Below are 121,896 nucleotides of genomic sequence, written 5' to 3'. Positions count from 1 at the left end.
AAATCAGAAAAAGGCGACTCCTAAGGTTGTGAAGGATTATTAAAGTAATAATAATAATAAATCGTTGTTTATTTTATGACAAAGCCGCTAAGGCGATTGTGGACGCACGTGAACAACTATTTAATTTTTGATGGGAAAAAGATTAGCCGTTTTTTGAATGTGTATTGGAGAAAAGGCACGTGTAAGTACCTCTACTAATCTTTTGCACAAAATTATCGTAATAATCCAGTAATTACACGGTGCTGCAGATAAAAAACAAATGTCGTGATTTGTAAGATCACGTAGTACACACTGTTGTTGTAGCACCATAAACATTCCCCATACTTATATACGGTGACTGCTGCTGGAGTGACAGTCCTTGGCCGGATATAAATCCGGATCGTTTCGGTAACGTAGAACCGACTGTCGTGGAAACGTAGTAGATTTGGTCGGATACATCGCAAAACCATGTTTCTTATTTTCCATACACCCTTAAAATCTTTATTTATTGTTGAAAGAGGTTTTTAAACCAAGAAAGTACTAAAATTTTATCCTTTTGTACATTTTCACACTTTGAAGATTAATTATTTTCAATTTTGTTTTAAAACTACTGTAAAAATTTTTTGTACTCGATGATAACTCAAAACTAACTAGAGAGCTTAAGCCCTTCTCTTTATAAAACCAACTCGAAATCTTACATCGGTCAAAAAAGAGCGAAGTTACAATATCAATTTTTATGCCGCAAGTAACGAATAATCTGGATAGAAACAAGGGAAAGACCTTTTGCTATCAAACCAAAAGTCGATGTCGGTGTTGACAGTTAGAAATTTTATAGTTGTTTTTGTTGTTGTTGTAGCAGCAATACTAGCAATTTTATACTAGTTTAACACGCTTCACTTTAATGCCAGCTATGCAATTGAACGGGGAATCTCTTGCCAACTAGAGCTACTTTTATCTAAGTAGGCAATTGAAAAGTTCTACTCTCTCGACGAAAAGAGACCCCACTTTATAGGGCGTTGGCGCCGAAACGATCCGCGGAGAGTCCGAAAGAAAGATTTATGGATTTTTGCGTATTGGCACCGGAGCTTTACAATGACAAACATAGTGCAGTGATTTGAAAGAGAACGTCTAGGCTAGCTTTGGCTTGTTTGGGAAAATAGCGATTCAAACCTCCCACCTTTGTAAGTACAATATATGATACCGTGTCTGTGAAGAAAAGGGAGAACCTTCTTTGGAGTGTCACTTAAAACAACTGATTCTTTGAAATTCGCCTAGAGCAAAGTAACAGTTCGCGGATTGCACCATCTTTCTATGCTCCACATCGAGACTGGCACCGAATAATTCAATATTTTAATGAAGAATTTTTCGCGGAAGAAGAGATGTGATTGCTGTTAGGAACCCTCGATTTACTATCCGACATTAAAGTGGCAAGCATTTCGATCCTTGTGCCAAGCTTTTATCTTTCCTTTGATGTGCCGGACTCACTTTTTACCGTTAAGAAAGAGGTAGTATCCTCTCGCTCTATCTGATTGACGATGCTGTGTATTTACACCTTCACTTTGTCCATACAACTCCTGTCTTTCTTAGCCCAGACCCAAAACAATACCCGTACGTTATGCGAACTGTGCCCCTCGTGAGGAGGGCAACCATTTGGCTTATTATTATTTTATATTTATTTTCTTAGCCTTTTTACCGTTTTTAAGCTACTCGAGACAATTCAAATTTAAAATGAAACTCCGCTTCATTCAGTAAAAGCTTTTTAATATTTGCTAAATTCGCTATCGAAAAAGCTCCATATTCATTCATAAAAACTGTCCAAACAGATTCACAACAAAAACATATATCACCCACTTTGTGGGGGAGGAGATATTCGTAATTACAGTTGTGTTTGAAACACAACGAAACCGGTAAGTGAGAGCCAGCACTGCGTGCTCTCCTAACCATATGTGAGACTCAGAATAGTGGTTGATTGATAAGTGGGTGGACGAAAGCCGTTACCAGATTTTCGTTATGTTGGAGTTGTTGCTGCGCGCCGAAGCTCCAACGCTTTGCTCCAACTCTGCTATCATTACTGTGTGCGACCACATAACTGGCTCAGTAATTTACTTGGCGGCTTTCAAGTCAGTTGCTGTTAAGCTTTCGTGTTGAGTAGTTGAGTTGAATATAGCGAGCGCTTGTCAGCTAAATGAATAATTTTGCTGTACGGGGTGTATGAATACAATTGTGGCTGGTTCTGGAATGAAGAAAATGTGTGAATAAGAATTTTTAATCCGCTTATGGTATTTTGTGTGCTAAAATTATGATTTACAAATTAAGCAAATTGTAAAGTGAATAATTGGGTTAAAGTGTAAAATTCAAACTGTCTTTTGGTGGCTAAGTGTTTGGTTGTGTGAAAAAGGTGCGCCACGCACGTATGGAGAGAAGTCGGTTGCTTTCGCCTGTACTTCGACGATCCTACAAGAATATTCTGGTGCATGTTTACAAGATTTCTGCCGAACACAATTAAGCGCCGCAAGTGCGAATACGAATAGCAAAACCAGGTTAGATATGATTTTATTTTCTTTCCCTCAAATTCAAGAAGGGCATATAAAAATATACGTGCACAAACTTATGTTGATTGTGTTTAAAATGGCGATGTTACAATTTTTAGGCTCGAAGACATACATAAAATCCCTATGAATCCTGTTCCATCTGCTGCTCGACCACGCTCTCTTACTCACTTTACTGCACTTCTACACTTCCGTTTTTTAATGTGCGCTTCCTCTCCTTCTCTTTCACTCTCTCTCTCTCTCTCTCTCTTCGTTTCCTATTTAGTCGTTTTCCGGTTACTATGTCGTTTATTTTTCGCTTCTCCAAATCGACTGCCACTTTCGCATAGGTTACCCTCATTGCTTGTGTTGAGTGGACGCCACATGCTGCCTATTATCACTTTTTCCCGCTCAAAATGTGCGAACAACAACTTAATAGGCAGGTTGACGACCGAAAACGTAAATAATGTGAATTCATTTTCTTGTTGTTCTTGTGACTGTTATCGCACTAATAGTACGCAAGTGCAAGAGCCGGCTATCGGACAGTAAAAATTCACCGCTGTAGTCGCTGGCCTTTGATTGCATTGGTATTTACAGTTCTTTTCGCGAGGGTGCCCAGAGCGCTACAGGAGGTGTTACGGAAGTTTTTCGCCAATCAGTCTTAATTGATAAGAGTTGGAAATAGTGAAGGAAACAATACAAAAAAAATTATTTGTGGAATTATATTAGAAAGCCTGGTAATTAAGTGCTATTAAGATAATATTGAAATTTAAAAGTGGAACAATCTTTGAAATGAACAAATTGATTGCCTGGAAGCTTCTAAGCCTTTCAGCACATAAACTGGAGATGATGTGGAAAGTCTAAATGCGGTTTCGTGACCAATGTCTGCAAAATTAAACAATTAGTATACCTAAAACATAATTTATAACGATTTCAAGAAACTTTTTTAAAAGCAAATATTTTTAAATCACTTATAAAAACCATAATAATAAAAATAAAGAATATATTCATAGTGAATTTGAGTAGGTAACTTTCTTGCGGAATCAAAAATAGTGTAATTCAATGAAAAACTATCGTTTAGTGTGTCAGTACGAATATATAAACTCATTATCCTTTTTCAATTTCTTATTTAATTTAAAATGAACCCGAGTAACTCATTGTTTTTTGTTCTTCAAAGAATGTACTTATACACTATATATTTAAAAAGTGCGCTAATATTTACGATAATTACAATTTTCTACTTTCATAAGTCATTTATACCTAGAGAAGTTAAGGGACTTAGGTTTCAAAAAGAAAATTAGATTTCAAAGAGAAATATTAAAAAATTACCCAAAGAATATTTCCAATAATTTTTTCTTTATCAATTTTTGGGTAGGAAAAGTCAATTTGTTCTCAATTGTTTTTATAGCTTTGTAAAAAGATATATTTTTGACATCTAAAAAATTGTAACGTTTATGTGCACATAGGGCATATGTAGGTATATTTTATGTTCTATTTTTGGAATTTTCAAAATTGTAGATACTGAAGGTGCACAACGATTTTATGACATAGTGAAAATATATCTGTGTACTTTTAACAAAACAATTTAAGTCGACTTAGCACTTGTTTCTCTCAGACCCAAAATTGTTTTCTTTTCTCGAAATATGCAATCAATTAATAATTTATAGCCGTAGTTTAAGTAACCAAATTATTAAAAGTTTAATAAAATACTAATTTTTCTAAGATAAATCCTCTTAAATTCACATAAGTTGTTTAGTCGAAAGTCCACAGATAAAGGGTTTTCCAATAACAGGTGTTATCTATCGCTATCGAGAGATGATGAACGATTTTTTTATAGCCGGAATTGGATGGTATTGATCTGGACAACGTTTATTTTCAACAAGAGGCCGCTTCGTGCCTCAACAGCAACGAAACCATTGATCTTTTATGTGAAAATTTTCCAAACCGTGTTATCTCTCGAAGAGAAGATTACAATTGGCCACTGAGATCTTGCGATTTAACACCTTATGACTTTTTTCTTTTGGGCGACAGGAAAGAGCAGGTCTACGCCAACAGCCCACAGTCGATTCAAGACCTCAAGATGGAATTCGTGAGGCTATCGAGGACATAGGGCAGCCACTTTCCAATTCGGTTATGGAAAATTTCATGAAAAGGATACTGTCCTGTAAGCGTGGTCGTGGTGGTAATTTGCCTGATATTATTTTCTACTATTAACGGCATACCTTCCTCTTTATAATGAAATAAACATCCGATAATTTATATTAAAAAATAGCATTTTTCTTTGAATATCAAAATAAAACCTCTTATTGGAAAACCCTATACTGAAAATATGCAGGGAATACACAGGTAAATACAATATTTTCATACATATTATGGTTTAATTTTAACATTTTTACTGTACTGTAAAAACCGTGGGTGATGGCCGATTCAACCAAACAATTTTATGCTCATGAAAGGCGATTACGGAATTGTCGGGATTCGGCGCGAAATTCTGCGAGACTTAAAAGTGATCAATAATAAAAACAAAGTAGTAATTTTTGAATTTTAATAAATTGCCGTCTCCCACATTGGCACTCTTTTCTACGTGTCTACTCGTACTCTAACATTGGTACTCTTGTCTGGTACTACTGTCTACTGAATTATTGTACGTACTTCTGTACTCCACCGACCTTAGTAAGCTTGCTAAAAGTAATCTGGTTGAAGTGCAAGTTAAGCAAAGCCATTACTCTTTGTATTTGCGTGTGCTTCATTAATAAATGCATATGTATGCATGATCATACACAATTGCCCACAAATTTACTTGTATACCTATGTGTGTATATTTCTACCAATTTTATTTACCCAACTGTTTTATTGTGGAGAACTTTTTTTTAATTTGTTTTTACTTAGCATTTGTCGCGTCTTTTATTTCATTGCCTGTCTGCCTCTCATGCTTACATACAAATGTAAAACTGTATGCGTATGTGTATCTTTATTGTTTTTGTGTTAGAACTCAACCGCAACTCTAGTTGCGTATACGCACTGTAAGCAAAATTAAGGTCGAATATGTAGTAAAGAAATTTAATGCCGCAGAAAAAGTTTACTCTGTTAGTTGATTTTTTTTCACTTCACTCAAAAGCGCATTGCAATTGAGGTTAATATTTAGTCAGAGAATGTATATTACACAATATGAATTTGTAACGTACATACATGTATCTGGAAAAAAACTCCATATTTGAAGTAGTGTAATATTTTGCTAAAATAGTTCAAAAACGCCTTGACGCTTGTTAGTTGAGCCAATTAGAAGGAATAACTATAGGTTTTAAATTTCTTAAACTTTATGCAACTTGTTCTAAACTGATGAGTTTGAGTAAGATGACATAAAATTTAGTAGTAAAGTAAAAATGCGCACAAACGGAAAATAGTTTTAAAGAGGTGTTTCAAAAAGGCTCTAAATTTATTCTTTAAGAGGTTAGGCCACTGCAGCGAGACATTTTGGGAATTGCTATCAACGGAATAGTAAAATATATCTAAATTTTAAAGAAGGGTCATATTTAGTTTTTTCTAAGCAATTTAAAGAAATTGACGGCTAAAAAATTTGTTTGAAGGGTGCACAGCCAAGCCTACTGAACTTGCGATTTTTAATTATTATATTATTATATTTCGATTATACGATTATGTGAACCATTTTGAGCTATTTAAAAAAGGTAAAAAATTTCCAAAGTAAAAATCAGCCGAAATTTTTTTAACAAAACTATGTACTATTTCGAAATTAAGGGTTAACAAAAACATTTTCCTATTACACATAAGTATTGTGTGATAAACCATTGAAATGCTCAAAAAGCTTTCAAAATTGAAAAAAAAAGTTGGCCGAAAATATTTTATAAAAAGAACAATAATCGAATTCAAGTAGAGAAGAAGTTGTTGATTATTCAATTTGTGCAAAAATGGAGCGTTTCCACAAAAAGTCCAAAATTTCCTAAAAAATCGCTCAAAAGTTGTTAAAAAAAGCGAAAATTTACCGGCACTTCCAGAGTGTAATTGTGAATATACAGATAAAGTCTTAAGCCAATCCATTAGGATTTATTCAAAATATAACAAGGGCCGACTTGCAAAATGTAATCGTGAGCTAAGCACGTTTAAAGTTTTTTGTACGGTATGCACCGGATTGAGAAAGGGTGCACCCAAATTCATAATAGAAGTGTGCAGAAGTGTTTCACCTTAATCCTTTGAGTTTATACTATTTAAGGTATTCGGATGTCTAAAGAAAAGTAAAATGTACGTAATGTAATTTCCTATTTACCAAAAAAGTGCGGCTAAGTTAATGGCATCAACCCTATTATTACGATAGCATGGACCTAATCAATTTTTCTTGACTAAAGCCGGTTTAAGTGTCACTAATACTGATGCATTTTGGCTGAATGCAAAAAATTGTATTAAAAAATCGTTCAGCGTAAAATAGGCTTTATAAAAAAAAATAATCTAAAACGTCTTCTTTGCACGTAATACTAATATGAACAAGTACACCAAACAAAAACCGAAAATGTGTCTACAATTTTTAGATATATTTTAAGCAAACCTATTTGCATAGCCACGCTTTCATTTACATAAGTATTCATGTATATTAGTAAATATATGCTAATAGTTATCTGGAGAACTTTGTCCAAATTCGTATGAAGGAAAAATGTTTCTAACAAATGCCAGTTGATTTTTCAATTTGGCCACACTTTGTTGGTCTGCAGTTTATGAAATTTTTGTTAAGTACTTTTGCAAATAAGGCAGCTAGAAGCTATGTATACAGTATTTACTTCAATGAATATTTTAAAATTTACTTATACATACATACATATGTACCTACTCGTATGCCGTGATAACAAGTGCCACGAACAAGTAAGGGCGTTGCTGTCTTCGATGTTTAAAGCATTCCCCCTAAAATCAAATAACTGCTTTACACTTTGTTTATTCGGAATAAAAGAAATATTGTTCAAGTTTTTAAATTTTTTGGTTTTCGTTGGATGGTCCTTCTTTATTTTTGCGTTGAAGTTCTAAGTAAATAAACAAAGAAGAACCAGACGATTTTTTCTTTGAGTGATGTATTTCCACTACGTGTATTTTGACTATTTCCATTCGAAGCAAGCACAAAAAATACATAACGTTGGTATATTTATTGGTAGGCGAGTGAGTATTGAGTATGGGTTGAGAATGGGTTGCGTCGTTTTTATTATAAAGAGTTTTCCAATAAGAGGTGTTATTTTGATATTTTTTAATATAAATGATCGGATGTTTATTTCATTATAAAGAGGAAGGTTCGTTGCTGTTGAGGCACGTAGCGCCGTCTTGTTGAAAATAAACGTTGTCCAGATCAATACCATTCAATTCCGGCCATAAAAAATTGTTAATCAACTCTCGATAGCACAATCCTATTCAAAATAACTCCTCTTATTGGAAAACTCTTTATTTTATGCTGTATATTTTAAACAAAAAGACATTTCTGGTGCTTAGTACTTCATAATTTAATTTCTATACAGTGTATAGATTTTAGATGATTTAAAAATATACCGCAGCCTTTCTTTTACTTTAAGTATTTAGCGAGGGTACACACAGCAAAACGTGGTAGCTCACTATGCAAGTTTTTTTATTCAAATTTTTCATGTTATAAATACAGAGTTAAATACTTTCAATATACATTTCAATTAAAGTTCATTATAAGTAGTTTTCACAAGTGAATGAAATAGGGTATGCTCGTATATTTAGCACTAATGGAGAGCCTGATTACAGTGCTCCTCTGCGTCGAAGGGGTAAGGCCCTTGTTTGTCGATTGTCCGATTTGTTTTCTCACCTCTGTCAGATGGCCCTTATTCTTATTTTTTATACGTGAAGGCTCATATTTTTCCATACGACAATGACTATTTTAATTTGATGTGCAGTTTTTTTATATGCGTTCAACTAAATACTTTAGTTTTAAATATATAAGTTCCTTTATTTAGAATTTTCGCGCAGCCCCTCTCAGTCTGATGTATGCTGCACGGAAACTTCAAAAGCGTTTGTCTCCAAACTACATTCTTCAAGTCGGCCAAACTCATAACCGAAAACAAATTTGCTGATTGTTTTTCAATATATTCCGAATACATCCTGTCAAAAAAGTACCGGGAATTGTTCAATAAAACGCAAAATACTGATTAATCATCAACATCTATTTTGTTGCCCTCAAAATAGGCTCCATTCAAAACAATACACATATGCCAACGATTAGTCCAGTCATCAAAGCACGTTTTAAATGCATTTGAAGAGATCTTATTCAGCTCCTTCAGCGAATTCTCCTTAATGGTCTCTATCGACTCAAAGCGGCGTACGCAGAGTGGCAATTGAAGTTTTGGGTAAAGGAAAAAGTCCAAGTGGGCTAAATACGGTGAATGCGGTGTAGAGTTTTTGGACAAAAAAGTGTTCACAATATGAGCCTTGTGAGACGGTGCGTTATCATGGTACAAGATCCATGAGTTTTCTTTCCATAAATTGGGCCGTTTCCCAAGTAAATTCTCTCTGAAACGTCGCATAGCTTCTTAATAATATTCTTTATTTACCGTAGAACCATTTGGAACGAACTCCGAGTGCACAACATCATGATAATCAAAGAAAACGATTAGCATGACTTTCGCTTTTGACCGACTTTGACGTAGTTTTTTGGGTTTCGGCTCATGTGGATAGCCCCATTCAGCCGCCAGTTGACTGGTTTCAACCAAGCATGTCTTCAACCACCTTCTTCCGATGAATTTTTGAAAGAAATTTAACCCTCTTGGAACGAGTCGGGCAGCCACGCGTCTCATGCCCAATTTATTCGTGAGGCACGAGCTACCTCTCTCAAATTTAAATGATGGTTTTCCATCACAATTTCCTTGACTTTGTGGACGTTTTCCTCCGTTGAAGACGTTGACGGACGTCCAGGTCCTCGCAAATCTTCCGCGACTTTTATGACCTCTGCAAAAGCCTTATACCACTCGTAGACCCGTGTTTTTTATAAAGCACACTCGTCATAGACATTCTGCAACATTTTTAACGAAACAAAAATACAAAATTAAAGACAAGTCCTTTGTTCGATATTTTTATCCATAGTGAAAATCGCAAAGCACACCTGCCGTTAGGTTTATATAATTAAATGCCAAAAACAAGCTAATTGACAGATCACGCTCAAACTTTGCGACACTATAGAGGACAGTTGTACCAATGTTTCAGCAAAAAAAAAAAAAAAAAATCTTTGGAATTGTAACGCGCGCTTTTTAAATGAACAGTTCCCGATATTTTTTCGACCGAATGTATTTGTTTTGTAAAAAATTGTAAACCTTTTTTTTTTTGTTTTGAAAATTTTGAAATTTTTTTAATTTCTTTAGCTATTTGTAATTGAATTTTTTTAACTGTTAATTCGATATTTGTCTTTTTTTTATTAAATATTTTCAGACGCTTTTTTTTACTATAATAATTGAAAAATTAATTTTTGCTAATCTTTAATTACGATATATTCCACAGTTTGGTTTTGTAAAAAAATGTCTCAGCAATTTTTGGAAATTTCGAATTTTTCTATAGCTATTCATTTTTTATAGTACATGTACAAAAAAAAATTATTTTGTGCAATGGCATAATATAACTTTTTTCAAAATTAATTTGGTGTGACTGTCTCCCGAGAAAAAATTCCAAATTAAGCAAAATTTTTACGCTGTTACAGTGGCCTACACCTTAAAGGCCTTAACAAATTTATATTATCTCCAGTTAGGTAGATATGCAGATGAACTGTTCCCATTGCGTTTTGTTAGGTCTAGTTCCTACTACAAGTTCTATAGGTCAGTTTCTTAATAGCCATGGTAAAAGCAGCGCGACATATTGCTATTTATTTATTTTCTTTTGCATAAAAATATACTTCATTCTACGAGGGTCGTTTGATAAGTCCGTCCAAAAATAAAGACTCCTTAATTATTTGGCGCAAATCTTTTTTATTTTTCGCCATAGTCCCTCTTAAGGCTTATACACTTCGTTCAACACTGTTCTAGTTTGTTGATCTCTGCCAAACAATGGAATTTGTACAAGTTTGAAAAATAGCCATTCGTTTGCAATCACCTCCTCGTTTGAATAAAATATTTTTCCCGCCAGCCTTTTTTTCTAATTGACGAACGAATAGTAGTTCGAGGTATTCGGGAGAGCTAAATCTGGAGAATAGGGAGGATGTGAAATGAATTGGAACCCTACTTTCATTAATTTTGCGACCACAACTGCTGAGGTGTGGGCTGGTACGTTGTCGTGAAAAGAAAAATCACTCGACTTCCACATAAAAAGACCGATCTCGCTGAAACTTGGTGTGAGAGATTCTACTAACTAAACCTAACCTCGATACGCGCCAGTAGTACCATCTCTCTGATTTTGCACGTACTTTTCAAACGAGCCTCGTACAACAAAAGCCAACTAACTCAGAGTTTCAAACTTTTTACAAAAATTAAAAAAATTCAACGAAATTTTGAATTTGTAGAAAAATTTTGAGCAAACATTTTCAGGTAATTTTTTAGTATTAAAAGCGCTTAAACAAGCTGTGTCTTTTTTTAAAGAAAAATAGGAAACTTTCTCCAATGAAACCCTTAAGTATTTAATGAATTGATGAAAAAATATTGATTCCCGATTAAATTTGAAATGGCGTTGGCTCAACCGGGAATGAGAATGTAATTTATATATTATATATATACCGCCTACTTTACCCTTCAAATACAGTATAAATTTCGCAAATTGGCATTAAGTTACCATCAATCTATGTATTGTATAAGCACATCATCTGAAACTAACTTTAAAATGAAAAACCTGAGAGCTTTTACAGGATAGAAATTGTTAACTTACTTGTATGTATGTATATTCTTCAACATTTTTATCACAATTATTCAACTCTGCAAATGAAAAAACTTTTAAAAACGAATTCATATCATAAAAATGCATCAAAAAAAGTCTACGAATTTTGTGCAAGCTTTTGTGACACTTCCATAGACTAAATTACTTTTAAAACTTGTATTCGTTGAATTGCTTTTTTGAGGCGTAAAAACTGACCAACGATGTAAAGTCCATTGTTGCATAAAAAATGTATGAAAAATGTGAAAAAATCTAATTCAAAGCCAGTTTTTAAAATCCGCGCTAACCACCCTAGTAGGTTCTTATGCGTGTGTGTAACTAGCACTTCTGCGACACGCACCATTGAGTAGCCATCAATGTAAAAAAGTAATTTTATGTGTGAAAATTATTTGTAAAATACTCTTTTTCCCGTAAAAATTCTGTGCAATGATATCGCGAATCTGTGCTTGCATGGCATGCGAATGAAGGAGTCTGCTTTTGTGAATACTTTACGAATTTTATATGCTTTAGCACAGGCATATGTAAACACAATATTAATATGCATAAAAATGTATGTATGTATTTAGATAAATTTATGCGAATGCAACCGACTGTGACTAAGTAGCATTGAATGTAAAACAAACTTCAATTTTTCTTTTTATTCAAATGTGATTATTTTTTGAAATACAGTACATACTTTCATATTGGCATTCAAAGCCTTCTACAACTTCATACAATTTTTAAATGCATCAAATCGTGTTTTTGTGATTGTAATGCCAGTGGAATATAGAGTAGTGACCCATCTAACATTTGGACTTTAATTTAATTCGGCCACAAATAAAAAAGGCGGGAATATTTTTCAATAATTTTTTATTGCTGGAAAGAGTAAACATTGGCATTGAGCAGAAAACAAAATTTAACCAATTAACTGCCACGGCTGGCTTTACTGTAGCACATTCTGTCAATTTTTCCCATACATTTTCGTGAGTTTCGGCACATATCTGACCAATGGTAACTTTGATTTCATGTTTCGGCTCTTGAATCGTCTTTCGATGGTTGGCGTAACATTTACCCGTAATTACGCCTACCACAAAAAAAAGTCTAATGTAGTAAAGTCGCAAAGTTTAGGCCGATAATTAACATTACAGTTTCTTCTGATTATTCGATTTTCAATTTTCGGTATTAAATTTGAATATTTTCCAATTTTGTTCAAACAAAAAGCGATCTATTTTGTTAATACCTGATCGTAAATTAAATCTCGGACATGTCGCGGATATTTTTTAGCTGTCAAATTTAAAAAATCGATAGCTCGAATTTCAAACGTTAAACGGATCAACCGGTATAAACTAAACAGAATCGCATAGACGTCACAGTATGTCTTTTAACTTATTTGTTAATACGCGTGTAAATATAAACGTAACTAGCATTTTGTACATACGTACGAGTTCATATTTCTCATTGGTTGGAGAAACGTCATAACTGGAAAAATCAAGAATTCGTGAAAAACGGCTTCAAAGTATAATTAAAAAAATGTTTATTTTCATCTAATGAGATACTGTTGATAGGTATCGCCATGAATTGTTTTCTGCACACTTATGAGCAGTTTATACATACATATGTAGATATATTAGGGGTGTTCTACTTTTAGCGTTCGAATTTTGAGTTGTATATTTCAATACTTTAGGTATAGATCGACACTTTTTAACTGGCTCCCGCATAATTTTTTCTTATTGTATATAAGTATGTATAAGTGTATAAGCCCTAACCACCATTAATTTGTGCCCCTACGATTTCTTCTCAAATGCACCCTGTTTCCAAATTTTAAGTGCACCAGAATCTCGTTACAAAAAATAGATAACATAAACCATATAACGCAGTGTTTCAAACTGTGTACACAATTTTTCAAAATTTCATCAAAACTTTCACCTTTTCAACCATAATTTGTAAAACTTTTTCTGTGACCATTTTTTTATAGACCATTAAATTTTAGTATTACGAAGTTCCAAGTGATTACAAAATACCGCTGATTTTTATCAACTTTTTCTTTTATATAAAAAACTTCGAACATGTATATGGAAGAAAATGTGTGGCACCTCTCTACCCTTTCACTTTTAGTGATTTATTCAGCTCACTGAAAGATATGTATATAATTTTGCATAAAATAAATTAAATTAAATTAACTACTAAAGTTTTCAAATTTTGGCAAATTCGTGAAAGTTTTATTTAAATATAATTAGAGCAGATCCGTGAGATCCTTCTGGCCACGGGTAGGGAACTTCTAAGCCTAACAAAGCCACAGCTCTCGAATTCGGTAGGTATCCTTACCGGACATTGTCCGTTAAGTGTCCATACAGTGAGATGTGGCGTTGCTTCAATTCCTTTCGGTAGAAACTGTCTGGGGGATGAGAAGGAATCATCTCAGCGCTTTCTTCGCAGCGCAGATTTAGTCATCTGGGCTCTCACTTTTTTGTTAAACCTGCGGATATTGCGGGTTTAAACATCACACACCAGGTGAAATTCATTAGTAGTTTGAAGCAATTAATACGATCGTAATTAGCCACTGTTAGTCGTCATCCTCTAATCCAAAGCCCCCTCCTCTTTCCTGTTTGCCACTTATTTGGTTCTTTTCCTTCTGCAACAGCACACCCCTTTAAAATGTATGTACTCTCCTTTCCGAATTTTAGGTGTCTTTTTTTATAAGTTTCAGAAATACGAATGCATATTTTTCTTTCACTTGCACCTGAAATAAAATAGTTTACTTATCTAGGCGCAGCAACGCTTGCCGATGAGTTGAACCTTTACTGTTTTACATTCGCAAAATCTTTTCCAAGTGAACTCAACTTTCATCACGTTTGCCTCATAAGCAACATAGAGTGGTATCTAAAACCCAAAAACAAAAACCCACATAAATAAGAATACCCCTATTATATATGTATGTGCATAGGCCATTATTCACTTATGCTGAATTTTACTGGCTTAATATTTTCTTGCAAGTTGAGTAAATAAAAACATTTCCCCTTGAGACAACATTCCCACTACCAGCAACCGAAAGGAGAAATAAATTGTAAATACAAAAAATGCAGATTCAATTATTGCTTTTGTGTTTATTTCCATACTTTTATAATTGTATTCTCTCACTTTTCTCGTTCAAATACTCGTGCAGGTGTACTTTATGAACCAGCAACAATGCAAAAATGTAATATACTTTCAAGAAAAACGACAACAATTGTGGCTACAAATAAGGTTTATTAATACGAAACCTGCTTGGGTCAGCGGTACAAGCTATCAAAAGCCAATGATTTGCGTTTATTTCCGCTAAAGTGGCAGTCATCATAATGCAGCATGAAATTAATGTATTTTTAAATGCAAAGTGTGCAAATAAAAGCAAAAAACAAAAATGCTGCTGAACAAAAAATTTCTTTATTTAAGTAAGCTTTGTTCAGCAAGTCAAAGAGGTATGCAAGTACAAGTCAAGTTTACTCAACTGCTTACCTGACACAAATCTCGTCAGCTCTGATCGCTTAGCCTTGATCGTGACGAATGCGCTGAAAAGACGCGAGTCAGTTAGTCAGTAGCTTGTTCGGCGCAAGCGCTGCTAATATGCATTGAATAATCATTGTTCCTTTGTGCGAGTGTTATAGGCCAGTGCTGCACAAGGCCATTAAGCATTAACTAATTATTCGTTTGATCAGCTAGCAATTATTTTGCACAGGAAATACTCACTTAGTTACGATCGTAAGTAAATTCATGTGTACATACTTACAAACATCCGAGTGCTTACATACCAATTATGATTGTCGTCTCTGCAAGTGCTCGTTCTTGGCCTGAATGATCGACACAAGCAACTGCAATTAATTTTTTGCGGGATTGCAAATTTCTTGATTCATTCTTTTATCGCTTTTCTATAGCTTTTTTTTCTTTATGAGAGTGATGAACACATTTTTTACAAAAACTTTTTGATTGCCTGTCAATCGAGCGGGAAACTTATTTGCATATAATTAAATGAAAAGATATTAAGATTGATGAAAGCAAATTAAGGGACATTTTTCTACTTTGGTTGAATAATTTGTCAAAATATATTACATGCAAGCATGTCCGATAACCTATCAAGTAACTTAATCGAAGAAATTTCAGAACCTTTAAAACCCAAATTTAAAAGCTGCCCACAGCTGCACTCTGTCGAAAGAATTTGTTTAGCATCGAATACTGATGGGGATCAGAAGGACTCTGCTTTCAAATAATTCAAGGTACAGAGTACACTGTTTATTTATTGTTACAAAAATATGTAATTACATTTTGTAATGCAAAAAAATCGCCAGAGAATTCAGCACTTATATTTCAAAACAATTTTCCCTTGAAGGGTAAATTTTTCAAAGTTTTGAAAATTCATGCATTATTTTTTTAAATATTTTTCTATATACATAAATATAGGTTATACTGGTTACAAAGTTTGACACCTAAACTGCATACCAGAATTTTTCTAAAAATTCTAAACTAAAACAAAAGTTTGAGATTTTGATGAAAGTTTTTGGAATTTTATTACAATACATTTACATTTTTCTAAAAATTCTAAACTAGAAAAAAAGTTTGAGATTTTGATGTATATTTTTATGGAATTTTACTAAATGTTGTAATTTTTCTAAAAATTCTAAACTAAAAAAAGTTTGAGATTTTGGTGAACATTTTTGGAATTTTATTACAACATTTAAATTTTTCTAAAAATTCTAAAAAAACAAAATTAACTGAATGTACTACAACAATGGATGGATCAACATCAAGACGCGCGCCACAAATAGGAGGAGGACCTCGGCCAAACATCCAAAAAGGGTGTAAGCGGCAATTATAAAATAAATAAATAGTCAAAACTTTGCAAAATATCGCTGTGCTTAACGCGAATGCTCCGATAGATTGAGGTGCTTGTATGACCAAAAATAAGTCTATAAAAGATGTGTTCTACAAAAATGTTCCACCGAACATGCTCTTTCACATTTTCAAGTCGCTATTCCTTTACACATTTACATAAAAGCTGTTAGATAGTGTTACTAATCTCTTTCCTCCTCACTATTTCTCTCTCTCATACTCTCTGCATTTCTGTACCAGAACTCATTTTATTCGCTTGTCGATTTCGATTTCGCCATTCGCCGTTTATTTCCCCAATGGTGCCAACATATAAAGAATGTACTGCATGTTTTATTTTCGTACATATACCCGTATGGTTGAATTTTATTTTACTACCATTGCACATAATTTTTCGAGGTATCTGCATGATCACGAATTTATGAAAATTGCAAATATAAGAAACGATTCCGACAATCATTCAATCATTCATTCTGAGCTCGCGCTTATTTGTTACCTTCTCTGCATACAGATGCAGAAATATATAATTTATGTACGTACATAAGACAGCATACTTATGTATAGTAGATACTATGAATATATTATACCCATATGAACAAACACAACTGTGGCATATAAATGTAATGTCGACACCCAAATATATTTTAATAGTCACGATTGCGAACAAATTTGACAATTTAATATTCCCGCAAAAACATTCTGATGCCGCTGCCCTCATTGCCTGAAGAAGATAGTTATAACAGGTCCAGATTCGGCAGGTATGGAAATTTCCTGAATTCGTGCAGTTAAATTATTTTATTCTATAAATTCAGACACAGCTCTGCTTTCAGTTCTTTTCTTCTTGCCCTGTAATTTTTGTTTCGAAGAGTATTTATGATTTGTGGCGGTTTATTTGGCAATTTGTAGCTCATTTTTATTGTCTGTTTTGTGGCATTTTTTTTCTGTATTTTGTTTATGTTTGCCGTCCGAGCGCGTGGTGAATATAGAAATAGCTTTTTATTTTTATTGCCGGTAGGTTGTTAGACTACCGTTGTACATGTATACCTACATACAGCTAAGAACAGAGAAATGGCGCACTTCTCCACAATAATATACAATTAAACGATGATTATTTGTACTAGATGACCTAGTAAAACTGTTCTTTTTGCACAAATCTATTCTTTTATTTCAGTATTACCAAAAAAATCAAAATAAATAACAATTCAATATTTACAATTATAAGAAGCTTGAAAAATCGGAATTTATCACATTTTGAGCTGGTCACTTTTACTAATCTGCAATAAAAAAAATCTTGTTCTTCTTCTTGGCTGGCGCCATGACCAATTACGCGATTTTGGTCGCCAATCGTTTCGTTTTCGTGCTAACCGACGCCAGTTGGAAACACCAAGTGAAGCCAAGTCCTTCTCCACCTGATCTTTCCAACGCAGAATAGGCCTTCCTCTTCCTCTACTACCGCCAACTGGTACCGCATCGAATACTTTCAGAGCCGGAGCATTTGCATCCATTCGAACGTAGCCGCTGCATCTTTATCCGCTGCGCTATGTCTATGTCGTCGTAAAGTTTATACAGCTCATCGTTCTATCGCCTGCGATACTCGGTGTCACGATGGTGCAGAAGTCCAAAAGTCTTCTGCAGAATCTTTGAATCAATTGAAAAGTTGAATTGACAACAAAACACCGTTGATTTTTAACATTCTTTTTTGCGTGCTCGAATTTTTTTATATAGCACCGCTAACATTACTACTTACTCTGAGTAAATTTGGAAAAAAAACTATACTAGTTCGATTCGAACCAACAAAATGCTGTGGCAGAAGCCATTTTTCTGCTGTGACACCATCACACACTGAGGACAGCTGATGCCACTGGCATGAGTCGCGAAATGATCTACAATTCATGAAATCGTGCCAATACCGAACCATAAATTTGTTTCAATAGTTCAGGTTTTCAATGCAGGGTGTATATGTACATACATGTGTATGTAGGCACTTGTGGACCATAAGCCCACATGTATGCATGTTAACATGTATATTACATGTCGGCATGCCTCGACCGGCAGACTTTGTAGTCATTATTACTTTTGTTTCGATGCGAACGTAGAACTTTTCAATCGTATCGCATAAAGTTCGTTGATATTAGCCTATTAACTACAATACGTGAATATAACACGTGCGCATACATACATACTCATATGTAAATATGTATGCTACTATGTTAATAAACAAATATATATTAATTGATAAGCTTCATTTCGTACATGGAATCCGGTTTGTAGAAAAAAGTGTTACCTTTTCACTATCGCATAAATTTGCTTAGATAATCGTGTTTAATTTTATATAGGATTCCAAGAAAGAATGGTAAAATGTTGAAATATTTTAACTATTCTGACTTTAAAGCAATATCCAACTATGTATTATTTAATAAAAAAAAGTTGCAAAAAAAGTATTATTGTAAAATTTTACAATTTTCTTTTTTTTGTTTGCCGACACCGCTCAAGTCGTTAAAATAATTTTAATAATCCTGTAAATTTTATTGCTTCTCTTTCATTACATTTCATTGTCAGCATCTGCGGCAATTATAAGTGTTAAAACAAATATTTGAAGTGTTACGAAGAAATCTTTACAATTCATTTGCACAGAGCAATGACTCAATCATGTTTTATAGTAAGTACATACATACATATGTATGAAGTAACCGCAAATTCTTTTGAGTCAACAACATTTTTTCTAGTAAGTGTAGCTAATTGTAATCTTATTTCATTTAATTTTACATACATACCTTTCACCTGAGTTTATTCGCTGAAGTGCTTATGAAGGGTTTTTCAATGGGAGCGCTCGAACTTCGGCGGTGTATGGCGGTCATTTTGGTAAAGGCACAGCTGCCAAATTTAACGATGGTTTCCTTATTTAGTTTTAACATTTAACTATAAAATTGTTAACCATTCTACACAACACGATTCAACAATGCTTTGATATTGTTAAAATTTGTTATCAAAATCACTGCTCTGTTCGCCAAGTGTTCTGTGCTGTTTATTCTTCGAAGCTGTGCTCGCTGTCTTTGACTTAAAATTAAATCTCTGATCCATGTAGACAAACCACAGACAATTACCGTTCTAAAGCTAACATAATTCGCGTTTTTCGTGAGCTTCAGCTTTGCGAAGATGTCACCAAAAGTGTTCCACTGGAATATGGTATCCATAGCAGAGTCGCGGCAGCCATTTGATCGAAAAACTCCCATTGCATCCGTGTCCTTCTTAATTTCGTCTCGTATTTTGAATCGAACGATTTTTTCACCATAGTGACATCGTCCCTAGTTTCAACTCCTTTGAGGTTTTTGTGCCATATAAATTAATTTTTTAGTGTTCTGTTTTACAGAGAGAGAGAGAGAGAGAGAGAGCTCTGCTTTTCAGTTACTTAACGAGTCCGAAGTAGTACCTATTAGCAATAGTTATTTTTCAACTAAATCATTCACAACTTCTAGGTTATAATTGCAAAGAAAGGTCTATGTTCTAATAAATGGGGATTCTATGTGTATGTATTTTGACCCAGCTACTCTCGAATGCTTTGAGTACGAAATTCTAGATTTTTATTCAAATGCTTCCGAGATTATAGAAGTTATTTACTTTTCGGTCGCCGTAGTAGACTTTGAAGGATCAGACGATAGAAAAAAAGTTCGGCCAAGCACCTAACAAAAGATTTCAATAATAAATACATTTAACGGAGGTAATCTGATCTTTACCATTCATATTTTTTTTACAAATTTCCCAAAACAATATTTCGTGACGCCGCGGAAAAGTTGCTAACCCCTTTTTCTGTGAAAATAACAATCAACTCAAAATACAACTTAAAACTTTCGCGGAAAAAATTATTTCTCGTAAAATCAATAAGTACATTTTCAAATTTGTATATAAATAGAAGAAAAAGCCTGCACCGTTACAAAAAAATATATAGATACAGTGAAATTCCCCATTACGGACAGTCCTTATAACCGGACAGCTCCAATAACCGGACAAATTTTGGGCACACAGGTTTTTCATTCATTTTTTCATACAAATATCATCCTAATAAACGGACACTCTAATAACCGGACGCGGACAATGTATTTCAAACCATTTTCATAAAAAAATTTCTCATAAACGGACAAAATTCAAAAATATCACAAGCAAGCTTTGTTGTTCATTATAAAAATGAAACAGGTGATTCCCCTTTTAACATGTATACACTCATTCAAGTCCTGTGTTTTAAATTAAGAGTAGTTTTCCATTCAGTTTGTTAAGTCAGTTGCATGCGAATGGTTGCGTTCAAAGGTTTTCTCCAAATGGATCAAAATGTTTTCACTGAGGACAACAATATAGAAGTTCAATTTGACCAACAATATGATACTATGGACATAAGTGATTTAGAAGATGAATTTTCAGAAGAAATAAGTGAGCCTATAACATCATAGGATGAGGCTTTAAAACTTGTTGCGGGCTTGAAACAATATGCAAAAAATGACTATGTAGCTTTTCAGCACATTAAAAATATCGAGAGTCACTTTGAAAATGAACATTTTAAATTAAAGCAATCAAGCATTACCTAATTTTTTCAATCAAACTAGTATTGAAATGTAAAGACTTGTACAATGTACTTAATCGCTATATGTATTTATATGTAATACTAAAGTATGCAAATATTCTTTACTTCCAAAAATTTCTTAAATAAACTATGTACAATACAATTCATATGTGTGGTATATAAATATTTTGTGACTTCATCCCTTATAAGCGGACATCTCCCATAGCCGGACAAAAACACTGCGACGGTGAGTGTCCGGTTATAAGGAATTTCACTGTATTACGAACAATTAGCGGTTTTCGCAGTCACTTAAAACTTACGCTTCGTTATATCAAAATTCCATGGGATTACAACAGAAGAGTTCTAAACAATCTTTTTAAAAAGTTGATAATTTACTAAAATTTTTTATAAATTTTTAATCTTTGCGTATATGGTTTTTGTTGTAGTGTGAACTATATTTTTAAGAAAACAAAAGGGGTTTGTTTATAATCCTGCAACGGTGTCTGTATGTACAAAAGCTTTAAAAAATATATGTTTTTAAGTTTTGCAGGTGGCTCATAATTAATAATTATTAATGTTTTTACGCTCTATTGTAAAATTAGCAGCTTTAAGGCAGCGGCGGTTTATTGGCTATTAACTTCACCCCAAACGGTTATTTCTGAAGCGACACATCTTTTTATATAAATAAACTTACACTATTATTTTACAAGTGGAGGGTCTTTAAATTATTGAAGCATGTAAATATTAAATTTTTGGAGATTTGTCATTGCCTTCCGAGGAACGGCCACTGTTAAAACAACTCCAACTCGGGGTGACCAAATGGTAGTCATGCTGTCTAATCCTAAAACGATTAAAAAAAATAAAACCTTTATTATATCCTACCGCCATTTGCGCGAAAACTTTTAGGCCTTAATAACGTTTAATTCGTCCGAAGTTTTAGTAATGAATACCTATTTCTATTCTTTGAACTAAGTAGGTAATACCAATATTCATGACACATCAAATACGCTTAACTGTTTAAAACCAATTATTCAAGGCTAATGAACAACCGGAAGGGTGGATATTCAGTCGAAAGTCTACAAATTACAGGAGCAGGCACTTAATTACCTTCTTCGTGTGAAGCCAACCCTCCAAATCTATGTTTGCAGTTGTATATACAAATGTATGTACATCAAACAACACACCAATCAAACGTAAAACAAAACGACAGGTGAAAACATTCAAATATATTTATGTAAATGGAAACACAAAGCGACGGGTGGTACACTTCTAATATTACTTGAGCTTAAACAAACATGTGTAAAAAGTCTATGGTTGCCAACACTTGCTTGGCCAACAAAGCAAAGGAGAAATATTTGAAAGTGGAGGCAAATCACAAATGGGGGGTACATGCCGCATTGCCACGCACATCACAAATACTTCATGTGGCAGACGAACTAAGTGCATGCATATAAAACATAACACAAACGAGCGCTAGGATGAGCGGTGGGTGCCACTGAGCGAATAAGCGCTTGAACAAAAAAAAGAAACAAATATAATCGTTTGTCATGAAGCACAAACAATAATAATGCGCGACGGAAGTGAAGAAATAGCTGCGAGCGGAAACAGGATGTGGCTGCGAGTGGTTAGTGAGGTGAAGCCGGCAACTGAGCGCCTCAGATACTCGTATTAGAGCGTCGTGCGTAGTTAGATATTTTTGGCTGGTACTGCCTGGTAACATAATTCAGGCTATTTCGGTTCATGAGGGTAGGCAAAGCTATGCACATTTGCATATTTTGTACATCTATACTTGGAAAGGCAGAGAAGCTTTGGAAAATGGAAATTATATACGAAAATAACTATAGAAAACTTCATCGCTGCCCAACATAATAATTTGTTTGGAAGAGGATTAAACATCGTAAGCGTGAAATTTTATTCGAACTAAAACCACTGTCTAATCGACACCACCCAACGATACCATAAGCAAATCAATATTTATATTATGAGCATAATATTTTACATGTACATAAAAATGCGCTTAGGAAGAAGTGAAGTTTAAGCGAGTCATAAAAATTGAAAATTTAAGACACACCGCATAGAAATTTGGAGTAAGAGCACAACTGAGGTAAATATGCTGCACATACTGGGCTATGTGTACACAAGCCCTTGGTGCTGTTGTTGTAGCAGTAAACTTATCCCTGTCACTGTTATGTAGATCACCGGTTGTCTTCGTCTAGCTCATCTAACAGTAGGCCCAGGAAACTTGCTTTTTCGACAGTTTGGGTCCAGAGGAAAAGGGGTGTTAGATGAGTGGGTTTGATGGGGCATGTGAAAAGGTGGTTAGTATTGTGCGGTGTGCCTTCACATGCTGGATATATGTTTAGTGTGTCGGGGTCGATTCTGGATATGTAGGAGTTTAACCTGCTACAATATCCAGAATCTTATTGTGCCCAGGTTACGCGAACCTTTCGGGGTAGCTGGAGCTGTTCATCTCCGTTGGACTCCGATAACGGCATTCGGGGTCGTGAGCTTAAGATGGTGGTAGGTGTCTCCCAATGAATGTCATTTATGGTCTGTCTGTACACTGCCAGGCCCAGTAATTCTCGATCTGTCTTGTGCTGGATCTCGTTGGCGTAATTGAAGAGCTGCCTCCTGACGTGCCTGGGAGGCGGTTCAGGCTTACGCTAGTGTCTGCATGGTGGGACCTGCAGTAGCACCCTAACAGAAACTCATTTGCACATTAAAACTTTTTATGCAGAATTTTTATAATAATTCGTTTTAATCTAAATTTAGTAGGATGTTGCCAGCTGTTTGCATTTAAAAAATTAGTTTGTTGAAAAATGGGCATAAGTTTTACAGCACAGATATGGAGATAAATATTTTTAAGAAAAATTTACTCTGAAAATAATATTTCTTATAGCGTGGCCACCTGAAATTTTATTGTAAAAATAACAACTTATCACAAATTTCACGTGCATATTTTTAAATGATATGAAATGAAAGAAGATTAGGTAATTTTAATAAAAAAAAAACTTTTCAACTGGTGTGGCTACCTATTTAAAAAAAGAAATGGGTTTGAAAAATATATTAATTGTAAAAATTTATTGAAATCTACATAAATCTACGTAAAGGTAATATATTGTAGCTTTCATTCTAATAATATTTTTAATTGGCGTTGCCATTGAATTTTGAATAAAAGGTTTGAATTAATAACTAAATTTAATCAGAAGTTGGAACATGAGATTATGTGTCCAAAATAATGAACAAAACCTTATTACAAATTATTTGTGTATAGCGTTGCCACCTAATTCTTAAGGTATTTTCATGAAATGAAAAGTGTTTAAACAAGCTATAATAAAAAAATATAGTTACCGATAAAGCAACACCTACCTATTTTTTTAGAAATTAAAAGATGTGTTACAAAAATATATTAATTCCAAAAAGATATATACACACATGTATATAATGTAAGGGTAAGGAAGATAGGTAATTGTTTCCTTAAATCAATTTCATTTTAAATGCAAGCAAAGCCAGCTAGTTGGTTAACTAAAAAGTATGTGAAAAAATTCACTTTAGTGAAATATAAAATCCAGTAAAAAAATAATGAAAAATAATAAATAAATAATACAATAAACAAATAAATATTTTAATACAAGTGCTTGCTTTCAACGCTTTTCAAATTGCCGATTTTTCATTGGAGCAAAATTTTTCTCTCGCTCGCACAACGCCATTACTAAGCACCACATGGCCACAAAATGAGTTTGCCCATAAATTATTCAAATATGTAGTAAAATGTGTACAACAGTAAAAAAGGACATATGAAGTTGCCTGAATGAGGTTGTATAAAGTCATAAAAATGAAATTGAAGTCAAAATTGCATGGCAAGTTGAATGAACTATTCGAAGGAAAAATTTTGTATTTCGTTTTTGTACATATAGTGTATGTTTTGTTAACACATATACTTATATAAGTATGTACGGTGCATATAAGTATAATCATACATACATATTGTAACTCTATTCGTTCGCGCATATCCTCGTATCCTTTTTTCCCCACGCTCATATAAGTATTAGTGGTGGTATGTCATTTCTGAAATTATGTATATGTATATGTATGTGCATTAAGGATATCCAAATTTTCGAAGGTCTTCAATTCTTTCATCCCGGGAATTTCAGCATTCAAAGCTGAGAATATAAAATTTAAGTCCGATCGATTTAATTTCAGTAGCTCCGTCATAAGATTTAAAACTGAGTTACCCTATGCGATGAAAATAAATAAAAATATATTGTTTTCAGAATTATTTTGTAATGTTTTCGGAACAGTCGAGTTATGGTCGGAGCTGGGTGTATTTAGGAAAGATAAGACATTTTTTTTGCCAAAAAAATTGCATTGCAGTTTATTTGATTGAATAAAAATTGGAAAATTGTTATTTCACTCTCTTCGGCTCCACTAACCCTAAACTAATCGAACTCTAATTTTACATTCTAAGCTTCAAGTAATGTAGTAGGAAACAGAAAAGTAAAATAGGAAGCACAGAAAATGTCCGAAAATCAAAAGTCGACAAAATTAAAATTTTAATTAAATTTTAATAGGATAGTATTGCCCGCTGAAATTACAAAATGTATACCCATTCACCCAAATGTCTAAATTTGTAAAACGCTGAATTTTAACCGTTTACAAACATTATTACATGGATGCGCGACGAGAAATATTTGTGTGACTCCATTATATGTACAGGTTTGTCGCTTAACCCCTTGCCGTGCCATTTAGCTCGACGAAACTCGGGCCCAAGTGTTTCGCGTCAAACAGATCAGACTGATGCGCGAGATGATGTAGCAGCAATTAAGAGACTCGTGACTAACTCTGGTGGCGTATAGATAGAAACTAACATTCAATGACGACCCAGGCTCGTGATGTTTATGTTTGATCCGACTATCTGTACACGACCTTGGCTCGTGATATTTACGTTTGGCCCGACGATCTATTCACGAGCATGGCTTGTCATATTCATGTTTGGGTCAAAATTTTCATCACGAGTCAGACGCGTTAAAGCACGGCAAGGGGTTAAATTTACGGATTGAAATTGTCGCTTAAACTTATTTAATTTGTGGAAACCACTTCTCATGAAAATTTGGACAGCCGTTTTATGAGCTCATAGGTTTTAGAAGGCTTACATGGCTTACGAGGCATTAAAGCGTTTGGATGAATAAAAAAAATGTTAAGCCCGATTTTGAAATACTCCCAAACAATTAGTTTTTTATAAATGTAATTAGTTTTTAAAAATATCAGTTTGGGGGAAAAGAAATCCATTATTTTCTCGAAAGATGGCTGTAGCGACCGTAAAGTATCGATCAAACAATTTAAAGTTTATGCTCGTTATCAAGGTGACAATTCACACTAAAAAAATTATTTTGCTGTTTTTTGTTTGTTCCATTCAGTTGTGAGTTACAGAGTGTTAACAATGGAAGTCAACAAAGAGAAAATTCGGTACACTTTACAGTTTTTCTTTGTCAAAGGCGAAAATGCAAGCCAGGCCGCTGAAATTGTGAATGGTGTTTATGGTGCCGATACTGTGATAGCTAATTACGGGCAATTTTGGTTTCGTCGATTTCGTTGAGGCATTTTTGATGTACAAGAAAATGTCGAAATTGTCGATGAAATCACAGAAATAATCGAAGTTAACCGACATGTTAGTAGCTGTAGCATCGACCAACAGCTAAAGATCGACCAGAAAAAAGTTTTAAACCATTTGCGCAAAAATTTTACGCAAAAATAATGAATTTCTTTTTCCGCAAACTAATATCTGTTTTTTAAATCACCTAGTTTAAGCTTTAAGGGTCTGTATAAAATGTTTAAAAATTGTATCAACGGAATCAAAATTTTTAGATTTTTGAAGAAAGTAAGCCTTAAAAAAGAAGTATAGAAAATTGTATAGTACCGGTAGATAACCTGTACTGATTTTTTTGTATGCAATCTGATGCACCCTAATATACATACATAATATTAGATCATTACGCATTCATGCCATTGACTATATTGGCGTGTTAAATTGACCATCGAGTAATTGTATTGACTTTTCCTAAGGCTGGTAAAATATATTTTTTGAGTAACCGTTATTTGTTGTTTGTTCATTTTGTTATTCCCTTTTGACTGAAACATATATAAGTATACATAGAATTCGCGGTCTTTGTCCGAGCTGATGTTGTTCCATAAATTGAGGGGCCCACAGGTTAGAGCCGAATTCCGAAAGGCAGTTGATTTTTTATGATCAGCTTTTTTCATAGCTGAAATACACTCGGAGGTTTGCCATTGCCTGCCGAGGGGTCACCATTATTAGAAAAAACGTTCTATCATTTTGTTATTTCATGCACGGAGATTTGAACTTGGGGCCTTTCGAATGCTAGTCACGCACCAACCATTGCTCCTGTGGCCCCTGAGACTTAAATACTTATATATCCAAAAAATATTGGTATTGATTTTTGGTCAAATTAAAGAATTGAAGTATATTTATTTGTATATCCAATGAACGCAGCTGGTTAAATATTACAAATTACGTAGAATACTGCCTACAGGGTGCTAATAGTTATTATTTTTCGTCTGCTGGTAGTGTGCGTGTTGCTCAATTTATTTATTTTATTATTTTGTGACTCTGTCCTGTGCATTTAACAAATCCGAATTAGTACTATTCGTCAGATTTTTGTGGCTGTACCGTTATATGAAGGTAGTAAACCATGCAGGGCTCATAAACAATTACATTATTCGTTGCATTTACGTAGGCTATAAACATTAAATGAAAATTTTATTTTTATGGAGGTGCAGTTAATATGAAATATATGAACATACACACTTACAAATGGTATGTTTATATGTATATTGGCATATTATAATTTCCTTTGACTATAAAGTTCTTGTTTTGGCATCGAATGTCAGCCAAGTGGGCAGCATGCGTTTCTTACTGTATATACATATGTACATATAAATATAAAGTAGGTTAGGTTGAAGTGATTGCTGATAATATCGCCAATTCACATATGACCAAATTGCGCCTTTGTGATACCAAATTGACGCCGTACTTTAAATCAGCCCTTGTTCCAAAAAATGTTTGCCTTCTTAGCTCTAACACAGAGATGCCTGATTGACTTTGCTTCGCTATGGTAGCCATTACAAAATACATTGGATATTCCCGTAATAGTTCTACAGTCGTTCTTATAATTATGTGTGCTATACTTAGGCCCATACTTGTGTTCTCCCCTATTGGGAGAGCAGTTCTTACGATTTTATTATGCTCCATTCTTCCCACATGAGCTTGCATTGCTGCTACTGACATGAGTTCACTTCGTACCCGCTTGTTTTATGATAGTTTTCCCAATGAAGGGGCATGTCAAATCTCTTCCAAGTACCCTTTATTAAAAGGTCATTCGCCTTCACTTTAGTAGATGTGGTATAGTGCACTATTCCATTCTAAAATTCCATTTTTCATCCTTAGTGCAGTGACTGGGTTTCCATACTAAGAGAAAAAGCGAACTGCTCTGTCATTTCATTTAGTGATCTGCGGCATTTCGCTACTATTGGCACATAAAACTTGAGAGCAGCTTGTCTGTATGAGCAAATTTATTATTGTATTATTACCTAGTTGCAGACTATGATCAAATATTTGCCTTGCCATCAGATAAGTCTAAAAATATGGTCTGGAGAGCAGAAAGACGTTTAAAATTCCAAGTTGTTCACAGTAGATGCCTCGATGACTCTGCTCTTGACATTCCTTCGACATAATTCCTCATATGGTAGAATTGTCTGATACTTATTATGTAAGGTGAGCACTGCCTTGTAATGCCGATTATATGTCTTGCTTTATTTATGAAAGACTAAACTATGTTTTGTAGAGACCCTGGAGATACGCAAAATTTAAAAAATTTAAAAAAATAAAAAAAGTATAAATTTACTTGATCATCATTTTTTTTTATAAATGTGAAGGGAAAATAAAGGAGGAAAATAAAAAATATCGATTTGCACGAAATTTAAGGAAAAGTGCTTTCTCACAGAAATTAAATGGTAATTTTCAAAGCGTTGCCGGCAAGAAAATAGTTGTCTATTTTTTTGGCCATAGAACAAATTTAGTTTTGAAAGCGTTGGCGGCAGGGGTAAATATAAATAAAAAATAAGAAAATAGTTGTCTAATTTGTTTTGGGGGTGGGTATTAAAGCAATTTTTTTTAGCCTTTATAATGTATTATATGTACGTATGTATATTTCAATTTAATCCTTAAGGCTCATTAACATACTTCAGGTTTCGAAGTCGAGTTTCGATTTAAAAAAATGCTCACCAAAATATCTACATACTCGAACTCATTTTATCTAAATTTGAATATCTCTTTCATGTGAAAACATTTTCGCGCAAAATCCACCTCAAAAATTTGCTATGTGTTTACGTCATCACTGCATAAAATTAAATAGAGTCCACTAAACTAGCAATAGCCACATCACGCTACTGATGTTACTAATCATTAACCCATTAGTGTTTTTGTCCAGTTTATTTGCTCTTGAACGCGCTAGACAATGACACCAGCAACTATTTTAGTTGCCACCCTCCGAAGAATGCGCAACGCACAAGCAAGAGGCGGTGATGTGACAGTGACACTTGCCCGCTTGACACCAATTAAAATATCAAATCTGTGAGAAGACGACGAGTGGGAAGCGTGTGCATGCGAAGCTAATTCGAGGTTTTCGTTTAAAACCAGCTTGATTGCATGAATTTCAAAAGAACTTAATGAAAATTATGTATTTTAAATAGAATTAGCAAAAGTGTTGACCTTCAAGTTAGGCACTAGAAGCCAAATATACATACAATATATCTATATGTGTATGCACATTAGCGTCATCCTTAATGTAGATATTTTTTAACTTAAATCAAATTTCCTAAGCCTCGGTTTCAGTTATCCTCATCTCAGACATCGGTGTCCCCTTGACCGTTGTAAAAAGGAAATTGCACAAAAAAGCGCAAGGCAGATGAAGTTTGAACCTATCGTGTGCTATCTCAAAAAAACTTTGGCCTCAGTACGACAAAAGCAGCATGCTTAATGTGCTGGTGACCCCCGCCGTTCAATTTCCCAAGTCATAGCAATGATCACCGGTCACTGGGTGATCGGAACTCATGCGCAGACGGTTGGACGTTCGACGTACAACCCTCGTTGCAGAAGCTGTGCGGGCTCTGCAGAGAAAGAAACTGTTGAACGCTTCCACTGCAAATATCCATGTCTGGCGCTTGAGGTTCCTTAGTGCGCCTTCTAGGGATAACCAGATGCAGTTCTAACCTAGTTCCAGTTCCAGTTTAGATCCCGTTTCTCTCCTCCAATAAGTCAACAGCACTGGATGGTTGTAGTTAGTTTTTCTTCCTTTAAGTTTTGAAATTTTTTTGCAGGTAGGTGTCGGTATCAAAACGGCACTCTAGTACTACTTGTAGTGGTCCTGTGTTCTTGCATCTAATCTGTCTTTCTAATCCTCAATCTTTACGTCGATACTACCATAGTCGAGGATATTACAAATCCTTTTTTGTTCCATTTGTATACGTACAGGGAACAAAATTCAGATTGACGCTATAGAGACTCAAAACATGGAAACTAAATTAAAATTAACAAAATTTAATAAGAAATATATATATTAAACAGATTTATTTTTACAATATTTTATTTGAGTATTGATAAAAAAAAATTATTGGTACATTTCACACCAGATATCTTTGTAATTATCTTTGATATTGGTATTACCGATTGAGGTCACCCCATCACATCGTCATTTGATTTAGATTCAGGATCACGCTAATGTGCGTACCATTTTCGGCTTTTATAAATATTTTATTTCGTTTCATATTATCAAGAAGGCAAATTATTACAATTTCTTAGTTTTCTCTTGTGGGAAGTCGTTGTGCTGTCATGTCATTCTGCCATTGCTTTTATTTTTAGAATGACTAGTTTATGATACTTGAGTGATTTTCGCAAGAATAATGTAAACGATATTCTGTTTAATGAATGTAGAGTGATTCTCCCACCAGTTGAGCAACGTTTGTGTTGCAATTCGACCGCATGTGTTGACATTTATTGTCGCTTTACAAGTAAGCAATTCAATGAAGCTTTTATCAAGAAATGAACGATTCGTCGGCTACGTGTTTACATGCTGAAATGGAGAAGACCACAGCTGATGTGTTGAAACCTTCTAAGCAGGTAACAAATTACAAATAACATGATAAACAGTAAACTTGTTGGGCCTAGCTGATTTTAAGCGTTTTCATGTGAATCTTAAAATCAATAATGGAAGCAATGAAGTTACATATGCACACATACCTACTTATTCTTATTTTTCGATTGGTATGGTGCTGTTAACTCTTGATTTCATCACTAAAGATCGCAACCGCAATTAAGCTCACAGCTCTTAAGCAACACTAAACCATACCCAATGAAAATTTGGAGTATATAAATTATTGTCACGTAGCAGTTTCTAATTACTATTCACAAAAATGACTGCTGACTGCTGTTTGATACGCAGTATGGATATCCTTAAGCCATCAATATTTGGTGTAAAGATGACACTCTGGACATTTTGCAATAATTTTCTATGACATTATTTTAATCGGTCGATACGATGTTTTTACGTTACTAATGAGAAAAAAATTATAAAATTTTCATTGAAGTTTGCTTTGGGGGAAACCGGAGGAGGTTTTCGAAATTTTGAGGAAAATGACAATTTCTGGTTTTTAATTTTATTATGAACTAACTATTATTCCGCATGCGTTAGAAAAATATTAACAAACTTATTTTTTATCAATTTTTTATCTCAAGTTAAGGATCAACTGGGGGTATTCAACAACAAATTGAGAGGAAAAACAAAACCACCTTAGTGGACAAAAGAAATAACCTCGTTATGAAAATCCAATAGGACTCTATTCAGTTTGCCCAAGGCTACGAGAAGGTTCCAATACTATATACAGTCTGTATCAGAAAAAAAGAACCGCGATTATTCATGAAATATAAAAGATATATATTTATAATTTTTTTACATGAAAGTATGTACAAATTGGCGCGAACATCCTTTTTGGGTGTTTGGCCGAGCCCCTCCTCCTACTTATGACGTGCGTCTTGATGTTGTTCTACAAATGGAGGGACTTATATTTTCAAGCTGACTCCGAACGGCATATATTTTTTATTAGGAGCTTTTTCATGGCAGAAATACACTCGGAGGTTTGCCATTGCCTGCCGAGGGACGACCGCTATTAGAAAAAAACTTTTCTTCATTCTGCTGTTTCACTAAGACTCGAAGTCTCTGAATTCCGCATAGTAGTCAAGCACCAACCCATTCGGCTAGGGCGGCTGAAGATTAGGTTCGAAGACTGGTTAGCCTACAAAGGTGACTTAAATTTTTTTTAAAAAGCAGGTAGAACTGCTCAACGCGAATCCTGGCAAAACTACTGTAAGGGAATTGAGGAAACTACAGAAGCGTCGTTTTATCGTTTTCCCGTGATTTAGTCACAAACATCCAAATTCAGAAACCCATAAACTTACAAACTTCTACATTTATAACTTACAACTAGAATTTTTTTCAATTCAAGTAATAATGATTAATATTAGCTAACTACTCTGAACGGGTTATATGCAATTTGCTACCGTTTCCAACAAGGTATTGCCTTCTAATTCTTATAAAATCGTCCAAACCTACTAACCGACGTAAAATATCTATAAAAATCTAACTTTGAAAGCTAAGAATGGATAATTTGTTGCTTTTCAATGACTAGCATCATAATTTATACACTAAAGAAGAAAATCGAAACCAAAAATTATTTTGTTGTGAAACTGTCGTCTTATTACTCTTCCGTTAGCAGCTGCTAATTTTGTACACCGTACCATCGTACCAACATGTTTTTCGTAAATATTTATGTCTAAAAATAGTTATTTATATATCAGCTAGTTGCCATTAGTCATCATCATTATCATCATCATGCATAGTACTAAGGCTCGGTGTGAACCTTAGCTGCCTCCACATTTTTCCTCCATGCATCTCGATCCGTAGCCATACCTTCATAGTTGGCCGCTCCTATGCTTCTTAGAACGTCCTCATCGTCGTCTAGCCATTTTTCCCGCGGTCACCCTTTTCGCTTTTCACCATACATGCGTGCATCCAAAACTTTGCACGGTTTTCTTTCATCTGGCATTCAGCAAACGTGTCCTAGCCATCGGATGGGCTGCGATTTAGCACGCTGCGCGACGTTTTCATATTGTAGAAGTTCTATATTTCATATGATATAATAAAGATCATTTTATTCTCGTACTGGACCTAGTATTTTTCTTTCCAATATGAGTAATTGTGAAATTGTATCTGCTTTTAGTGTCCACTTTTCACATCCATATTTTGACACTAGAATCATCAGTGTTTTATATAAGTATATTTATTTTGATGTTCCTTCTTCTATTTCAGAGCTTGCGTTTTAACAGTGTAACGTGGCAAAATATGCTCTGTTTGCAGCTTGCACACGGTCTTGTAAAGCAATCGTTGTATCATCCATTCTACAGAGAACTCACTAGTTGTCACTAGTAATAAGTAGTAAATTACTAAAGGTGAAACAGTATACTGACATAAAACTATGCTGTGTTAGCTTAGTGAATTTAATCAGAAATAAGCTTCAGCTCCGTGATTGTAGATTTTGATTAGATCGTAATATGGATAGAATATATTAGTACCTGTAGTCCACATAGAATCACTGTGGGGATCCTGCAGAGAAAGAGACTGCTGAGCACTTTCTCTGCAAATGTCCGGCTCTAGCGGCTAGGCGCTTGAGATTTCTTAGCGATGGCCTGAGGAAATTCTCCAGCCTAGATCCCTTTTCGCTCCTCCACTATATCAACATTTCTGGATGGTTGTAGACGGTTTTCTCTTCCCTACATTTTTTCGCAGGTAGTGGTCCACATTATGGTATCAACACGGTACGTAAATGCTACTTGTAGTGTACCTGGGGTTCTCTTGCCATCTAACCTACCTAGCTACCCAGATGCTAAAATAAAACAACATGAGTAACACACCGTCGTCACCCTAATGAAAATGTTTTGAGGATATACAAAAATGTTCGAAAAGTTGGATGAAATGTATCGAGCTAAAAGCATGCAATGTGGAAAAATAAAGTGCAAAGAGGTTGTTCTCTATTCCGATTTTCAGGCACGCAGTGACGCCCACTCTTTTAGATTAAGTACTCTTGTGCATTCCATAGGTATACAAAATATTAACCTAAAAAATTTGTTTACCTTTTTCAGCACAAAGGTGTCAATAAATTTTAACAAAATCCCTGTTCGTAAACAAGTATACTAAATAGTATTTGTACATATAGTACATCTGTTTGTATTTGCTCTTTTCGCTAAAACTCATTGTTGTCGTCGTTGCGTGATAACATGCAACAGTGCAACATTTCTCGTACTCATTGTTCTCTCAAGTGCCAATGCCACTTAGCAAATTCGTCAGCAACAAAGTAGCAGCAACCAAAGTATAAAATATGACCTCGAAAACGCATTTACAAAGTCCTTGCAGCGAGTTGCACTTCCTGTTGCTGCCACAGCATGACGGCTGTTACTATGTTAAACGAGTGTCATTGGCACGTAGTGGCAATGTAAATGAATACACAATATTGTGTTTGTAAGTATATGTACACATATACATATATCTGTATGTGTGCGCATTATAATGCAGTTTTGCGACAAGCTTAGCATGTTGTGTTTGCAATACATTGTTAACCCGAAACTGTGTAAATGCACATAGGAAAACGCTGTAATACAGCAATGTAGTTTTTTTGTTATTCTTGCTTGTGATATAGCACACAAAAACTCATAAAAATTGCATCATTTCTCCGTTAATACTATTTCTCGTTTCTCCCACAACTTGCTCGCTTTGTACTTTATTCATCGTTTCAGGCGCCGCCAAGTATGCAATACCAGATATGCATTGCGTGCTACTATGTTAGGTATGCGCTCTCTTATTTTGGATGGCATTTGTGGGTGTTCCTTCGCTTTCATTTTAGCACACATGAGAGATTTTATGGATGAGCTATTAAGAGCGTAGTAGAGATAGTTTTGCTATTTTTAATTCCATTTGATTGCATTTTTTAATCGCTTTAATGGAAAACGCTTATGGTGCGGGTGGCACAGCAATTTATGTGAATTTAGTCAAGATGTCTCTCGAAAACGAAATTGATATTAAAATTGTACTAAATATACATACCTACATACATATATGCATATAATAGTAAACTTTTAACAAAAGTAGCAGTTTACGTCTGCTTGTAAAGTAAAGTATATTCAAACTTTTTATCACTTTTCTTAGATTTTCCAAATAAGATAATTGACGATATTAAAAGTTTTCTTGAATTATTCCTCCGAAGGCAAAATGAGCAAGATTGACATAATAGTCATCTGAAGGTCTATATTGGCATGCCATTAAAATCGAAAAAATATACATCCATTTATGCGTTCATGGTAAAAATGCCAATATTAGTGGACAATTTTGATGCCAAGATTACTGTAGAAAATCCCGAAATTTCGGTATCCCGAGATTCGTTCCGAAATTAATCTTGGGACATAGTTTTTTAATATGATTAAAAATGCAATAACTGAAAACATATCATCAAATAAAACAATTTAATATAAACTTATTTTAGAATCCCATTATTTTTTAACTTGATTTGTAAGTTGATTCAATAATAAGTTTTAATGATGCGCATTTTTCGATTATTTGAATTATATAATAAATTTAAAAAGTTTAGTGGAAATTTAAAAGTTTTTACGAAGGTTGCTATTTATATTTTAGGAAACGGCTGGGAACAGTTTTATTGCTTTTCAAAATATTTAATACAATTCTTTTCAAAATATTCAATATATTTTTCCAATTTTCGAAGCATTTTGATCAGTCGCGTTTCCACAAGGTTTTTTAAATTGTGTGAATTGTCTTACGTGAACATAACCTGGTGGTCATGCAAAATTATTGCCCAAACATATCGCACCCTAAATACAAAAGGGTCACAACTCAAAATGTACCTTCTGCTCAAATATGAACGAGACGTTATCAATAAAACGGTCCGCGGATGACATATGGCAAAAATTAATTTTTTGTTTTTTGGTAGGACTGTTATAAGCTTACGTGGCATATTTCAGCGTGATATGTCACATAGTTTGTTTTCTGTGCTACTGTAAACAAGTCAAGCTCGGAGTGTGGAAAATTTTGAGTTGTGACCCTTTTGTATTTAGGGTGCGATATCTTAATCTCACGGTATGACGGTCTTGCTCAACATTCTCTGCCACAACAACAGATTTTTATCGATCTTGCCGGAATTCGTCGGTAAGCGACCACGCGAAAATTCATTGTACTCTAAAAGCATATTAGTTCATCGATACATTCTCGTGTTGTTAACCCACGTCGAAAATTGAAAACAATAATCAGACAAAAGTGTTCACGGTTTAATACCATTTTTTTTTAATTTTTAAAGCTACTCTAAACAACAGTAATACGACTCACACATCAAAATATTCTGGGTGCGTTTCCAGTAAAATATGTCAAACTTTTCAATGGGAACTTCAGATGGCGCCTGACAATATTGGAAGCGCTCAAGGCAGAAATATAAAAAGCAACCCTCGTATTGCAATTAAATATTGTAAGCTTTTACTTCTTTTAATTCGATATTTCAAATCTCTTGATCTGAGAAAATCTCTCGGCTCTGAGAAAAGATGGAATCATGGGAGTGGCTTTTCCACAGGAAAGTCAGTGTGTGGTCGTAAGGTTCGTATATTCTTTGAACCCCATTAAAAACGAAATTGCGAATATTAATAACTAACTAATAACATTAAACAATTCCGATCAATTTTAATATAATGCTGCTGAAGTAACATTTCTGGGCCATATATGAGAGCGGGTCGTTTCGATAATCTAGAAGGAAAAGCGCAAAAACCCCTCGGTAGGCAATGACAAATCTTGGAGAAAAACATTTTCTTACTTAAAAACATCTCCCGGTCTGGCATATGGAGAAAGAACACGACAGGCTGCTCAAATTACCAGAAGAATCTTCTGTAAATACTTGGATGAATACATTACTGATGGCAGACCTTTTGTTCGGATGTCAACACGTAGTTAAACTATGACGAGTTTTTGGTAGAGTACCTAACTTTTAAAGAAATGAACCGAAATTGCCAAAAAGTATGGATATTGTCAAATTGTGAAGCTGATCCGTAATATTTCACATGTGGAAATCCACAGAACGAATTCAAATATTGAGCTTGCTGGTTCAAGACCAAAAATATCTCCTTCTTCCCATACCATCTCAGCTTTAAAAGCTATTTACACCCACAAGTAAATAAAAAAAATTATTTCCATTAAATTAGCGTAATGGAAATAATTTTTTTTTTTAACTTCGAAAATTTGAACTATGAACACAAAACTATAAGCCGAATATTGATCTGAATCGATTGGTAGTTTTATTAGGCCATGGTTCACTGCGACTGCTGATGTGGTGGCTGATGTGTTTGACTGCAATCATATAATTGAAGGCTTTTAATCGTTTTGAGTACTGCCTCGGAATTTTTGTTTCATATTACCAATGGATTCAGAGTCACACCACCTAGGTGAGTGAGTCTTCGAATCGCTGAACCGATAAAAAAAGGGAAAATAGATTTGTAAAGGTTTTCGTATCTTTATGCAGATGTATGTGATGGAGTACTTTTGATGTGCTATAACGTGTCGTGAGAGAGTTGGCATGTGATTTTTTCCCACTCTCACTTTTCGATATTATAATGCAATTTCGATAATAAATATATGTAACTGTGTAGTTTCAGCACAAGTAGTCCCAAAGGTAGGCAGTATAAAAATTGTACTTCATATGGGCAAGCAGAAAACTCCTTAGCCCACACCTATCACTTTTAATTATTAAAATGGTGTCGTAATATATGATTCCAAAGATAAATAGTATTTGTTATGGGAAGTGTCAAGCCCCCTTTGGCCCCCCTTACGCCCCCCAATGCGCCCAATACAATAAAAATAATGATCGTATTTGTGCATAGGAGAAGAAGATTAAATTCAAATCGATATACTTACACATTTTTCATTGAAATTTAACAAACGAACCGCACTAAAAGAGGTGGGTGGCGGCTTAATTTTCGCCGTAGTGTATTTAAATCTAGAAGTAGATAATTCCATTTGGTTTATCAGCATAACATAGGTCTGTTCTAGTGACACTACATAACATACATACATACATACACATATACTCGTATTCAGGCCCCTTATTCCACTTCGTTTATTTTTCTTCTTTTTTTTGCATCTAGAAATCTACTTTTAAGCAAACAATAAAATATGAAAAATTCAAAAGTAAAAGCAAATAAAAAAGAAAAAAAAACTTTACAACTCAGCGCAAATACACTGTTGACCTATTTGCTGCATGCGGCATGCAATTGTCCTCCTTTCATCCGTGTGCTTTGCCATTCAGCGAAGTGCACTCGCATGCGTCAAATGCATTTGGAACGATACATACTAGTATGTACATGTATGCATATAATATGTATATTTCCCACTATTCGAACAAATACTTACGCACTTGGCTTATAAACGAAACGAACGGGGTGAAATGTGGGGTAATATTATAGGAGGCTTACAATAAAATAGGTCAAGCGGATAAGTGGTTGGGGAAGTATAAAGGAGCAAGTAGCTTGTCTTGTTGAGTGCATTTGTGAATCTACTTACATTATTGTTAGTAGGCGTATATATAGGCACACACATATAATTACATTCCATTGCTGAGCGCTGGCTATTGTGGCTGAGAGAGCTTTGTTACGAGGTATTTGTTGACTTAAAGGATGAGTTTGACAATTTTGTTATTAAAAACGGATATTCTACTATTTTACTTGACACAAACAGAAATATAAAGAAGACATACTCGAATGTGTTGAAAATATAAAAAATAATAAACATTCTACATTCAAAAATACGCTTTTTTAGTTTAAACAAATTATTTAAGTATTTAAACATTCTTATTGGAGCAGCTCCCATTCAAAGTACTTACAAAAATACTTTAAAAAAATTCTTGCTTAAATTACTTATAACTACAATAATTAAGTACTTACTTTATGAGTAAAACTAAAATATTGCGAATGCCCATTAAATATCAAACAAATTTAAACCCCTTATATAAGTTTCAGTGTCAATAACTTCGTAAATAGTTTCGTTTGTATTTTGAATAAATTTTATTTACAATATATTAAGTCTATGGCTGCCGCCGTAGCCAACCCAGGTGCGTGACTACTATTCGGAATTCAGAGAGAACGTAGGTACGAATCTCTGTGAAAGACCAAAAATGGAGAAAAAGTATTTTCTAATAACGGCAGGCAATGGCAAACCTTCGAGTATATTTCTGCCATGAAAAAGCTCCTCATAAAAAATATCGGCCGTTTGGAGTCGGTTTGAAACTGGAGGTCCATCCATTTGTGGAACAACATCAAGACGCACACCACAAACAGAAGGAGAAGCTTAGCCAAGCACCCAAAAAGAGTGTACACACTAATTATATATACATATATGGCTAAAAAGCCTTGCAGACTAGAGATACAAAATCACTTAAAGATATGACTTAAAGTAATTTGATTCCAGCTTGGATCTTGGAGAGTGCGAAAAAAAAGAGCGGAACTATTAAAACTTTCAGTGAGGCCAATAAGAGACCTATTAATATGTGCATAATTTAAATAGTTTTCCTTAAATATTTTAACATGCAACGGAAAGTGAAAACACAATTTCCTTTGAAGAGAATTTAAGCTTGTCTGCTCCAAAATATCAGTACAATTAATGAGACCACAGACGGACGAAGTCATAAATAAACAGCAGTGAGTGTATTATACGCCTTGAGGGAAGCGATTTAAAATTTATTAGCATACAACGGAAGTCGTTTGCTGAAATGAAGATATTGCAGATCAAACCGGACACATTCGGCGAACTCTTTCGACCCTCTGGGAATAAAGAGTATTAATTGGATTACTACTTTGACCTAACTGAAGAATTATAAAGCGCAAGCGAGTTTAGACTTCTACAGTAAATTTACAACAGCTCTAAATATCTGTCATTCCGAGGGCATTTGAGTTGGATCCCAACTTTTAAATCTATTTCGTCTTGCAATTAGCCACAGAATGAAATCTTAAAGTTTTGGTAATCGACAACAAAACACCCTGCGATTTCACATGCACCTGTTAAGAATGTCTGCTATCATAGAATTTTGGCTTTGTTTTGAGGATGATACAACATTTCATTTCCTGTATAGTCGAGCCTCTATGCTTAGAAATCCGTCTTCAGCCTTCTTAAGAGAGGAAAATAGCTAGAGGCTCGCGCATCAATAAACTTAGCGTAAGGAAGTGCCCGTAGTACAGTTGTCTTAATTTCAAGTTCTGTTGGAGCAACATTTTTCAGAGAACGTACCGCCACCGAAGAAGAGATCGCATTTCGCCGAGCCCAAAAAAAACAATTGGCACGATGAGGTATATCACGTTGCCGCGGAAAGAAAGGCCACTGACCACGCTGCTATCGGACGCAACGCGAGCTGTGTGGAATCGCTACCACCTGAGAACGGAAGATATACGTATTATCAGAAAGAAAAATAGAGAGGCCGAAATACATGAATGTGAAGAACTTTATATGCTTGCCGGCACGAAAAGTTCAGCAGCTTGAAGAAGGTTCCGAGACCGGGCCATTTTTCTATATGATCAAAGACGGCAATCTGGAGACTGACGTCCAGAGTATATTTAAGTTATGGAGGGAAAACACTGACGACGGGACTGTAGATGGCGAGAAGCTGGTAATGTGTATGCATCAACTCTTATGCAAAATGTGGTCAGATAAAAGCATGCCTGTTGCTTGTAATTTAAGTGTGCTCTGCCCAATCCTTAAGAAGAGTGACCCTATATTTGTACCAATTACCGCAGAATTAGTCTTCTGATGTCGCATACAAAGTTCTAGCGAGTGTATTGCGTGAAAGGCTGAAGTCCACCACCAACCAACTGATTGGACCTTATTAGTGAGGCTTTGGACATGGAAAATCCCCCATCGACCAGATAGATATTCACAATACACCAATTCTTGAAAAGGACTCATGAAAGGAGAATCGGCACACACCATCTTTTTGTCCTTTTTAAAGCCGTATTCGACTGATGAAAATTAGTTGTCCCCATACCGTGATGCCCGAATTTGGTATCCCTTCAAAACAAATGCGGCTGTGGAAGATGACGTTGTTTAATACCAGCAATGCCATCAGGTGACTCGCTGTCGTGGGATATCTTTAACCTGATGCTAGAAAAGATTGTGCGAGCCTCAAAACTCAATCGCTCAGTTACAATTTATTATTAGAGCATACAATTGCTGGAGTATGCCGTTCCACGTCCCTGTACAGGTATGATTTTGAAGTTATAAGAGGTTTACTTAGTGTTACTTTGGACTAAGTAGGTAATTGAGTAGTAAAGTCTTCTCTCAACGAACAAAACAAGAACTTTATAAGTCTCTCATCATGCCCGACCTATTGTATGGCGCAGAAACTTGAACGACGACAATATCTGATTAGGCATTCCTTAGAGTGTATGAAAGAGAGATTCTGCGGAAGATTTTCGAACTTTTGCACGTTCGCCTCGGCGAGTATCGCAGACGATGGAACATTGTGCTCTATGAACTTTACGGCAACATAGACGTGGTGCAGCAAATAAAGATACAGCGGCTTCCGTGGCTAGGTCATGTCGTCCGAATGGATACAAACGCTCAGGTTCTGAAAATATTCGATGCGGTACCAGCTATTGGTAGCAGAGGAAGAGGAAGAGGAAGAAGAGAGTTAGAAAGATCAGGTGGAGAGAACTTAGTTTCACTTTGAGTGACCAACTGGCGCCGGTTAGCATGAGAAAGAAACGTCTGCATTCTGATAAGACGGCTGGCGCGCTATGTTAAACTGGGGCAAAATCGCTTAAGTGGTTATCACGCCAATCAATAAGAAGAAAAAAGACGTGTTCTAAAGTGAACTGGATTTCTGAAACAGAGCATTTTCTAGGGATGTTATCTTTACATATTTCATCTAAAATTGATGATACTGGGTCTTTGAAATTTGTGTTTCATTTTTAGCAGTAATTTGTTTGGACAGATCTTAAGAGGAAAACCTAGATTTTACTAAATAAGTTTAATTTCGCGTGAAAATCGATGTATGTGAATAAACCAGAAACAATAGAAGGTTTTAATGAAATATTCGGTGCAAAATTGCCAAGAGTCAATTATGTGTAAATATCAACGAATAAAAATAATCGTGCACGTGTGGGACAATTGGAAAATATCGAACTTAAAAGGCTCTGCATGTGTGCTTCATCTGCTTTGTGTGATTTCACCGGTTAAACCATTAAACAGTTACACTTTTTTATTTATAAAAGTGAATTGTTTTTAGTTCATGTTTTTTCTACTGGTCAACCATTTGACGCACTCTTATTTGCCGTTACACTTCGTTAAAAGCACTTTACTGCTATCATTAACCAAACGTATATCAGCCCGCGAGTTCATTACACCACGAATGAGTAGTAATATTAAAAAAAGGAACAACACCCAACATTATCGTATAATGTTGATAATACTCGTGACGCTGAGCCGTGACGTTGCTGACCAGCAAGCAAGCACCAGAATTTTATATGCCTCCAGCGTAGGCAGTATAGACAGCCCATACACGATGAACATTTTAAATTTGCCATGGGTACGTTTAACAATTTGCGAAAAAACAAAAAGAGCTGGAGTAAACAGAAGACAAAATAACTAAAACCCTAAAAGCGAAAACTAAGTCAAACAGTTGAGTGAAAACAAAAGCGTGTTAAAGCGACACAAAACGCAGGCCAACTAACTGCTCTTGCTTGCCACTAACACTATTTTTTATTCACTTATCGTGTGTGTGTTAACTGTTGCGTTTCATGCAAAATAAGCGACGGAGGCAATAGCAGTAAATAATGTTGTGGCAATATACACATACATACACATGCGCATATGCAAATATGTATGTAGTGAGAGTAGGCATATGTAAATAAAATATGCACAAAAAAGCAAAAACATAAATATGTACAAACATATATGAGAACAAGAACCCGCAAGCCTAGTTAATCACTACTCAGCGCTTGCTGGCGGGCTTGTCTGTACGAGTACGAGTACATGCCGGACGACAGACCCGCAGGCATATCAACAGGCTAGCAGCAGGCAGTGAAGCATATACAAAACTGATTCCCCCCTTTCCCCTGTACCGCGCTGCCCACACACCTGTCTCTCTTCATTTTCTATAGTGGTACGAGTATGTGCGGGTGGGTGGTTATAGAAACTTTGCTGACTTGTTATGCGGATTGTTGGTAGATTTGTGAGTGCTTGCGTTTTCGCTCTGGAGTATTTATTGGCATCAAATTGAATTTTGTGCACTTGTTGTTCTTTTGATATTCGATGCTTTCTTTGCAGGGCTTCACAGTAATTCTGGGCTTCAGTAAAGTCGGTAAATGGTGACAAACTGAAAATATGAAAAATTAAAGTTGAAACAAATTTATCAATAGATATATGTTATATTTTGTGCAGTGCATTTTTTTGCGATTTTGTTTTTCGTTACCGATATACCTTGATAGCTATAGTTAAGTTGAAAACTCGCAGGGCCTTTTTATTCAGTACTAAGTACTTTTTATTTAGTATTAATTTGTCTAAAGTTGCAACGCAACCGGTGCCAAAAATTGTTTACCTATATTTCTATACAACTAAAAATTTCAAACTGCAAATTTACAACTGCCTGTCTCTGACTACATCAATGTCTTTTTGCTACTCATTTGATCTCTCTTCTTTCTGAGATATATAGAGCACACACCTTATAGAGCCTTGTATCGTATAATTATGTCAGACCCACCTAGAAAAGATTCCGTTTATGGTGAGCCATATTTTGCAAAGTTGAAAAGTAATGCCTCCGCAACACTTTTGACCTTGTAATACAACAATAATACTTTAACCTGCATTGAACAGAGCAAACTTTGCAAAGTTAGAAATAAAACTCATTAGATTCTGCCTGTATTCTTTCCATTTATATTCCCTCAATGGATGGATGGGCATTGCACAGCATTCGTAGGCCATAGCGCAATACCTGACTTCTTTTTCGACCGCATCCGAATACTTCAAAATCAGGCTCAGCTGGTCACATGGACTTTACGGGAAACTGCAGGGTGAATGGGCTAGGTTGACACCTGAAACGTCAGTTAACTTCCCCGTGAAATGAGAGAAGTGGAGTTCTCCTAATTACCTGTAACGGCGGGTTGCGCGTAAACACAGCAAGCACTGGGCAGGTATGCTAACTGCTCAGAAAGCAAAGTCGCAGATTTCGTTTGTGAGTAATTTTTCCGGACATTGTTCATTAGGTGTTCAATAGCTGTCTAAAAATCATCTTAGCACTTTCTTCTTAGCTGATCTAAGATATAGTAATTTTGGCTCTCACTTTTTTACGCTGCAGCAAATTTAGATATTACCCATATGGTAAATTTCATTAGTTCTATTAAGCGTCTAATCTAACTAATCTATTACCTCTGAATTTGCTACTCGAATGTTCGAAATTTGATATTTTATATTTATAGGCCTTTGGACCTCAGATTATGCTAAAAGTAATTTTATAAAGTTGCTGCGTCTTAGTATTCAATCGCCGCGTTATGTATGCTTTAATCTTCCGATCTCAAGGCTTATACGTATTGAAATGAGAGAGATATCGGCAAAGCAAAAATGCAATATGTCATTTCTTACAGACTATGAAAAACGGATTAATACTAAACTACTCAATTAAAAATAAATTAAACTTATAATATCTTTATTTCATTTTGATGTAGACAATGTAATATTTTTTAAAGTTTACAAAGAAATAATTCTAGAGAAAACTTGGAAACTAGTTAACACCTTAAAGTAATTATTTGTCTAAGAAAAATCCAGGTCAATATGATTTGAAAGCATATTAAATTCTCTCAAAGTTCTAGAAATCGGAGAATCAGAAGCATAATTAGTTCTAACCATCCCTGAAACGATAGTGCGAGAGAGAATAGTCCTTCCAATATTTGGGAAAACTATTAATGAGCAAGCATCGACTTTTATGGAAAGGAATTGGATCAGTGAAATGCAAAGAATGAAAGGCATAACGGAGAAAGACTCTCTGGACAGATTCTAGCCTACTAATATGACAAGAATAATATGGTATCCAAATAAAGACGGAGTAAATACACCAACTTCGAACGATCAAAAGATTGTACGGATAGACAAAGTCCCAATTAAAACGTCGAATGAAAGCAAATACGAAATATGACTTTAAAATTTAGCCATAAAGAACAAAATATAAATACTATTTCTATGAGTTTTTTAACTCCACCGCTACCTAGCGGTAAAATTTCTAAAAGTATATTCTTAGGTAAATACATTTAACACTCTTGGTATGAACAAAAATAAGATAGACAGACGTGTTCTCAATATCGTAATGACAAAAAATTTACAATTTATTTCGTAATTTTCAAACGTAAAGTATTAGGTTGGGGAGTTAAGTTCGTAACGTTTTTAACAAAGACTTTTATTTAAACAAAAAAGCAATAATTATATCAAAAGTACAAAAAGTGCTGTTTATAACTGCGTGGTGCCCGATGGTGAAATGCTGAGAAGAAATTTGAAGGCGACTTTCTTTGTTTTTTCGTTGAGCTTGTGGGCACCCAGGCCCCCAATTTTTCTGTAAATCCCAATGAATGAAGGTAATTGAGAATAATTTTATAATCGGAGTTCATTTTTTACGCCAATTCACGACTGGTTTGGCGATCTTTTCCCGTCTCAAAAATTATTTGAGACGTTCTTCATCGAATTCAGAAGGCCTTCCGTTGTGGGACGTGTTATCGATGTGAAAGTCGCCATTTTTGAACTTTGCAAAGTCGCCTATGGCACCTTCCCCATATACGTCGCAAATGCCCCGGTCCCCTTTAGCAGCTTTTTGGCCTCGATGATAAGCCAAGAAGAGCAGGTGTTGAAAATGTTGGTTTTTTCCTCCTGACTATTCCATTTCTAAGCCTCAAAACTATTAAAAAATAAATAACTCAAAAATATAATTAAGTTAGTTTTGTAGAGAAGAAAAATTTCTATCGAATGAATACTTTCGCTTGACCAAACAGCAAACAAATCGTTGTAAAATGAAAGAAAATATAAAAACGCTATGAACTTATTCCCCAACCCAATACTATACGAGTACATGCTGTTTCAAACCGGCTGCTTTTGAGGTGATGAAATGAAATGTTAATTAGTTAATTACTGTAAACAAGCAATTTAATGATTTATTTATTTTCATACTGTTTGTTTATTTCGATTTCATTTTTAAATACTGTACAAAACTTACATTTTGTGGTTGGTTAGGGTAACATATCGATTAGCTTATTAAAATAAAAGTTATGTAATGTCCAACCAAACAGCTGAAATGATTACTTTCTAAGTGGAATGATTGTTTATAATTATTCCTCTTTTAAATAAATAAATAAATAAATATGTATATATTTCAAGCGACACTAAGCGCTGTAGCGGCCTTTTTACCGTTGTCAGTAGCAGTCGGTTCTATGTTTCCAAAACGAACCAGAAATTAAACTATGCATGGAGCTTTCCTTCAAGGCCTATTTTTGTGGGATTCGTGACAGACGAAAAAGTACTCTAGAATGACATTGGTATGCACCACATGCCTGAAATAATTTCACACATTAATGTCATACAATTTTTGTTTTTATAAAATCTTGTTTATGTAAGATGTTATCAAAGAGAGTACCACCGATGAGTGAGAATATCGGCACCAATAAGTTAGTACGAGTAAGCATTGCTAGCTAAAACACTCGAACTATTTCTATTATTCGCGAAAGACTTGTCTGCAGTTGCGTGTTTTTAATTTTTTTAATCAATATTTCATATTTCTAATTATCCAAGGTTAAAATGGCATACACAGAAATTAAGTAAAAATGCATTGAAGAAACTTTCGCCACTTTCGACGCAACTCCTATTACTCATAGCCAAAGATAAATAGAAGACACATCAAGTTGCAGACACTTTAACCAACTTATCAAGCCCACGTGCCATAACAGTTTATAGCGGCATAGCAGACAGCTAAACTCGAAGTGCATTTACATGCAACTAGCACAGAAGAGCTTGCGTAAGTGTAAATAAAGAGATATGTACATGGACATATGCATATTTGCCGATTTATTTATACATATGTATGTACATAAGTAAATGTGTATTGTATGTAGCCACATGTATTAATGACTGCAAGTGCTCGTTCAGAAATTTTTATTAAGGGGTTTTTACCTATATACTCTCTTTGCGGCGCATCATCGGAAACCCTATTAGCCCATGAATAACACCCTAAGGAATTACGCATAGGAAAACCTCGCTGTAAACTGAAAAAAATATGAAAATATTTAATGGATTTTAAAATAAAAACTTGAATAGAGTTTTTTAAACAAAATATCTTCGGTTTTTTAACATTAAGAATTTTTTTAAATTTTTGATATAGCACAGCTTTTTAAAATAAATTCTTGCAAAAAAGTTTATTTACTTCACATTCGTGTCTGGATATAATCAACTAATTATTGCAATTTCTATTCACAGTACCCGGTTGCGTACTACATATATCGGGGTTTAAATTTTTTGTTCAAAAACTTGTTTTACTTGCACGAGATCATTAAAATATATACTCGCTTTTTCTAATAATAAATATTCGTTGGTTCTCTTAAGGGGGAACGCCACTGTGGGGGGTGAAAAAATAGTCGATTTTTGGAAATTGTTTTTTGTAAGTAGAAATGATTATTCGAGGATCGGACGAAAGGCAATTTATTATATATGTATAACTATGTTGATGTAAATTTTTATTAAAAAATATTGAAAATTGACAAATTTATGTAATTAAACGTAACGAATTAAAAAAAAGGCGTCATCTGGTGGCAGCGATACAGCAATGAATAATCATCTGAAATCAAAGAACCAAAAATTTTATTATTCTACACAATAGTGGCTATCGTTGTACGTAGCCGTTTTTGTTTTTTTTTTGTTTTTGACAAAATGGTGGAGATTTGAATTTCGATGTGGAGTTTTCACCATTTTTTGATTTTCAACAGACCCAAAAAAATTGTTATTTTCAAAATTCGGAAAATCGGCTACATACAACGATAGCCAATGCGATAAAAAAAAATTTTGAAAAAAAGAACATTAGAGTCGGTTCATTAGTCTTCGAGAAATCGTTGCCAACGTATCAAAAAAAGTCGTTTTGAGAAATAGCATTTAAAGTTTTCATTGCGTATTCAATAGTTCTGCATGCAGTTACATCTATCTCGTATATCTCAGTCAATTTTTAAGAGTGTAAGTTAATATTTTTTACCTATTTTTGAATATTTATACTTTCAGAAAATGCAAAAAACAAAAAAATCGATTTTTTTGAATTTTCACAGTGGCGTTCCCCCTTAACTGCTAAAATTGTCTGGTGAGAGTTAATATTACGTCTCTTTTTGTTGATTTCCGAAATTGTTAATTTAGTTATCACAAATATTTTTGTCAAAAATTAAACAATAACGCCTTTACCGTTTTTTTTTTTTTCAATGATTTTTCCTTTAATGAAACGAATTACCCCAAAGTTATGATAGCATTATCAATTTATTAGCACTTAAAATAGCGCTGTTCTCACGCGAAAACAGAAAATCAAATGCTAACGCTAATATCCAATAACTTGAGCTAAATTACAATTAAGGGTAATACCCGCTTTCATTTCTGATAACTTTATATGCTTTGTTATTGTTTTCTGCTTGTAGTTACTTTTAACATTTTGTTCACTATTTAGAGTACGTCTTATAAAAAATTCAGCGGTCACTATATTCTCACACTATATCCAAACACGACTGTTTTTTCCAAAATTTGTGTGAAATATTTTTTTTGGTCATCATGCAAATAAACCAATTTTTTTAAAAGAATTGACGGAATGTTCAAAATACTTGGACCCCTTAACATGGAATCGCTCATCGTGGATTTTTTTTTTTAAATTTAACTTACTTTCACGCTGATCATGATGAGCAGTTGCCTATACTTGTGTGTCTCTTGTACGCATATCAGAGCTTCGGGGGTCTGAAACCTCAAATCCATTCATTGTTCCATTGGACGTGCGCCTATAAGTCTGTCATTGCCGCCTGTTTGTCTAGTGGCAAGGTATGCACTTCATTCACATTCAAGCACACAAATATGTATGAGCACATGCAAATGTCAGCGTCTAGCCGCTTTACACACACAAAATAGTAACTGTCTGATGTGATTTTTTTATTTTCTTTTATTTTCCCCTTCTTTCCATTTAATTGCAATTACAAACTTTGCTGCATTTTCACTTAGCATAAAAAATGGCATAAATACGCACTGAAAAGAAGAAAAAACAGCAACATGGGTTTAATATAGATACACGCCCCACTGTGCCATATTTGGCGACCTGCAACTGCAAATAGATATACCAGACAAATTGAGTTGAATGACTAAACGCATTTCAGTTGCGTATACTCGTTGTAGAGTGAAGTATAGGGAGATGAAGCAATGAATGGTGTGTTGAATGCAACTTTTGATGGAGCGGCAGTTTGTTGCAGCTCACTGTAAACTTAAATATTTATGTGCTTATGCATGTTTATATACATACATACAAATGTGTTTGCTTATGAGTGTGTCGATTCGCATTAACTAAGCTGCAGAAAATTAATTAACCCGCACATGCGCCACATACTCGCCTGCGCATGCATAATTTCGCATAATTTATTTATTGGCTGAAAGCAAGCAACAATGATGATTTTAACGTAACTTCAATATTTCTTATTGATTTTTGCTGTTAATTTGTGTTATTTCTGAGCCTATTGTTTAGAATCAGAGCGCTTAAATATTTATGCAGTATTTCAGGCTCCTTAGGTTGCTGAGCGAATGAAACAATGCAAAATACTCCATGTGAGATGAGTACGCAAATGAGTTGGCTCTGTGCAGTATGTATCTAGAAGGCAAAGCGCCTGCACTTCAATGCTTCCTTCGTGACTTCGATCTCATGGAGTTTAACCTAGCTTTCTTGAGCTTACTCGCATTTTTAAAGCGACTCTGCTGCTTGGCCGAGATTCAGCATTGTGCTTTCTATACTACCATAATATACCCTAATGTCTTAGTAGGAGTTGATAGTTTTAAATACAGAAATTCATGTACAAAATCTACATGAATTTTTGTAAACATCATTTCTTCAGGATATTCAACTGTTTAGGGTTTGAGATAGTGGGGGAAGCGATGATTTAGTGGGTATTACTGCAGCTTCTGGATGTGGGCACTCAGTTCATTATGGCTGCTATAGACCCATTATCTACTTATGAATTCGCAATTTTCTGATCAAGAAAAATATCCAAAAGTTTTGATAAATAAAAGAAACGATATTTTCGGTACAGACGAATTCGAGTTGGCACTCACGAGACTAAGCGATCAATACGTGAACATTTGATAAGGAATGAGAGCTACGATCTCAAATGAGTTTACATATATAAGTGCATACCTGCACAGAGAGCAGAGACATAGGACCCCTTCTTTTCGCCAAGACTTCGCAAGTGGCGAATATATGAAGCAATTGGTACAAATGAACATATGTCGGCAATGCGAGAGGAGAGCTGCCTTAAATTACATGTGTTGGTAAGGCAGTGCGTCTAATGAGCTATAGCCGTACTCACTAGCGGCGAATCTTACTCGATAACTTTGTTGTTGCATTCGCATGCAAATTTTTCGTGAAATTAATCGAGCATAGATATAGGCAGTGGGGAAATGGCGAATAGGAGAGACCTATAGTCATATAAATATGTACATATATATGGGGTATTTTTAGCTGCTGAGATATGTCGATGTCGATAACTACGGTTTGACAGCTGAGAATGGCAAGCTTTGTTGACATTTCTGTTCAGTAAGCTTTGGCAAGTCAACATGAATCTTTTAGCGCCAGAAAAAAAGCTTCCAAAATGTGGAAATTTACTCTAAAAAAATAAATCTGTTTGCGAAGTTTATAAAACACTGATGTCATCATCGGTTCCTATTTCTTTCGAAATGAGGAATGAGCAGCCGTTACGGTGAACAGCGAGAGCTATCGAGCCTCGCTGACTAAATTTTTGAATCGCACTTAACAACCGATTTTTTGCAAATTTTGTATTATCATTTAAGTTCTCAAGCTCCTAAAAAATCACCCGATATATATAAGTTTACTCATTCAATGTTTGTGTATGACAGCTGATGAATATTCTGTAGCTGTGGCATTTGAGATGACATCACGACCGCAAGGTAGCAGAGTAGCCCGCACTACTACTGCTCACGGGCATTGGCCTGTCGGTTCCTCCATTGGCTCACCAGACCCGTCCCTCGGTGCACTTGAGCAGGATGTGGGAAGCGCCTTGGCTGCGGTCGATAAATATAACTTTTCGTCATTACTAATATTCTACAAATTTACAAATTTTACGCTCGATTAAGCAGAAAACGGATGTGCGTTGAAACATAGCAAACATATTTACAGGCGCTTAACAATATTCACATGCCTATGAATTTTTATACAGCGATCTACATGCATGTCTGTGTGTATGTTTAAAGAGTCTCTAAAATCTGCTGACTTCTAAATAAACAAACTTCCGTACTCTGGACACCACCAATTTTGACACTTCATTACAAATTCCAAGCAATGAGGCAAAAACGAAATGAAGATGATGCTACAAAATGAGTCGTCCCTCTGAAACTTGTAAGCCCATAGCAGTATTTAAGTATGTAATATATGTACAAGATGAAAAGTAGCCACACACAAGTTTTGCGTTCGTTCATTTATGTATGTTGCCTAGGGATGCCAATTCTTACGATCCCGAGATTTTTGAGATCTCGTTATTACAGTCTCGAAATGCCGGTACTAGACACGGAATTTAGATATTCATTAATTAATAATATTTTAACTCGGTTTAGCTCTCCTACCATAAATAATAAATACATGGGTTTTAAATATACTTCTTTATTTAAAATAAAAATTATATCTTTAGACCCTTGTTAAATTAGCATGTATGTCCAAAAGTCCAAAAGTCCAAGGTATGTCCAAAAAAGTTCAATGCAAAAAAAAAACAAATTGAAAATGGAAAAGCAGCCTTCCGATTCCGATTGTATTACGCTTTCAGCTTGAAATGACAGAGTCAGAACTTTATCTTACTATTTACATACATACCATCGGGTGATATTTTGATTTAAGTGCTTGTAAATCTTTTACATCCGAAATTCGTTTATGCATTTCTCTATAATAATAATCTTTCTGCACAGCGATAAATTTTCGGACGTCATCGCTCAAAGTTGGAGTATTTACATATGAAATTATTCGTCTCCTATTCTTATTCAATTTGGCTTCTTTTATTGGATTAGCTTCTTGTCCACAAATGAAACAGTTATTTTCCCAATCGAAGTGAGACGAATGAATAGAACTCCGGAGTTTTGTTTTTTGGAGGAGACGATGCAGTAATCTTTTCCTTTTTATAGGCATCAATATATTTTTGGTGAATATATTTTCCACGACAACCTGAATGAGCGTATACAAATTCAGCTTGTAAGTGAGGTAACAAACCATCCTGTCGCTCACTTGAAGCAGCTCTCAAAGTTGTTATCCCTCTACTGATTTTCACTATTTCTCCAAGATTTATTACATTTGTACCAGAAGATGAACCCAATTTTTCGCATATTATACAGCTACGTTCATAAGTAAGGCTGCTAGTACATGGTTGATCCATTATCGGAAAGCTGAAATAGAAAACAATTGAATACTCCTATAATAAAGTTATGGCATTTTAGCCTTGATTAATTTTTATTTATTTTAATGAATAACATAATAATCAATTGAAATTTTTAATTATAAATAACTTACTAAACAATGTAATAAAAACCGCTCGGTAAAATAACAATTGTTCATGAAACTTGCGTCAGAAATATGCGAGGTTTTCAAGTTTCTCCGATAACTAAACACTTTTGCAAAATTTTGGAAGTTTTAAATGAAATCACAAAATTTTCACTATTACGTATTCACAACATTCATTCAACACGTGCCACTTGTAACTGAACTAGCCAGAACAAATTCATAGTACGCCGCAGCTGCCTTTCCCCTCTTCAAGTTTGACTACCTGCTCAAGGTCTCTTCGACCCTTTAAATAAAATGGAACGTTGGGAAGATGTTTGTCTTTATCTATTTAAGTAAAATTTAACGTAGAACTAAAAAAAACTATTTTCAACTAAATATTATGCTCCAATGCATTAATTTTTCATATTTTTTTGTTTAAACAATGAAAAAATTAATTGCACAATATAATATTGGCAGAAGTTACAATTTAGAGCATACAAAAGAAAATCCTGTTGGTTACATGGCAATTCATTCAATCCCTATGAGATCCGAGGTCAAAACCCCCGGGCGTTCCACTATTCGGACATATGCCAAAACTGCGGCATTAGTTGCACGTCTATGGGAAAATATGTAAAACATCTTTTCATAAAATAAACTCATTTTTATTAGTTTGCAACAACAAAAAACATCACTTATTTTATAAATTTATTTTTATGAATTTTGTTATTAAAATTGGTAATAAACAATTATAGTTCAGTCAAATTAATTTCTTATGATCTTTTACACGGTTGGATTGCTATACAAAGTGTATATAAACAGAACAAATTCGGTTTAAACGTTTCATATAAGTTGAAGCACAAATTCTAGGGATTTAGAGCAGCGATATTATGCTGTCCGAAGTCGTGCTCTTCGTATGCTTGCCACAACATAAGAGGTAGGGGTATACAGAATTTTCAAAACATTTGATTTTTTGCATTTTCTTAAAGTATATTACCTTAAAAATATTGTATGAAAATTTGAAGTGCATCCGACAAATACTTTTCCAGCTATTTAACAATTAAAAAAGGACGCTCAGGCGCTTGGGAGCTGGAGCAAGTTGCTAGAAGCAGCTGCAAGCAACCGACTTCTCGGGTTTTATTGTTACGAATGTCCATTTTGATGTATATTCTCTATATATACCGAACTATATATAGGTTAGTAGGTAGGTAGTACAATTGCTGAAAAATATTTGCTTGTTGGCAGTATGTCTGTAGTCGTTGCACTGAGTAGTCGATAGGTGTGTGTTAAAATAAATTAGTTTTTAAGTAATTTACCATGGGATAGAATCACGTCCCAGGTTTCAATTATTATATAATTAAAATTATATATTATATGGCCCAGGAATAGATGACGCAGTGTAAGTAATTAAAGAATTCGTATAACTCTACGTAAATCGATAGCAACACTTTAAATGCGTTTTTCTCAAAACTATGTTTTTTGAACTGGTGATCACTGTAACTTAAAAACCGCTTGGTAGATTTCTACAAAATGTATACGGCTTTGAAAAACATAAAAAACGCGTGGCTGATCGAAGGAATTTTTTTTCAAAATATTCGATTTTTTTTAACAATTGTAAGTTTTTTCCGAAAATCTGAAAAATACTTCCTGAAGCCGCCATATTGTTAATTTTGAAAAAAGCTTCGATCAGGCACAAGATTATCTATTAATAAAACTAATTTCTCTTGTCCGATTGATTTTAGATGAATCTCCAAGGACTTGTGATTATCACCGCAAGGGTCTTCTGTAGAAATGGGCTCTACACAAACAGCGATAACTTTTACAATTATTATTTTTTTTTTTAAACTTTGCTAAAGTCAAGTCGAAACATGATGTATTAATGCTATGTTTTTATATTTGTGAAATTAAGCAATTGACTAGCAAAAAAAATTATTCAAAATCATAATTTTTCTGGTCTCTGACTACCCCTAACCCCATAAGTTGTCTTAGAGTTTAAAAGAGTTTAAAGTGTTGAACATTGAATACAAAACCACAAAAAGTGCAAAGCAAAGTGGTTTCGGTGTTGCTATTTTGCTATAAGTTTATTTTTTATTTTTTTTATTTGGTGATTTTTCTGTCTCCATTTAATAGACTTCGTTAGAACCTATAATAAAAGTATAAGAAGATTAAGTCATTCTTATACTTTTATTATAGGCACTGCCCTTTCTTCGATAAAGTTTAACATTTAACTTAATGGCATTTGATACAAATAAACACATAAACTTAAAATTATTATAGTATAACACTTTAATATATCACACATTTTTCTGTTATGTGGAGCTCTGCATTGTCATGTATTCATTCCATGCGCGCCATAAGATATACTTCGTTAGAAATGACAAATACCAAAAATGTTTGCCCACATACACAAAATTTTCAGGGCTTAAAAAAGGCCGGTATCCCTAATGTAGACACATTGAATAAATATAATACGTATACACACACATACAATAATAGGGGGATTTTTTAAGAGCTATAGGAAAGTTTTTCAAAAAAACACACGTAAAATTCAGAAAAATGCATGAAAATTTTATTTAAATCGATAGTATAGTCCATATAATTTAATGTTTGAAGATTATTTCATGCAAATGTTGACCGCGACTGCGCTTCAAATGGTCCATCCGCTTAGTCCAATTTTGGCATACTCTTTCCAATGTTTCGGCCGGTATCTCACATATAAATGCTTTAATGTTGTCTTCCAATGCGTTTATTGAAGCAGGCTTGTCTGTATAGACATGAGCTTTAACATAGCCCCACAAAAAATAGTCTAAAGGCGTTATATCGCACGATCTGGGTGGCCAATTGACAGGTCCCGAACGTGAAATAAGATGTTCACCGAACTCGCCTCTCAACAAGTCCATTCTTACGCGTGCTGTGTGGCATGTGGCACCGTCTTGCTGAAACCACATGTCATGCAAGTCAAGCTCTTGCATTTTGGGCAAACAAAAGTTGGATATCATTTCACGGTAGCGCTCACCGTTCACAGTTACGTTACGATTCGTAACATCTTTGAAGAAGTACGGTCCAATGATACCTCCAGTTTATAAACCGCACCAAACTGTGACCTTTTACGGATACATTGGTAGCTCTTGCAATTCTTCTGGCTGATCTTCACTCCAAAATCGACAATTCTGCTTATTTACGTACCCGTTGATCCAAAAATGAGCTTCGTCGCTGAACACAATTTTTCGATAAAAAGTGGATCTTAAACTTTCTTAACAGAAGACGCATTTTTATAATAAAATGCAATGATTTGCAAGCGTCGTTCGTTTGTAAGACGATTCATGGTTAAATTATACCTGTAGACCAAACTGAAGATGTTTGACAGTAAAACAAAACACGAAACGTGCGTCAGCTGTTTAAACCAAGTGTTTAAAAAGATAATAGCTAAAAAGTCACCCGTTACATGCAGATATCACATCAATTGTTTTCTCCGCGTGTTTGCATTGAATTGACCCAAATATTTAGCGTGCTTTCCTACGCTTAGCTGTATAAATGGGCGGACTTCAATGCGTTGGCATTTCATTTATTTTCTTTTGCTACTTGGGTGGCTTTAATCGCCTAAAAGTATGCTATTCGTTCAGAGTTAATGTGAATTTGTTTACCTTTCATTGAGAAAATGTCTACTTTCTACAGCACGTCAATTTTCTAACTTCTTCTTCTTCACCATTCTACTTTCAGACAAACTGAATAGATCTCCGAGCTGATAGTGTAATCAAAGCCGAAACAGCAGCGTGAATGTTGGATGTCAATCTGGCTCGTGACTCGTAAATTGCCATTTGAAGAGCCATTGTCAATTCAGCGAATGCTGTAGTAAAAGTCCGTGTAATATAGAGCAGCTGTTTTTGAAAAATACTTGGATGGGAAGTGCGTGTCATGAAATCGAATGCATTAATTCAAGCAGCAACTGTATAGAGTTTCTTCGCCTGCTGAGTGGTTTGTCTGAAGTGGCAACAAGAAGCTTAAATTGAAAAAGAGGCATCCTCGGCGTTCAAGTGGACCTGTAATCAACAAACACAACAATAGAACAACAAAATTATAAGCAATTTGCGTCAAATCAAGAGTAGAAGTGTGTAACGCAGTGGTATGAAAATGGATTACTGATAATTAAGCTAGACGCATACACACTTACAAAGCCGGTAGTGGACTTATTCAAAGCAGAAACCACCTTTTTCATCGACAAGTAAAATAAGCTAAAGTGAAAATGTTTTTGCCAGTTAAATCAAATGTGTAAGTATGAGAAAGAATTGCATGCAATTAGTAAGCTAAATTAATTTTTACTAAATAGTAAATTTAAAAGTTTATGCACTAACACTTAAAATCGATAGTTTTTTTGAAAGTATGAAAGAGCGATAAAGTGTTTAAGTTCCTCTTTCGCTTTCAACCCTAAAAATATTTACTTACTTATAGGGCATAGTATCTAAAATGCTTGTAGAGGGAGCGTCCGCTTGACGCCAAAAACATGGATTTTACATGCGACTATCGCATTGCCATTATAGCCGTGCCAGAACACAACACTGCACCCTTAATGTTTATTACAGACATTACCCTACATACGAGTACAAAAGTATTAACTACTTACTGCTGGGAGAAAACATAAAAGTGTTACTACGCCAGCATGACTCAAACATTAATAACGATGTAAAACATTGACTGGAATATTTACACATTAAAGCCCTTACTAAACATACCCAGTGACATAAGTACCCTGTAAGAAATGAAGTGTTAACAACATTCATAGGGAAGCTTTCGTAAAGTAAGCATAAGATTAACACGCCAATACTGATATGACCAAAACAATAAACTAGCAATACTAGTACAAGCGTAATGTCGATGTATTAGTAAAAACTAAATAAATTTAATTTTTGAACTGGATTTTTTACTAATCGGTTACTTAAATATCGGTTACTGAAATATCAGTGCTAATTCTAAATGAAAAACGCGACATATTTTCTGCAGAAAGGCTAAATTACCTGCATATTTTACAATCACACATACATACGTACATACATTCCCAGCAAGTATTTGCCTACCGGCATTAAAGCCTCCCATAGTAAATAATTACATTACTCCACTTGAATAAAAAATACTGTTAACATGAAAATGACGACACCCTCCACTTCCACTCAACCTCGCTATTTTCAACCCCTCATACTTATAGAATTTGAAAAGCAAAAGTCATCACAATAACCCAAAACATAAATGTCCGTTGCTATGTATTGTACTTTGGTTACCCACAGTTTTCCAGTTTTCGTAGTATTTTGTTTTGTTGTTCTACTGCATTGTTTGACGATTTATTGTCAATTTTTCTGTCGCCCAGTTGTCTAGCTGCCGTCGGCGTTTGTCTATGCTGCGTTTATGAAATAAGTAAACATCGTCTGCATTTTGAAATCAGTGAAATTGAATACAAAGATTTTAGCTTTAAGCTGAATTATGTATTAAAGTTGAGTTGAAAAAATCCTTAAACTTAGTTTTTCTAGAACTTTATAGCGGCGGTAGAACTTTGTGGCAGTAGAACCCACACCTCCGTGACTACCATTCGATTGGTTGACATCGAAGAACCCTGTGTTTACAGAGCAAAATATCAAGCAATAGAAAAATTTGTTTCTGATAGGGGTCGCCGTTACAAAGGCAATGACAAAACTTCGAGTACATTTCTGCCTTGAAAAATGTTTTTTATAAAAAACCATCTTCGGCACGCAGATGCATAAATTTGTAGCTTTCCCTATATGTTGGACAACAGCCAGACACTCCAGAAATTAGAGTGGAAGCTCGGCTAAACGCCTAACAAAGAACATTCCAAAAATATATGAGAATATTAGTATACATCACTCACCAAAAAAAAAAAAAAAAAAAAAAAAAAAACAATCGTTACTTTTTTCCATCGCAATTCCAAAATTATTTATTGTAACTAACAATTTTAAGACTCTTGCCGATATATTTCGTGTAAATATTAAGATTTACGTGAGCTGAACTGATTTAAAAGTGTCTCCGCAAGCCCTATTATTTTGATTCAGGTAATAAATTTACTAAACATTTTTATGCAGTCCTTTTAGCTTAGACTCTTCTGTCAACTAAGTTGATTTTTTGGAAAAAATATTGCATTTTTGAAATTGCATTAATTAATTTAATACTCGATTTTTTGAGGTATTTTCAAAATGGTGCAACTTAAGTAAACTTTAATAATTTGCCGAAATAGTTTGATGGAAATCATTTCATATAATAAATTTTGCAAATCCGGTGCAAAAATCGCAACTATTTTGGTGAGATACCCTAATGCATACTAATGGGCGACTGAACTTTTCATTTTAGTATAGGAAAATATAAACTTTACACCAACATTCAATGTTGTAATTTAATAGTAGTAATAAAAATTAATCTAAAAAACTCTAAAACCAGTTTTAAGGCTGACAATTCTTTTGAGTTCGAATCAAGGCAAATTGAACAGGTACAATAGTATAGCAAAAGCAACAGGAATAATGTATTGTATGAATGTATGTATGTATGATTTTCTTTTCGAGTCAGAATGTCAAAATCTTAATCAAATTAGCTCATTTACAGAACAAATAAATAATAAAAAAAATTAGCTACTCCACTATTACTACCTGTTCAATGTGCCTTGGATCAAATTAAATTCGACTAAGGATTTAAACAAATAAATTTCAGTTTATAAATAGATAGTTGGTGGTAGTATATTTTTAATGCAATGATCTTGAATTTCATGCAAAGAAGCTTAGAAATATAGAGTTCTTTTTAAAAATTTCATTTTCAATAAATTAATAAATTCAGTCCTGGAACAAAGGATCCACGTATTTAGTAGAGAAATTTTGTTAAATGTATTAAGGGTGGTCTAGAGTTCGAAAATTTAGAGTATTTAAAGGATTTTTTTTACAATAAAAACATGAAAAACGATATTTATTTTTTTTAGAATTTCTTTTATAATAAAATTTTAGCTTTATTTTTTATCTTTCAACTTTATCTTTTTACAATAAAAAAAAGGAAAAACGATATTTAATTTTTTAGGCTTTTTATTTAACTTCTTTCCGGTGGAACGGCAAAAGGCCGCCTGATATCTTGCACACGGACTACTAGCAATCTTCAAAGGTTGCTTTCTCTACGGTCATATACCTCTTAAGTGGAGACAAGTCAAAATTGTTTTCATTCCAAAAGCTGGTAGAAACTCACATACCCATCCAAAAGACTTAAGACCGATATCTCTCTCCTCCTTCCTATTGAAAACTTTGGAGAGCTTGATAGAATTTCACTTAAGCCTAACTATAGATAGAAATCTTATCTCTACGTCATAACATGCCTACACGAAAGGGAAATCGGTAGAGACAGCTCTACATAACCTTATTTACACGGCAGAGAGTTCACTGCACAAACAGGAATTTACTTTAGCCGCTTTCCTTGATATTGAAGGGGCCTTTAACAATGTTGAAGGGGGGGCAATTACTGCAGCACTCACTGATCTTAGGGTAGAACCGGGCTTGGTAGGCTTCATTGGCAAAATGCTAAATAGCAGAATCATTGAAGCGGAACTAGGAGAATCGGTGTTCAGGAGATCGGTAAGTAGAGGTACACCGCAAGGTGGAGTCCTCTCACCGTTTTTATGGAACGCAGTTGTAAATAAACTTCTGTTAATACTGGAATCGGTGGGCTGTAAGGTGATAGCTTACGCCGACGATGTTGTTATGGCTGTCTCTGGTAAATTTGTATCTACATTAAGAGACCTAATACAAAATGCTCTAGATATACTTTCTAGGTGGGCAGGAAAGTGTGGTCTAGGAGTCAACCCAGACAAAACACAACTCATATTGTTCACTAGGAAACACAGAATCCCTCAGCTAAGTCCAATTGCGCTCAAAGGGGAAGCTCTTGTGATTTCGGAAGAAACCAAGTACTTGGGACTAAACATAAATAGGAAACTGACTTGGAAGTCAAACACCTTAGAAAGGGTCAGGAAAGCGAACCTAGCTTTTTATGCCTGTAAGAGAGCTTTAGGGAAGACCTGGGGAATTAAACCTAAGGTTGCTCATTGGCTCTACACTGCTGTCGTCAGACCCATTCTTCTATATGGAAATGTTGTCTGGTGGTGTGCTATGCAGAAAAAAACCTATTTTAATTTATTGAATAAGGTGCAGAGATCAGCGGAACTATCAATATGTAGCGCCATGAAAACCACGCTATCCATGGCTTTGGACATCATGCTACATCTGCCACCCCTAGATCTATTCTGCAAATATTCAGCGGCCTGCGCCGCTTTAAGGCTCAAAGCGAGCTCACAATGGAGAACTGTCACACATGGACATTCAACCATTTTAGACTCCTACACGGATATACCCAGTGACTGTGATTATCACCCTCCCATTCTTTGCTTCGAAAGGAATTTCCTAATGAAAATCCCTTCTAGACTGGAATGGCTTGAAGAAGATCCAACACCCAACACACCCGTTAAGATCTACACGGACGGATCCAAAATGGACACCGGTGTAGGATCAGGGTTATTTTTCGAAGAGCTTTCTATTAGTGAATCCTTTAAACTACCGGATCACTGTAGCGTTTTTCAAGCGGAAATAAACGCTATTCATGAAGCCTTAAAATGGTTAAAGATAAACAGAATATCATGAACGGATATCTGCATTCTATCAGACAGCCAAGCTGCCCTACGAGCCCTGGATGCATTACAAACAACATCAAGGAGTGTCTTACGTTGTCGCCAATCTCTAAATGAGATGGCCAAACAATATCGTATAATATTATGCTGGGTCCCAGGCCACAGAGATATACCAGGGAACTGTAGGGCAGACCAACTTGCAAGAGAAGGTACCTGTATGCCAGACATAAGTAATTTTATGGAGATACCTCTCGCAACTTGTAAGCTTCTCATTAAGGACGCACTAATCAATTCTGCAAATCAGAGATGGATTAGCGCCAACACCTGCGAAATTGCTAGGAAAACATGGCCAAGGCTTAATTTACGTCTGTCCAAGAGTATTATAAAACTGAGTAGACTTCAAATCAGGACCTTAGTAGGGGCCCTCACAGGACATTGTCTCATAGGAAATCATGCAAGGAGATTAGGCGTATACACGCATGATTTCTGTCGTAGCTGCAGAAATGAGGAGGAATTGGAAACAATTCAACACCTTTTTTGCACATGCCCGGCTCTAGCCAGAAGCAGAAACCGATTTTTAAAATCCTACTTCTTAACGAACATAGATAATCTATACACTTTAGGTATCAACAACCTTTTACGCTTTGTCAAAAGCTCAGGATGGTTCAATATGGAAAGGGAAATGTAGCCCAGCCCCCGCGGCTCACAAGGGACCCATTCCGTGGTCTAAGTGGCATCGTTGTCTCTATGTGCGATGCGGCTGCCAAACCTACCTACCTACATACAAAAACTAAATTTTTTTTTATATTCAATTTTTTTTTTAATTTTAATAATTTTAAAAATGGCGCTGAAGTTGACCCTCCCGAAAAATTGCACCTGGATGGTTGTTAATTTTGGATCGCCTATTTATCTGAAACACAAAAACCAAAAAAAACAAAAATTATCATTCCCGTACTAGAACAAAAAAAAAATTAACAAAGTGGTGCGGTTTTGAATTTGACACTCTAAAAATCGGGGTTTTCACATTTTTAATTAAAAAAAACGAAATAAATAAAATTTCAGCCGATTAGGTTGAATAGTTTTTCTTTTTTTAACAACACCGAACAAAAAAGTCGTTTCGAGATAAAAGAGTTTAAAGCTTGAGGTATAGGAGCGCGCGGACCGCTCTCTACCTAGTTAATGGGCTGTAGAAGTTATAATATTGGGAATTTTTTTGGAAATTGGAAAATTCTTTTTCAAGTACGAAATATCTATACATTCTGTGATTTAATACAAAGGTAAATTAATTTCTGTACACAACAAATTTAAATTAAATAAAATAATAATAAAATATATAAAAAAAATTAGTAGCCAGTGCTTTCGTTTACTTGCTAGTAATACTAATTCGTGTCCGACGACTTCTTCTGTTGCAAAATTATAAACTTACCACTTTTTTTAGATAAAAATATAGTTAACCTTACAACAAAAACCATATAACACAAAGTTTCAAACTTTGAACGATATTTTTACCGGGCTAGGTTGTAACGGTTGCCCACTATGGGACACACTCAGGCTCATAGGTCATTGTCCTCATCTCTTCTAAAATCAGTGTGAAGTTTTCAAAAAATTTAGAAGATTATTGATTTTTACAGTACTGAGATCTTCCTACTCATTAAAAAATTATCTACATAAAATGGCGAATCTGCATCTGGATAGAGACGGGCACTGGCACAGAAGATGCGAGATCGGCTTTTCCTCATTTAGACAGCTTCTGCAGAAGTCATATGCCCATCCTCTGAGCATATTTGTCTATACACAGTTATTATATAAAATTGAACAGGCTATAATAAAACTACATACCAAAATTGTTATAAAAGTTCTTATTAAAAAGTTTTAAACTTGGTGAAAAGTTTGTAGAATTTTCATAAGTGTTTGATAAAGTTGCCACATCCTCGCTACCACCAAGTTATACGGGATGGATTAACCGTCACGAGTATATCGCGTCTGCGCGATTGAGAAGCCTTATAAGGTTATTTACGCCTATACCAGCCAGCTCCTCGAGGTTTTCAAAAAGTGGTTTGGCAAGAATTAACATCCTCGCCTTCCAGGGCATTCACAGAGGAAGTGGAAGTAATTTACTTTTTCTCCGGTTGATTACAACTATAGCAGTGTATATTGTAAGTGATATCCATTTTGGCTGTTTGCTCTCCTAAGAGCCAGAAGCCAAGATTGCATGAGATTGCGTGCCTATAAAATAGAGCTCGTGCAAAAATTGAAGCCCAGAGACCATCTTTTGGTCTGCAATTTAGATTTATTACTCTAATTTATTGCAAAAAGTAGTCAAAAATTAGACTGATAGAACCGACCATGTAACTCGTTGCTATGGTGGACATATACCGGATATCATATTCAAAAAATAAATGCCATGAAATTATGTTCCAGATTATGATAAATAAAACAAATTTATACCAATAATATGTCTGTTTTGTATTATCATTTTAAATTCTCAAGCTTTTAAAAAACACCCTATACAATAACTCCGAACCTGCTATATTTAAATTGCTACCCACTTAAATAAAGATCTGCAATGACATAAAAAGAAAAAATTGCGTCAACACTTGGCAATTGAAAATTTTGCAACATCATTCAAAAATCTCATCATAATGATCATCCCAAAATTGCCACTCAGTGGACCCAGAAACACAAAATGAGCAACTAAATTACATTTCAAATATACTATAAGCCACTCAATAGCGTCAAACTCAATCATGCAAAGCCGCAAAATGTTGTCACTGAAAATCCTACAAAATGGCAGCCAGCGCACGAGGAGGCGAAGGAAAATGGGGTAAGGGATGAAAATAAGAGAAAAGGCGGACAAGTTCTCGTGTCCGCAATCTCTACCAATGTTTGTGGCATTTGTGTGCATTTACACCACCACTCACATACATAAATATACATGTGTATATACATCTATGTGGATGACTATTTATGCATTGGCGGCGATGTGCGGCAGCCAACCATAACACGAAATTGCCTGAAAATAAATACAAACAAGAATATTGGCGTGTTACAGACCGACACTGCAAAATCCCAGTGCTACAGACAGCATACGTATATGTATATACACATATCATTCAAGCTTAACCAAAGAAATTTTCCAACATGATTTGGCAATTTGTTTCGACTGCAAAGCCACAATGCGGAAATTTAGTTAAATTTCCATTTCGTTTTTTTGTTATTTTTTTGGCAAACGAGAGGTCAAAACACTTGCCAACACTTGGTGTTATTGCGATAAAAAGTCATCAGTGCCAGGAAAATATACTCAAATATAGAAATATAGTCATATGTTGACGGAAATAGGCAAACGACGCAGCCTGTGCTGGGTCAGCGGAGGGCAATTCAGGTCGGCTCAGTTCAGGCCAACCATTTCAATTGTAAGTGCAGAGGTGCATGTCGTATACGTAATATTACACTGTGTGACAAAAGGAGGCTTACTAAAAGCTATCGCCATTCGACTATGCAGGCTGCAATGAGAGATGAGGTTAATAATTTGAGGTAGCTGGAATTGTAGCTTAAGATGTGTATATGTTCAGCATCCTTAACCCATTAACTGTTTCATTTTGTTTCGAAAAACTTTTTCTGCCTGCTTAATTATTTTCCAGCGAATACGAGTATACTCTGCATAAACAGAGTAAAATGTTTTTGCCTGTTCAAATAGGCAATTATGACTTCGTTGTTAACAAATAAAATGTACATATTTCTTTGATAAGAAATATATCACTTAAATATAAATTTAACGCATTATAGCAATGAAAACAGAATCACTAAGAGACCAAATGAATCACCGGAAATCTAAGTTACTTACTATTACTTTCCCTGCTAATAAAGTCCAAACGATTCTGCCAATCTTTACTATCGTTCTCTTAACTATGACATCGCACAATCAACAGAGAAATACATGCGAAATGCTTTGTTAAGTAAAAAAATCGTTTTGTAACGGCACTTCCCCAGAATTCGTTATTTCAGCCAAATACAAGCTATTGCCTGTTAAAATAAATAGGGTTGCCAGACTAACGAATATTCTAAAATGCCTTTATTTGTCCATTTTCAGGAGGAAAAATACAGTTGATTCGTTGAATAATAATACGAATGCGATTTTTTTATCTTCACGACGTGTACTCGACACTATGTAAACAATTTTACGTTTGCTCTGACGATTATAATCAACATAAACAATTAGTAGGTTTGTCGCCTTCAAAATAAGTTCCATTCGAAGCAAACCACTTATGCCAACGACTAGTCCAGTCATAAAAACAGCTTTTAAACACGTTTGGAGAGATCTTCTTCAGCTCCTTCAACGAATTCTCCTTAATGGTCTCTATCGACTCAAAGCGGCATCTGCGGAGTGGCAATTTATGTATTGGGAAAGGGAAAAAGTCAAAGGGGGCTAAATCCGGTGAACACGGTGTCGAATTTTTGGTCAAAAAAGTGTTCTCAATATGAGCCTTGTGAGACGGTGCGTTATCATGGTACAAGATCCATGAGTTTTCTTTCCGCAAATTGGGCCGTTTCCTAAGCAAATTCTCCCTCAAACGTTGCATAACTTCTAAATAATATTCTTTATTTACCGTAGAACCATTTGGAAGGAACTCCGAGTGCACAACACATTGATAATCAAAGAAAACGATTAGCATGACTTTCACTTATGACCCGCTTTGACGTGGTTTTTTGGGTTCAAGCTCATGTGGATAGCGTCATTGAGTCGCCTGTTGACTAGTTTGCTTTTTAAACTCATATACCCATGTTTCAGTACCTGTTATGATGCGCCGGATAAACGTTGCATCCGAATTCACTTGCTGAAGCAAGTCTTCCGACGCCTTTTTCCGATGAATTTTTTGAAAGAAATTCAACTCTCTCAACTCAACGAGTCGAGCAGCCACGCGTCTCATGCCCAATTAATGGTGTAAAATGTTGCGAATTGGTCACGAGCTACCTCCCTCAAACTTAAATGATGGTCTTCCAGCACCATTTCCTTAACTTTGTCGACGTTTTCATTCGTTGAAGACGTTGATGAGCGACCAGATCGGGACAAATCTTCCACGACTTCTCGGCCCTCTGCAAAAGTCTTATACCACTCGCAGACCCGTATTTTTGATAAAACACTCACCATAGGCTTTCTGCAACATTTTCAATGATTCGGCACACGAAATCCCGTTCAAAATACAAAATTTAAGAGTAATTCTTTGTTCGATATTTTTATCCATAGTGAAAATCGCAGAGCACACCTGCGGTTGACTGATATAAGTTAATGCCAAAAACAAGCTAATTGACAGATCACGCTCAAACTCTTCGGCACTACAGAGGACAGTTGTACCAACGTTCCAGCAAAAAAAAAATTTAGACATATGTGTAACACGCGCTTTTTAAATGAACAGTTTCCGATATTTTTTTCAAAATGTATTTACCCGTTATTAATATCATCTATTAAGCTTAAATAAGTGCTCTTATAGAAATAAAAATAACATTTTAGGAATCGGCTAAAGTGTATACATGATCAAATATCTATCAAATATCTCCATTAATGGGAAAGTAAGTAAATTTTTTAATATATTTAAAGCCTTTCACAATAGTTTCTTAAATGTAGCTAAGATAAGTTATTCAAATTTCATTATATATCTCCACATGGATAGTATTATGACAATTTCAAAAAAAGTCCTTAAAGTTATCCAAGTTCTGACAGCCAAGACTTCTTAAATTATTAGTTAAATACCTCAATTATTAAGTGTATAAATGCTTCTGAAGAGTTCCTTGGTCTTAACTAACTTCCTACGTACCTCGATATCTCTCAAAGTATACTCATCCTATTATCTGTATAAGTAAATGCATTACCTAAGCAACTTAGTTAGGAGAAGGAAAACAAATGCAGGTATCACAATGGGCCTTAGGGCTACCGAATGTCTTGTATTAAACAACCAACCTGACTAACCTATCCTAACCTGAATACATTACCTACTTAACAATTACATTCCATATAAATACCATTTTTTGGTTTCGCACAGTATTATCACCGTCAGGTGGGCTTGAGGTAAATATATTTATGTAGATATATAGTGAACTTATGTATGCAAACGAAATATATGTATGTATACGTATACTTCGTCTGGGAAATATTGTTGATTCTCATTTGAATATAAAATATTTTCTCATACATTTAAAAACCTCGATTTTGTCCGCTAATTCCTACTTGCATGTGCAAATTTTTAACAGCCTTTGTGTTATTCGTAAAATGCTGCGCGAAGCTAAAGGTACTAATTTTTCAGTATTTTTATCGAAGTATTAAGTAGCTATTAAGTAATCTTTTTATAGCTAAAAGGTAGATTTAAGTTATTAATCCATGCAAATATAATATCATTTTGATAGCTTTACACGTAGAACCTTTTACTGCCTCATTTTTTCAGCTTAATTTTTACGACTTTTCATTTCATTTTGTTGTTATTTTTCATTGTATCTTTTTTGCAGCTCCACCGAGAACAATTCGTCGGGTGGCAATAATGAGGACGTCACCACCACCAGCAACAATTCCACCCAAACGCCAAGCGACTTAAGTCCACCGGGCCCCAATGAGGAGGTGCTGCCACAGGCGCATCATCAAAATCCCGGGCATTGCATCGCCTCCTTTGCGGCCATCAATCAAATGCGCAACAACACGCAGGTATGTACATGTGGGAATATTTTTACAAATGTATTTAATTAAAGATAAGCAAACAATTAGTAAAAAAAAGAAATACATATATTAGCATGCGAACAACAGCCGATGGAATGGCAAGCACAACACCATTAAGTAATTAATCAACAATTTTCGCTTTTCGCTGATTTTTCAGTGAAGTTTCATGAATTTTGTTTTCATAATTAAGTTGCTTACTTGTACCCCCGGGCTATCTATAAGCATATATGTATGTGTATGCTAGAGAAGTCATTGCTCCCGCGCAGTTGAATTTTCCGCAACAGTTTAGCTCTTTGAAATCATTGAGGCACGCGGCCGCGTCACGCACTTGCTCATTGGTGCGCTCTGCTAGTTTATTGAAGCATCGCATAGAAATGTGAAATTAGAAATTTTTCGCAATTTAAGTGTCATGTGTACGTAATATTTATTTTTTAATTTCATCTTGATAATTCGTTTAATTTGTGACAGCCGCGTCAATTGAGCGTTCATATATTAGCATAGTACAGCAGTCACGCTCAGTAGCACTTAACGGTGTTTTAGGTCAATGAAACGTTTTAGTGTCGCGCTAACAAAAATTAATAGTTGAACTATGTACGTGTAAATGTGAAATGAAAAAAGTTTAAGGGGAAGCAGTTCTTTAAATGCTGTATACCATTTTCGTTAAAGAAATTCTTATTCAGATTGTTCCAATATTTTTATTCATATGTGTATTCACACTCATATTCGTATTAGTATTCCTACTCATATTCATATTTGTATTCATATTCATATTACTATTAATATTCCGATTTATAACCCCGTTAATGTTCGTATTCAGATTGATATTAATTTTCATATTCATATTCATATTCGTATTTGTACGCATTCTCATATTCATATTCACATTCGTACGAGTATCTAAATTCACATAATAACTCAGAGGCATACTCATACTAATATTTAGATTCCTATTCATACTCATACTCGTATTCATATTTATACTCTTTAGATTTCTACTTTTACTCACATTCATATTCATATTCGTATTCATCCTCGTACTCATATTCATATTCATATTCATATTTATATTCATATTCATATTCATATTCATATTCATATTCATATTCATATTCATATTCATATTGATATTCATTTTCAATTTCATATTCATATTCATATCCCTATTCCCATTCAGGCCAATATTTATACTCACATATTATATTTATTTCTTATTCATATTCATATTTGTATTCATACTCATATTGATATTTATATTCACATGCGTAATCATACTCATATCCATATATCGCTCTCATATCACATTTGTATTTATATTCAAACTCATATCCGTATTCCTACTCACATTCATACATCATACCCAGGTACCTATTCATAATCATATTGATATTCGTACTTATCCTCGTATTCAAATTCATATTCATATCCACATTCATACCCCCATATTCATATCCATATTGATATCTAATTACCTTTTGAGTTATCGTACTAAGGGTATAAGAGTACTATATTAATTGTTTTTTTTTTGCGATTACCACCAACAATGCCCCTTTAGTCAATTGTCAAGTGTTGCTTTCGACGCATCACAAGCGGTCAACGTTTAGGCTTCTAGCTAAGCTAATAAATTTATTTGACCATTGCGTGCGGTCAAAGGAGGCCACTGGATAGATCTTTGACTTTAATTAATAACACAAGTTGACAAGCGCTAAGCGTTTGCTAAAGATAGTAAATTTAGCAAATAGTATAAATATATGTCTTATATGCATATAAACATACACACATAATAATAATTACTTTACCACAGCACAGGCTGATTAGAACTCACCGTCCCACAGTGAGATGACTTAACACCAATTTAGGCTATGAATACACGTAATAAAAAGCTACTTGGTAATAAAAAGCCTTCAAATTTGAAATGTAGCGCAAGTGGTTACAGCTTATATGGTGATTCCACCGAAAGACGTATCTCTACCGTGGTAGATTGTTAATTTCCCTACCCTAAATTTTTTCCATTCAAGTCCCATCTTGATAATCAGGCTCTACGCTAATCGTAAGCTCCCACCATATTCATTGGGAGACGTGCTAGGCCTAAAAAGTGAAAAAGATAATTTTTGTGCGGAAGAGCAGTGGAGAAGAGGCGGTTATCCAAGGCCAATTAATTATTCGTACGCAGGCAGGAGAGCTTGTACTTATACATCGATACCAGTGTAATTAAAACTTATTAAAATTAAAAGAAACTATTTTATGAAATGCATTTTATGCGTGAAATGCAGGTAATGGATAACTTACTTTTTATTTTATTAATAAATGATTACAAATAAATTTATTTATTTATTCCTTTTTTATTCCTAACACAACAACTTTGCAAATTATTTTGTAGTGTTAGGCATATTTGAGATATAAAATATATACACGGAGTTAAAATGAAATTTTTTTAATTTTTGTTAATTTGTTATTAGTACAAAACAAAATTTAGCTTGTTATATGTAAGTATTTATGCATATAAAATATAATTATAAATTAGTTTATAATATTACACAATTAAGGGAACTAACAACAGAGGCAATCATTTTCATTCGTTGTGTGTTGGAGAGTAATTTTTTAAATACTATTTTTGATACAAGCAAAATATTTTTACGAACTTTTAGTTCCATTATTTTCAAAAAAACACTTAATTGCTTAAAAACATTCAAAAGTAAAGTTCTTAGTGCACATTAGGAAAGCTTTTCTGAAAAAAAGTATGAAACTGAGATATGCAATAAAGCACACAGGCATCAAAATTTATGTGAATTTTGTGCCATGATAATTCCAAATGCTAGCTGATAATTCCACATGACAGTCTAAAATGTTTACCGCTATAAGCGTATTCAAATCTTTTTCTTATTTGTGGTTTTCTTCGACAAACTTGGTTCCTCTATTAGCAATGACGTCATGTGTTTTGTCGTAGTGAAACACTAATAGACAAATTTCGTTCAGATCGTTCAAAATCAGTTGGTTGGTCAAACAAATTTGATACTCTGCAAAAGTTGTTGCTCCAGGATCATTACGTGATATAATGGAGACTAAGACAGTCTTTAATATTACAACTAGCAACATACTTCAAATATTACTTGAAATTTGGTAGCGAAAAAGACGTGTTCTTTTTAGGTCGCACATAACGTGAATTATGTAGAGGCGATTGATAAAAAAAGAAATAAAATCGAAAGAAAATACAAATCTTGTATTTATACTGATGAGCCAGAAACTAAACAGGCCCTTCTGTATGGGACTAATGAAATCCAACAAAATTTGTTTATACCCTGAGCCATTCGAAGGAAGTGATCGAAGCTTTAAATCAGAAAAACTGTTGTGTCAACGCTACCATTACAGTAGAGCGTAGAACAATCAATTTTAAATAAGAGGAGCATTCCAAAAATTTTGAGGTGTTGAAGGAAATCCGATCATCAAAAATAGGTACGTGGATAATTCATCGCCACACCCTGACACATATTAGATATAAATGTGCATATATAATATCCTTTAACTCAGCGTGCAGCGTAGGCCAAAAATATTAGAAATAAACCTTAATATAATTTCGAAATTTTTGGTATTTAAAGTCAACAAACGCTTAGATTTCAAAATAGTAACAACACTGACAGGCAATATCAACGATGTAACTACATTTATTTCATTCCCAAATATTTTCACAATTGCCCACAGTGCGAGTTTAGACCTACACACAGCATCTGCTTTTTTTCAGTCCACTATTATCTCAAATCAAAAATCAATTAGGAACAATTGAGTTGTTGGTTTTTTTGTCTTTTGATTATCTTGTTTTCTAAATACATTTTGGCATGCAGATGTTTTATCATTGGGGGGGGGGGGGGGGTCATTTACTTTTACTTAAAGTATTTACATGCCTTACTCAGCAGTTTCAACCTCACGCAGTCACCGTTACCGCCTTATAAATATAATGTACATAATAATAGTCTTGATTGCTATTATGCTTTGATTGGCATCTTCACGAAGAGTTTATCTATACTTTGTGTACAATTTTGAGACACACACACGCTATCGTATACTCGCGCATTTCATGTCAATTTTGCAGGCAATAATTTGAATTTCAACGTACGAGGGCGTATGAGTGCTCCGCCATGTACTTTGAGTACGCCATAACTCGAGCTTCGGGTATTTTGTAAGTGCGTTGATTAGTACGATAGCCATAGTATATATGCACGTGGCATATCAACAGTTAGTTGAATGATTGTGAGTTCCATTTCAACTTTTTGGTTATGAGTTATACAGCTCTAGAATACATATGTACATTCATACATCCCGTATCGACAATCGTAGTGGCGCTACGTGCATTAGTAAGCAGATTCTAGTTCAAGGTATTTTGTCGCTGATCCACTGTTCGTATTTGACTATAATAGGAAAAGTTATGGAAATCTCACTAACAAAATTTTAGGAATTACTGAGCATAGCCTCAGCTGGTAATGAGAGAAATAAGAAAAAATCTAAGTGCGGGGTGTTTTTCAAAAATGGCAAAAAATGTTTCCTCAAACATTTTGAACAACCAAACAAACTTATTTTCGAAAAAAAGTTTTTAAGAAAAGTATATTTTATCCTAAAAAATTACAAAACAAAAAAAATTTTACATAGTAAAAGGAACAGAAGATATTGCACTTTAAAAAGTACATAACAAAACTTTAAGCATTGAATAAATTTGAAATTATTCATTTTTTCACAAATTTTCAGTTTATTTCTTATTATGCCCAAGTCTACAAATAAACCAAATCGCAGAAATATTTACAACTACGTCCAAAATACTTGGAGAAAGGAAGCCAAGTTAGGCCCAAATCCGTCTGGGTCGTAAGCACTGTTATTATTATATATGTATGTAAATACATACATATGTAAATATGTACATATATAAACTACCTCGTGCGTGTGTTTGTAGTAGGCGTCATGATTGTTGTCAAAAAGCAAATTAAATAGTATAATTATGTTTTCTTAACATTATCTACAAAAAAGGAATGACAGTTTTTAATTAGAGTGATTTCTTGAGCAAGATTTGATGATTGATGTTGTTTTTCTACAAACATGTAAATAAAATAATTAATACTCATTTCATTTCAACTAGATAGAGATAGCCACATGTAGAACCAAATAAGTTTAATACTTTTAAAGTAATCTTGAAAGACAAATCAAATTTTTTTTTTATTCTTTACTAGAAAAATAAAAATTCATAAACGAGCTTTTTTTGGTTTACTCGTAATATTGTTTAGGAGAATTATCGCTTACGACAAAATGGCTAGTGAATAGGTTGGTGCGTGACTACTACTCGGAAGTATGCCGGTTCGTATCTCCAGACTTGAAGAGCAAAATGATATAAAAAGTTTTTTTTTAATATCTATCGCCCCTCGGCAAGCACTGGCAAACCTCAAGTGTATTTCTGTTATGAAAAAAGCTGATCATAAAAGTCCAACTGCCGGTCGGAGTCGGCTTCAAACTGTAGGTCCCACCCTTCGTGGAACATCAAGACGCACGCCACAAATACGAGGAGGAGTTCGGCCAAACATCTAACAGAAGTGTACGCGCCAATTATTTATATATTTATCGCTTCTGGTAGATTATTAATTTTCGTCTGCCTAATTTTTTTAACTAAGAGTACATTCTGATAAATAGCGATTCCATGCCCAGTGATCTAAGTATTTAGGATATGGTCTTATATTTTTCTGGAAATTTGTTTATTTTCAGCCTTTAGTATTATTAGTAATAAGAAACAAACTAAAAAAGTTTTCAAAATATTGGAATAAAATTTTTCAAAGTGAAATATTTTCAGTTTTGCTTAATAATTTTATAATTCTTTTATTTTTATTTATATTAAAAACAAAAAGTGAAAAAAAGTAAAAAAGAAAAACTATATTATCAACTACTAACGGGGATTGACCACCATCGTGCGATTAGATACCGTTAGACTTTTCTTGCAAATTTAGCCTGATCTCAACAGCAGTGCCATTTAAAATAGGACCTCTTGAAGCCGTGCTATCGTGCCAAACCGCGGCGAAATTTTGAAAAATGTCATATTCCATATGTAACGGTATAAATGGATCTTTCAAAAATAAGGGGGAAAATAAAAAAAATACTTAGCACTACATACATAATTTTTTTTAATAAATTTCAATCTAATCGTATTGGGAACGTTTGTGCAAAGGAAATAATTTAAATAAGCTCAGTAGAATATCACTGAATTATGAAATACGTGCATCAATACATATCTTAATTGTTTTCTTAATTATACGCATTTTTTAATTAGTTCTTCGTATTATTATATCAAGCGAAGAGTACAATAAATAAATTTTATTTTACACCAAAGAAACATATTTGGACAAAACAATATCTGTTATAAGCAACTGTTGATTTCCCGAGTTTTTTTGTACAAGGTGGCGCAAAATTAATCACCATATCCGGAAATGTACATACAAATTTTGCCAATGGGGTTGTACGTTGGTAATATTCGACACTTGTGAACTAAACAGATGCAGTATACAAACAGACAAGCAATGGAGTGGATAAAGAAGGTCTAATAAAGATTTCCATCGCTCAAAAAGTTTGTTTTGTATCCAATAAAAAAAGAATTGAAAAATAAAATGAATGATCAGTTTTGCGCCACCTTATACAATACTTGTTATTTAGACGTAAGCTTGCAGAATTTTACGTTCTTTTTTCTGGTTTATAAATAAGATTAATTTATTGCCTCAGTAAATATGTGAATTGCTAAAAATTGTATTTCTTTATTTATGTGTTGACATAAAGTATTATTATATATATCTATAATTGGCGCGTACACCCTTTCTTTTTTGGGTATTTGGCCGAGTTCCTCCTCCTATTTGTGGTGTGTTGTTCTGAAAAAGGGGTCCCTACAGTTTCAAGCCGACTCCGAAATGCAGATATTTTTTTTATTCGAACCTACATTCTCTCTTGATTTCGAATGATAGTCACGCACCAACCCATTCGGCTACGGTGGCCGCCTTATTATTAGTACATACATTTTTAACAATAAATTTTAATAAAATTAAAAACCTCTGAATTTCATCCCGAAAATTTGAGCACAACAAAATTAAATCCCTACAAATTCGAGTTATATTCTCTAAAGTTATCTTCGATCTGTTGTAAAGATTCTCTGAAATCGCAAATGAAATGTCCACTTCAAAATGTTGCCTACAACAGAAAATGTCTCACCTCCCGCAGGAAATCATTTTCAGCAAAACATTAATTCCAACTCACATTTTCTGCACGGAGTTCTCGAATGAAGTACGTCACAGCTCAGAAGTTAATAATTAAAGTAATTAATCAAAGTAGTGAATTATAAAAAATACAGAAGAATCGCAATTAATTTTCTGAACTGTTAATGGAAGTACACAATTTTTATTTTAAAGCAAGGGTGGCAGCAACAGCGAATAAAGAAATCACTGTCGAGCGCACTTATTGCACTGCATGATGCACTTACTTCCTTGTATTTCACATACATAGTAGCATACGTACACACGCGCACACATTACTTACATATACTTTGTACCCATGTATTGCATATTTCTGTTCACAAGCTTACGCCCCACTACACCCACCAGCAGGAATGTTGGTAACGCAGCTTGTCAGCGGTGTTCGGCGCAGCAGCAGTCGTTCATTACCACTAAAATGACTTAAACGTTCGACGGCCTGCAGGCTAAATTTCATGCAACTTATATGTGTACATACATAGGTACTTGCTCCTATGAGTACGTCTACTCGTATGCATCACTAAGCGTAACTGTTCTCATACTTCCGCTGCCACAGGGACGGCAGACATAAATGTTACGTTGTACGAATGTACTTACATATATAAATATCATATGTATATGAGAACCTACTGTACATATGCATGCATGTGGTGGCTGCAGGAAGGAATACATCCATGTAGACACAAGTACACTTGCCGTATGCATACACGTATGTATAAGTACATACATCTATACAGGGTGGCTATCAACATACATATAACTTCCATTCGTGGCTAAGTAAAGGCCATCAATTTTGAGATTTACAGTTGAATCATTTGTTATGAAGGAATATAAATGTAGTCATTAAGAGGTCTCACTTATACAGAAAAATGCATAAAATGGATACAAATCACTATTTCCTTTTTCTTTTTATGACATTACATATGTCTGGTGTATTACTTTTTATTTCGGATTATGGGAGTCACACATGTTCCAAAGGTTTTTATATGGAAGAAAATGTTCAACACCGTGTGAAACAAAAATTCTCAAATATCTGTACGATTTTTGAGTCGCTTAAAACTTACACTTCATTGCGCTAACATTAAATGTGCCATGACACTGCGTACCCAGAAGTTTCTAATTTCGGGTTAAAAGTATTCGGATTAAAAATTTAAAATTTTGACGATAATTTTAAAAATTTTTGTGAATTTGACTCCTACAAAGTTTGGAACTTTGATGTATGCGGTTTTTGTAAGGTTATGTTAATCTGGTTGACTTGTGGTCACGCATAGACCGGTTCGGTCTATAGCGATACCCCATGGAGTACATTACTTTTTTGTTTTGAAGTAGTCCCCCCGCATGGTGTCTGTTTCTATTGCGAATTTAAGGAAACAGTTCCAACTTACTGCTGAAATATTTTCCAATCCATCAAAGTGTGGTGCCTTCAGATATCGGTCAGACCATAAGTTCGTGCGTATTTTACCCATAATTTCACTTTTGTACGATTTTTGCACACAAAAAATTATTCGCGGAACATAACGGAACTATTTATATTTCCTTTGATATATTTTGCATTCAACAAGTGATTTTAATCGCGGATAAAAGCACGTGTTGTTCAAAAATAAAATGGAATTTTCGAACGCGTATAAGAGGCATATTTTGTATTTTTTTTTTAAAAGTTGTAAAAATGCAAAAACTGCTGCTGAAGAAATGAACACTGTTCACGGAGAGGATACTGTGAGTGTAAGGACTGCGCAAAAGTGGTTTTCAAAATTCCGAAGTGGTAACTGCGACGTGGAGGATGCCCCGCGCGCTGGTCGTCTGGTCGTCCTAAAGTCTTTAACTCCGACCCCTTGGTCGAACTCGTGGAAGCTGAGGCAAATTTGACAGTCGATATGATAGCTCAGAGGTTAAATTCATCGCATGGAACAGTTCACAGGAGTACACCTGGTTCAGTTGGGAAAGGTTTCAAAGCTGGCAAAATGGGTTCCACATAGACCTTCGGTCACCAACCTTCAGCAGAGAGTGAATGTGTGTTCTCAGCTGCTGTAACGGCTTGATAATGAAAGTTTTTTGAACCTTATCGTTATTGGTGATGAAAATGGGTCCTTTACAATAATCCTGTTCGCAAACGCCAATGGTTAGATAAGGTGAAACACCATAACCGACCCCTAGAGATGGCATTCACCCCAAAAAGATTCTCCTGTCTATTTGGTAGGATATGGCCGGTTTTGTTTATTATGAACTTCTGGATCCAAACCAGACGATAACTGCTGATTATTATTCCCATCAGCTATCAAATCTGAATGAGGCAAACTTTTGTTTCACCACGACAACGTAAGACCTCATACCGCAAGGCAAACATTAGGCAAGCTGAACGAGCTCGGATGGGAGCTAATGCCGCATCCACCATACTCTCCGGATATTGCACCTTGTGATTATCACCTTTCCCGTGGACTTCAATCCCATATGAGTCACAAGAACTACTCCTCAAACGAAGCTATAAAAAGGGATATCGAAGCGTATTTTGGCTGCAAGGACAAACAATTTTTTTAACAGGGAATTAAAAATTTGCCTAAACGTTGGGAAGACATTGGAAATAATGAAGGAAAATATATTATTGATTAATAAATACTTTAAACATCTTTTTTATTAATTTTAAAACCACCTTTAAAGAAACGCACGAACTTATGGACTAACCTGATAGTTTAAGCGTGTTTCGAATAACGCAGAACATCTGCAAAGGAGATGATCTACTGTTCCCCTTGAGCCCTGCTGCCCACATTTCCTGCATTTCGTCTAATCCATTGTACAACAATTCGAGCATTTAAAAATACAGTACTTTTATTAAAACACAAAAGCAAGAAAAGGGACATGAATTTCAATCTCATTAATTTCTGCTTGTAAAAATAACAAACAAAAATCCTGTTTTTACATGCACTCTTGCATACTCGTATTTAGATAATTTTATATTGTAAGGAATGAATTAATGAATTTCATGTCATTTGTGCCCTCTACTCAGCACAATACCTCATCAGAGCCCAGTTGCCTCAATAAACCTAGGATGGAACTAGTTTGGGCTAAGCGCAAGTGTCTTTCTTTGGCCGAACCATTCCAAAATGTAATTTAAAAAATTTCACGTAATGTAAAACAAGCTAGGCATTTTTAACTTGTGAATGGCTGATAGACTGATAGACATACGATAGAGGTAACCTGAAGTACTGAACACAATCGATAGATGAACAGATACAGATTTTAAAGCGATTTTTTCGACCGAAAATGTGGGATTTGATGCCAATAATCACAACTTCTTGGCAGCAGTTATTCATTTATTTGTATTATTTTATTTTCTTTCTAATTCAAGTCAAGAAGCGATTGGCAAACTGAAAGAGCATGGAGAAGAGGCGAAATAATTTTACACGTATGGATTTAAGCTAGAAAATAAAGTAGTCTATGGAGTTTTTTCAAAAGAATAAGTACTAGATGTATCTGTTCGACTTACGCACTACTGTAGCGACTACTATGCTGAGCTCTTAGCCATAAGGGCGGTAACTGTGTACCTTAGTACACACGCCGTAACAAAAACTACGATAAATATCTGCTCGGATAACCAGGCGGCCGTCAAATCAATGAAGGCCGTTATGCTAATATCAAAGGTTGCTCAGAAATGCCTGGTAGCTCGAAATATAGAGATATTGAAGGAAATTACAAGGCCGATGAGCTAAGCAGAGAGGGTATTTATCTTCCAATGCTTAAAAACAAAAGTAATAAGAACCTCTCGAAGGTCGTGGCTTTTGTCACTGGTCATTGGCTGTTAGGTAGGCACTTTTCTAGGCTAGAAGTATTTTCTCATGAATGCCGCAGAAGCGGAAGAAACAGTAGAACACTTCCTCTTTAATTGTCCAGTCTTAGCTATGAGTAGAGCAAGGTTGTTCGGTAAATACTCTTTTGACTCTTTAAGCTTCGTAAGAGCGTGTGAATGGTTCCATGATTAATAAATACTAAGGTTCCCGTGCGGTGTAAGTGCGTTGTGCTATTCTAAACAGACTGCCACAAAAACGTAAGCTAACCTATACATCTCCAATTGGTCATTTTTGAACTAGCAAAATTCACTACACGCTACAACTAGTACAAGTCTAACTACTATAGAACTAATCTAACTTTAACAATTACCAGTTTATGAACTAGAATGTTTGCTGAGCATTTTTTTCTAAACTAAAGAATATTTGTTTCCAAAAATTATTTCATATTACTGAAAAGGCTTCATTTGCAATAAAAAAAGCGAAAATGCGCTTCAAAGCTTTCAATCTACCATGCAATGCAAGTGAAACTATTGTAAAAAAACACATTTTCTTCTAATTATTTTCTGTACAACACAAAAGAAGAGCTGGCGGTCATTCTTGCATACATTATCTAAAAAACAACCGATATGTTATTCCACATATGGACAACAACATAAATAAATTCCAGCTCGGTTGTAAATGATGTAATTTGCCAGCAAATGTTATTGCAGCCACAAACTTTGTCAACTTCCAAAGTCGTTTATTCAAATCAAAAGCAGAAAAAGATAAACGTACATACATACATACTCACAATATACGAGTGCATATGATATGCAAATAGAAGAAACAAATGAATACTTAGTTGGAGTTACAAAGCGTAAAGTGTCATGTATCACACGTTGCATGCCACCAAACAACTTGCCACATCGTAAACGAACAGAATTATATTAAATTCTTTTTAGAAAAGTTTTTATATATCTATGTACTTGTGTATATATATTTACATATGTATGTATATAAATAGATGGTATATGTTCAAGTATATACAGTTCTTTATGTATGCATATGCATGAATGCACTCATCCACAGAACGACTCGTCGTATTGAATGTCAATACAAATGCGACTACATGTGAATCCTTCAGGCTGATGGAGCGCCCTTGCTTCTTTACAGTACTGCTGTTTGCCATGTTTCTAGCATGTATGCATGTGTGTGTATCATTGTTGTTGCTATGTACATATTTATATGTCTACCCAGCCACAGGGGATTTGAATGCGACAAGCGAGTCAGTGTCAATAACATCTAAGTGAGACTTAAGTGCGCAAATGACTTGAAGATCAGCCAGGGGGCAAGAAAAAATTACGAGTTTAGCATTTTAGTAGAAGAAGCTTTAAAAAGACATTTGAATCGTAGAGTTTATACGCATATTCAAGAAGAAACTTTCAGGTCACATACTTTAATATTTAATTAAATTATTGAGGTGAGTATGGGTTGAGAAGAGTGCGCGCATTTATTATACACTCTAGGTTACGTACGTGTCACGCTGTCATCGACAAACAAAAATTTCAGCAGTTTCCACTTTCTTTTACTATTTTTATTATTATTATTCGCTCCAAACGCCCACCGCAATCGAACACACTTGTTCCTTGTGTATTGACCGTTAGTTGGAAGGTAGAAGTTTCATTCTCAAATGTTTTGTTTAAGTGCCTAAATTCTCGCTAAATGATTGGCAGAAAATTGTTCTTCAACTGCGCCCGACAAAATAACAGTTTAACGCACCACAAATTATCGAACTTAGTGCTCCAAAGACTGATTGCCCTGTCTACATAACACTGATTACTCAATATAAACAAACGCTAATAGTTATGAAAGATAGTTATAAATCTCAGTCATTTTACGAAGGTTTAAAGTTTTAAATTTTGTCAGATGTGCGAATAGTTATGAAAAATATGATGCATAAAACGAGTTTAAACTCAATTTCTGTTCACACACTATAGTAGAATTTAACAAAGAATTTTGTTGTAGTATGCTTTAACCTCTTCCTAAACTTTCATATTTGAGCGTTTATCGAAACAGGTGTAATGAAAGTTCATTAAAAAAGGCAGTTAGAGGGCTAAATTGTTCCACAGAAATTGAAGGCAGACAATCTTACTGGGGGTACAAGGTAATGCTTATATATTTGGTATACATATATCATATATATGCATATATACATACATATGCAACCACATACGAGAACAATTATGGGTAGAATCGATTTGTATGGAAAGCAAGTTTTTCGCAATTTGCTTAAGTTGGCATAAAATTGAAGTTGGAGTAATTTTAAAATATTATACGAGGTGTGTTAAAAAAATAAGGGGAATTTTAAAATTTCGCGGGCTACGGACATTGGACTTTCAATTATTATTATTTTTTATGTTAGACCACTCGTCTCAAAGATATGCTCACTGTGAGAGGCACAAATAAGACAATCGTTTTGCGTGTTCGGCGATTTTCTGCTATCGAAAAAAATGGATCAAAGAAGTTGCATCAAATTTTGTGTACGAAATGGAATTAAGTGCTCAAAAACACTTGAAATGTTGACAGTGGCATTCGGAGAGAGTACTCTAAGTCAAAAAAATGTTTACAAGTGGTACAAGTGTTATGGACCATCGTCGAATCACAATTAGAGAAGTTGCTGAGGAGGTCGGCATATCGGTTGTCTCATGCCATGCAATCTTTTCGAAAATGTTGGGCATGAAGCGTGTGGCAGCGAAGTTCGTTCCAAAATTGCTGAATTTTGACCAAAAACAACGTCATATGAGCATCGCTCAGGAATTGTTGAATGACTTGAATGATGATTCAGATTTGTTTAAAAGGGTCATAACTGGTGACGAATCATGGGTATGGTAAAAATAATAATCAAAAGTCGAATCTACGTAGCCCGCGAAATTTGAAACCTCACAAATATATAGTATATATTTCTATATCTATATATATAAATGTGAAAATCTGTCCCTATCTTCGCTTATAACTCGAGAATGGCTGAACGGATTTATCTTATCTTGGTCTTGAATTATTCGTGGAGGTCTAGGGAAGGTTTAAAAGGTGAGAAAAATTCGAATAATTGCCGGGAAAATGGTCAAAACGTGGACCCGGGTAACCTTCGGATGTGTATATACAATATGGGTATCAAATGAAAGCTGTTGGTGAATGCTTTAGTTCAGAGTATTTTTCATGCCGCTCTGTGACTAGGGTCTCGAGATAGAGACCAAAACGTGGACCCTAGAATGTGTTTGTACAATATGAATATCAAATTGAAGCTGTTGGTGAATGCTTTAGTACAGAGTATTTTTCATGCCGCTCCGAGACTGGGGTCTCGAGATATAGGTCAAAACGTGGGCCCGGGTAACCTTCGGATGTGTATATACAATATGGGTATCAAATGGAAGCTGTTGGTGAGTGCTTTAGTTCAGAGTATTTTTCATGCGGCTCCGTGACTAGGGTCCCGAGATAGAGACCAACACGTGGACCCTAGAATGTGTTTGTACAATATGGATATCAATTGGAAGCTGTTGGTGAATGCTTTAGTTCAGAGTATTTTTCATGCGGCTCCGTGACTAGGGTCCCGAGATAGAGACCAACACGTGGACCCTAGAATGTATTTGTACAATATGGATATCAATTGGAAGCTGTTGGTGAATGCTTTAGTACAGAGTATTTCTCATGCTGCTCCGTAACTGGGGTCTCGAGATATAGGTCAAAACGTGAGCCCGGGTAACCTTTGGTTGTGGATGTGCAATATGGGCATCAAATGAAAGCTGTCGATAAGTGCTTTAATGTGGGGTAATTTTCATACCTATTGATGACTAGGGTCTCGAAATATATGCCAAAACGTGGACCCGCCGTGTCTTTAAACCGAATTAAACCAAACTTACACACTTTGTTAAGTAGGTATTGAAGATGGTTTCCGTATAGTTTGAATACCTATTGGTAGATAGGGTCTCGAGATATACGTCAAAACGTGGACCCGGGTAACCTTCGGACGTATATGTACAATATGGGTAGCAAATGGAAGCTGTTGATGATTTCTATAGTATAGAGTATTTTTCATACCGTTCCGTGACTAGGGCCTCGAGATAGAGACCAAAACGTGGAGCCTATAATGTGTTTGTACAATATGGATATCAAATGGAAGCTGTTAGTGAATGCTTTAGTTCACAGTACTTTTCATGCCGCTCCGTGACTAGGGCCTCGAGATAGAGACCAAAACGTGGAGCCTAGAATGTGTTTGTACAATATGGATATCAAATTGAAGCTGTTGGTGAATGCTTTAGTTCAGAGTATTTTCCATGCCGCTCCGTGACTAGGGCCTCGAGATAGAGACCAACACGTGGACCCTAGAATGTGTTTGTACAATATGGATATCAATTGGAAGCTGTTGGTGAATGCTTTAGTTCAGAGTATTTTTCATGCCGCTCCGTGACTAGGGCCTCGAGATAGAGACCAAAACATGGAGCCTAGAATGTGTTTGTACAATATGGATATCAATTGGAAGCTGTTGGTGAATGCTTTAGTTCAGAGTATTTTTCATGCCGCTCCGTGACTAGGGCCTCGAGATAGAGACCAACACGTGGACCCTAGAATGTGTTTGTACAATATGGATATCAATTCGAAGCTGTTGGTGAATGCTTTAGTACAGAGTATTTTTCATGCCGCTCCGTGACTAGGGTCTCGAGAGATAGGTCAAAACGTGGACCCGGGTAACCTTCGGATGTGTATGTACAATATGGGTATCAAATGGAAGCTGTTGGTGAAAGCTTTAGTACAGAGTAGTTTTCATGCCGCTCCGTGACTAGGGTCTCGAGATAGAGACCAAAACGTGGTATTGAATAAATAGTATGAGAATAAAGAAATAAATAATATGAAAACCAAATCTTTTCTGTTCTAAACCATATCTATTCTATTTTAGTGTGCCCAGCGAAGCGGGCCGGGTTTGCTAGTATATAATATATAATTGACGCTTACACTCTATATTGGATGTTTGTCCTAACTCTTCCTCCCATTTGTGGTGGAAGTGCGTCTTGTGTTCTATAAATGGAGGAACCTACAGTTTTAAACCGACTCTGAACGGAGTTTTTTGTGAAATACCCTCAGAGGTTTGCCATTGCCTACCGAAGGGCGATCGTTATTAGAAAAAACGTTTTTTATTGTATCATTTAGTGCTTCATGCCTGGCGATTCGAACCGTGGCACTTCCGAATGGTAGTCACGCCAATACCAACATATTCGTCCATGGGATCGAAAAAAAATATTAACCCTTCTTTAAAAAGAAACTTAGACCATCTGTACTAGCACTATTTTCGGCAAAATTGATTCTGGAGATATAATCCTTTATAATTACCAGAATTTTTTCGGTGTAGAGCAATACATTCGAAAAATCATCGGTTATTGGTCGACTTGAGTGAGACATGGTGTCATCTTCCATATCCAATTATTTAGTGTAGCGTCACAAAAATTGGTTGGCGTTTATTTGCACTCTAGCGTTATTTTGGTTATTGTTGTTGTTGTAGCAGTAACTACAACAACAGCGTTATTTTGGTCTTCATTTTCGAAGAAAAATCGATCAATAACGACGCTACTTCTGAAACCAAAACTAAATAGTTCTCGCTTCGGATTAATTGGCTTTTTCCGACTACACGTGAGTTACAAAGTCCGAGATCCGTAGGTGAAAAGATGGTTTATTGAGCGAAATCGCCCATATAATAAGGACATCTAACAACTTAACAATAGTTGACTAATATGAATTATTTAAATTTTTTTTTCTCCGTAATACATGGAAAGCTTTGATTAATTTTGGGTACCTGCGAATAATTTTCATTAGTACGCGCGTTTAATTGCATTTTGTGGGTAACCCTATTCAATAGAAAGATTTTTTTAGATATTTAATTTATTGGCTTTAATTTTTTAACAGGTGGCACCCTTTCCAAAAATATATTCTTAATTAAGTTTTTTCAAACCTCTTTCCTTTTACACACACATTGACATATTATATTTATTTTATTATTTTAACAGGAAATTCATTTTTTAAACAAGTGGCAACCCACTTAACAATATTTTCGAAATTAATATAATAATGTTAATTTAATTTAATTTTACTTTATTAAAAAGTAGCAACTATTTTAAAAAAGTAACCTATTTTACAATACAGGTCATAAACTATCTGTATACAAAATTTTATGCAAATCCGTGCAGTCGTTTTCGCGTAATTGCGTCACAAACATTAACACACACACTTTGCCATTTATAATATTAGTAGTATTATGTTTATTTAATATATTATTATCTTACCTCTTTAATTTTTAGCTGTGCGATGTTTCTCTGGAAGTGGGTGGCGAAACTATACAGGCCCATAAAGTGGTGCTTGCCTCAGTATCGCCATATTTCTATGCAATGTTTAATGGTGAGTTACAAACACTGATCAAATATTTATTTTAATTTATTAATAAATTCAAAACAATGTTATTAGTATTCCTACTTTCAACTCCCCAACTCTTATACATTTTCCAAACATTAACTTTTTGCTCCCCATTTACCAGATGATATGCTGGAGCGCAACCAAGGCGCGGTACGTTTGCATGACGTCGATGTTACAGCGCTGCGTCAACTCATCGATTACACCTACACAGGTGAGATAACCATAACCGAGGACAATGTGCAGATGTTGCTACCCGCCTCCAGTTTGTTACAAATTCACTCAGTACGCGAGGCATGTTGCAAATTCTTGCTGCGACAGTTGCATCCATCCAACTGTTTGGGCATACGAAGTTTTGCTGGTAAGTATAACTTTGCTAGTGAGGTAACGTGGGATATCCACTTATATATAAACGTTTTCGGGTTAAATGAAACTTTTTGTCGCTAGAAGAACAAGTTTCGAGTTAAAATTGTGACATGCTTTTTGTATATTCTGCTTATTAAATATTTACTTGTAAAAAACAGAAATTGTATTCACACTTCCCTATTAGTTGAGTTGATGGGTTGAGACTAATCAAAAAAATGTTGTTTGATTTTAGTAATGAAAAATTGGATATGCCCCATAATTCCATTATTAAAGGTGTGTTCACTTGTGACATTAGAATTCTGACACTCCTGTACAAAAGGTCGCATTTAAGAAGGGCGAAGAAAATAAAAAAATTAAGTACCTTCGTCAATATGACGGTATTGTGTTACCTAAGCATTATGACCTTAATGAAAGTCTTTCATGGAAGAATAGGGCTCATCATAAATTTAGTTCACTAAAAACAAGCTGTAAACATACCCACGCCTTACTTGACTATGCTTTGCCGACGTAAGTTTGGAGTTTTGATCCCTAGTCGCGGTAATTCGTACATTCCTAACTATATAGTTGACAAACTACCCCGGACACGAAACACCAAATGATAGAAAATATTTTTTCCATTTAAATAATGCGAGTCGGCATCTATGGGGACGGTAAATGGTCACCATAGGCACCTTCGAATATCCACTGTACACATGAGAATAGTAACGAGCACTTTCTCTGTTGCTGTCCGTCTTCTCTTATACTTATCATTGGACCGGATAAATCACATTCTCTTTCTCTCCATAAACTGCTAAGATTCATCAAAAAATCTGGGAAATTTGCAGAGGAGCATTGATTTCGCACCGGACCAATATTTACTTATCTTTTAAATTCTCTGTCTAGGCTTTAATGGTTATATTGTCTGAGTGCTTAGAAAAATTTTAGATTTCCACAATTCCATTCCATGACAATTAATAATGTCAACAAAAAGTGCAGTTCCGTAAAATATACGAGAATGAAACCAGTCTCGCAACACAGAGCAAAGTTAATGTCATCGGGTCGCAGCTTACATACATAGAATTAGAGGGGATTGGTAAGAAAGAGCTCTGCCGAAATCGGTGCTCCGAGGATGTGGCTATCGAGATCATCTAAAAGACTCAAACTGAGAAAAGCGTGCTGTTTCAACTAAGTCGGACAAAAAGAGATGTCGATGATGTTGTTGCGGTGTTGCAGTGTTGATGAATTGTCTAAAGCAAGTTAGGTGTCGCTTGTATTATTGAATCGCTTCAAAACTATATTTGCCATGAAACTGGAGCACTATTCCCGTGAATGCTCGAATTTCTGTTAATTGAAAAGAGATTCATCGCGGATGCTGCATACTCTGAACACAAGGCGATTGGATTGCTGAGGTGTATAAAAATTCACGGTTTTGTGCAAATAGGTACCGTAATTCTTAGTCAGATTATGTTGCTTCCTCAGGGAAATCTTTTCTCTAGGAGGCACTCGAAAACACTTACTGCTATTGGCCTAAGCGTCTGAATGCAGAATAAATTTTTGTTATGCCATTCGGGCAACCATTGTTATTGCTGCAACTTGGTCGCAAAAAACTTTGGTACCTTTTCGAGTTGAACATAAAAATAATGTAACATGAACATGGGTGGTAAGTAGCTAGGTGCCATACTATGGAAAAATATAATGCTTATATGGCGACCGCCATAGCCGTAGTGGTTGGTGCGTGATTACCATTTGGAAGTGCACGGGTTCGAATCTCCGGGCATGAAGTTCTTTCCATATTGTATATGCAAATATTATGTGGCTTCTAAGTGAGACGGGAAGATAATCCATTTTCAGACCGTAGAGTTTTAATTTTCTACCGCAAATTCAGAATAATAATTTTGATAGGTTTTGTCGAATATAGAATATTTTTAATTTTCTAACTCAACTCGTCGTCCAATAAGAGGTGTTATTTTGATATTCAAAGAAAAACGCTATTTTTTAATATATATGATCGGATGTTTAATTCATTATAAAGAGGAAGGTAAGCCGGTAATAGTGGATAATAACATCAAGCAAATGACCAGCACGACCACGCTTACAGGAGAAAATCCTTTTTATGAAATTTTCCATAACCGAATTGCAAAGTGGCTGCCCTATGTCCTCGATAGCCTCACGAAATCCATCTTTGAGGACTTAAATCGACCCTGGGCTGTTGGCGTAGACCTTTTCTTTCACGTGCCCCCAAAGAAAAAAGTCCCAAGGTGTTAAATCACAAGACCTCGGTGGCCAATTGTGATCACCTCTTCGAGAGATAACACGGTCCGGAAACTTTTCCCGGTTTCGTAGCTTGTGTGGCACGTAGCGCCGTCTTGTTGAAAATAAACGTTGTCCAGATCAATACCATCCACTTCCGGCCATAAAAAATCGTTAGTCATCTCTCGATAGCGCAATCCTATTCAAAATAACACCTGTTATTAGAAAACCCTCTATTTGTATTGAAAAGGAACTGGTACTGGAAAAAACATGTCCGCAATAACACACGGACAGACTTTCCTGTAAGAACATTTCCTTCATTCCCTACTTTCTTTCCTATTTTCTTCTAAGATCTCTACTTTTCCAGATGCTCATTCCTGCAAGGAACTACACACACGTTCGCATAAATATGCGCTGCAAAATTTCCAGCAAGTCGTCGGAACCGAAGAGTTTTTACTTCTGCCTTTTGATGAGGTAAAGAGTTGATTAAATCAATACTCATTAATTATAAAATCTTTTTCTATCTTTCTTCCCTTCTGAATTTTCGCACAGGTCAAAGATCTGATATCGAACAATCAATTGAATATTTGCTCCGAAGAGAAAGTTTTTATTGCTGTGCTCAATTGGATTAAACACGATTTGGCCGAACGTCAGTGCCACATTGCAGAACTGATGAGCCACGTACGCTTGCCATTGGTAGGACGTGACTTCCTAATGACCTGCGTCGAGACAGAGACACTCATAAGAGAGGATTCCCAATGCAAAGAACTCCTGCTCGAAGCCATGAAATATCATTTACTGCCAGAACAGCGCAGCTTGATGAGCAGCCAACGCACACAAGAGCGCCGGCCGGAGGGCATGAAATCGTATGTGTTTGCTGTGGGTGGCGGCAGTCTTTTTGCCATACACAACGAATGCGAAGTGTACAATCCGCGCACCAATGCTTGGACACCCATTGCACCAATGTTATGGCGCCGTTCACGCTCCGGCGTAACGGCACTACACAAACAGCTCTATGTCGTCGGCGGTTATGATGGCGTAAGCGATCTGAGCACTGCCGAATTCTATAATCCATTAAATAATAAGTGGACTAATATTACGCCAATGGGTACGAAACGTTCATGTCTAGGTATTTGCGCGTACGATGGACTGCTGTACGTTTGTGGTGGCTATGATGGGGCCTCATGTCTTAGCAGCATGGAGCGGTATGATCCGCTGACAGCCATCTGGAGCTCGTGTCCGGCAATGAACACGCGTCGACGTTACTGCCGCTTAGCTGTATTGGACAATTGCATTTACTCGTTAGGGGGGTTCGATTCGACCAACTATCAGTCGAGTGTGGAACGTTTCGACCCACGTGTGGGACGTTGGTTCCCCGTACAAAGCATGACAGCGCGACGCAGTAGCTGCGGTGTGGCCTCCTGCGAAGGCTTCTTATACTGCATCGGTGGTAATGATGGCACAATGTGCATGTCCAGCGGAGAACGATTCAATTTAAGAAGGAACGCGTGGGAACCGATCGCAGCGATGCATTCAAGAAGGTGAGTGCGATTTGTAAGAAATAGCAATAATGTGTATTAAATAGGTTCTTCACAGATCTACGCATGAAGTCGTTGAGGTGGATGGTGCACTGTATGCCCTCGGTGGCAATGATGGCTCATCCTCGCTCAATTCAGTAGAACGTTATGATACGCGCCTGAACAAATGGACAGTAGTCAATTCGATGGTAGCACGTCGCAGTTCAGTAGGTGCAGCGGTGCTAGAATGCTTTCACCTCGAACGCGGACTGGTACAAACAACGAACTTATGACCTTTGTCGACCATAGCAGAAACTTTCGCAGCGGCTGCAGTGGCAGCCGTTGTAGTTGGAAATGGTAATAGCAGCAGCGGAACGACAACGAGTGGCAATGGGAATGGCGGTAACAACAACACCGCCACGACATCATTGAATAGTGTTACATCAACGTTAACCAACAACCTTATCGTGCCGGGTCGCGCTGTAAGTGGACGTAGCATGTTGGGTGCAGCCGAGGTGAGTGGAAGCATTGGCAGCCTGATGAGTAGTAGTACGAGTACGCTCAGCACATCGGCGCCAACGACGACATCAACTTTGCGACGACTGCGCGAACGCGAAAGGGAGAGAGAAAGAGAGCGAGATAGTAGCACTGCGGAAAATCGAGTAAACAGTATTGCGACGGGTGCTGGAGGAATCGGTGGCATAGCAGCACCCGGAGCAGGAGTCACAGGCATCAATAGCAATGGCGGCTGCGGATCGGGGAAACCGCCCTCAACGGCCTGATGTTTGCGTTTCAAATGAAGGGGAAGGGAGATATAAAAAGGAAGAAAAAAAAAATTATTGAAGAAAGGAAATGACAGTGAGTGAGGGGCTAGAAGAGTAAGAGAAAGATGTTAAAGCAGAGTGAGGAGGAGTTGTAGAAGAGAGCAGCATAGCAGTATTTCTAGTCAAAAGGCAAGGTACGCATGTAAATTTGTATGGTTTTAGAGAATGTATTGGATGTATGGAGAATAGAATGCGCAACGTAAAGGAAGTGAAATGAACTCTCTTTAAAAAAATTAAATTAATTCATGATTAGGTTATAAAGTGTGTTGATGACATGTTCTACATACATTTTTAATTACGAAACAAATATTTTTTACAAACGTTCATACATACATACATGAATACACAATTATAATCACACATAAGCGTGCATTAACTAATCCTATACATACATACATAGACATTTATGAATAAATAATTAATAAAAAATATTATTACACAAGCGCTAAAATACCGAAATATTAAATACAAATTTAACACTTTACTGCCCTTTAGCTAGTTTTACAAAATAAATTTTGGAAATATTTCAAAATGAGTAAGGGTATTTAGGGAACGTGTTGCATACGATTTTGCATTTAGTAAAAACAAAATGGAACAAAAAAATTAATAAATAAATAAATAAATTTTTTGGAGCGCAGCAAACGGAGACGAATAGCAAAAAGTCTAAAAATATGAATTGTGAAGTTTATATATTTTTAAATTTTTTGCTTTAATAATAAATAAATTATGAAATGAAATCGTATGTATTTGCATATGTTAGGGCGCCTCACCAAAAAGAAATGCGGTTTTTACACCAAAATCATAAGATCTATTATATTCTAAAACTATCGCCAAAATAATTCCGAAAATTATGATTATAAATTTAAACCTGGTGCGATTTGAAAATACCTCGAAAGTAGAGTTTTTTTTTATAAGTAAGTTAATTTTTAGAAATATTTTCCCAAAAAAAGCACCTGAGAGAAGTTTCAAGGGCTTATAGTATAAAAATTTTATCAAAGTAATCAAAATTGTGAGGCACTTTTCAAATCGATCCAGTTCAATTACAGTCTGTGTCAGAAGAAAAGAACCGGGTTTTTTCTTGTAACTTCAAGACATATTTCGTCCTGCTTTTGCTGCGTAATAATCCCACTCAAGGGCTACGACGCCAGTGCTAACTCAGGTTAGTGTCGTTCGAAACTTTCCCGTAAACGCAACCAAACAAAAATGTGTGAGAAGTACGCAAAGTGTTTCGAGGCGGTATTTTTATGCACGCATTCGAAAGGGCCGCGGCTGGAAAATTGATTAAAAAATCAAAAAATTGTGTTGTGATGTGGAATCAGCGGTATAAAGTGTACAAAAATGTTGATAAAATTTTCCGAGCGCGGCTTGAAGCCAGGACGACAAAAAAAGCAGGATTATTATTATTATTAGAAGGCCATTACGCACTGCGACCAAAGCTGATCTATTGTGAAACGCCTATTTTTGTTACCCTAGAGTTTCAGGCTTTTTAAAAGTTTTAGCACAATTTTAGGTTTGTTGTTCCAAAGATTGCGTGGAGATACTACGATACTACCAAGGTGATGAAGACTCTATCTGCCCAACGCAGGACATTCACAAAGCACATGTTCTGAGATTTCTATGTTCATTTCGCAAAAGCGGCAGACATTGATCTCAGATTGACTAATATTATGTAGATGATACCTTAGGCTGCAGTGACCTGTAAGATATCCTGTTAAAAGACGCAGATCTACTCTGCTTAGTGAGAGTAGCTTGTCAGATATTCCTTTGTTGGGACTTAGGAATAGCTGACCGGCAAATTTCCTTTCTTCCCATTTCCTAAGGAATTCATTAATGTGGCTTTTTGTGAGTCCACATAAAAGCTCAGGACCAGTAAGTTGCATATTTGCTCCCTGTTTTGCAAGGTCGTCAGCCATTTCATTCCCCTCATGTCCTTCATGTCCCGGAAACCAGCCTAGTGTTACTATGTTGAGGTTTCCTAACGTGTTGAGAAGGTTTAGGCAATCATTTACCACTTTTGAGGTGATAGTTGTTGATAGAAGGGCTTTTAGAGTCGCTTGGCTATCTGAAAGTATGTAGATGTGAGTGCCTCTCATTTTCCTGCTAAGGCATTCTCTCACACATATTTCAATGGCATGCATTTCTGCCTGGAATATTGTTGGGTAGAGTCCCATCGGAATCGATTTTTTGAATTTAGGCCCATTGATTCCTGCCCCTGTTCTACCATTTTATAATTTGGACCCATCAGTAAACCATAGCTGAGAGCCAGGTTTGAAAGTGATAGAATTAGTTCTCCAGTCTGTGCGTTCATTAATTATAACTTGGAAGTTTCTGAAGGGTATTGGTTAGGGTGATAGAATATCATCCCTATGAAGAATGGGACTATGTAGGAAGTCTTCTAAGATCTTTAAATGTCCTTTCATATCCCCACTTTTAAGTTCAGATATACCTTTTAATCTTAAGGCACTCGAGCGAGCTTCCCTTTCATTCAAGATTGGAAGCAGTGATATGTGATATGTTCAGGAGCACACCCAATGCATCCGTGGGACATGTTTTCATAACGACTGTAATACCAACACATATCAGGCGATGCAGTTTGTTTAATTCGTTAACTTTTTTTTTTTTCGCCGGGTTAGGGCGTAGGCCAGGCCCAAATTTCAAAAATTATAAAAAACAAAGCAAAATGATCGCCGTAAAGGTGTAAAGCCGGGTGTAAAGCCGGGTGTAAAGGTGTAAGCAAGATAAATAGATCGTCCAACTTTTTAAGCAGGACCCTTCTTTGCGACTACGCTAAGCACATACAATTCTTGCTAAAAAGGGAATAGATGTGAGTATGAACACCATCGAACGACGATTGAAAGAGGCGAACATATCCTACCGCCCCAAATCATCAAAACCACTGCTCTCAGAAAAATACATTGAGAAACAACAAAACAAGAAAATGGCGTCACAGTAATGGACTGACCTTCTCAGTCCCCAGACGCCAACCCCATTGAAAATGTGTGGGGAATTATGAAAACGCATCTTGCCGGAAAGTCAGTCCACGATTTAAAGCAACTCGCGTGCGTCAAGTTCGCAAAATCTGGTCCTCTGTCGACGAGCTACGCAGAAAAGCTGGTTCAAAGCATACTGAGAAGATGCCAGGCTATACTCGACAACGATGGAGACTATACGGCTTGTTGAGAAATTGCGACTCGTAGTTTTCTACATACCTTCATGTAAATAAAAATTGAAATATATATCTTTTATACCTACTTCATGAATAATCGCGGTCCTTTTTTCTAACACAAACTGTAAATTTTAATATATTTCTAAAATATTTTGGCGGAAGTATAAGTTTTATAATTCCAATGGAAAAACAGTACCCATCTCTTCTTTTTTTTTGGTGGAGTGTAATGCATCCTAATGTACTTACATACTTACGTAAACATACTTATGTATGTTTACGTACATATATATGTATAAACAAATACGAAATGAATTAAATCTTATATCTAATAAGGCTTACTCTGCATCAAATTTAAGTATATTTGAAAATATTGACGATGACAACTCCTATCCACCTAACCACAAACTACGATTTACCTAATAAGTGTACTAAAAATAAGCAAAATAATAAGACAAAACAAAACAAAACATGTTCAATATGTGTTCGCAAATTAAAATATTTCAATTTTACAATACAAGTACTGAAATAATGTTTCGACTATACATACAAATATATTTAAGGCAACAACAAATACATTTATGTACATATGAACAACTAAGATAATTATTTATATGTGTGTCTAAAGGCCACGATTTGTGGAGCCCATTTGGCGCTCCGTGGCGCAACAAACCGAATTCTTATGCAATTACTAACAATTCAAATACATACATACATTACAATTATGGAACAAAATTTGTGTGTTTTAATGAAAAGCTGAATAAAAGGTAAGAACCAAGTGGGAGCGAAGGTTCCGATTAATTATTAAATATAAGCTCATTCAAGGCCGGCGGGCCAATTAGATGTCCTAAATTCAGTAGTTTTCGCGAAGCGTTGTAGGATGAGAAAAAAACCAATTAGCCAAATGAAGTTTTGGGGATAGTTTAATATATATTTGAACTAAAAAAACAATTTGTACAATCTCCAACAATAGATTGTAAGCCGAGTTATCAATAGATTCGGAATGACTGTTAACAATCCCAAAATTTCGTTTGTAACCTTTGACCGTTTGATCTCCTTCTCTGCGCAGACAACCGCAATTGCCACTAAAGTCCAAAATTGCAACAAGGTCCTCAAATCGCTTACCGGCAGTATTTGGGGTAAAGACAAAGAAATGTTGCTATCGACATTTAAGGCAATTGGCCGACCAGTTCTAAACTATGCTGCGCCTGTCTCGTCAGACTTGCCACAACACTGCTATTCGGACAGCGACGGGTTGCCTCCTGATGACCCCTTTACAACACCTACACATCAAGGCACAGATGCTACCTGTAAAGGAGCACAGCAAATTGCTCAACAAACAGTTTCGGCTAGGATACTGCCGTAGGTTTCACCCATGTAGACACCTGCGAGCCGCCTCCCAGGCACGTCAGGAGGCACCTCTTCTACTAAGTCGATGAGATCCAGGAAAAAACGAACCGACAAACACTGGACCGGACAGTGTTTAGACAGACAATAAACGACAATCATTGGGAGACCATTACTTCCTTCTTAAGCTCCCGTTCCCCGAATGCCGTAATCGGAGTCCAACTACCACCCATAGCAGATTGAGAACACAACTACGTTCTGGAAATTGTAGCAGGTTAAACTCCTACTTATCTAGAATTAACCCCGACATATCAAATATGCATATGTCCAGCATGTGAAGGCATCCCGCACGACACTAACCACCTTTTTAAATGCCCCATCAAACCCACTTATCTAACACCTCTCTTCCTCTGGACCCAACCTGTCGGAACAGCAAGTTTCCTTGGCCTGCCGTAAGATGCGCTAGACGAAGACGACCAGTGATTTACCTACACTCACAGGGTTTAGTATTGCTGCTACAACACCCACCACAGGCCAATTGCGTTCTTGATATTGTTACAGCTCAAACTCGACCCCGACATACCCAATATATGGCTAGAATGTGAAGGCAGACCACACGATACTAAGCATCTCTTCACATGACCTATTAAGCCTACTCGCCTTACACTCCTCTCCCTCTGGACCCGATCTGTCGAAATAGCACGATTTCTGGGTCTACCGCTAGAGAAGTTAGGCAAAGAAGGCTGGTGTAAGTAGTAAGCTGCTACAACAACAACAACTACAGCTCATATCACAGCTCTGCGGCGACAAGAAGGCTGAAACATTACTATTGAACTTAGTGCGTCCAAGGTGACAAAGTGCTCCATCCTGCTGAAATTAAAGGCTGTCCAAGTTTATATTATCAATTCCAGCCCACAAAGCCAGTAGTTATGGATCCTTACCCGAAATAGCGTTTCCCACAGCACTTTCGGTAAAAAAAATGCGAAAGTTGTCACCACTTCAATATGCTACAAAAAAACAACATCAACTACTTCAACCGCATTTAAATGCTTCACAAAGAAGATCAAACTATCCAAGGATGAATACTATGCTGGCAATGAATCATATCGATTCCCATTTGATTGATATACCAAATCAAGTCCCGGTAGCATAAATAAAGGGTGGTTAAATTTCAAGGGCCGATGTTGAATGTGAACCCCACCTAACCGTCAAGGACACCGTTGGACTTCTTTCTTTGGAGTTAATTGAAAGAAAAGGTGTACGTTGATAAGCCTGCAACAATCCAAGAGCTAAAGGATGAGATAATTCGGCACATTAACGGCATAGAATCTCAATTATGCCTCAGCGTCATCGAAAATTTGGACCATCGGATGGAGGTGTGCCGCCGAGGCCGCGGCGGCCATTTGGCCGATATTTTGTTCCATACGTAATTGAGCTATACCAATATTATCATTTTAAAGAGAAATGACAATAATTTCCTAAAAAAATTGTATTTTATTCAAAATCAACACCGGCCCTTGAAACTTAACTACTCTTTATATGGCCGAGATGAAGTGTAGCCCCATTATTTTTTTTCCTTCAAAACTAATTTCTTTTATTGTTGTTAGCCTTTTTTATTTCCGAAATTTTTTCAATTTCATTTTTTCCTTTTTTATAACACGAAAAAATGGTTAAAAAAATAATTCAAAATCGTTATGTTCCGCTAGCGGAAACTTACAAATTTTTACAAAACAAAAACTCTTTAAAGAACATTCAAACTATTCCTCTTCTTCTCTTTCTATTTAGGTACTTGTAGTTGTTGTAACAATTTAGTTGTAAATGTGTTTTATAGTAAAACTGTGCGCAACTTTCCACTTTCGTTTCAAAGCAAGCGATCTGCTGTACGTTGCGCAACGGCGCCAACAGTGCCGCTCTTTTGCTTATTAGATCCATCAAACCAACCCGATTGGACTGCAAAAATTTTAAAAAGTGTTTAATATTAGCAAAAAGTTATAGACTTTCTCGTCAGTGCAATGCTCTTTTGCTAATTTTTCACAATTTTTTGCAGCGGCGTGGAATGAAGGAAATATGAATAAAATGGAGGCGATGATTCAATTTATAAGATTTTCAACACAAATAAAATAATCTTTAAAGAATTAATCTGTAAGAAATCAAACACATAAGAATTTTCATGCGCTTTGTTTATTGTATTTTGGTAAGGCAGCTTTAGCTTTATTGAACTTATTTAATATTGCGCTTCTTTACTACTTAGTTCGAAAACTCCTTTGGGGAAAAGCGTTGAGGAAAGAAACAAAAGATAAAGTCGTAAGAATCAATTAACAATCAACATTCCAGTCCGTGTACGTTGAATTGGTGAAAAACTAACAAAAACAAATAATGGTGGCCAATAAATTTACGTAACGAAATTTATCATATATTTTACTCTATGAAAAGAATTCCAAACATACATTGTGGGAAACTTTTAAAGCTTAATAACTAATTAATGTAAATTTGCGTTTGTAGCAGGCTACTTAATTGTTTTTAAATGAGAGAATTAACAAGAAAGTCCATATTGTTTCCAGATTTTGCTACAAAGCTCCAAGTGTGCACTAATATTTGACAAAGTTAAACAAATTTGCCACTTTATTTGCACGAAAGAAAAATTTTAATTTTCATATCATAATTTTCTTCGTTTTTGTTAATTCCAACATGGAACTTTTGTGAATTATTATTGTTGTTTCTCTTTTATAAAAAAGGAATATTATTTACTTTTGTAAACTTTCTCAGTCATATCATCGAAGCTAGCGTCTTGAATGTTCAACATCAAGCTATCGGCTGAGAGGTAGACCTTGTTTTGTGAGTTAGCGATCTAAAAAATTACATAAGGAAGTTAGTATAGAGAAATAGAAAATAAATTAGTACAACAATTAGCAAACTCACAGTTCTTGCTATGCTCTGTGCAGCGCGTATTTTACGCAATTTTAAGTAGGCAGGATTCTCTTTCACAGCTATACCCAACATTTTAGCTGCTTCAGCTTCACCCTCAGCTTGTACAATTTTTTGCTGTTTCTCTTGCTTGGCACGCTCAACAAAGAAGACAGCACGTTGTGCTTCCTGCTGTGCCACCTGTTTGGCTTCGACGGCGGCTGTATATTCCTTACCAAAACTCAATTCAGTAAGAGAAACATCATCCAGAATGATATTGAAGTCACGTGCGCGCTCCACCAATTCCCTTCGGATAAGCAGTGAAACCTACAAACAAATAATGATATTAGACATCAATTATTTATAAATAACGACTTATTTACCTGCTGACGCTGTGTGATCAGTTGTGAAGCGTTGAATTTCGCCACAACACTTTTCAGCACTTCATTGCAAATTGAAGGCAAAACCTTTTCGTCGTAGTCGAGACCAAGTTGACGATGCAATACGGGAAGACGCACAGAATCGGGTCGAGAGAGTACACGCAGAGAAATGTTGATCATCTGCAAGTCCTTAGAACCTGTCGGTGATGAAATCTTACGAGGACGCGAACGAATATCGTAAATTATTGGGTATTGGAACCAGGGAATGCGGAAATGTAGACCTTCTGAATAGATATCATTTTGTATACCACCGATACGGCTGTAAATGATGGCGCGGTGACCACCATCCACTAAAAATACAAATAAACATGACGAACATAAGCAGGTATAATTAAAAAATCCACCATTGTAAGCAAAAGGCCTTAATTATGGTTATGCAACCGGCGGACATCCAACATAGCCGACACATGCTCATTCATTACAACAATATTTAAGAGTCATGTTAATAAAATTCTAAAAATTCGAATATCCACCTGTATCAATAGATTATTTAGATGGCTTGCAATTGTGCACTGAAATCATGAAATTGCTGGAAGTTACTGATAGTGCCGATAATGGCTGAATTGAGGTTATGTCATCGACATGTTTCTTATTTTTACTTTTTAGTAATTTTGCCTTCTCCCTAAAAAACAAGTTTACCTGTGTAAAGAGATTGATTGATACCATAAGCAGCAGCACCAACAGCTGCCAGTAGTTTTATGCCCGTAGTTAATCCTGGTGGACCACCTTTGCCGAATTTACCAGCCAAATCATTCAGTTTGCTTTGTGCCATTCTCACTCACTCGCTGTTGTGAAGAGAATTGTGATTACCCTTTATTATTGAAAAAGCTTAAAACTCTTGTTTCTTACACTTAGTATTAAATGCAATTGAAAAGATTTTATACAAGTAAAAAACACAAATTAAATGGAGAAGACCTGTCTGCAAAAATATGCCGTACGGTTGGTCAAATTTCGCCTATTGAACTAACCTGCATAGAGTTGTATGGAAATGTACAAACCAAACAAGGAATGAAACCGAACCGCACGTCTACACCCTCTATAAAATATAGTAAGAAAGCTCTGCTAACACAGAGACATATAACATATCATATCTGGTTTACTTGCATATCTGAATTTCTTGCCATCACTGTCTTAACTTCAGCTCGCATCTCAAATTTCAATTTACGATTTTCTTGATCTAAAGAAAAACGATATGAAAAGTTATCCAGGTGATGAAACAGTACAAAGTCAATATAGAAAATTGGGACATGTTAATCTTGGGCTTATACAAGGCAATGCTCTAAAGGCAAACTGAAAATACATATTAGCTGTCAAAAAGAAGAAAAAATGTTGCATAGTCTAGGCGTCGACACAATTATAAATAGCTCCGGGACACGCTTGCCCGCAAACATTCATGCAAAAAATGTCATGCGCCATTTGAATTGAGTATGCGTAGCGTGCGCACATAAATATGTCGTCTTCGGAAGATGATTTGTTGTTGCTTGTAACTGCAGCAGCTTTACTTGAATTTCTTCCAACTGAGACACTACTGCATGTCATGCAGACTGCGGCACTGCCATGCAAAGCGAAAAAATCTCAATTTTTTTATTTTCATCATGCAAAAGCCGACAACAAGTAAGCAAGAACGTGTGTCACCCGACACGCACACATATAAGCTGCTGGACATGCATGCATGAGCGTGCGCCGGAGCTAATATAAAAGATAATTCAGTTTTAAGCAACCACCGTATCGTTTTGTATAAATTAGTTGCTATGGCTTTGATTCTTTCGCGATTACAACGAAACGTCAAATTTTACATTAACGTTCTCTGCTATCTATGTTTAATTGTCATATATGAACAGAGAATCGGATATGGAAATTTTGGGAGCCCCTACTTCTACTTGTTGCTTTCAAAGATATGGCAGCCTCGATATTCAATTAGAACAACTAATTAGCAACTCTACGTTTTCGGAGTGTGTGTCAATATCATTTATTTTTCTTGTTACTGAAAGTATTTGGATGCTTCTATTGTGGAAATTTGTGTAAATAGTTTAGTGAATTTTATAAATTTGTAGCTTTAATTTATCGGAGAGTAATTAATATTCGCGATTGTTAAATTAATTACTTCATATATGGATGCTTTACAATCGTCCAATGAAGCAGAGCGAAGTAATGGTACGGCGGCAGATGTATCGTTACGGTTCTATTCATTCTTGCCCATCACACAACCGAAAAAAAGTAAAATGTTACTTTTGTAATAAATAAATGTGATGGAAACAATAATTCCTATAATAATAATTCTTTTATTCCTAGCATGGCCCACCAATCCAAAAACAAGTGGTTATTGTACAGATACGAGTGGTGTCCTTGTTATAAACGATAGTGAGGATGAAGATTCATCGACCATATCTGCCGTTTCGGAGCCGCAATTTGAGTTTCTTTGCGAGATTGATGTTGATAAAAATATCGCGCTTCCACGTCCTATAGAGCTTAAAGTAGAATGTAAAAAAGAGCCCGAGGATTTTCTTGGAGCCCAGCAAAATCAGAAACCTGCTAACGAAAAAAGACAAACATCAACACTCACAGCAGCAACAACAGATAATGGTGATTGTGAAGATGAACTATTAACATTGTGCAAAATAGAGCCAGTATGTGATCTTAATGAAGTTATGCCAAATAATGCATCCGAACAAGAAAATCACTATATTTACTTCACATGTCCCCAATGTGGTGAACGTCACGACTCCCATCCGCATTGGCGCCGCCACATTGTTTCGGCGCACCAACTAGGAGATAAAAAAAAATGGAATTTTAAGCAGCGCCCTAATAATGAATTTGAGTGCAATAGTTGCCGTAAAGTGTTTACACGTTGCACATTAAAGACTTTACAACAGCATCACTTTACACATTTGCCACACAAAGTGTACCATTGTAAATTGTGTCCATTCGAGGAGCACAGTATGTTTTTAATGGTTTCTCATATTATGCTGCATAGAGAAACAGATGCTAGTAGTAGTGGCAATGCCAAAAGTAACAACGGTGCGCCAACAGCACGCGAAATTGCACTGTGGGAACATGAAAGCCGCGCATTAATTGCTTATGTTTGCCCGGCATGTGGGTTAACATTCGATGCAGAAGATACCTGGCAGGCACATATAAATTTTAGGTGAGTTTGAAGACTCATATTGATTTGAATACCATAAATCAATACCGGTTATTCAAGATGGTTAATTATTTAGTATTTTCTGTATACAAAATATTCTTATTGTCAAAAAAATCGTTTTCTTTAAAGATATATATATACTGGCTATCTGCACGTGTTCTATTGCTTTTGAGATTGGCGGCAGTCAAGAGAAAACTGGTATGCCACCTGGCTTTACAAAATGAACAATCAATCCGCCCATTCCATACGCTTTGCTACTTGATTATTGTATTTCCCAAAATGAAATTTATTTAAAGGGTGGCGCAGTTTTTGCCGTGAAAATCATAGAAGAGTACTCTTATTGTTGTAAAAAAAATCGCTCTTAAATGGCCTACTTTGCTTATTATTTTCGACCTGTGTCCAAAGTGTCTCTGATAAAAGATGGATCAAACAGCTAGAGCAAGCGAGGGTGTGTAGAACGTAAATGTATACACATAATGTCGGTCTAGTGTGGCATAATGTACCATCCAGATCGGTATTGCTCCAGGATATATCTGAAGAAATCGTAATAACTCACATTCTGAAATCTAAGACGGAGAAAACGTTACAAGGTCCGAATGTTGGCACCTTGCTTGTAAAAAGGATTTTATTCTTTACCAATGAAACATAAGACTATGCCCTTCTGAGTGGATTCCAAAACATACTTTTTTTAAGGAGTCTAAAAATGTTTCGGCATACATTCAATTTTGTTCTAGCAGTTTCTAATTTTTATTACATACTTGCTTATATACCAGTTTTTATACACGTTGAATGTTACTAGCGAGGAATCACGATAAAATATGTCTTCATAACATGAAAGCGTCCCCTTTCCCAGTAACCACCAGCCGTTCACGAGTTTTGTGAACAGAAAAATAATTGCCTAAAAAATATGCATATATATGTACATTAGTATAGACACTTGCATATTTAAATTACTATTTCATATATTGTTTTATTTTTTAAATACATACAGTCACAACTTTTTGGAGAAAACGGCCGAAAATCGTTTTGGTGATCATTTTAAATGTTCCGAATGTGGCGTAGAAATCTTTTCTCAACACATTGCCGATTTACAGCAGCACCTATTTACCCACTTGGCATACAAATCCTATTTGAAATGCAAAATATGCAGTTTTACAATTTCGCGGCGAAATTTTATGCTCTCCCACATATTAAACTTACATAAAGTTCATTTAAGCGCTGGCGCTATTGCAAATGGGGGCACCGTAATGTCAGCGGACACTCCAACAATAACAACAACAAGAGGGTTATCGCCTGTCCCCGTAACAACAACTACATCACCCAGGAGAAAAAGATCGCACGATGGTCGTATATCGCATGATGGCGGGTTGAGGGAATCAGAGAACTCGAATATAAATTCCATGAATGTCTTCCAATCAACTTTAAGACCACACAATGATAACAATATACGGACTCGACGAGCATCAGCGGCATATCGGCAATTGAACAACACTTATACGAGTAGTAGTGATGCATTGGAGACGGCCCCAAAAACGATTTTACGCAAAGGTTCATTCACATGTGAAAAATGTACCAAGCATTATTTGTACAGAAAAAGTTTCAGTAAGCATTTGCGTTACTGTAATCCCAACAACATGACTATTTAATTGATAACTTTACATTTTTGACGACGCTAAGCGCATACATTTCCGCACATTCATACGTACATGTACATGTGTATGTATGTGTGCATGTATATACATAAGACATTCCAACGCTGATTGCGTGCGCACATCCCAAGTTATCAAATGATAAATAATAAACTAACGAGTAACGAATAATTTTATCTAACTTCCATTTTCGTGCATTCCATAATTATGATCACAGGGCTGGTTGCAATGAATTTTGCGCAAACCCAAAAAAGACATACTTGTATTTACATTGTTTTAATTGATAAGACTTAGAACTGTTGGAACTTCAGTTAAAATCACTTATACATATATACCAATGTAACATTTTAAGTTACTCGTTGCCTTTTGTTTTTACAAAACTAAGCAAAACAATGTTAAAAATTATTTACCTATTGTTATTTTATATATTTAAGATAATTTTTTCACCACTCTATATTTACTTACGATATTTTTTTCCATATTAATCACACTCCTAACTCTTATTAAGCTGAGTTGAGTACAAAAATTGAAAATCAAAAAAGAAAAAAAATTAAATGAAACAAACATAATTGAATTTATAAGTAAAAAATATATACTTTATTCTTACATTAAAAATATGTAGATGTATATGTAATTCGAGGATAACGCTTTACAATTATCTAAATGTATGCATGCACTATATGCAGTTTTGTATATGAATAATGAGTGTATATGAATATGAATACAATTAAAAAGAAAACAAAGTCACGCCGTGATAAATTTTAGAATATTAAAACACTGATAAGCCCTGATAGTAGTATTGCATTGAATAAAAATTTAAATATTTTGTGTATAATTTGTCACAATGTCACATATCGGGCAAATTGCGATTCTCATTGCGCCCGAAATTAGTATCGCGCAAAAAATGTGATGTTTGCTCATTCAGCAGCGACATAATAATCGGTTTGAGACTTAGCAAGGAGGCCAGTTTATATTTGAGTGTGACGGACTTTACCAAAGCCACCAACTGCGCCAAACGGTCCTCCATTTGTGGGTTGATACGATGGTGTTGAGTGTACAGTTGAAAACTAGTAAAATAAATAAGCATGAACAAATTTATGTAGACTTTTTCAAATGAAAGGAGTGAGTTTTTACGAGGTAGCTTAGGAAAATAGAAAATATATGTTTTGAGCATAACGAAGATTTGATAAAAACCATACTCCATATTAAAAGTGTTAATTAGTGTTTTAGATATGATTCGATAAAATTCACCATTCAGACAGCCTTAACGAATATAATTTCAAAATATTGTTAACGATATTTTGCCGTAAAAAATATGTTATATTAGTTGTACTTGATAATTAAATTAGCCATCATTTCAAATCAAGAGCGTTAGCGAAAATTAACTCCGGAAAAGAGGCAAAAGTAAAAACTTAACGAACGCGAAATTTGCCATCACTTCAAAAGCCGGTACAAGCCATATCAGATGAAATTGTTTAAAAATGTTTGTGTTGTAAAAAAAATTTACCATAAATTTACTTATATGCTCCGGTTTTTTGTTGCTATAATTTAATTTTATCGTTTCTGACTGTAACCAGCAAATTTCAATGCAGCGAAACAAAAGGACAGGTTCAATAAGATACATTATTTTTTTGCATACAAAAAGTTCAATCATACATTTTTGTGATAAATAAGTTGTTTTACTGGCTAAAATTTACTCAGCACAATGCAAAATAAACGTCTCTCTTGCAACAAATTGTTACTTTGCCCTCTCAATTTTCGAGTGAGTGATACATTTTTTGGCCTTAACATTCGTTGTGAAAAATAGGAATAACTATTACAAGGTTAAATAATATTAAAATGTAGATAACATTATTTTTTCGGAGCTTTCGGTAGGCATTTCTGTTGCGCAACAAGCACAAACAACGATGCAAAATTCACCACTGATAGCAGCTTGAACCTCAATGTTGCTAGAAACACCTAGTATTTGAAGCAAAATGTGCTGCTATGGAGCTAATTTTAATATGTTGCTAGCAACAAGTTTCCGAAACCAACTATGTGCAATATTGTTGCCAGATGGAACTGAAATATAGAAAATTATATGTTCACATTAATACAAGTAGCATTGTTTCGGAGTAATTTTTGCTACGCATTTCTGTATGTTTGTTACTTCAAGTAAAATGGACTTTACGCGGTGCTCAGACCTTTCTACGGAGGACAGAAGGGGATCACAAAGGAGTATATCCACCGGAGAAAAGAGCCTGCTTATTATACAAAACAAAAATTGTGCCTATATAAATTCTTAAATTATTGATTTCGGTGTAAAATTACTTAAATCATTCGAAGACATCGACATTGGATTAGTTTATGATTATTTTATTTATTTATAATTAATAAGCAGACGAAAAAAAAAAGAATTTCCATCAATAAGATAACAAAGAGAGTGGGAGTACTAGCGCGCCGCATTTGGCTAGTTCCGAAGATATTAGAAGGTTGTGCCAATTTATTGCCAGCAACATGTATCTGGCAGTATTGCATTTCTGCAAAGCCGGTAATTTCGATATATTGTTGAAATCATGTTTATACACGTATTTGGAGAAAAAAATGTTAGTTCATAATTCTCTCTAATTTTAAAAGTGGGTTGTTATGATAAGTGTTCAAAAACAAATAAAAAAAATTGTAAAATTCTTAGCCAAGGGAATTCTGGGTAAATGTAGCACTACTATACTCAAATATTAGCTTCATCTCAATTAGTAGCTTATGCTGGTTAAATTAAATTTAAGGTAGTTCTAGATTTATAAAATATGTTTGAAAAGTTTAAAAAGGAGCAAAATTTTTCACATGATGAATGTGTATTTATATGATACTTATAGCTATAAAAAATAATTATCATTATAAAAAAATCATTTGAAATCAAGCTAATTTTCTGCTTGCACCTTAAGGCTTTCGACTTCGCAAAACCTCTTAAAATGTAATATAGATGTACGCCAGTTCGAGCTATGTAAATTTCAAGGCAAATCAAATTAAGTTTTGTCATATCTAGTTTAAAATTAATATTTTCCCCACTTTATCTATATCAATGGGCAGTTTTATTTAATTCGAAATGGCGTATTGAGAAGTGTTTCGCTAGTGAGTTCTATTTACCCCTTAATGGTGTTGTCAATGATATTGTCGTTGATTTGTAAATGCTGTAAATATTCTTGCAGATAATTCGTGTGCCCAAGTATAACATATTGCGAGAGTAGCACTTCAGACCAATTCACATCGTAACCATAAGCACGACTGAGTATAAGCGATTGCGGTACACTGCAAAATATAGATTGTAATTTTAAGAATGCTTTTAGTAAATTAATTACACGCTTACTGAAATAAAAGACACAAATAAGTGTAAAATGTCAACAACGATATAACAAAATTACGAATATAAACGATAATAAATGTAATACAAATAGGAATTGGAATAGGAAAACAGAATGAGGCATAGCCATGTGTTTGTCAATATACATTTTTTTATGTACTTTTATGTAATTTTAAATATATTATTTCTTGCCCTACATATGTATGTATGTACATAAATATATTTTTTCAAGCGAAAGTAATTTCAACAAAATTTTTTTGTATTAGAAATAAAAAATGAAACGTAAAATTGTGTAAGCAATTTTATAGCCCATCGAATTTTCACACAATAAAGTGCAAGTTTTAAGTAGATAAAAATTGTCATTGAGTTTTTGGTAATTTTGGCTAATTAGTGCACTGGCCGGATAAATACTAATTTTAGAGCAGTCTTGTCACACCAATCTTGCCCTAACCAATAGTGGTTCGTACCCCTACAATTTCTTTTTATATACACAACGTTGCAAAATTATAAATAAACCCCTATAATTATTAACAAAAAAAAAAAAATACTACAACAAAAATTAAAAACGCAAATCTTTCAAACTTTGTACAAAACTTTTCAAAATTTCAGAACTTTCAACTTTTTAAAGAGAATTTTCAAACTTTTTCGGATATACACATTTGTTGTCCATTGAAATTTTAGTAAGTACAGGTTTCAGGTGGCTATAAATGGTCTTTCGCGAGCATTTAAAACTGCATACCCAGAAAAATTCTGGTTAAAAAGTTGAAAATTTTGATGAAATTTTGAAACATTTTGTATAAAGTTTGAAACTTCGAATTATATGATTTTTATGGTAATATATATCTACTATATTTGTATAAAAAATTGTAATGTGTGGCGGCCGCCGTAGCCGAATGGGTTGGTGCGTGATTACCATTCGGAATTCACAGAGAGGTCGTTGGTTCGAATCTCGGTGAAAGCAAAAGTAATAAAAACATTTTTCTAATAGCGGTCGCCCCTCGGCAGGCAATGGCAAACCTCCGAGTGTAATTCTGCCATGAAAAAGCTACTCATAAAAAAAATATATCTGCCGTTCGGAGTCGGCTTGAAACTGTAGGTCCCTCCATTTGTGGAACAACATCAAGACGCACACCACAAATCGGAGGAGAAGCTCGGCCAAACACCTAACAGAAGTGTATGCGCCAATTATTTATTTTTTTTAATGTGTTTCTACTTTTGTAGCGGAATGTATATGAGAAAAAATTCGAAGAGTACGAATTAATAGTGGTTAGAGTAAGTATATTAATTTAAGAACAAATTTCGAACTACTCTAAATAAAAATTTTAGCTCTTACCACTCAGTCGTAGATTCACTCACCTCAGCTCTGCATTAATGAGTTCGCGAAATTCGTCGCGTGTCTGTACGTTAACCACACAAACACATAGATGAGGCTCCGCAGTATTGCGATCCAAAGCGTTGCTAGCTAAATTAATCTGCATGGCCAGCATTTCGGCTAGCGACGCTACCCGTTGCGCAAGCAGCAGTTTATTATCTAGTAAATAATTTTCGGTGGCATGTGTGTAATATTCCATTGCTTGATGCAACAAAGTGATTAATTCGGTCGTGCAACGAAGTTTGGGAATGTACGTTTTCGTAGGATTTGCGGACGTCAAATTAGCCATAGACAACTTTTCAGGTAGCTGGGCGCTGCTAACTAATGACAGATTCAGCACCTTTGCAAGCACCGCCTGCGCATCTTGCTCCCACATTTCAGCCAGTTCTTGATACATGAGAAAGTGTAGTGCCGTCAGTTTCAGATATTCTCTACTATTAGTTGGACAATATTCGCGTAAATATGTGATTATGGCGTGACGTAGGCCAATTGTCTTTTCTTCATCGAACTGCCCCAGAAGTGATTCGAATTGCTCATTTTTCAGTAGCGAATCAAAGCAGTAGAACATTTCACGATAACGACCTATGCCGCTGAGCATGCGCACAATGAGTGACCAAGACTTTGCCTGCGTTAGCACGGCATTCAGTGCTTTGGCGCGATTCAGCACATTTGCTATTCCTTCCATGGAGCATTCGTGGACGTAACATTGATGCGCCTTGATCAACAATTCCACATAGATGATATTCTGTTTCTTGTGTGACAAAACCTGTGCCGGAGGCAACACTAGACCGGCGTTTGAGACAGTGGTAATTAGTGGAATGGAAGACGTCATTTGAGATAGACTACCTGCTGGCAGCCCATAACGTCTAATGATTTCAGCTAAACGCTCAAATACCGTATTGTGTTCGTAAGGTTTATTGTCTTGAAACTTGCGATAGGATTTTAATGCATCGCAGTATTCCAGCAAGCAGTTGCCCAGTTTTGTCGTATTGGGTACCAGTTCTAAAAAGAGATGTAGATCACGATCTATGTTGTAGCCCCAAACGGGCGCATTCTTGATGGTGTTTTTCGATTGCTGATCGGCGGTGAAAATGTAGAAACGTGGACGTACTATGGCGGTGGTCAATTCCGAAGCCAGAAGTTCAGCGATCTAAAGTAAAAAAGAAATTTAAGACTAGCAAATATTCCTTTTAAGATTAGGATACATAAGTTCGTGTTACCAAGTAAACAAATAAATTATAGCTTTAGGTGTTGAGGACAGCCGAACTTAGTAATATTGTTAGTGCAGCGAATGTAGACAACGAAAGGCAGAAAATGGAAATAGAACTGCCCAGAAACCGTACAGAACTGCCTCAACAATAAAATCGTGTTTTCATAATAAGAAACTACCACCTACCTCTTGCGCTGTCATATGCGATGATGTGAATATATCACTCACAACCAGCAATCGATGCAGGCAACTCTCTTCGGCCACACTTTGCAGCAACACGGTGGTATCTTTTGTGTGCAGCACATCCAGGTACTCTTTGTCCAAGTACATTGCAGCGCGATATACCATTACAATGCGACGCCCAATATTTACACCATAAACCAATTTCGAGGCGATGCCCTGTATGGTTTCCAAAGTTTCACGTTTCTCCTTAGACGGAATCTCTTCGAATTCGAAGGTAGAGCTACTGTCCGACATGTCGCTGCTTGCATTCGTTGGTGAATATTGTCCTAAATTAAATGTTTACAGATGCTATTGTAATTTACACTGTATTAAAAAATTTCGTTTTTCACCTACCTTCTCTCGCCAGCAAACCACTATCCAGTGTGCGCTTATTGAATTTAGCAAATGAGCTTATCTCAATGTCGCGCAGCATTTGCCTTTCCTCCGAAGACATGCTGAAAATTGTTGTCACACCCTCGGCAAGGGCCATACAAAATACCACAAAACGTAGATCGATTGGGCGACATTCAAAAAGCTCCTGCAAACGTAATGCTTCCACTATGTCACCTTTGTCCAGCAGTAAGTTGAGCAGGGCTTCCAGTTGCGCTTCCATTTGCCTGGTGAAGGGATGTTTGATACTTACATTCAGGTCCTCTATACCGGCAAGTTCTTTCAATTCGAGGAAAGACTTGTATAATACACAACGCTCATTCAACATGATCTGCTCGTAATATTCAGAGTGGTAAACATCCATTTGAGTTGCAATGTCATCATTAAGCTGCAGGTAGCAAATAATCATTTCGTATTCAATTTGATCACGATCAAAAGACTCATTCGGAAAGAGGTGATGTTGTTTAATAACATTAAGCGCACGTTTCAAAAGCTGATATTTTCGGGCGCATGGCTTTAACAGTCGACCAGCTGCATAGAGATAAAAGTTAACAAGCAGTTCCGGTGGTAGTGAATGTTCCGTAATCTCATCTTCGTAATGCTTAAAAGTGTCGATCGAATACGGTTCTTCTCCGTCTGCCGTCTCAGATTCCTCCAGCTTGCTCACCCATTTGGTATAAACAATATCACTAATGGGCTGGTGAAGCAATGTTGCCAAACGTACGGCCAAGTCATATTCGCTTTTCTGACGCAAATCGCTCAACAATTGATCGTAGATTTGCTTAGTCCGTAGTGCAAGCTGCTCAAAATCGATGGAATAGCATTTAGCCCAACCCGGGCGGCTTTGCAGTGCCTCAAATACGCCATGTAGCAGACAAAAGTCCATAAATCCGCTAATGTCGCTTATATCGGAGCGACAGATACAACTAATTAACTTCTGCTGCTCCAACGTCGAGTCAAAGTTTTCCTGTAAATGTATTAGAAGAAGACCAACGCTGCGCTGCATGAGCTCATCGCGTGGCTGTGCTTCACAGAAGGGCAGTTCTATCGAATCGTTGCTCCATGCAAGCAGGAAAAGACGCAGAGAGTGCACATCCTCGTCGTCAAAGTAGCGCTTGTGTTGAGTGCGCTCTAAAAAACGACACAAATGTATGCAGGCGTTGTCCTACACATAAAATGGTAAATTTTTATAAAAATTTGTGGGATCGTATTTTTCTACGGATGATTAATATTTACCTTATAGAAAATGCGTACGCTTCTTAGCAGCAGTGATGTATCACCTTGGCGCACCGCATTCTCCACTAACAACCAAGTGACTTTTTGTATATCAAGCGTGGAGAGTTTGAGCACTTCAGTCCACTGATTTGTTGCAACGGCTAACCATACCAGCCACTGCCAATCGACATTTGCAGGATTTACTGTAGCGGCTAGTACAGCCAACACTGGCAGTCGGTACTTTACGCAATTCCTGAGTAAATTCCATGAAACCGCATGCACATTTTGATCCAGTAAAAATTCAAGAAATTTGTTCGCACTGTTCACGCGCTCCTCATTCAAGAGACTACCACTTAAGAGCACAATAGCAAAGAGATCTAACCGCCCACAAGCGTCGGGCAGAAAATGAAGTCGTTGTTGACTGGGTGCAGTGCGAAATAGCGCGTTATTGGGATCGTTGCAAGCAGAACTAAGAGATGAGGCTATGGTCTCAACAGAGGTTGTATTTGGCTGCAAAATGAAAGAAAATATTAAAAATTACATATATAATTACTTATGTGCAATATAAGAGATTAAAACTCACATTTGTTTCGCCCTTGCGTATGGGCTTCTTGTTTTGACGCGAAAAACTTGCATGCCGTTTCAGTTCACACAGAAATGCTCGGAGCATATGCTCACCCATGGTGCGCGTTTCAAAATGGTCAAGCAATATTTGGACTTGTGTCAATGGCACGTCAAAGTATTGCAGCAGCACCAGCAGTCGCCACCAATCATCGCTTCGTGCATAATTTTCCAAAACTTTCATAGGCCACTCACGCTGACCACTGGAAGCAACTAGGCGCATTAGCGCTTGATAATCAGTTAAAGGAAATTTAGTCGGCTCATTTACTATGCGTTGCAGCAGTATTCTTTCCACGCGCGCCAACAATTGTGTGTATGTTTTGGCAGACGAGCTAGCAGCCTCATCTTCCAATTCCTCTTCTGTCTCTTCCAGCAGACGACACAATTTCAAGTAATTACGCAAATATTGTGAATCGTAGCCGATCATTTCAATGAAGGCAACACAGTGTGTTACCAATTCCGAATTGTTAGCGTATTGCAAAGCCATTTCGGTGACAGATTCGGTAGCGCTAAAGAGATGACCTTTGGTCAGCTTGCCATACTGCTGCAGATGGCCCATGACAAGATAGTAGACAGCGTAGCTACTACGTTGCTGTTTCAAATAATGAAGGAAATTGAGTTTATATTTTCGAGCAAATTTCGCACATAACTTTTCATTAGAAAATGATGCGATACTGTCTAATTGGACCTCTTTTGAGATTTCCTTCAAATCGATATGCTTGAATTTGCGAAGGAAATCGTAAGGGGTGGGCATATTTTTACTCTGACCATTACCGTTATTGTCTGAGCCACTAGAGATGTTCGATTCATTGTTATTCGTGGGATTTCTAATGGGAAATGTCTTCAAATATGGAATGTTTTGCAAGGTTGTCGTATGTAGATAACAATTTAATGTCCCCACACTAGGTTCATTGCTAAGGAAATCGAATAGTGTTACCAGGGGTTGTGAACTGTTGAAATCAATGCCTTGATGCTCCAAATAAACTTTGGTTGCTTGGGAAACCTTATAAAAATTTAAAATAATTTTTTGTAATTCAAAGAAAATGTTTTTAATAAAAAACTTACATTTTGAAATCCTTCTAGCTCATCTAGTTTATTTTCTTTCAGCGGTACCAAAAATTTCAGCAACTCTTCATCATCCAGAAATACTTCAATCATCTCCTCAAGCTCTCGGGTCTTTACAAAATCACGCAGCATCAACATGTGCAGTCCTCGTTTTAGCAAAAAGCGCCCAATGGGTAACTTTTCCAACAACTCACGATTGCATTCCAAGCTCTCAGTTGTGCAAAGTCGACGCAAAGTTATTGCCACGTCGTCCCTTTCATCAGCGAAGATGTATCCCGCAGAGGCAAAGCAATTACGTAATGTTTCACTGGGAGTTTTTAAGGTTTTCAGTGCGTATTCATACATATTCGATTCGAGCGCCCACTCACAAAATAATACTTCTAAAGCACTGAACTCCGGCTTTGGCGATTGACCTGCCAATGTGCACCAACGGACTAAATGCGATAGTTCCGCATTTTCAACTAAATGACTCCACATATCATATTTATTTAAATGGTCTAACAACAATGAATTTTGATTGAAAAAGTATAACTCTGCTACTAGTCGATTTTGATATGATTCATCACAATGCACCAGCGTCTCGACATTAACGCGTCGCAGTTTCGCTTTGCATTTCGCCAATAGTTCAGGAAACTTTTGTAGTTGCTGCAGCAAATCCCAATAGAACTGTAAATGCAGCAAATCAGTCTCATAATTTTGAGTATCTTTCTTTTGAAGATGTTCCAACACAATTTCGCGAAGCTCTTCATCATCGCACTCACAGGCGAACTGGTAGTAGAAACTTTTAACGTCTCTTTTCACATTAATCAACACCATTTCCGCCTTGCAGACAAGTCGTTCGGTTAGCAATCGCTGGACATATGTTTGCACCACATCTTGGAAGAAGAGTTCATATTCTTGTAGGGGCAATTTTCTTTTGCGAGCCCAATATTCAATACAGAGATCTATGTTTTCTCCCTTGGTGGCCACCTCTTTAATAAGTGCCACCTCACTGATCCCAGTCCAAGATTTGAAGAGTTTATCACGTTTGACCGTCGCACTCATGGTGTCGGGTACTTTATTTTGTTCAAGATTATCAAACCAGTGCAATAGGCTATTACATCTTCATCCACCCACTGACGCTACTGCCTTTGTTTTCTTACTTCAATGATTCAATTGTTGAATTATTCTAGCAACTTCAGCGTAAGTATGCTGATAAACATCTAAAGTTGTTTATTTGCTTATTTTCTACCAGTTGTCACAATCATTCTTATTTATTAAATAACAAAAGCAGTGAAATCGTAGAACAATAATGGAATGGAAAATGGTTTGTTGTTATCAGCGATGCACCAAAAACTAAGCGCCGCTTGCGCTATTAAAGTGACGGCGTCGAGTTGATTGAAGAGAATTGGGGCTTATCTCTCAGTTAAATGAGAGTAAAACCAAATGAAGTCAAATTAAATAAATATTATGAGGATTTTAAATTACATTTTTGGGACATTTGCAGGCTCTGTGTTTATTTTTAATTTAAGGGCAACATCAAAATTTATTCACATATTATACGTTTATTTCAACGCCAACGGCGGCGATATATTACAGTCAAGGCGAATTTATTATAGGTGGCAGCAACCACATATAAGTAAAACCCCACATGTATTTGTTGTTGCCTTTGGTACAAGCATCAAGTCAAAATACAATACAATACGAATGCAAACATACCAATACATACAAACAAAGCATAGCGTTTTGACGTAAGCCATACCTACGGCGAAAAATTCAGCTGGGTGAATGCTGTCACCTATAATAAATCCACCTTGATTACAGCCTATATTTGTTTGAACAGCTGTTTGCTTGCTTAATCTCAGGTGCTTAGAGTTGCCAGGCCCATTTGCGGTTTTCAAACACAACTTTCATGTTTCATATAAATTAATTTGTATGCTATCTTTTGCAAAATAAATTAACTTAATTTGATTGCATACATAGTTCAACTCTAATTTTGAAAAATTAAATGCATATTAAATGTAAGCGTCCAATATTTGAAGTCTGCTTTTTTTAACAAATACAAAAAGCAGACTACAGAGTATTGACTCTTGATATCAATATCGGGGGCACATGCTATCTCCAGTAGTTGCGAGCCCTACCGAGATGGAGAAACTCTATTAATAATCGAAATGGCATCTTCCAAGGTGACTCACTGAGTCCACTCTGGTTTGTACTCAGAATTAATCCTCTAAGCCACATTTTGAATGAGACGGGATAGGTTTTGTACCAAAGCATGGACACTCTGAAAAATGCCGACTGAGCCACTTTTTCTACGTACACGATTTAAAGTTTTATGCTAGCAGATGAAAGTGGGTGACAGAGGACATATTGAGGTTGGATCTCCCCAGGATAAACTAATCTGAAACATCAGGGGATATTTCAAATAAAAGTATTCCAAAGCTGAACTGAAAATTTAAAAATAGTCTGAAATGGCTGTTCACGGCGTTTATCGAAAAGACTTGTTGAGCCCACATATCGGTCAATACTGGTCGCACGCATAGTTTACCGACAGGTCGATAATTGTCGAAAAAACTAATTAAATATGTAATGCAAGATCCAAAAGCCGTTGCGAATAGGTGTCGAAGATGAAATTGCCGGAGGGAGACTTTAGACCACGGAAGCTAAGAAAGGTGTACATACTACTAATTACCAACGGAGCGCATGGACTCGTGCATAAAAATTTAGCAGGCAACGTTCAAACGCTTCAACTCTCATAATCTCCAATTTTTGACCTACAGAAATCGGTTTTACTTAATTCCTGCCACATAGTCCAAAACTTTTTACAGTAAACGCTTTATTTTTTTTTAAGTTGTTAATTATTTTCTAATTGTAATATTTCGAACCTCATATACATATATATATGTATTTTGGCTTGCAGCTAAGCTGCCACGAATTAATTTAAACTACTTTTTTTTTGAGATGCAATAAATCAGAACTAATAATAAGAATAATAATAATTTAAATCTTATAAACCATTGCGGATCTGTAACGAATTTTAATATGAAAGGGCAGGTCAAAATGATATGAAATAGTCAGTGTGTGAGGATGTGTTTGCGTATCCGCTCGTAGGAGGAAACTTTGTTGTGGACATAGACGTTAGAGCCAACGGAATAGGAGGACAATGGACAATGGACAATAAAAAGTGATCGCATACTATAGTAGAGCCCTCGGAACCCGGAAATGAATTACTGCGTGACCAGACGAGAATTGTGGTTTGAGTGCATAAAAACATTTCCACAAATACAACAATTCCAGTTAAGAGCTGATCACAAATCAATGAGGTGGTTACTCCAGTTCAAACATACTGAGGAGCAAATTATACAGTGGATCGAAAGGCTGCAAAATTACGACTTCGAGATCGAGCAGCGTAAAGGGGAACAACATAGAAATGCTAATGCATTATCTCGGCGACCTTGTGCTATACTTATAGAGTATGAGCATTGTTCCAAAGCCGAGAAATCTGAGGGGAGAGTCGACATCAGAGTAATGCAGTTGCAACTCGATGATGAGTGGAAACCAAGTGCGATAAGAAGAAATTGAATGATGCTGACCTGGAAAAGACGCTGGAAAGATACCATCTTAAACTGAAATGGCGATAGAAAGTCCTATGGTTAAAGCATATTGGATGCAGTGGAATAACTTTAAAATCATTGATAGAGTTCTGTATAGGAAAGCGAAGACGGAAATCATTCCCGTAATCTGATTAAAGTTCCTAAATACAGAACTACATCTATTTTAGATGAATTCCACAAAGAGCCAAGTGGAGTATCAGTTGCCGAATGGATTCGAAATTAAGTGCAGTGAAAGGTCCAAACGAGAGAAGTCGTGGAAGATTATAGCAGTACAACGCGTTTTCACTATTTGAGCGACTGACCATGGAGGTGGCGGGTTCGTTTCCAACAAGTGACTCTAACAACAAATATGCGCTCGTTTTATGGACTATTTCAATAAGTGACCAGAAGTGCATGCTCTTTCAAACCAAGCCAAAACCATTGCTAAGATTTTTGTGTAGAACTGGTTGACAAGGTTTAGAGTACCTATTGAGTTGCATTCAGATCAAGCAGGAAATATCGAGTCCGCAGGATTTAAAGAGATGTGTTGCTTGATGGGCATTAAGAAATTTTACATTGTCTTTTTTTAATTAATATAGTAAATACACTTGAGTATATTAAACAGTCTTAAATTAGTTAAATTACAGGTAGGGAAATTAACGAAACCTAGATAATCCTTATATGTATGTACATATAAGGCATTTTTTCTTATTTTCGGCTATTCTTGACAAAGAGAATTTTTTACAAATTACTTTTTAGTCGTGTTATGTTTTCCATGACGGCCAGTAGGGCTCGAATTAAATATCTCATTTGAAGACGTTTTTCAATTTGACGGTTAAGTTAAACAGCTGTTCAGAATTCTTCTAAATACATTTTGGTGCTTCGCCTTCTACAGCAATTTTTGATCTGATTTTCTATGACATTTAATAATTTTTTATACAGGGTCCGGCACTCGAAGTGTAACCAACTTCAGACCGCTTGCGCTGCTGATGCACAGGAATCAGCTGTCTGTTAGTTGGCAAATGACAGTCCAGAGTATAGTTCTTAAGCGCGCGGTTTGGGCCGCTGTAACTGCAGATGAGCCTGGCGTCAAGGTAATGCGAAATATTATCGGGAAATATTCAGTATTCTGGAGGTTGCTTTGAAGCCGTGGGCAGACAAACATTTCGGTGGCAGACCACGGACGTTTCAACAGGTCTCGGCACCGTCTCACAAAGCTCGAGGGGAATCAAGATTGGCTAAAAAAAACGTTCCGAACTGCATAACGTCCACACAATGGCTCTCAAAATTCACCAGTCGTGAATCTGATGGGTTCACTTGGATAGATTCATTTTGGAGAGCAAAGATTCACTAGTCTCGAGGCGCTGAAAAAAGCCATTTTCCGCGATTCGATTCTGGACAATCTCAAGGCCATAGTCAAGACAAAAGGTGGTCATTTCGAGCAAAAGTAAATTGATTATTAATTTTGTATTATTTTCACACATTTTTTACTTTGAATTGAATAAAAGTCATTTTCTAAACTAAATTTATTGCCTTTTTAATCAGCTACACTTCGAATGCCGGGCCCTGTACAACCATATTACATAAAGGAACGTTTTGGAATCAGGTTATCTCGGGTGTGGACATTTTTTGACGACCAGCTGAGAGTGTTTTCACTTAGGAATCTGTACTATGGTCATGTAGCTTTGATGTCCAATTGCTGAAAACGTCTCAACAATTGACTTTTCAGCCGATGCAGGACACAACAAGCCTTGACTACGGTGTCCAGAGTTTTCGATTGTAATTCGATGAAACTGTGAAATACTACTGAACCTACTGAAACGCCGTCCGAAAGCACATTCCACGACCATTCTTGCGCGACATTATTATTATTTCCTATGGTTCCAGGGAGGAATAAAAGACCACAACAAATTTCATCCATTCAGATCTGTTCTGCGCCAGTATCTTAGCTTCATTCCACGTTAAGTTCACGGCGTCTCCAATTGTTCGATGACCTTCCTCGTCCACGGTTACCTTGGGGATTCCACTCAACAGCGGCTCTGCTTAGGTCATCACATTGTCTAACCCCATTTTTTTCTGCTAACCTCAAGGAGTTTGGGGATTGCAGAATTTTTCTCCATAAACTAGAATTTGAGATTGTGTTTGGCGAGAAGAAGAATTTTGCAAAGGCATCGATTAGGGAAAACTTGCAGTGCATTTATATCGGTCGCTGTTGCATTCTAAATTTCACAGGCACAGAGTAAAGATTATTTGACATTAGAATTAATGATCCTCAGCTTTGGGCATTGCGAAATGTGGGATGCTTTTCAGATTGGACGTAGGGAGCCAAACGTTGCTACAGCTTTCCTAATACGGTTTTTGATATCTTCGCCACAGGACACCGAGACGATACTGCCCAGATAGCAGATAGACTGCACTTCCTCCAGCTTGGTACCATCGATCAGGAACAGACTCGTATTTTGAGTGTTACTACACATATCTTTGGAGATGTTCACATAGCTGGTTATTAAAATTTTCTTTTGACACACATTATTTCACACTTCGGCTATATGGCTTCATTATGCGCTTGTCAAAAAAATGAGCAACAACAGCAGGAAACGGTATTACACTAAAATAACCCTTAGGGTTATAAAACTGGGAATCTATGTGCGCTAAAGTCTTAATCCGAATAAACTTCCCATTCAGTGCGCCCAATTAAAAAAAAAAACATATATTATTTGCTGCTATTTGTATTTCGTACTGGATATCTGTTAAGAAATAATAAATTTCACAATATAATAATGAACATACATATGTAAATATGTATGCATATTAAAAGTTTATCCTTTGTTTTATGAAATGGAAGGTACTAAAAATTTAATAGATATTTATGTGGCAAAATCAATAGTGTCACATCAAAGCAAATTACGTATCATATCGGGTTGAGCTATTTCACTACTTACATATCTAACTATACAAATCTAAATATGAACCAGATTAAGAGAGATTATCTTGTCTAACGGATCAGCTTGTAGCTTCAGTTTTCCGCCCATTGGTGCGAGTCAGAGGGAAAAGGCGAGTAAACGGTCTCATGGCTACTTTTCGGAGAAAATCTGAGCTAATCATGAATTCTAAGAACTCTTACTGGCTTTTTGACAGGAGACTGCCGGTTAAGATACCATTTTGATAAGATAGGACTTGCCAAAAAATGTACCGCAGATTTTGTGGGTTGGTGCAGAACATATCTTATGTAACTGTACACGTATAATACATCACCGAAACATATACATCACATATACATACCTCCTTTCAAAAGATAAGGCCAAAAGTGCCCTTGACAGCATTTTGTGACAACATTTCGCAGTTTGCAGAAGAACTCGTTTTTGTTGGTTTGGTTCTGCTTATCAATTTCCATGTCTGCAAACATTAAACAGCAGGCGGTACGCCACAATAATAATGACATTTATTTTGAATGCTCTGTGGAATTGGGAAACTAAGAAATCTCTAACCTTTCGTACAGAAAAAGCTCGCAAGTCACTATTCATACAAGAAAAAAGTCAAAAGTTTAAAAACTGTGAATTGTCATTGAGTGTACAAATAAGCCACTTAAATGATAATTTACTGCTACAAATTAGGCGATTTACTTACACATATGCATGTATGTATGTACATAAATAAATACAATTGCTCTAAAGTTTTCATACATACTATACATATGCACACATGTATGTATGTATCTGAGCTATAATGTGGACTACACACTTATGTCGGCGCTTAGCCCAACGTTTTCCTCTTAAATGATATATTCTAAACGTGTAAGCATGTGCGTGTGTGTACAGTTATTTGCCCATTTACATCTGCGCGCCTCCACCACATATTGCCACATGCCACTACGCTCCACTTCCTGCTGTTATTCTAAAAGAATTCAAGTAATTTATTAAATATGAATGTCAGCGAATTAACACCGCGGCTACGCGATCGCCTGCACCATCATACGACAAGTAAGTGAATGAACACCCCCGCACATACTCATACATACGTACAATTTAGTTTGAGTCGACACAGACGAGCTGACGCAGATGACAATGGGTACCATTAGCCTTTAGGCTTTGTAGTTAACATAGAATATAGACACACAAACGCGCATCTTTGACAGGCCGACTGTAGAGAGTGGAATGAAGCAAATTTTACGAGCAGCACGAATCGCTATCATCGCCTCATTGCACACTAGAGCAATGCATGAGTGTATGTGTGTGTATGTGTCACATTAACGGCCATGTCTGTCCGCACGTCCGTCCAACAAACCGCCTGCTTGCTTGTCACAACAATAGCGCCTTGGGGGAACTCAGCAATTCCATTCAGCGAACCATGCCACCAATCATCCAGCCAAACTACTAAGAAATTTTCAATTCTTATCCACTTGTACGAGGACGTGTACAGCCAGTGTGGTTGTGTATATATTTCCATAAGCGTTTTCTGCTGTGTGCATGTTAATGCGTTCGTCTGCATATCCATCTGCAGAAATGGGCATCCACCTACGCAGCAACTCGTTGCGCTGAACTGATGAGGAAGTAACTGGAGCGCATAGTGAGATCGTTTGAATATTTTTCCCATTTCTTCTAGAGCACAAATTTAATTTTTGTTTTTGTTTTACGTCTACGCGATCTTCTGCGGTGAAGGTTTGAAACTGATTCCATTTGTCAGTCGTTCAGAAAAATAGCGCGGGTTAGGCGGAACATATATACATACATATGTATGAACATATGTTTGTATTAACATAAATTTTTCAATTACGAATAATATGTGAAAAATGCAAATAAATGCTGCTGCTTTTATTGAATATTTTTGTCAATAAATCTCTATAATGGAAATGCGTTTCTTGCGGTGGACAGTTTGATCGATGAGTTTCATGTATACTCCTTTGTAGTGAGTCTTGGGAGCATATATCATTTGAAGAGGAAAATTTGTCAATAGCGCTAAACAAATTTTTTTTAGACTTTAATTTACGAGCTTACAAAAAGTATCTATTTTAATGGAAAATAAATAAAATTTGTATTAAAAGTAATTAATTATTTTGTGATAAATGCCTTCGAGGAACTTGACTTGATTCCGTGATATATGGGATGTACGTATGAATGCCTAAATATGTGACATAAAGTAACTACTATTGGTTTTGAGGAGCGTAAATTATTTGATATGTTTATCTTGCACACTGTCAAGGCCTACGAATTCTACTGATTTATGCATAAACTTCTTGTAGGATGAGGAAATTTATGAAAAGAAACACGCAAAACTGATTAAAAACTAACATTACCATTTTTATGGCCGCCGATGTAGCGGCCCTGCGCATAACACCTCTCCATCAAAATCGACATGCGTACAGAGCAGGAAGGTCTACGGACATTGCGCTGTATCAGTTATGTGCTGAGATCCAGAGTGCCTTTGAGTGCGAAGAAGCAGTTCTCTGTGTCTTCCTTGTGTCAAAATCTCAAACTTTTTAATAGAAATTTCTGGAATAATTTTTTGAAAAGTAATGAATTACAATCATAATGCTTTTTAATTCATTGTGATTGTAATTCATTACTTTTCCAATTTTCAAATAAAAAAAAAAAAATAAAAAAATTTTTTTGGTATGCAGTTTTATAGCACATTTCATTTTGATGTTAAAGTGCAAGCTGCAAGTAGCTACAAAATGCCGTTGATTTTTGACAATTACGTGACACTGGATATTCTTGTATACAAAGTACGTTCGATAATTCTTTTATATGGAAGAAAATGGTTTGGACCGTCAGTTAGAAAAAATATCAA

The 121,896-nt window shown here is 35.7% G+C and overlaps 4 protein-coding genes across 6 annotated transcripts; 2 read left to right on the top strand and 2 right to left on the bottom strand.

Moving 5' to 3' along the window:
• Positions 1 to 2,080: 2,080 nt before the first annotated feature.
• LOC128867476 (kelch-like protein 17) lies at positions 2,081 to 94,384 on the top strand. The gene is given in 8 exon segments (XM_054108694.1): positions 2,081 to 2,519; positions 56,413 to 56,961; positions 67,847 to 68,039; positions 85,416 to 85,512; positions 85,649 to 85,885; positions 88,487 to 88,593; positions 88,672 to 89,660; positions 89,716 to 94,384. Coding segments are annotated over 7 exon segments (2,352 nt in total). The 5' UTR covers positions 2,081 to 2,519; positions 56,413 to 56,935; the 3' UTR covers positions 90,419 to 94,384.
• A 2,323-nt stretch (positions 94,385 to 96,707) lies between these two features.
• LOC128867527 (prohibitin-2) lies at positions 96,708 to 99,287 on the bottom strand. Of its 2 annotated transcripts, none has more exons than XM_054108807.1 (6): positions 99,164 to 99,287; positions 98,954 to 99,099; positions 98,258 to 98,604; positions 97,890 to 98,201; positions 97,719 to 97,818; positions 96,708 to 96,920 (listed from the first exon to the last, which is right to left on the bottom strand). In XM_054108807.1, the coding sequence occupies exons 2-6, from the start codon at positions 99,084 to 99,086 to the stop codon at positions 96,832 to 96,834; spliced, it is 981 nt and encodes a 326-aa protein (XP_053964782.1). In that variant the 5' UTR covers positions 99,087 to 99,099; positions 99,164 to 99,287; the 3' UTR covers positions 96,708 to 96,831. The 2 variants fall into 2 exon arrangements, with proteins under 2 accessions (XP_053964782.1, XP_053964783.1); XM_054108808.1 differs by lacking the exon at positions 96,708 to 96,920 and adding an exon at positions 97,136 to 97,232.
• A 976-nt stretch (positions 99,288 to 100,263) lies between these two features.
• On the top strand, positions 100,264 to 103,685 carry LOC128868593 (zinc finger protein 136-like). 2 transcript variants are annotated; one of them, XM_054110868.1, is made up of 3 exons: positions 100,264 to 100,531; positions 100,607 to 101,459; positions 102,448 to 103,685. In XM_054110868.1, exons 1-3 carry the CDS (start codon positions 100,426 to 100,428, stop codon positions 103,100 to 103,102), a joined length of 1,614 nt encoding a protein of 537 aa, XP_053966843.1. In that variant the 5' UTR covers positions 100,264 to 100,425; the 3' UTR covers positions 103,103 to 103,685. The 2 variants fall into 2 exon arrangements, with proteins under 2 accessions (XP_053966843.1, XP_053966844.1); XM_054110869.1 differs by having other exon boundaries at positions 100,463 to 100,547.
• On the bottom strand, positions 103,675 to 113,875 carry LOC128868592 (uncharacterized). Its single transcript, XM_054110867.1, has 8 exons — positions 112,538 to 113,875; positions 111,435 to 112,475; positions 110,873 to 111,361; positions 109,601 to 110,801; positions 109,211 to 109,533; positions 107,799 to 108,964; positions 106,229 to 106,390; positions 103,675 to 104,172 (listed from the first exon to the last, which is right to left on the bottom strand). Exons 1-8 carry the CDS (start codon positions 113,579 to 113,581, stop codon positions 103,953 to 103,955), a joined length of 5,646 nt encoding a protein of 1,881 aa, XP_053966842.1. The 5' UTR covers positions 113,582 to 113,875; the 3' UTR covers positions 103,675 to 103,952.
• Positions 113,876 to 121,896: the final 8,021 nt, after the last annotated feature.

Source organism: Anastrepha ludens, chromosome 6 (assembly GCF_028408465.1).
Source record: "Anastrepha ludens isolate Willacy chromosome 6, idAnaLude1.1, whole genome shotgun sequence".
Classification (NCBI taxonomy): Eukaryota; Metazoa; Arthropoda; class Insecta; order Diptera; family Tephritidae; genus Anastrepha; species Anastrepha ludens.
This window is presented reverse-complemented; position numbering and strand designations above follow the sequence as displayed.

Bases quoted from the DNA above. Each gene is read 5' to 3' on its own strand.
- LOC128867527 (XM_054108807.1), bottom strand. From the start codon at position 99,086: ATGGCACAAAGCAAACTGAATGATTTGGCTGGTAAATTCGGCAAAGGT. The intron at 98,202-98,257 runs GTAAATAAGTCG...ATTTGTTTGTAG, and splicing joins TGATCACACAGCGTCAGCAG to GTTTCACTGCTTATCCGAAG. The intron at 96,921-97,718 runs GTAAATAATATT...AAATTTTTGCAG, and splicing joins GACTGAGAAAGTTTACAAAA to TCCAATCGGGTTGGTTTGAT.
- LOC128868593 (XM_054110868.1), top strand. From the start codon at position 100,426: ATGGATGCTTTACAATCGTCCAATGAAGCAGAGCGAAGTAATGGTACG. The intron at 100,532-100,606 runs GTAAAATGTTAC...TTTTATTCCTAG, and splicing joins CATCACACAACCGAAAAAAA to CATGGCCCACCAATCCAAAA. The intron at 101,460-102,447 runs GTGAGTTTGAAG...AAATACATACAG, and splicing joins CAGGCACATATAAATTTTAG to TCACAACTTTTTGGAGAAAA.
- LOC128868592 (XM_054110867.1), bottom strand. From the start codon at position 113,581: ATGAGTGCGACGGTCAAACGTGATAAACTCTTCAAATCTTGGACTGGG. The intron at 106,391-107,798 runs GTGAGTGAATCT...TATATTTTGCAG, and splicing joins CTCATTAATGCAGAGCTGAG to TGTACCGCAATCGCTTATAC. The intron at 104,173-106,228 runs GTAAATAGAACT...TTATTTTACTAG, and splicing joins ATTGACAACACCATTAAGGG to TTTTCAACTGTACACTCAAC.